The 144,179-nt window shown below is 42.8% G+C and overlaps 3 protein-coding genes across 6 annotated transcripts; 1 reads left to right on the top strand and 2 right to left on the bottom strand.

The window, feature by feature from the left end:
* Positions 1-64,819: 64,819 nt before the first annotated feature.
* Positions 64,820-83,261, bottom strand: LOC144688867 (MOB kinase activator 3B-like). 3 transcript variants are annotated; one of them, XM_078555869.1, is made up of 5 exons: positions 83,188-83,261; positions 75,649-75,770; positions 71,708-72,269; positions 70,391-70,593; positions 64,820-65,953 (listed from the first exon to the last, which is right to left on the bottom strand). In XM_078555869.1, exons 3-5 carry the CDS (start codon positions 72,147-72,149, stop codon positions 65,924-65,926), a joined length of 675 nt encoding a protein of 224 aa, XP_078411995.1. In that variant the 5' UTR covers positions 72,150-72,269; positions 75,649-75,770; positions 83,188-83,261; the 3' UTR covers positions 64,820-65,923. The 3 variants fall into 3 exon arrangements, with proteins under 3 accessions (XP_078411995.1, XP_078411996.1, XP_078411994.1); XM_078555870.1 differs by lacking the exon at positions 75,649-75,770; XM_078555868.1 differs by lacking the exon at positions 83,188-83,261 and having other exon boundaries at positions 75,649-75,783.
* Positions 83,262-89,596: 6,335 nt separating this feature from the next.
* On the bottom strand, positions 89,597-136,926 carry fzr1a (fizzy/cell division cycle 20 related 1a). The gene is made up of 14 exons (XM_078555874.1): positions 136,749-136,926; positions 132,718-132,827; positions 128,637-128,762; positions 121,126-121,189; positions 115,778-115,905; positions 115,230-115,312; positions 113,185-113,368; positions 107,298-107,363; positions 105,845-105,947; positions 102,090-102,274; positions 100,751-100,984; positions 99,636-99,740; positions 94,330-94,422; positions 89,597-90,663 (listed from the first exon to the last, which is right to left on the bottom strand). The coding sequence occupies exons 2-14, from the start codon at positions 132,784-132,786 to the stop codon at positions 90,622-90,624; spliced, it is 1,482 nt and encodes a 493-aa protein (XP_078412000.1). The 5' UTR covers positions 132,787-132,827; positions 136,749-136,926; the 3' UTR covers positions 89,597-90,621.
* Positions 136,927-137,257: 331 nt separating this feature from the next.
* LOC144688866 (uncharacterized) lies at positions 137,258-141,004 on the top strand. 2 transcript variants are annotated; one of them, XM_078555867.1, is made up of 2 exons: positions 137,258-137,444; positions 139,739-141,004. In XM_078555867.1, exons 1-2 carry the CDS (start codon positions 137,283-137,285, stop codon positions 140,852-140,854), a joined length of 1,278 nt encoding a protein of 425 aa, XP_078411993.1. In that variant the 5' UTR covers positions 137,258-137,282; the 3' UTR covers positions 140,855-141,004. The 2 variants fall into 2 exon arrangements, with proteins under 2 accessions (XP_078411993.1, XP_078411992.1); XM_078555866.1 differs by lacking the exon at positions 137,258-137,444 and adding an exon at positions 138,143-138,412.
* The last annotated feature ends 3,175 nt before the right edge of the window (positions 141,005-144,179 follow it).

The following is a 144,179-nucleotide window of genomic DNA, read 5'->3' as shown; positions in this document are numbered from 1 at the left end:
GCGCGGGCAGGCGCGGGCAGACGCGGGCAGACGCGGGCAGGCGCAGGCAGGCACGGGCAGACGCGGGCAGACGCAGGCAGACGCGGGCAGACGCGGGCAGGCGCAGGCAGACGCGGGCAGACGCAGGCAGACGCGGGCAGGCGCAGGCAGGCGCAGGCAGACGTGGGCAGACGCGGGCAGGCGCAGGCAGGCGCAGGCAGACGCGGGCAGACGCGGGCAGGCGCAGGCAGACGCGGGCAGACGCGGGCAGGCGCAGGCAGACGTGGGCAGACGCGGGCAGGCGCAGGCAGACGTGGGCAGACGCGGGCAGACGCAGGCAGACGCGGGCAGACGCGGGCAGGCGCGGGCAGACGCGGGCAGGCGCAGGCAGACGTGGGCAGACGCAGGCAGACGTGCCCCCGCTCACCGACCGGAAGATCCTGCCCCATGTAAACATATCAAACATAGATAAAAAATGGTTTGTCTCAGTGATCCTACTCCTAGGAGTTACAAAATTGTGGGTTGGAGCTTCAGTCTTCAGAACTTGAGTAAATTATCTAGTCTGACAGTTTAATGCAGCTCTTAGGGCTTGCTTCATTGTCAGAGGTGCTTGCCAGAAATTTCCACAGGCATTTCCTGAACATCCATTGGTAATTTACACCATTTCTCTGCAGCTTCTGCTGATCTTTCATTGAAGCTAAGTCAGGAGTTTGGGGATCCCAATGGAAATTATACCTTGCTCTTTTTTGGGTGAGATGTCAAACAAGGCTCCGACTATTTGTTTGGATCCTAGCTTTATGTGCGTTCTGTCTGAAAGATGTGAATTCATGTGATTGGTCACCTAAATCTAGGCATTGAACACATCAGTGATTACTGAGAGCTTCCCCAAGCTTCAAAACAAACCAGCATTCCTGCTATCACTGCAATAAGACTGCACAAAATCAGCCCAGTTTCTGTATTAACCACTCTTGCTGGGTTCAATTCCACTGCTGCTGCTGAAGATGATAGGTGGCAGATAAAGTTCAATGTGGAAGAGTGTGAGGTGATGCATTATGGTAGGAAGAATATGGAGACAATAGAAAATAAAGGGTGAAATTTTGAAGGGTGTGCAGGAGCTGAAAGACTTGGGTCTATAGGTGCATAGACCATTGAAGGTGGCAGGACAGGTGGAGAGAGGAGTTAATAAAGCATATAGTATCCTAGGCTTTATTAATAGGGGCATAGAGTACAAGTGCAGGGAGGCTATGCTGAATTTATAAAGGACACTTGTTAGACCTCAGCTGGAGTATTGTGTACAGTCCTAGGCGCCACATTATAGGAAGGATGTGAGAGGTTTACAAGAATGATTCCAGGGTTGAGAAACTTCAGCTATGAGGATAGATTGGAGAGGTTGGGACTGTTCTCCTTGGGAGAGAAGAAGGCTAAGAGGAGATTTGATAGAGATGCTCAAAATCATGAGGGGGCTGGACAGAGTTGATAGGGAGAAGCTGGTCCCACTCGTAAAAGGATCAAGAACAAGAGGGCACAGATTTAAAATGATTTGCAAAAGAAGCAAATGTGATGTGAGAAAAAACTTATTCACACAGTGAGTGGTTTGGATTTGGAACGCGCTGCCTGGAAATGTGGTGGAGGCAGGTTCAATCGAGGCATTCGAGAGGACATTAGATGATTATCTGAATAGACACAATGGGTAAAGATACGGGGAAAAGGCAGGACAATGGTACTAGTACATAGTGCTCATTTGGAGAGCCAGCACAGACATGATGGGCTGATTGGCCTCCTCCTGTGCCGTTAAGATTCTGTGATTCTGCTGGTGGTTTTCTAATATTGCTAGAAATAAAAGAGTAGAGGGTAACCAGACAAAACTGCTCAGGGAAACAGGAATGCTGTCCTCATCGAAATAATTTTTTGTGTGCATCATTTGCTTTTTATCAATTGGCAGCTGGCTTGTAATGTTAGTGACTCGGCTGTCAAGGAGGCCGGATAAGATAACAAGGGCTGAGACAGAAGCAGTAACAGGAGAAACAAAACCCTGCTGATTCTATCAATATATCCCTGGCCCATCCATGTTCTCTCTCCACTTCCATTCGACTACTTTGTCCACCACTCTTCTTCACTCTATATTGAATCTTAGTAGTGGTCCATTATTTAGTAAGGACTCATGTTGTTATTTCCCACTGGATACCTAGACTGTCCTGCCCTTTACCAACAAAGTTTTTTAAACTGCAAATATTGACTGATGTTAATTAATTCTCCCAAAGGAGCCCTCAGTTAAACTGTTGAAAGATTATTTACAGCGGCTTATAGATAGAACGCAGCAAGAAAGAGACATGTGGCCACAGTTTTGATTTAGGACTAATATAATATTCTACAGAGCTGTTTGTAACATATTGTGCAACAGTCAGATTTACTAAAACTATACATCTGATCCCATTTATTTTGGCTTTAAAAATGTGACTTATTTTAATGCACTCATAAAAATGAGTACAAATCCATGAGTTTAAATCTGACTCACTTTTTTCAATCAACAAATCTCACTCTAACATTTCCAGATACTGACAGTGCTGGATGTTACATTCACCATTACTGTATCAGACTCAGAACTTTGTGATTGGACCTGCTAATTATTCATTAAAGAAAGTTATGGAGAGAGAGAGAAAGAGTGAAGAGTTAAGGCAGAAGAAGTCACACATGTATCTTATATAGAGCCTTTCACATGTTTCAGTAAAATCTCCAAACACTCCCATGTCCTATAAATTACTTTAAGTGCAGTCACTGCAGGCAAACAGTCGCATTGTAAAATACACAAAATATATCCACCTCTACTGGGAGAGGTAGTTCCTCTCTTCAAGGAGTTTGATGTCCTCTCATCATTCCCTCACTGTAGTAATTATAGTTTTGGGAAATGTTGGACTGTGGCTTTAAGAATAATACTCTGTTGTAAGATCACATGATCTGTGTAAACCAATGTGTTAGCAGCGCAGGGAACCTCCACAGGAGATTTCCTCTTTAGTTATGGGCCAGAATTTTCCCGCTGGCGTGCAGGGGCGTCCTGACATCACCCCAACGCCATCGCCATATTTCATTGGGCGGGAGCACGTTGATCTCTGATGCGCAGCCACCATTAATTAACGGGCCACTTAAAGCCCTTGACTCACCAATCGACGCTGATTTTTCGATGCCCATGTGATCTTCGGGTCAGCACATGGGCGCAACGGGCAGGCGGGTAGGAGACATTTGTATAAACCTCATCCACGGGCGAGATAAGAGGGCTCAGTGGGGTCGCGAGTGCACTCTGTCAATTATTGATGTTTCAAAGTTACTGATACTTGCCTGTGTGGTCTGTGATCTGCAATACTTCAAAACGCATCCCAGCTACTTGGTCTGGACTCACAACCTTCAGGTCAGCGCTCTGCAGTGAAGAATCTTTTTTGGGCCTGCAGGTTTCAGGAAGCCTTCCCTTAGCCTGGGAATGGGAGCTGAACTGTTCACTGGAAGCAGCTCCTCTGAGGATGAAGGGAGGGCTGGAAGGGAGAGGAGGCCAGGAGTGCACACTCAGCCTCCAGGGGAGCCACCTTTGGGAGGCCAGGCGCAGACACAAGGGGCACTGGGCCAAAAGATAGTCCAAGATGGAAGGGGCCGCAGAAGATGCCACTATCCTGCTGCCAGGGTTTACAGGCGGCTAAGCAGCTACCTCAATATGACTGAGGTGCAGTGACGAAGGAGACTCCGTCTCTCAAGGGAGACAGTCAACTATATCTGTCAGATGATTGGGCCTGAGATCTCCCCTAACTGTGTGGGTGGACACCCCATGCCAGCGGCTCTGAAGGTCACAGCTGCCCTCAACTTCTATGTATCTGGCTCCTTCCAGGGCTCGGTGGGTGATCTTTGCGGTGTCTCCCAATCAGCTGTCCACAATTGTTTCAAGCAGGTTACAGACGCTCTGTTCAGGCTGCACTGACCTTCATCCACTTCCATTGGGACCAGGCAAGTCAGACACAGCGAGCCAGAGGCTTCGCGGCCATTGCTGGCTTCCCCCGTGTCCAGGGTGCTATAGACTGTACACATGTGGCCATCAAGGCGCCAGCAGGTGAGCCCAGTGCCTTCGTCAACAGGAAGGGATTCCACTCCATGAACGTGCAGATAGTGTGTGATCACAGGATGCTGATTCTACAAGTCTGTGCAAGGTACCCAGGCAGCTCCCACAACGCCTACATCCTCAGACACTCCCAGGTGCCGGGGCTCTTCAGTGCTCCAGCCCGGCTGGATGGATGGCTGCTGGGTGACAAGGGCTATCCCCTCAGAAGGTGGCTCATGACGCCTCTCCGCCATCCAAGAACAGAAGCTGAGCAGTGGTACAATAGGAGCCAGGGCACCACAAGGGCTGTGGTGGAGAGAGCCATCGGTCTTCTCAAGAAGCGCTTCCGATGCCTGGACCGCTCAGGGGGCGCACTCCAGTACCCCCCAGATCGTGTGTCGCTGATAGTGGTTGCATGCTGCGCTCTCCACAATCTTGCGCTGGAAAGGGGGGACGCTGTGGACGATGAAGATGTCGACACAGTGGCTGCGGCTGCACACGGTGAGTCCAGCAGTGAGTCCGAGGATGAGCACACACAGGGAAATGCTGAGGGGGTAGACGCTGACCCAGGCATACTCCAGGGAGGCAGGGACAACCGGGAGGCTTTAATCCAACGAACCTTCAGCTAGCCCACCACAGATGGACCATCAGGACAAGCCTGGGCTGTCGGCTTGACACCTAAGTGCAAAATCTGCCTGGATAGGAGCATTAACTAAGGGCCTTGTTAATAAAGCTGAATGTCCCACAAATCACTCATTACATTTTTGGAAACCATCCACCTGCAGAAGAAAAGAGGTACCCTCAGCCATGGTGACAAGTCTGAATTTAATATTACAACCAAAGGAACTTAAGAAAACAAGATGATAAAGGTGTTAAAAATCACACCAACTCATTAAGACCTCATTTCGGGCCAACACAAAAGCACCAGTGATAAACCCGTGGTGTGCCTAAGGTCCCTTATGTTTACGTTTTCGGGTGCTACATCTTGGTGCTGCCCCATCACTCGGAGTGGCATCTGAGCCAGCCTGCTGACTCTGCTGTCCTGTTGGCCTCGATGACCTTGGCGGTCGTCCTCTGGCCCGTGGAGCCTGTGATGGCCCATCCTGGGAGGGAGCTGCCAGTTCCACAGCTGGCATCTCCCCAGTTGTCACAGCCTCACCCGATGCAACGGTCACTGGCAGTGGGGCAAAGGAGCTGCCGCCCTCACCCGGAGCGCCCTGAGAGGTGCCCGCAGAGACGACAGGCAGCTGCTGCGCTGACGTGAGGTTGCTTTGGACCTCCCTGCTCACCGCAGATGCATGGGCACCGAGCGGTGGCACTTGGTGCCCAGACCATCTCCCACACTGGCACTGACCAGCTAAGGTCAATGCCGCTGTGAGGGCTTGCTGGTCCGAACGCATCCCCAGGAAGCCCTGATTCATCTCCTGGAGGAGCCCCTCCACGAGAGTCGCCACTCTCTCCATGGAGGACACATAGCGCTCGGACATGAGGCTCATTGCTTCGGCGAGCGCCCACGTAGACTCCTCCACCACGGACACCAAGCCAAGCACAGCCTCATGTATCTCCCCCAGATGCTCCCGCACACCCGTCCGCATTTCCTGCGCCTGTGGCATCGTGGACGACTCCAGAGACACATCATCAGCACTGACTGAGCATGTGCCTGGTCCCCTGCAGTCCTCCGACTGCTGGCTCCATGGGCACTCTCTGTCTCTGCCAGCTCCTCCAGCGACTGTGAAGTGCCCTCACCGCTGTGCCCTGGGACACTAGCTGATGATCTAATTCCCATCGAGGTGCTAGTACCTGCGCTGGTGCCTGCCTGGCGGAGATGGTGCGACGCTGGAGAGTCTGTGACTTCAGGGCCCTCAGGTGTGAGAGGGGGCCTCTGCTGCTCCTCCTCCCGGCCCTGCTCCACTGATGCTGAAAGGAAGAACAAAGACATTGGATCAGTTAACGTGGAGACAATGTCAATGTGCATCCCTGTCCCCCGGATCATTATGCGCTCATCCTTCCATACGCAATGGTCAAGCCATGTTGCAAACTTCAGTCACTGAACATTCAGCACTGCCATGGCTGTTGGGAGAACAATGGTGACCTCACTGCTGGGCAAACATACCTGCCCGTGGCACCCCAGCCTCACCGACACCGGTGGACCTGGGCACATGGCACCTCTGCAGATCTAGGGCGTCCTGCTCGAAGTGGCTGAGAATTGCTAACTGTGCCGGCCCTCCGCCAGTCCTCACCCGCTCGGCCGCATTATGTTCATTCTTCTCCTGAAAAGGGGAAAAGAGCATTGATTAGTGCAAATTGTACCTGGACTCTCTCCGCGCACGGCCCACCCCAACCAGAGTGGGACATATCAGGTCCCCAGAGCCTCCTCACCCCGCAGCTGCCCAACACTCACAGGAAGATGCTGGGCCTGTTCCCCCCCACCCCCCCCCCACCCCCTTGGCCACATGCTGCCTACTTCACATTAGGCACCACACGGTATAACGTTCCTTAGCCAGGAGGCGCAAGCACGTGGAGTGCAGAGGGCAGCAGCTACCTTGAAGCTCCCCTCCCAGCATCTCATCACCCTGACTGTGACATGCCCTGGCGTTCCAGCACTGCACCTAGGTGCAGCTCCTCCAGGTTGCCCCCAAAACAGTATGTGGGTCTCAGTGTACCACATGCTGCGGGCGCAGAACCCATCTCTTCACCATCCTCTCAGGGTGATCTCGGCATGGGCAATATCTGCTGGCCCACCCAGTGAAGGACACAGGCTGTCAATGATTCAATGCAGTCACTACACTCAGACTCGGAGGTGGGGGGTGGGGGTGCAGCAGGGGGGAAAGCTGACCTGCTGGGTTAAGTGACCAATGGCAACACGGTCCTCACCCTTCCAGAGAGCAACAAGTCATTGAAGCGCTTGTGACACTGGACCCAGGTGCCTCACACCACATCGCGGGAGCTCACCACCTCCACCACCTCCTCCCAGGCACATTTCGTCATGAGGGGGGGGAATCCTCCTCCCATCCTGGGGCACCTGGGGACCTCCCGCCGTGCTGCCACCTCCTCGAGGAGGGCAACAGGGCAATCATCAGAAAAACAAGGGGCACGGTGCCCCCCTGCCCTACCCTCCTGCCCGGCCTGCTCACCAGCAGTGCCCTGCGGAGACCTTCCACTGGCCGGGATTCTCAGCCTTTGAAAGGCTGCAGCAACTTTTTAAAACAGGCGGCCCGGGTCGTCATTGGACCCGGTGGTCAGTGCAGTCCCACTGCTGCCCGCCCACTGCCACTGTCCTCGGGGGCCGCGATTTACCAGTCCGCACCATTTGCTTACCCAGGAGTTCCGAAAATGCCTCTATCTTTTTAACCAAGGCACCATCTTCGGACAAGACTAAGCCTAATACTTCCCAATTCGGAGGGGAAGGTGGAGAAAAGTCAAGGGAACCAAAAATTGACTCATGATTTGCGCAGTCGTGAGTGACAATTTACTGTTGGAGAAGCCGTATAAATAAAGAATGTCGGTGAAGGACTGAAGTGCTTACCTGGTAAAGTGACCGGACCATTGTTGTACCACATGGAGGTGGAGGGCTGGATCACCTGTAAGCATGTGGATCATTTAGGAAAAAGAGAGATACCCCAACAAAATCATGTTCCACCCGTATCCATTGCTGAACCTGTGGTTCCTATTGAAGTTGCTCAACCAAGGACAGACATGCCCGATGTCTCTGTCAGAGTGGAAATCACTGAGCTGCCTGTGTCTAATGAGGTACCTGTTGTTAATGCAGTTCCAGAGAAAGTGGTTCCTACAAGACAATCGGAAGTTGTGGAGCGGCAACATTCCACATGGATCAGGAAACCATCTTAAAGACTGAACTTACAATTTTATGACCTGTGTAAATAGTGTAATGTCATGAGATGAATATCCTTGTAACTACAAAATGTACAGAAAAGTTAAAGGGGAAGAATGTAGTAATTATAGTTTTGTGAAATGTAGGGCTGTAGCTTTAAGAATAGCCTTGTGTTGTAAGATCACATGATCTGTGTAAACCAATGTGACAGCAGCATGGGAAACCTTGACAGGACAGCTTTTCTTTAGTTATGGGCCAGAATTTTCCGGCCCCATTGTGGAGGTGACAGGGCTGCAAAACGCAGCGAGACCCCGTTCTAAACTCCATGGACTTCAGCAGGACCGTAAAATCCCACTGTTGTAAAATTCCACCCCACGGAGTTTGATGCACACATGTAGTTGCTCCCGCTGTCTAGTAAATAAAGTTAAATGTTTCCGCTAAGAAAATTTGTCTGAAGATCAACTCTATAACGCCCACAGTCACGACGATACCTAGTACAGGTTCAAGGTTTGAACGGAATCTTGGTTTTAACACCGGAACAGAAACCAAATGCATTTTTCTTTCATCATTTTGCTGCTCCACAGAGCCAGCAATGATTGGTTTCACTTCATCGGAAATTAGAGCACGTTCGTGTCCACATACAAGAAAAATGCCCCAGCGGTTGTTTAGATTTGAAAACTTGATTTAAATTATATGAAAACAGAACAATCATTTTGGTTACGTTTTCAAAATTGGGTCAGCACTTTTAAACAGATATCAGTGACAAATCTCCAAAGGGAGATTTCTGTGACTTTATGTAATCACTTTCATATTTGCCAGCTTTCTCCCTGAGATGATTTGCTCTGTAAATCAGTCATTAATCTGCCTCCATGAAGGGATCCGATTCTCACCGCTTGGAAGGATTTTAAGAATTTGTTTCAATTTCTTTTGCTTAGATTATTAGTTTTTTTTAACATATCGTCAGTAATGTGGTCAACCTGAGAAGCCAGTGAGCAACTGCAACCGGTTAGTAAAAAGCCCCTTTTCACACAGAAAGATACACACACCCACCTTAGTTTTCGCTCTGACAGGAAACTGTTTCATATAAACAAATGCGAAGCCAGCTCTTGAAATCTTAACAATTTCAGGCCATTTTCATTCCAGGATCCTTGTTCTAATCATAAATCCCTTACTGAAGCAAACTGGCTGCAGTGTCAGTGGATCAGTTTATGTATCCAAAATGTGCATTTAAACCCCTGAGTACTATCCAAGATTAGCAATTCAGGCAGACTGCCCACCAGTCACAACTCCCCGCCACAAATCAGTGGGTCTCATGTATTTTTCTTGTTGTTACTATATTTTAATTTTCTTTCCTCTCCTGGCGATAGTCTCCACTGGGTACTCAAACAGCTGCTACATATCTAAGCCCTGATGCAGACCCATTCCTTGACTGGAATAGGGGATAATAAAAGAGTACTTCCGGGCCAGAGAAGCCTTCTGACTGTTACTGGAGACGCAATCAGAAAGGCCAGAGGCACAAAATTATCAAGGGGGATGGGAAATATTCTAAAATTTGGTAGTACCATATTTTCCGCGACTATCTTCTGGCCATCCCCGAAAGGGCCACAGACCTTGCAGTCTGAGGAGGTTTCTGGCACACCAAGCTGCCCATGTCTCTGCCTGGAAAGGCCACAGGAAAACAAACCAGGAAGTTATATGCAGGGGTAAAAGCAGGAAATTCTGGAGCATCTGCAGAGAGAGAAACAGAGTTAATGTTTCAGGTCAGTGATCTTTCCCCAGAACTGGGAAAGGTTAGAGTCATAACAGATATAAATGCGTATGGGGTCAGGAAATTTGAGAGGGATGGAAAAGGGAAAGTCTATTATAGGGTGGGAGGCAGGAGAGGTTGAATGACAAAAGGGATGATGGCACAAGACAAAATGGGATGGAAATGGGGTAAGCAAAGGAACAAAAAAATAGGTCTAGAGGAGAAGTAATTAGAAATAGCAGAATTATTACCAACACCTACTGTCTGAAAACATGAGAAAGCAGTTATTCTCTGATATCATTGTAATCAATGTTGAGTCTGGAAGGCTCCAAAGTCCCTAATCAAAAGGTGAGATACTGTTCCTAGAACTTCATTGTTAGAGGCAGGGACAGAGAGGTCAGGCCAGGAGTGGGGCAGTGAATTAAAATGACAGTTGACCAGAAGCTCAGTGCCACAATTGTGAACTGAACAGGGGTGTTTAACAATGTAGAGGAGACCGAATGTTTTGGATCCAACTGCGATTACAGGTATCTCCATGAAATTCAATGTTCCTCAGATCAATGTTCTCACCAATTCCTGAGATCCATTCTCAACACCATGCACCACCACATGTTCACTTTTGACCTCTCTTTTCAGCAGCACCCACTCTATTTCAGAATTGTCCTGGTCTGCAGTTATTTCATCCTTTGCCTCATCCTGCAATTTAAATGTTGCAGGAGTCAAGGAAAATGCCTGATTACCTTTATAGGCCACTTACATTTGGCCTGAGCCTATTCCAGACACAGATGAAGGAGCATCATTCTGGAGCGGGAAAACATTGTGAGGTTGGAGACCCAATACAATGGACCTTCGGCCTGCATTTCCACTTTACTGGAAATGGGAGATATGCCTTATGCAGCTTCAGCAATAAGGAAAATTTACCCTCAAGTAGTTTATCGTCATGTTGCCTTTCTGCATTTAAACACAGAAGATCCTCACCAGTTTCACAGCATTACAATCAAACCCTAATCAGTGTAAACCCAACACTCAAATGTAGCTACTTTCCAGCATACGTCTCAGTTAATGTGTGAGGGGTAGATATGCTGGCTGTTTGCAACCTCCTCTCATGGAATTATCTTATTCGTTGTTTATTTGTTCCTGTTGGTCCCACCCTTCACCAAGGTCTCAGATGTCCTGTGGATCTCAAACCTGAGACTAAGGTCATGGTTTTTACTGGGCAACCGTGATCACCATGCTCCTGTACGCTTTGGAGAATTGGAGAACCTACAGCAGGCGTCTTTAAGCACTGGAGAAGTAACACCTGTGGTACTTTCGCAAGATTCTCCAAATCCGGTGACATGAAAGATAGTTCGACAGCTGCATCCTCTCCCAATATGCCAACTTGCTCAGCATCAAGGTGCTAATGGCTCAAAACCAGTTCAATTGGGCAGGACATGTCATTCGCACGCCTTACACCAGACTCCCGAACCAACTGCTTTACTCAGAATTCGATCACGGCAGAATACTCCAAGGAGGACATAAGAAACACTTAAGGGATGTCCTCAAAGCATCGCTGAGGTCAAACATCCCAGCAACTCATGATTTGAGTTCCTGATTTGTGACCAACCGAAATGGAGAAGGTTCATTTGGGAAGGCACCGAACACAGAGAGATTTCACTGGGAACACCAGGAGGTGAAGTCGTGATGGCAGAGTGAGTGCCTAAACCTCCAAACAACTCACCTACCCGTCCCTCCAAACACCGCCTGCCCCACATGTGGCAGAGTCTGCATGCAGATCGTGTATTGCGCTTATCGGTCATCTTAGAACCCATCGAGTCGGAGTGGAAGCAAGTCATCCTCGATCCCAAGAGATTGCCCGGAAGAAGAAGAAGGAGATGTCCTGTTCTCCTTGTCCCCATTACCAGCTCACAATTACAGCTCCTTTTTCAGCTGAAGGATGAGGAAAAGTTCTAACTAACCATGCAGCAGAGCACACAGCGAAATGTCCTGTTCCAGAAATTTCAGTCCCATTAACTTGTCTGAATGTTTCCAGTATTTTCTATTTGTGTTTCAGATTTCAAAAAATAAATTGCAGTTTATTGCTTTTTACTTTCAGAATGACTGTTTTCTTCCTATCAATCTGATGCTGTGCGCTGTACAGTGACACTTGGACCAATTTAAATAGACCTCCAGGGCAAGCGTTTCTTTGTGCATCTTCGTGAATTGCACATTAGCATGTGTGTTTGTTTTTTGTCAGAACTGCTCACTAAGCACAGCTAATTGATGCTGTGGGCGGGATAATGAGATGTATAAAATATACAGCATTACACAAAGATTAAAATGAAGCCCAACATTAAACCCACAGCAGTGATGTTGTCAGTAGGAGACAGAGATGGGTACAGTTGGTTGATGATAATGACATCTCCAAAATAGCGTAAACTTTCATTATAATGCCATCATTGGGAGCCAGACAGAATCCACACTAATCATAATGTACATTTTAACTGAAGTGTATTCAGTTAGATGCATTTCAGTTCCTAACTTTGGACTATTGCCCAAACCCCCCTGAAAGTTGCAATAGTCTAAAGAATTTGGGAGCCACAAAAACACTGTGTATTGTCTCAGGCTACACTGTTGGTTTTACATTGATGCAAAATGATTTTGGGTGTGCATCAGTCAGCAGAAACATGCAGTGCTCCTCAGACCCCGGGCACATTAACTCCCTAAGGGAAGCTGTCTCACACCTGCTTAAATTTGCCAAATGTGCAGCAAATATAGCCTCAAATTCTGATCGGTTATTCAGGAGACTGTTGTGTTAAGATATATTGTAGAGGCTGGTGGTGATTGCAAAGATGTGTCTGACACCTCTGAGAATGAAGGGATGATGTGGAGTGGGAGAGCAGTTCATCAGAACTTTTACATTGGTTCTTGTTTAGCTTGTTTCAAGCAGCTCCCTGCTTCTTCAATGCTGAAACTGGCTTCCAAAGGCAAAGCCATTGCCCCATGTAAAAGATGAGAACAACTAAAATTATGAACAAGGAAACTAATGAACTATAGGCAAAACATCCTGACAGCAACCCTGCTACTTCAAACAGTCGATCACTTAAATAAAAGGGGAAAAAAAATCAGACGTAAATCAGAAGCAGAAAATGCTGGAAATACACAGCAGGTCAGGCAGCTTCTAAAGATAAGTGAACATCTTCAGTAGAACTCTTCTTCAAAACTGAAGAAGAAAAAGTCTTCTGGTCAAAATCCTAGAAGTTGCTGCAACCATTTTAGAAACCTAAAGCAGATCCCTCAGTGTCAGTACACATTCTTTCACCATATTGGCAAAGGTTCCTGTATAACCAGCTAGCGACTGTGCCTGAAATAGGCGTTACTCTTTACTCAGCAGGTCTGGCAGCATCTGTGGAGAGGAGTTTTTCCAGGTATTTTTGTTTTTGTTTTCGATTTCCAGCATCTGCAGTTTTTTGCTTTTATGTTACTCTTTACTCTCTTTACGTGTGCTAATGGAAGTGAGGGGTGGGGGCGTGCAGGGGGTGCTGCGCGTGAGGGAGGTCTAGCATCTACTTGAGGCCCCTCCCTAAATGTAGCTGGGCCATGCATTCAGAATAACAACAGCATGACTGGTGAGTCTTAAAAAAGACCACGGGTGGCTCCCACCATTTACAAAACATTTCTTTTGTGTGGAGAGTGTGGAAAGTGAAGACGGAAGGAGCAGAAGTGTTTCTTCTCCATAGTGGTCCTGAGGACCACTCCTGGCTCCCGCTTGGACTCTCTCCTCATTGTCTCCCCCTCCTGTCAATTCCTATATCCTTCTATATTATTCCTTTTCAGATGCTTATCCAGCAACATTTTAAATGAGGACATAGTCTTTACATCATTAGTCACTTGTGGTGAAGCATTCTACCTTCTAATAGACCTCAATGTGAAAAAAAGTTCCAATTTTCCCCTTCCTGAGTCTATATTCTCCCTTGTTACCAACTCACTAAACAGTGAATACAATTTCACTACCCACTCAAACATTTTATCATTTTGTCAGCATTTATTTCCTCACTTCTCTATCAAATCAATAAAATTGTACGACAGGATTTCTTTTTGGTTTATGCTGCCTGTCAGCCTGTGTTCCACTGTTTAAATTTGTTCTCAGAATGTGGGCAACACTGTAAAGTGTGTCTATATTCCCTATCCTAGATTGCCCAGACAGGTAGCGGTGGGACTTCTCCTTGAAGTGCCACTGTCTTTGTGGTGACCATGCTCCCACAATGGTGTTACGTCAAGAATTCCAGGATTTTGACCCAGTGACAGTGGAAGTACAGAGACATAAGTCCAAGTCAGAATGGTCTGTGATTTAGATGGAGAACTTGCTGGCTTCCTGTGATATTTTTGATCTTGTTCTTCTTGGGGGTAGAGGTTTGACGTTCTGCTGAATGAGCCTTGTGAATTACTATAGAACATCCTGTAGATCTTATCTTCTGTACCACAGTGTGTCAATGGTGGAGGGGGTGAATACTGAATTCAGTGGCAGTGGTGCTAATTAATACACAGATCAATTCTGGATGCTTTTTACTTTATTCATTCATGAAATGTTGGTATCACTGGCTAGGCCAGCATTTATTGCCCATCCCTAATTGCCCTTGAGAAGGTGGTGGTGAGCTGCCTTCTTGAACCACTGCAGTCTATGTGGTATAGATACATCCATAGTGCTGTTAGGCACTTAGGATTTTAACCCAGCGACAGTGAAGGTGCCCGATGCCTAGGTCAATGCCAGATGGTCCATTTGTTTTCATTCCTTTTAGGATTTTTTTAGCAGTTTGATACAACTGAGTGGCTTGATAGACCATTTCAGAAGGCATTTAAGAGTCAACCACATTGCTGTGGATTTGGAGTCACTGCAGTCACTTGTAGGTCAGACCAAATAAGGACAGGAAATTTCCCTCCCTAAAGGGCATTAGTGAACAAGATGGTATAATGCAACAATCATTTCCTAATGGTCATCATTAGACTTTTAATTCCAGATTTTTATTGAATTCAAATTCTACCATCTGCTGTGGAGGGATTTGAACCCAGGTCCCCAGAGCATTACCCTGGGTCTCTGGATTACCAGCCCAGTGACAATGCCACAATGCCATCTCCCCCCCCCAAACAAGCTGTTGGCTTCTTGAGTATTGTAGTTGCATCTAACCAGATGGGTGTTGCCCATTTCTCACCAGGCTCCTGAGTCATTGTCCTGATTTGAGCCTTGGAGATGGCTGAGATACATTGAAGGGTCAGGAGATAAGCTGCTCAGCTGCTGCACTCCCAGTTGGTTCAGTCTGCAATTTTGTAAAAAAGATGATATCGGAATTTATGTAGCTCTGAATTGTTTAAGTAATTCACTGGATGGTTAAATCATTCCTCTCAATCTGTTCCCTGACATCAAGATTCCTTTCTCTCTCGTGTGTCCATCTGGTTTCCCTTTAAATGCATCCATGCTATTTGCCTCAACCATTCCTTCATGTGGTCGTGTGTTCCATATTTTAATCACTCTGAGTAAAGACGTTTTTCCTGAATTCTCTATGTAAAAGCAACTATCCTAAATTTATGTCTCCTAGTTTTCAACTCCTCCACAAACTAGACCATTTTCTCTACATCTTCCCTATCAATCTCTTTCAGAACTTTGAAGACCTTTAACTGGTCACCCTTCACACTTCTCTTTTGCAGAGAATGGAGCCTCAGCCTGTTGGCCTTTCCTGATGAGTAAATGTGGAACTTATTCCATTACTTCACACTATTTACCAAAATTTTACACTCAAAAACATGCACCATGAGTTTTTACTTTGGATCCAAATTTTACTGTAAATGAGCCAGTTTTATACTATGGCTATGAAACAAGATTTGTTTCAAAATTTCACTGTTCTGAAGGATGGAATGTATGCATAAATTCAAACAGTCTAACATTTAAAGTAAAAACTACCACAATCCATGCAAAATAAATAATTTCTGCTCCATGAGATCTAAAACTATCATCATCTGCCCATTTGATACGAGTGAGGCCTGATACAACCATCTTAAATGGAATCTTCATTTGGCTTCATCCCTGCAGCAATGGCATCCAAATGAATTTGGATATCATAACCTATTCCCTGTTTTGGAATAAGTTCTTTAGAAACTGGATCAGGTTTCAATTTGGATTATTGTGATCCAAAGTGAATTTAATCCTTACTATAAATGAAGTAACAGAAGTAACTGCTGGATATATGCCCGACACAAACATCATTGCAGTGACGTAAGCTCATTACACTTGCGCTGCCCATCGCTCGCCAGGCTCCTGATCGCTTCAAGACCACATTTGCATTGCACACCCTTCGATCCAAGTTGAAGGGTCAGGAGAGAGGTAGATTTTCATTTAGGTTTCCATGGTTTTACAATATCATTTTTCTACCCCAGAACTTGGTTCTTGCAAAGTTGTTTAATACATTTTGTAGAAAGGAAACATTCGATGTAATTATTGTAAAGAGAATTTTGCTCCTATCATACACCGCAGCACTGTGCACCTGTGTGGCAAAGGTCATCACTCACACATCTTGTTGACACTCAATTGAATGCAACAATGTGCATCATAATCGGAACCCTCCACTCAACATCCATCCCCTGGCTTCCTGTCCCCTCAAACATCACCCCCTCCACCACACATCTGTCAACTGATGAAAACCCACAGGCTGGGTGAAACCATCCATGCTGCACCTTACTTACCTCACTCCATGATGTTCTGTTCAGCCCACCTACAACCTGTCTTCCATCTCGGTGCCCCATAAGGAGCACCCTGAGCAAGATCTACCAGCAGACATCCTTTGGATCATGGAATGGGAAACACAGGAAGTCAATAAAAAAATTCCTTGTGACAAACCCCGTCTGTTGAATGACAGGCTTTGAACTACCATGGCGACAGTGGTCCTTGCTAAACCGGTTCAGGACAGGGCAGGGCCACTTTGCAGCCAACATCCACCGAGGCAGCTTCAGTACAAACCCTTTGTGCAATTGTGGAGAGACACAATCGATGCTGCAGATTCCCGAAGCGCGTCCCCTCTACAGATTAATCACCTTAAACTCAGTAACTGAGGAGACTCTCGCTTGGTTTCGGGGATTTACATTCACTAAATAAATAAATAAATTTGCTTCTGGAAAACCTTTTATCACTTTTCCAGCTGTTGATATTTTTGATCAGAATGACGAACGTTTCTGTTGGAAATACATATTGGGCAAGATTTTGGGCAAAATCATCCCAGATTTGCACTGAGTGCAGTGGTGGGTGGGAAAAAGAACATTTTACTTGCTGGCCGCAATGGCAGCTTCTCACACTGTATTGTGCCAATCCCGCCTCAATAATCAGAATCCCAGGAAAAACGCTGTTTCAAAGGCGGGCGGGCTCCCATTCGCCAGCCATACCATCACCTCGCCACTTCATCACGCCGGGCGCCATGTTTAATGTGCAGCCGCGTGCCAACCTCTCAGTCCTCCCAGCCCAGGACAGCTGCAAATAAAACATGGCCCCAAAAGGTCCCCCTGGCTTAGTGATACATCCCTCGAGCACTTTTTGGATGCTATGGGGGCCCGATGTGATGTCCTCTACCCCCGCCCTGGACGCAGGGTGGGCAGCAATATTACAAATCCAGCATGGGAGGGGGTGGCAGCGGGGGTCAGTGCCAACACCCTGCAAAAGAGGACAGCCACCCAGTGCCAAAAGAGGATGAATGATCCCCTCCGTTCCGCCAGGGTAAGTCACTCTTCTCATCTCTCTCAACTCACACACTCACAAACCCATCACACATCCACAGGGATCTCACACCTCAAGGGACAACATCACTAACTTTCACACACACCCTCACATCTCCATCAGGCTCATACCCTCTGGAGCTCACGTCCTCATCCCGTCCATGGCTCCGCTCACCACACAAACATTCCGCGCAGTGCCATGTGTCCTGCTTACACTCTCTCCATCCGTTTTCATGCAGGAGAAGCTGCCTCACAACAGCAGGGGGAGGTCCCAGACCGGGGGTGGAGTGACCCACATTAGGCCCCTCACTCACTTTGAGGAGTGTGCCATCGCGCTGACTGGTGAGGATGTGGACCCTGCCTGTGGTGACGGTGAGGTCGGCTGTGAACACCTACATGAGGATCCTGCTCCACATCGTCCCTCTCTCAACGTAACTGTGAGTGCTCTCTCTCTCCTGCTTTTGACTCTGCTGCCATGCACTCATTATCTCTACTTTGGTTCACAGGGAGCTCTGCCAAGTGACCGACACCCTCAGCCAGCCAGTCCCTCAGCTCCATCCATGTCCTCATCTCCAGCCAAGAGGACACCTCCCCCATTGAAGAGCTGGAAATAAGCAGCCTGGAAGACCCGTCACTGCGCTTACCCACACCCTCCACCAGCGCAGGGACACACACCTCGGTCGGACCTAGATCTAGAGCAGGCTCGGGTCACAATTTGGTGGTCACCGCACAGACACATGTCTGTGGCAGGAGGAGGCAGGTTCAGCCGAGCTCCCCAACACCTGGCGAACTGCTGGGGAAGAGGCATCTGTGAGGCCCGAGTCAGATGATGAACTTCCGGATTTGGCCTTCCAACTTATTGTGGGGAGTTAGCAGAAGGCGGGGGAACATCACGCAGAGCGGTTGGAAGCCCTCAACAGTGTGGCACTTGAGTCAGAGGAGTGCGTCTGTCTGCTCTCTGATGAAGCGGTGCCCACATGTGCGTGTATGGAGGTCTCCATGGGGAGGATGGCGAATGCCATGAAGACCCTGGTCCCCAGCAGAATGCAGAGATGCGTACAGACTTGCACTCCATTGCGGTAGCCATTGTAAGTTCCTGCAGTGGCGAGGCGAGAGGGAAATGGGCCACCTCAACATCCCTCCAGGTGCTCCTTCCCCTCAAGGAGTTGGGCCTGGGTCTTTGGGCACCCGAAAGGAGGAGGAGCAGCAGCTGGACAGCTCGGAGCCATTCACTCAGGAATCTCAGAGGCTGTCCACTCCCTGAGTTCCCTTTGTCTGTGACCCCCCCTCAAACTCATCCTCTGTCACTGCAGATCCGGCCCACAGGAAGACAACCAAACTAAACCAGGGCCCCCAAGGTCTCAGCTCTCCAGAGGGCCCACGCCAAGGTCATCAGAGGCAACAAGGCCAACCATTGCACAGGCTGTCTCCACCCGTGCTGCGGATGTCAGGGCAGCACCTAGAAGTCTAAGGCCTAGAAAAGTTAAGAAATTCGGATCACAGTTGGTTCTATGGGTGAACAGATTTTGTCAATTTATAATCTGGAAATATATTCACTTTCACTGAATAATGCGTAATGTTGTCTTTCAGCTTCATTTACAGACTTCACGAGTCATCCCCCTGTTCACCTCCCACCAGCAGTTCAGCCAGACCATGAGTGATTCTGGAGAGAGAGTGTGTGAGTGGCAGGGCCTTTCGGAGCCTCGTGCAAGCCTCTTCCACACACACAGATCCTTCCCCCATCGAACTCATCTCAATGTCCCGAGCATTTTCAATGCTGCCTTTTGGGGTTCACTTTCAAGTTGTCCATCTGAACTGACCGGAATCTCCCCCCACCCACTGGTCACACTCCCACGCAGCGCCTGTGCCCGCCCAACACGAGGCTCCTTTCACTTGTGATTTGGTACTGGTACAGTATGTTTTCAGCTTTCCCCATCCTTCCCCCATCCTTCCCCCATCCTTTCCCCTCCCCCAGTCACCCATGTCCTTTCCTCCATCACTGTTGACCCCCCGGCATCACTTCCACTTCCCCGCCATCACCTACCAGCCAGAACCCTTTTCTTTCAGGGATGTCCAGGTGAACATGCATGTTCCCTACCTTCCTGAAAATCCCACCCCCATCTACATTGACCTCCCCAATCTCCACCTTCCCACCCCCAGGGTCTGTGTCTGCCTCTGAGTCCCCACCAACCGCCCTTCTTTTACTTCTACCGATACCGTCGCACCCTCACCCTCCCACCCTACCACCTCACTCCGCCCTCTCTCATTCCCACCACCCCCTCCTAACAGGTCCACCCTCAGTTCACTGCTAAGGAGACAGTCATCGACTCCACGTGCCCTCCCTTGCACATTCACCTGGACATCCCCCCCTTGCATTCCTTCACCCCTTGGAACTCCTTTCCTCCTTGGAACTCCACCCCCCCCACCCCAGACTCCTTTCCCCCATTAGACTCCTTCCCCCTTCCTGACTTCTTCCTCCAGCTTTACTCCTTCCCTTCTCCAGTCTCCTTCCTCCCTCTAGGACTCCCTCCTGCCCCTGGACTCCTTCCCTTACTCTTTCCTCCCCCACTTATACCTACCTCCCCAGTTGCCATCTTCTCCCCCATTACCCCCTCCTCTCCCCGTACTCCCTCCCCCCTCCCAGCCTCACCCCCGACACCTTCATTCCCCCCTCCCAATCTCACCCCCCCGACACCTTTGCTCCCCCCTCCCAATCTCAGCCCCCCGACACCTTCACTCCCCCCTCCCAAACTCACCCCCCCGACACCTTTGCTCCCCCCTCCCAACCTAACCCTCGACACCTTCTTTCCTCCCCTCCCACCCTCACCTCCCGGCACCTTTGTTCCCCTCTCCCAACCTCACCCCCTGACACTTTCATTCCCCCCTTCCAACCTCACCCCACCGACACCTTCTTTCCCCCCCTTCTCACCCTCACCTCTGACACCTTCAATCCCCCCACAACCTCATCCCCCCGACACCTTTGCTCCCCCCTTCCCAACCTTACCCCCCACACCCCCCGACACACTTTCCTATCCGAGTCGAACATTCACCTTCCTCTCCCACCCCCGGGTATATCTTCCTCTCCCACCCCCAGGTACATCTTCCCCTCCCACCCCCTGGTACATCTTCCTCTCCCACCCCCAGGTACATCTTCCTCTCCCACTCACAGCTGGACCTTCCTCTCCACCCCCTTGACGATCATTCGTGACAGACCATGGCCAAGACACTGAAGTCCCAAAGCAAATCCTCAACTGTGACTTTCCACTTTCCGTGAGCTGCTTCATGACGGAGCCATGTCCATAAAACTCCACCCAGCATGCGATGCACATTCCTCCAGGGTCCCGTTGTTGTCGGCCTCCGACATCTGCTCCTCGGACGTCTGCGATCTAAGCAAGGCCCTGACGGTAAGTCCCAACTTCTGCACGTCGCACTTGTCAAGATGTGTTCTGCACCGGTGTGTTTTCAGGCCAATGTGGGCGGTAAATTTGACGCCGGGGGGATTATTCCAGTGAGCTGGGCTTGTGATGAGATGCAGATATATTGCAATGAAGTTCCTGATGTCTGACAGTGGGAAATGTGATCCACCATCAACGGGCAAAGCGGACGATTGCAAACTGGTTTCATGACGTCGTGAAACCGATTTTTGGCCTTCTCGCCATTTTGTCCGCTCACACCACCAAACAGGCCTGCCGCTAATGGGCGGGGAAAATTCCGCCCTTTAACTCATTCAAAACCCAACCGCTTGCACAAAATTAAAATCAGGCCCATTATCATTGAATAATATCGGACCAGTGTTTTGTACAATCCACCGTTTCTTTGAGATTTCATGGATTGTGTGGCAGGCATGGCCTGTACATTTTGTGTCACTTGCGTTAAACATGTATCCAAGTGAACATTGTGAATTGAAGTTTAACCACAGTTAGTGCTATCTGGTCTGCAGAATTACTCACAATTAAATTTCCCCTCAAGCGCTGTCAGTCTTGTTTAATGGTTAGGATCATGGGAGGCCCTCAAACTGGAAAATCTCCCTTACCATTAGGAATATGATACTTTTTGAACAGCTGTCAGAATCTACAATGTGCACAATGGAGACAGATTGAAAGTTTCTGGGAATTGTATTGTAAAAGAGAGAATAAATTCAAGCAGCCAGGAAAAATGTGAAACAACTTGATAAACTTCAAGGAATTAAGGTGGATGGGTGTATTACCCTGCCATCCTTTTCCAGTTTTAGCTTTGTTTTTCACCATCACTCACTCTTCTTCAACTGTTGGAGAACGGAATGGCTCAGTCTGGGCCAGTGGGCAGTGCGGCAAGGTCTGTATTATTATCAGTTCCGCTGCCCACCCATGCAAAACACTACACTGGGGCATCACAAACGACCCCATCAAATGGCCTTTGCTAATGACTAACATTATATTACTCACCACACATGCAAATCCAAAACTAATTGACAGACAACACCGCCTCTAAGCTTTTCTTTTGGATGAGAGTAAAGTGCTCACTCCTTTCATTTAGATTAATCTAGTGCATTTAAGGACTAGATATATTTTTCCATAACAAAAAAAGGTTAATCTTTGCACATTACATAAGATATTGATGTTGCTGATTTATCAGTGATATTTCAAGTATGATCCTTTTATAGACAGGAGCTCAAGTAGAGATAACAATTTGCTTGACTCAATACTGAATGAAGAAGAAATTGGAAGCAAGCAAATAAGTTCCTTATTCCAATAATTTACTTCGATCTGATTTACATATATGCAGATTTGACTGGGCAATCATAGAAATACGTGCAAGAATGTTCTTCAGAACTTTGTTCTGCTCATTATATTCAGTTTTGTTTGTTTCTAATGTCCTTTTAACTTACATTTCCCTAAAGCAAACATCTGTGCAACAATTCAGCACTTCAAAGGGGGTTAGTTTTGAGCAACTATATGAATTCAAATGTTTTAAATGAACAGGAGGGAACTTACTACAGGACTGGAATCAGCTGCAGATTCACTCTCAATGTAAAGGTGACAGGGTTCACTGCTCAGGATTCCAGATACCAGGAAAATCAGTAAGGTGACACAAATGATAGACGACACCAATGCACTGAGATCCATTCCACAAGGATACAGTTTCAGTGTTGTCTGTGTTCTGAAGCAAGGGGTGAAATGGAGTCAACGGTATTAGTTGGCCCACATGTTTTCATTTGTGTTAGCAGATTTGAAACAGCCGGTTAATATATGGGAAACACTTCAGGAGTTGGGTTTGGTTTATTACAAACCAAGAACAATAATAACCTGCTTTTATATTACAGGTGCATGAGGAAGACATTGGAGGCTGATTTACATGAGGGCGACTAAAAGTTTGGTCAAAAAGGTGGGATTTTAGGGAGCTTCCTAAAAGAGGAGTGATAGGTGGAGAGGCAGAGGGAACATTCAATGAAGCAAGAGCTGGATGCAGACGGGAGGAGTCAGAGGGATAGATAGTTTGGGGGTGATGTTTTAAGATGGGATGAGTTACAGAGATAGGGTGTATGAAGCCATGGACAGAGTTAAACACCAGGGTGAGAAATTTGAATTTGAGGTGTTTGGGGACTGGGAGTCAATGTGTGTCAGCAAAGAAGTGTTTAATTGATGTGAGGTACTTGGTGTGGGATAAGACAGCAGCAGCACAGTTTTGGATGAGCTGAAATTTATAGAGGTTGCATGATTGAAGGAATTGTGTCTGAAGGGGACAGAGATATGGATGATGATTTCAGAGCAGGTGGGCTGAGGTAAGGGTGGGGCGAGCGATATTATAGAGAATAGAGGCCGGCCTTTGTGATGGAGACAACATGGAGTTGAACAACATGGGATCAAACAGGATGTGGATGTTATGAACAGTGTGGGTCAGCCTGAGGCAGTTGCTGGGAAGGGGAATGGAATTATTGGTGAGGCTGTGAAATCTGAGTTGGGGCTGAAGACAATGATTTTGTCTTAGCAATTAGAGTATTTATAATATTGGAATAGTATCAGGCTGCATACAATCAATCCATTGTTATCCATTTAGCTATAGAATTCTTGTTAATCTAAAGCGCTCACATAACACAGTCCATTGAAGCAGCAGAAAGTCAAGTGACTTAGGGGCTGCCCTCCAGCCCCAAGCTAAGCGCAGGATGGAGACTGAGTGGGGGATGGGGATTGAGTGGGGGATGGGGATTGAGTGGGGGATGGAGACTGAGTGGGGGATGGGGATTGAGTGGGGGATGGGGATTGAGTGGGGGATGGGGATTGAGTGGGGGATGGGGATTGAGTGGGGGATGGGGATTGAGTGGGGGATGGAGACTGAGTGGGGGATGGAGACTGAGTGGGGATGGGGATTGAGTGGGGGATGGGGATTGAGTGGGGGATGGAGGTTGAGTGGGGGATGGGGATTGAGTGGGGGATGGGGATTGAGTGGGGTATGGGGATTGAGTGGGGGATGGAGACTGAGTGGAGGATGGGGATTGAGTGGGGGATGGGGATTGAGTGGGGGATGGGGATTGAGTAGGGGATGAAGACTGAGCGGGGGATGGAGATTGAGCGGAGGATGGGGATTGAGCGGGGGATGGGGATTGAGCGGGGGATGGGGATTGAGCGGGGGATGGGGATTGAGCGGGGGATGGGGATTGAGCGGGGGATGGGGATTGAGTGGGGGCTGGGTTGGGGATAGAGATGGGTGGGGATTGGGGTGGGCAAATAATATGGGGATAAGGACTGGGATGGGAGAATGGGGATGAGGATGGAGGATGGTGGGATGGGGATGTGGGCATTGAGATATGGAGATGGGATATGGATCGGGGTTGGGGAATAGGAATGCGGATATGGATGGAGATGGGGATGATAGATGGTGGTTTGGGGATGTGGGGATAAGAATGGGATAGGTTGGGGAATGGGGATGTGGGGATGAAATGTGTTGGTGGAGGGGCATGTGGGGATGGGGATGGGTTGGGGATGGGAATGAGAATGAAGGATAGTCGATGGTGGGATAGGAATGTGGAGATGATGATGGATTTGGGGATGGGGTGAGAAGAGGATGGGCTGAGAGTTGAGGACAAGGATGAGGGATCAGAATGGGTTGGGGGCTGGTGGGATGGAGTTGGAGGTTGGGGGGTGATAATGGAGGTTCTGGGCAGTCAGCAATGCTGAGGGAGTCCCTTGAGAGCCCCGAAGCAAAGTTTGAAACTTGTCTTATAAGGCCTCATCTCACCAGATTACTGCTGTCGGGACAGCTACCCTGCTGACTTTCAGTTTAAGGTAGCCTCACTGTCCTATTGACGTAATAGGAGCTCAATTTACAGAAACAGGTGAGACCCCGCCTGACTCAGGTCCCCATACCTCATACGTCTGAAAAATCAGGCATTTTAAAATTGCAATGGATTGGGCCAAAGTGGTTAGTACCCACCCCACCCCAACCCATTGACTCTATTTTAACTGTCCAGCCCTATTATTTTAAATTAGCATATTTTCTGACTCACTATAAGCAACGTTATGGAGTTTCTGCTAGGAAGTAAATATTATTAGTTTAGATATTTAAGCAATAGAATAAGATACATAATTTTGTCAATCGTGTGTTTACAGCAAGGCTCTGCTGAGAAGAAAAACTATCTGATACACAATATCTAACAGCTGTGGAATTTTCCAACAATCAGTTATAAATTATTAATTCTGCAGTCTGGATATCATTGTGCATCAATGATAATGTGTATAGGCAGTCAGCACCTATCATGATAATTGCTGCAGCAAAAAGATTACTCTTCCTCCTACATAGCACTGAAACACCATACACATCAAGCATAGTTTTAGAGTGGTTTTAAGGCAGCAAACTAATCTTGGAGTAAAGAATCCAAATCTCCTCAATAAGATGACTATCTGATATAAGAACTAAGAATCCATGATTCTCTACAAAATGTTTCACTACCCTTTTCAAACTGAAAATAGTATAATTTCCCGTGCCAAACCAAGTCTAAAGCATTAATGTGAACAAGAAATGTCCCTTGAGATGTCTGGAAATAAATTTCCTTTTAATGAAAACTACTTGTTTCTTTCCAAAAAGTAATTTTTTGCAGTCGTGTTGTAAAAAGCAGAATCCTTCCCCCTGGGTTTTAATACAAAGCAGAGGGATATCTCTGACCATTGCAATAGCCATACCCACCCAGTCCAGCACTAAGCTTATCGAAAACAGTATAAAATAGTTGCATTGCATCACCTGAATAATCAACAATTTTCAGTGTACAAAAATGTGGTGCACTGGCTTTCTTAACCCAGCTTAACTATATATTGGCCACATCGTACTTTCAGAAACCAGAAAGACCAGATAAATAATGTGGTGCACTTTCACAAATTCCACTTGCAGCATCTGTCTCAGTCATCAAGGCACCAACTGATAGATCAACTATTGTAAGACCACTGTTGATGCTACACTCTATTCTCCTCATGCTATTCGATGAGGATTCAACATGTGTCCCAATTTTGCCAGTTGAACAAATGTGGGATGGTTTAGGCCCATGGTGTAGGTGTACCTTCACCAGTATCTGAGGGCACAGATTACCAAGTTTTGCACTGGGAATCATTCTCTCTAGTTTGGAGACTACTGCCACCAGAAAGGCATGCCCAGAGACTTTGCTCTGTAGTTGGTGGCTGGAGAGTGTGAAATCTGGTAGGCAACAAGTCCTATAGTTCACCATAAAAATGGAAGCTGTACGGTGTCAGAAAAGTGGACTAATTGTTCACAGTGGAGCCACATGAGTATCACAGCCCCCATTTGATGTCCTATTCATGCTGCAAATCAGACATGCAGTGTACCAAAAGCACCATTTACTGTTGCTGAATTGCTGTCAGTTATCAAATCATCTGTCATGCTTGCACTACAAGCCTGGTGTATCTGTACTGCAGCTGACCATTATTTCAAAGCTTTTCCCCATGTCTTCTGAAGGCACTAGCTTGCTGGATTGCCAGCTGCCTGTCAGTACCTCACCTAAGTGGTGAAGTTGACTGGTAATTCAACTACGAGGAGCATCACAGACAAGCCCAATCCTGTCCTCAGCTAATGTCCAAGCAATTTCCATAAGGGAATGATCAGGAACTTCAATCAATCATGATTTTTCCTTTCCCTATAGTCTGGATTTTTAGGCAATGCTAGTGCCTGTGGCATTGTCTGAACTGAGACCAGATAACTGAGTCCTAAAATAGGGGTGGAAAATAGGGAAGTTCTGAACCTATTCTCAGTTTCACTACTGGGCAAAAAGATAGATACAAACATTTTTCTTGCGATGTGAATAAATAAGATCCTTGTTCCAAGGTGAGGTATGAGTTCACCATTTGCTTTAGCAGTCAAATTAAACATTATATCATAATTTATAGTCTTATGATAAGATCACATGTTAAGCATATTTAAGATCTTTGTTTGTTGTAGGCTTTGGTTGTACCTTCCAACTCACAGTTATTTATTTTTAAATGCAGGAAACCTTTGGACTAAAACAGAAAGGCACAAGCTAACCATAATATAGGATTGCTGCCAAAGATCTTACGACTTGTAGTTCAAATAAACAGAGTTGAATGTCATAAAGAACATTTTGAATGCTTTAGTGATATTAATCAGTCAGCTTTATTTACAGTTTTATGGATCAGTGTAGGTTCTGGCTCAGTGGTTAGCATTCGCACCTGTCAATTAGGATGTTGTGGATCCCACTCCAGAGATTTCAACACATATGTTCCAGTGCATCTTGCGTGAATGCTGCACCGAGAGGTGCTGTGTTTCAGATCAGACGTTACACTGAGGCCACATCTGTCCTCCCAGGTGGAAGTAAAAGATCCCATGGCACTATTCGAAGGAGAGCAGGGAGCTCCTCCTGGCTTTTCCTGCCAAACTTGATCCCTCAATCAACATCACAAAAATAATACCAGATTATCTGGTCATTTACACATTGCCGATGATGGGAATTTGCTGTGCACAAATTGACATGCCTCATTTCCTATATTACAAAAGTTGCCTGCACTTCTACAAGTTCTTCACCGGCAGTAAAGCACTTTGGGATGCCCTGAGGTGCTATATAAATACAACATTTTTCTTTCTTTCTCCAGTGCATTTTTCACTTCAGTACAAACCTAGTTTGTACCTCAAATGTAGCGTGGAAAGAATTATGAAGCAGCTTATTTATGATGGATGTCTTGGCTCGTTGAATAAATGTCTATTTCAATCAGTTTGTTTATTTGATTTTTCTCTGTCCCTGTCAGAAGTGTTTTCACAGAGTTATTGGAATGTGGAATACTTTACCATAAGTGGCAGTCAAGGCAGAACTAAAACATGATTTAACAGAACGTTGGAAAGGTATTTGAAAAGGAAATATAAAAAAGGATTCAATGAAAGATAAGAGGATGGAATTAGTATAGATAGCTCTATCAAAATAGCACACGGGCATGATGGTCTCCTATGTGCTGTCATTTCAGGAATAAAGTTGACACAAGTTTTTGACCTGCTCCCTTCTATTCTCTGTTCTGCGTTTCCTAGCCCAGATCTTGGATTTTTTTCTCTCTCTCTCTCACCCAAAAGCTCTGCGTGTGGCACCCTGCCTCTCCTCCTGACTGTACCTCATTGTCACTCTTCACTCCCTTTTATGTAAAACCTCTCAATCAGCAGTGCCAACATTTGAGGAGCACCAGGAGTTATATAAAGAAAATCTTCTGATGGCTGAGTGAGCTTATTCGATGAGTATTTGAGCCACACAGATCAGAACATCATTCTGCAGCCTGGTGAGCAGACAATATGATTATAATAACATCAATAGTAGCACAGAACTGGCTACTTGGCAGCATCACCCCAGTAGGGCTATGGTAAAATGCGTTGGTTATGTTGCTGGACTAGTAATAGAGAGAGAGTGAGTTTAAATTCCTCTATGGTAGTTTTACCACAACTATAACAACAAAGCTGAGACTTTAACTTTTTTTTTGTTGGAACAAAAAAAGCTGGTGTCAGTTAAATGGGCCATGAAGCTGTTAGATTGTTGTAAAAACCCAGACATCCTTTAAGGAAGGAAACATAGCATCCTTACCAAGTCTGACCTGTTTGTGACTCCAGTTCCACGTGACTGTAGTTGCCTTCTGGCTGCCTTACTAAGTGGCCTGGCAAACTCCCCAGTGAGAGAAGAAGGCGGCCCACCACCATTTTCTCAGAGCAACTGGAGCTAGGCAGCAATTGTCAGCCTTACCAGGAATACCCTCACCCTGAGAGTAGCGCAAAGGAAAATTGGCCTCAATTGTCAAGTCTATGAATAAAGGTTACTTGGCTCAGGTACTGCAGGTTGATCGGTGGAGGGGGAAAGTGTGAGTAGAAAGTTCAGACAAAATTAGGAACATAGTTAACCAGTGACTTTTGGCTCTAAAGGTTTGCTATTAAATCTAACTACCATGGTAAATATAATACCATGATTGTTTAACTGACCAGGGCTGCCCTTATGTCTGGAAAAAGGATCGATCATGACAAGAAACATAAGGTCAAAGCCAGAAGACAGAACATAAGAACCGGGTTAGTGGAAGTGGAAGTCAGGCTAGTGCTAAGCTAAAACGTTACAGACCAAATCCAAGCCTCACAGCTTTCAGAGTCTGTGATAGTGATGCAGGCCCATCACTGTTTTCATACAAAGGGAATGTTTTTTTGGTGAAACTTTGAATAGCCTACATCATTACCACGACAATGTTGTCAACCCAGCACAAAGAGAAGCCGAAATCCCCCTTCTGCCAGATCTAGTTCTCAACCTGGCTTGTGATTCTGCTGCCTCCCCTAAAAACATACCCTGCTTAAACATACCCTCCCATCTCCATCAGCCTGAAAAACACGGACTTAACACTGCAGACTATTTTCCTGACCTCAGCTCTCAGGAAAAGCGTGTTACCCAGGCACAAATGTTTGGAAAAAGGCCTTTGAGGCCAGATCTTCATTCTCACCCCCACTCTCCCCACATTTTGTTCCAGGGTCATGCACCATGGTCTCCTCAAAAAGGATGGAAAACGGGCACAGGATAAAAGTTCCCAAAGGATTGAGGTGGGAGGGGACACCCCTAGTCCTCTTGTCTACTTATCCTGTATTTTTGTTGGAAGGATATTAATTTCTGGCATGCCTGAGGTAATTGGTAGTGAGTGTTCCACATGGGATTTCCTCCATTTGGTGGGTTTGAAGGGGCCAGACAGCAAAGTAAGGGAGGGCACTGGTTTTCTAATGAATCCATATTGCATTCGTCAACCTCTTTCAGATCACATATTGTTACTGGTCACAACTTCCAGTCCTTTAATTGTGAACAGGCTGAATCACGATATCTTGATCTCCTCCATGTCCTTCAGAAAATCTAATGCTTCAGAGAATCAAACTTAGGAACTACTGTTGTGATATTAGTGAAGGTACCACAGTACCTTATATGAATCCTTCACTTTTTTAATTTAATGGTGCTATTGACCTATTTATTTTAAATTATTTAACTACACCCAAGCATGTAAGGGCATGTTAATCATTCTTTAATAGCTCCAACAGTAATTTATAATGTAATGTTTCTTCATAGATTTCGCAACTATAACCAATATAATCTACTCCTACCATTTGAAAACAGGTCAGATTTTACATGTATGCTGGCAATACTTAACTCTACCTCACAATTACCTCTTTCGACCCCTGTACTGACTCTGATTTGTTACTAGGGGTGTCCCCTCCCACCACAATTTTAGCATGGATAGAAGATTGGCTGTCTGACAGGAGGCAGAGAGTGGGGATAAGGGGGTCCTTCTCAGGATGGCGGCCGGTGACTAGTGGAGTTCCGCAGGGGTCAGTGTTGGGACCACAACTTTTCACTTTATACATTAATGATCTAGATGAAGGAACTGAGGGGCATTCTGGCTAAGTTTGCAGATGATACAAAGATAGGTGGAGGGACAGGTAGTATTGAGGAGGCGGGGAGGCTGCAGAAGGATTTGGACAGGTTAGGAGAATGGGCAAAGAAGTGGCAGATGGAATACGACGTTGGGAATCGTGAGGTCATGCACTTTGGTAGGAAGAATAGAGGCATAGGCTATTTTCTAAATAGGAAGAGAATTCAGAAATCTGGGGTGCAAAGGGACTTGGGAGTCCTAGTCCAGGATTCTCTTAAGGTTAACTTGCAGGTTGAGTCGGTAGTTAGGAAGGCAAATGCAATGTTGGCATTTATTTTGAGAGAACTAGAATATAAAAGCAGGGATGTGCTGCTGAGGCTTTATAAGGCTCTGGTCAGACCACATTTAGAATATTGTGAGCAATTTTGGGCCCCGTATCTCAGGAAGGATGTGCTGGCCCTGGAGAGGGTCCAGAGGAGGTTCACGAGAACGATCCCAGGAATGAAAGGCTTAACATATGAGGAACGTTTGAGAACTCTGGGTCTATACTCGATGGAGTTTAGAAGGATGAGGGGGAATCTGATTGAAACTTACAGAATACTGAAAGGCCTGGATAGAGTGGACGTGGGGAAGATGTTTCCATTAGTAGGAGAGACTAGGACCCGAGGGCACAGCCTCAGAGTAAAGGGAAGACCTTTTAGAACAGAGATGAGGAGAAAGTTCTTTAGCCAGAGAGTGGTGAATCTATGGAATTCATTGCCACAGAAGGCTGTGGAGGCCAGGTCATTGAGTGTATTTAAGACCGAGATAGATAGGTTCTTGATTGGTAAGGGGATCAAAGGTTATGGGGAGAAGGCGGGAGAATGGGGTTGAGAAACTTATCAGCCATGATCGAATGGCGGAGCAGACTCGATGGGCTGAATGGCCTAATTTCTGCTCCTATGTCTTATGGTCTTATGGTTACATCCAGTATTGGATAAGCAGAAATTCCTTGCAACTAAATATCGAGAAAACCAAAACCATTGTCTTTGGACCCTGCCACAAATCTGTTCCTAGCTACCATTCCATCCTCCTCCCTGACAACTGTCTGAGGGTGAACAAGATTGTTCACACCTTAGCATCCTATTTGATCCTGAATCTTCTGAATATTCTATCCTACATGGTCTTCCTCCTCTATCCATGTGCTTAAAACGAGCCTAGTGACAATAACCTATTATAACTTTTTGAAGACCTTAAAACTGGAATTCCTTGCCTCCCTGCCTTTTTCCTTCCTCCTGCAATTTTCTGGCTTTTAATAACTAGTTAATCATTACTTTCTGCTTTACCTTGCCTTCTCTATTAACTTGTGAACTTTGATGTTATTATCCTGCATTATAGGCTTTCATGGTTTCTCAATTTCTAAGACAAATTCCTCTGAGATTGTTTTATAACATGAAACAATGAAGGGCATCAAAAGTGTGACGACCTACAAAAACATCATTTCAAAACACCTCTTCACTGGAAAAACCTACAGGGATCTCAGCTCTCTCAGAACACAGCTTTGGCAGCCAATGAGGGTTGCTCTGTTTCTGTGCACAAGCCTCAAATTCCTGGTGACAGTTCAAAGTGAATTCTGCACCGCTCAAGGTGCATTTATGGTTCTGATTTCATGTTGAATGTAATAAATCTGCCTGTTAGTTGGCTATTCCCTCATCCAAAGCAAATGCTTTCAATTTGAACTGGTTGTGTAAATGTTTCCAGGCAGTGCTCATTGCAAAGAAGAGGCTATACTGTGCGAGTTGTTTCTAGCATACTGACCCTAGGAAGTGATGTATTAAATAACAGCCCAAGAATTGCTGAGAAAATAATATCAAGTTGATATGCCCACCATTATTAGCACCTAAGGTAGGCAACATTATGACAAGGGAGAGATACGACATGAGCTGTGAATCACCGCAAATTGCTGGATGATTTGCATTGCGTTTAACCTTGCAAGAATGGGGAGTTCGCCATCAACCTTCCCGCTGGCAGTTATTGAGTGTCAAGAAATTGCTGGATTCGTACCATAGAGATATGAATTAATCACACCACAGTCATCTAGGGCTGGGATTCACATCACAATTACCTTGTTGATGATATTTTATGGTACAGAAGTTATCACTCAACCGCAGAGGTGTAGAAAAGTACAAATTGAAATTGTGTAATTACATTTTTATTTTTATTTTTGTCTTACTTTTCCTTTGTTTCTTTGTTCACGCTCTCTTAATTCACACCCTTTCTTTCCCTCTCTATATTGGTCTTCCTGTTTCTAATTTGACCTTCATTCACCCTATTCTGTTGCTTGCTCTGTTTCTTTCTCTATCCTTTAAGTTAATTGGTTAAAGAGATTGACCAGTGGACTTGGTATTCAGGGAATCTCAAATGCTCTGGTGACTCTGGGGTCGCCATACCATTAAGGTCCGGAAACATGGTGCGTGAAGTTAAAGCGACCAGCAGGCTGAGGAAAACAATCACTTATTGTGAGGTGACCCATAATTTCTGGGCCAATATTAAATAACATATGTACCTTGTGGCTGCTGGTTCCTTGTCCTTCTGATTACAGTTCTACTGGTTCAGGTACTTAGAAACTCATTTTTCATGCAAGTTTTTCAAGATAAATTTAGAGAGGCAAAATAAAAGTCAGTAGTGAACTAACATTGGATGGGTTCCAAATCACAGGAAGTACCTCATGATCATGTGCTGAGAACGGAAATGTTTACCTCACTCCTTTTGCAGTCTTCTGGCCACGGTTATCAAGATAGACGAGACAGATGATGAAATATTAATTTAACATTGCAGTGCAAACACTGACTATAATAAAGAACCTGATGATGTTTATGAACAGAGAAAATGAATGTGACCTTGTTATAACAAATTCCACCAGAAAAACAATAAGTACTGACAAACTTAGAGGGTTTAACAGTTCAGGAGTTAACTGACAGATAGTCTGTAGAGGGTGTCTATTAATTTACCAGATATTTTTGCATTCTTGGCAGTGATAGCTAAAATATTTTTAAAATGTTGTAAAGAACTCTGACGCCCCCATTCCCACCTCTGATTTCTCAGCCTCCGATTCCCCTCCCCTTCTGGGAGTGGCCCTGCTCCCCCCTGTAAAACAGATAGGATTAGCTTTAAACAACTGGGCAAATTTGAAATCAGCCTTCTTTATACAAGGGGCGATTTCCTGCTGGCCAGAATTTCATTCATCATGTATTCCAAGCCATGAGCTGGGGTCAGGGACACTTACAGCACTTTGGGCACATGCAAGCGCCCAAGATTTTTATAATGAAGCTGGGGTGTCTCCCTCAGGTTAGTGAGGTGGGGTGGGGGCGGAATGCTGTGGATGGAAAGTTGCTGTAGATCCAGTCTCCTGATAAATATTATTTTAATAGTAAAGCAATGGGCTTTCGCCACTCTAGCTGATTGCTGTGTGATAAGGAAACTGGTCATTTCAGCTTTGAATTTCCTCCCCCCACCCACTGCCCCAGCCTCCACCCTAACAAAGCCTTTAACAACCCTTACGTCCTGCATTGCTGGGACACAAATGACATGAAATGCACTGAATCAAATATGCCCATTCTTTTATACGTCGTCTTAAAATGCTTTATCATATATGCATTAGGCATATGCAACTGTCCCTAATTTCACAGGGAATTCTCACAGTTGAGGAAAGCAGCAGAAATGTGGCAATACCTCATCCAATCCATAATCCAACCCTGTCCACCTACGCGCATGACATTTTCACATCAGAACCAGGGAGGCAATCACAGCACACACTCGAGAACATGATTATGACTCATAGGAAGAAAGGAATTATACATGATGGCATCATGGCTGCCCCAGGCAGTTATATGATTCTGGTCCACTCCCTCTGCCATTATTCCTGCTACCTGGCACATAGACTCTGATATCAACAAGAGGCAGCAAAACATAAGGAACTCATAGGGCCTGTCAGAAATGAAAAACTTTACCCTTATCTGCCTCCATCTCCAGAAAATCATTTATGCCCCCCTGCTCCCTATTGTATCTAAAATAGGTACTGTCAGGTATTCCTGCAGAGATGCAAGCACTGGGATTGCATTTTCAGTCCTTAGTGACCAGAATATCCTGGCATGTTGGAGAAGGCAATAAAAATCAGGCGTGGTTTGGCTGTTACTTGCTGCTAATTAGAATCGCCAACTGGTTGGATTTATGGGGATTTGGTCATATTACATTTGATCGCATGATTGCATTACATCTGATCATGTGATGTGTGATCATGGGACACTTGTCCACAATTTACATATGCTATCGTGTTTACCTTATAAAGGTGGGTCCTCTGTAATGAAGAGTCCGTGCTTGAGGTTTCACATTAGCAGCTGTCGCGCGGGAAATTCCACTAACCGGGAGGTCACTCACTGCTGGAGGAATTGTGTCAGATAAGGGATATGTCACAAATCAAATCAAATGAAAATCAATCTATTTTTATTATCTGGCCATGAGATTTAATTGACACTCTGTGGCTGCTTATCTTTTAATCTTGCTTACTGCAGCTTTAAGTTGTCTAGTTGTTGGAAAATGTGCATTCCTCACAGGTGGCTAGGCATGTTATCATGTGTTTCTCCGAGGATGAGCAGCTGTAAACAATCACCTCGACCATTCTGAGTGTTTGTTTGATCAATGATGTCACAGATCTGAACATTTCAGGCTGTCATATCTAATGTCGTTTCTGTACAAGTGCCAGTCAGGTGCCATTGTATTTTTTGACTATTGACTGACATTCTCAAAGGTCTGTGTGGATCTCAAGTAATATGGTCTTACTGAAGAGAGGGGTCTTACACAGTGCTGAGAGACAGGAAATGGATAGATAAAATCTCACATATTAGGTTTAATGTTATAGATACTATAGTCCAAGTTTACTGTCATTAAAAGGGTTAACAAAGTGCCATGTTCTTTGTTATTTTCATAATTGACAAGGATAAGATATAATAAATTCTGTAACTAATTGACATTACGGGAAGAATTTTCCGGTCAGTGAGTGGGGGTGGGGCCTGCTCCCCGATGTGTAAAACGACGCGCGGTGACATCGGGCAAGTGTCCCGACATCACCACATGTCATTTAGGTTGTCAGTTTGGCGGGCACACAGCCGGCGCACCTGCCAAACTGTCAAAGGCCCATTAAGGCCATTAAGAAAGTAATTAAAGTTGTTAAGAACCTTAAGGCTGTCGGGCAGGCGAAGAGCCCAGGCGGCCTTCACATTTTTCATGAAACCTCATCCACGGGCGGGAGGAGGTCTCATGAAGGGTTAATTAATTAAATTAAAAATTTTGAAAAAATTAATGGCCATGTCCCAGCTCATGTGACAGTTTCACATGAGGGGACATGTCCTTAAAATTTATTTTCCTTTATTAAATTTTGCAGAACTTAAACTAATCTCCCTGAGGCACCTCCGAGGCTTGGAGATATCTGAGCTCTTTTACACGCATGAGCGAAAGAGTGCAGGCCCCGACTCAGGGAATTCCCCCCCTCCACCCACACAGGTAGCGCACAGCACTTCCAGGTGTGTATCACGCTGGGCAGGTCGTAATAGGCTCACCCACGTGAAATGGGGGTGCGCACCTGATCGGGTACGCCAATCGGGTTTGCGCTCGCTCCCGCCTGCCCCCGCACAACCCCCCCCCCACCCCCGAGAGGGGAACATTCAGCCCTATTCAGCTGTTTACTTTTAAAGAACCAGATTCACAGTTTACAGTCTAAGTGGTCTATTAGAATATTTATTCTTTCCCTGTTCAAAATTGTCAAGTCATAGAGGCACAGAAGGAGGCCACTTGGCTCTCTGTGGACCAACCCAGTCAGTCCCATTCCCCTACCATATCTCCATAACCCCGCAAGTTTATTTTCCTCAAGTGCCCATCCAATTTCTTTTTGAAATCATTGTCTCCATTTCCACCACATTCATAGGCAATGAGTTCCAGGTCATTACCACACACTCTATAAAAAAGTTTTTCCTTACACTCCCCTTGCTTACATGAGAGACTAAGTAAACCATCTGGTTCACTGTTTCCAGTGGGCCATGTAGTAGACGCTATTGTAAATTCTCTCCAATACAGTGCCAAGCTGTTCTGTACGCTGCAGCAGGGAGTTAAGAAATAACATTGGACAAGGCTGCCAGTCAGAGTGGTGTTAACAGTTGCTCTGTCTAGGACTGAGAGCCAGTTGTAGCACAGATCACCAGCATTACAGTCACAATGACGATGCCAGGAGAACATGTGATGATTTTCATCAGCTTCCTTATTAAATGGCAGAGAACTGACAATTCCCAATAACATGCAATTTTCTGGAATAAGCTTATTTGCATAATTATTCATAAGCGCAAGTGCAGATTTGGATGGATATCAGTGTAGTGTTGGGAACAGAAAAATGCATGTAAATGGAATTTAAAGGCATGGGTGGTTAATAGGGAGCGAGGCTGTAGAGGGACAAAAATACCTGAAAGTTTTCGGAAGGAGTCAAATGCATTTCAATAGCAGCCTTTACCAAAGCTGAAAAGACAGGTAGACAAAAAGAAAAGAAAAAGAAACACAAAATGGAGGTGTAAGCCTTTAGGCAAATGATGAAGTGGCCCTGTTCCGGATACCTATTTTGATGCTGAAGTAGTGTTGTTACTGCATGAGGTGGTTGTGAGGATAGCATGGCATGATCCCCATTCAGAAGCAACATGCCTGTAAAGGGGTGAAGCAAGTTTCAGGTCACAACTAGCCGCTACTATCACTAAATGTTCCAGCCCAGAGCTGTATGGTAGGTGCAAGTGCCCTTGTAGAAAATGACACAGCCCTGCATCTAACTCTCCATCGACCTGGCCATTGTGTAGAGGGTTTCCTATGGTCATTGCCAAGAAAATGCACCAACACCTTCACTGGCAGCATCTTTACTGGTGTAGGCAATCAGATTATGCTGGTTATTGCTTACTCCTGCGTGCAAGTCACGCTATGATTAGGGTCCTCTGAGAGTAGTCATGTATTTACATATCTTAGTTCTGCCAGAGGTTGTGCTGTCCCAGCTTTCTTTAGTGTGCACTGGCGATTGGCCAAAGCAAGGTATGTTGACATCTGCCTGTGGGTATAGCTGTATGGGAAGTGGGCACAGTGTGGACGTGATCAGCTTGAGCTTCCTTTGATCCCCCTCATACATCTTCTTCCAATTACCTCATGGTGGGGATTTCCATTGGAAAATCTGTGAGTACCAGTAACAGTGCTTGGGAAAAAGTAATTGCTTGGAAGCCTCATAACAACTACAAGGTCTGGTCAAAAGGATCAGTCCAAATATACCTTACAAACACTTGCATGTGCAATATTGTGCACTTTAAATGTACTGCCTGACCTCTCCATCCCTAACAACCCTGGGCACCTAAATTTCAATTCTAGCCTTGGTTCAATGGTGTGTAAATTTGGACAGGGTGTAAAATGGGCCAGGTGGATTAGATTAAAACTGGGGCTATAGTTTCATAGGTATTGTTTGGACCATCTGTCTTGCACACCCAAAGTTGTGTGCTGGGTGTCGCTGCTCAAGTTCCATATTAACAGAAACCACTGCCTGTTGCTCCATTCTCAACGTCAATTTCAATAGTGCACAAAATAGACAGAGAGCAGTCATTCCATTCTACTTTTACTCCTACCGCTGGGCAAAATAGAGGCTAAAATTATCCCCCATATCTCCTCACACAGATGACACAACATATGTTTGGGGATTAGTGCCTAATAAACCAAGATTAAGAGAGAATGTGCATCTATATATATATATAATGTCATGCCCAGTACCGGCATGTCATATTCTGAACTTCAGACTAATTTTATATTAAAAAAAATACTGGACAAAAAGGCTGGAAATGATAACCACAAGGACACCTGATTTATTTTTTGGATTAGAACCAATTCCCTGTCTCAAGAGGGAACCAAAGAACATTCCAGGCTAATATGAGTTGATGCCCTTAAAAGGAATATTATCTGATTTGAATGGATCATCCTAAAACAAAAACACTGACAGTCTCAAATCCTCAGCGGTGTTAACCCATAACACAGGACGTGGAATCGACATGAACACCACAGCTTATTTTGAAATGCCTGGAACCTGTGAAAAGTCACATGGAGATAGCCATGTTTTGTTTGCCTGTTTAAAAGATCCACTGAGGCTGAGAGCAGGCAGTTTCACCAAAGCCATCAGGAGCATGTTTGACCAGACTCAGAAGCAAGCTGCGAGACATCAGGCAGCCAGAATATGTAACCTGTAAAGTTTAAAGTTCACCTAAGAAACAACCTCCTATCTATTCAACTACAAGAAACCTCATTACCGGCTGTCAACCCTTCGCTTTTCAAGCGCCTCACTCCAACTTTATATCAAATCCATCCAAAAGACCACAGGCCTGATGGGAGACCGAAGATCATAAATCAGAGACTGAGTTAACTGTAATCTGTAAAAAGGCATGACCTCTTTCTGTATCCAATCTTTGTGTGTGTGGGTGTGTGAGTGAGTCCAAGTGTGTGACATTGCTTTTAATTCGGGGTGAGTGTATGAGAATAAATAGCTTTATTTTAAACTCATCAAAGCTTGCTGCTGAACTATATAATTGGAATACACATTCCAAGGGTAAGAAAAGACTTACCTCTTTCCATACTGATTTTGGACAGTCAGAAAGCAAATAAATTCTGTCTGTGACAAGCATCTCTCATCTTTTCAGCATTTCACAGTCAATTAATTACTTTTGTGGTACAGTCACTTCTATTATGTAGACAAATGCAGCAACCTATTTACCAAAGAGACCCAAAGAGCAATGTGATAACAGGTGAGTTAATCTGTTTTAGCGGCATTGTTTGAATAGCGCATCAGTAGAGTCCCTTGTTCTTCCCAGAAAGGTGCCATAAGATTGTATACATCCATCTGAACGGGTCTCACCTGATAAACAGAAACTCCGACAGTACCTCCCTCAATACTCTTTAAGTATCAGCCGAGATTATTTGCCTAAATAAAACAAAAACAAAAAATATTAAAAAAAAACAAAAATACCTGGAAAAACTCAGCAGGTCTGGCAGCATCGGCGGAGAAGAGAACAGTTGACGTTTTGAGTCCGAATGACTCATGCTTTTATTTGCCTAAATCCCTGGATTGGAGTTTGAACACATTAACTTTCTGAACCTGAGTCAAAATTGTTACCACTGGACCAAGATAATTCTTGACGAGCACAGCAGCAATGTGACTATTTTAACAGCAAATCGTGTACCACTACGGATGATTAATTAATGCAAGTTGTTTGAACCCTACAGCAAGCAGAATTTAACTGGTCCATTTAGGTTGCATTCACACAACAACTGAAGCCTTACAATGATTCTAAATTTTAGTGCAAATCTGGAGGGAAAAGTCAAACAAACTCTTAAGGTGGAACAAAACCATTTTGCACTGATTCAGTTGCTGTAATTGTATAACTGTCATCTTAAGCACTTAAGAATGTAGTAATAAGAAAGGGCCTTTCAAAGCACTCGATCTTCCAGGCCCTGTTTAATTTAGTTGTAGCTTTGGGGCTTGAGGAATAGCCGGTTGATCATTTCTTTTCTCAAAGGACAGTATAAAATTACGACAGCTAAAGGTGATTGAAATACTTTCAATCAACTAAGGTAGAGCAGAGAGACAGGAGTGGTTATCTCACAGCATCAAAAAATAAATGGATAATTGCTCCAGCCACGGGAGGCTTGAGTATGAACGCTTTTCATTCTCGCAGTAAGTTCCAGGACAAGAGCTGACACATTTACATCCCAGTGTTCACAGACAAATCATTTGTGGTTGGTTTTCTGTGCCACCTCCTTAAACCACAATACTTGTTCCAACTGAGGGAAGTGAAAAATCCCAAACAAGTTAGTTAGAAATTGCAATAACCACTTTGCCTTCTTCCTCATCTGCTCAGATTAAAAACTCCCCAACCACCAGCATTGCCTGGCAACTGATCTCATCTCCAGGGGTGAGTGCAACCATAGAGCAACCCACAGAAATGTGAAGATCTCGCATTGTTGAGAAAATGTAATGAACTGGACTGTACAACTGCAGTCCAATTCAGTTCTGGTATTAGCATGTTGTAGCAATTTCTGTACACATGTTGGAAATTAAATGGATGAACTGATTGGATGAGTTTCTCCCCACAATTGTCAACATGAGCTATGTGTCAGCTTCCTCCTGGAGTAAATTAATTGAAAGCTTTGAAATTGCTGAAGTCCATCAGTGATGGTGTGATCTCTGCCGCATAATTACTTCCGTTCCCATTGTTTGCAGTTTCATTCAGCTCAGGTCCTTTATGTTACATGTATGACAAGATCAGGGAAACTTTGTAAATACCCTGACCAGCAACTTCAATCTTACGTTTACATCAATATTGTAGGACAAAATAATAAAACTGGTCTGCATCTGTTTCCCATTTAACAAAAAACCATGATGCTTTTGAAAGAGTCACTTAGCTGGACAATTTTTTGAAAAAAGAAGTTGTAACAGGGTATGGGGAAATTAAGATGAACTGATGTGCATTTGGCTCCAGTTAAGGTAGTAGCATCAATCCCAAAGGCTGAATGGACTTATTTAGTGCTGTATTTTCTGCAAACCTGTTTAATTTGAAGGAAATTCAGTTTGTGTGTGACAAAAAAAACCTTTCTGATGGCTGCAGTCTTTGATACTTGCTTCTGATACTCCAACCATGGCAGGTACATAAGTAAAATAAAAGCAAAAAAACTGCGGATGCTGGAAATCCAAAACAAAAACAAAAATAAAAATAAAAATACCTGGAAAAACTCAGCAGGTCTGACAGCACCTGCGGAGAGGAATACAGTTAACGTTTCGAGTCTGTATGACTCTTCAACAGGTACATAAGTAATTCTGCAATTAAATCATACACATTGCCAATTTCTGGCAAAAATTTAAGTGCTCTTTAAGATACTGACGTTATATTGCTCTTGTATTTCTGCTGTCACAATTGCCGCTTTGGTGTTGACAGGGAGAATGCCTTGTTAGTTCATCTCAAAGAGGGCCCAGTCGGAGGTGCTACAACTGACTTCTGTGTTACTTATCTGGAAGAGGAAAAATCAGTAAGAGTTCCCATTCCTGATCACTATCACGGAATCCCTGCTGAAAAGCAGATTGTGTGGGTATATGTGTGGGTCAAAATCCTGGAACTCCCTACCTAACACAGCACTGAAGATGTGGCTTTGCCATACAGGCTGCAGTGGTTCAAGAAGACGGCTCACCACCACCTTCCCAAGGGCAACCAAGAATGTGTAACTAATGCTGTCCTTACCGGTGACATTCATGAAGGAATTAAAAAAGGTCAGATGAGGCAGGATTGAACTTGATTGGAAAAGTATGCCGACAACTTCTGTTTAGACTCCAACAAGAAATATGTCCAGCTAGGCACAAAATCATGGAGTTGTAGCCTAGCAAGGAGACATTGCCTTCAGGGGAGGATGAGCGATGAAGGAAATTTTTAATAAGTGAATGTGCCGTTTTCCACTCATCTGCTTACCAGAGGGGAGAATTGGTTTTTGTTATGTTCCTATTGAAGATGGTACACTAACATCTTCTCAAAGGCAACGAGGAAGAGGCAAAAAATGCAATTCTTGACAGTGATGCCCATATCCTGAAAATGAGTGGATTAAGAAGGACAATATTGTCAGTACATTTTATACTGATTGAAAAAAGCTGATGTGAATCACTACTTTTCCTGGATCTAGATTCTCAACCCAGTAGAGCTCACCTCTTTTTAAGCATGTATGATGTTTCAGTGCAGAAGAGACAACTCATCTTGTTTTGTACAACAATTAAAAGAAATCTGTGCCTGTAGCACAGCTGTTTAGCATAAAGACTGTTAAGGTCTATTGCTTCCGACTGCAGCTTAACTGGGTGAATATTGACAGGTGTTTCAGCTCTTTGTACGATGAGGGGCCTGGCAATAAAATGGGTATTGTTATCATAACTGAGGCACTGAATGGAAACAATTTTTGTTGGAGCTTGGCAAATCCTTTAAGAAATGAATTACAGTAATAAGGCTTTATATAAAAAAATTACCATTCCCTTCCAGGTGCTAGGCATTCATACAACCTGGGAAAAGTGAGTCATGTAGGAGTCAGTTCCAATTATGTAATGAAAGAAAACTTGATTCCACAGGTTGGTTTTAAAGTGTGAAGGTGATTTATTGTTTCTGGGCTAAATGAGAAACATGTCAGGTTTGCCATTGCTGACTGTGATTGCTGCTGGAAATGTGCACGTGAATATCTTATGAAGATTTAATTCGATGTGATTGTGATGGTCCTCTGCAGTCAGGTGGTCAATCCAAGGTCTTTTTCAGGGGTCGCCCATGACATATGAAATATGGTCCCCTTGGAAAGCACCTAGGCCTAGCGACAATCTGTTGTCTAGAGAACTTCTCTGAATGCCTTCGGAGAAGTGGGTAACATATGCACCAAGACTGAAAGGTGAATCGATTCTGGAAGTAAAGGGTATTTTACTTTTGACACTTTTGTAGTGTGGACTGTGGGATCCAGCTCTCCTCCTGCCTGCCTGCTACCACCACCCCACCACTCCCCCCCGCCCCAGTGTCTTCATTCTTAAAATATCCCAGCAGCAGAATTACAAACTGATGTAAATGTACACCTCCAAGTCTGCTCACTGAATACATGAGCAAATTTTGATATAAACACGAGGAGCCAGCACAAAACATTGATCTCAAGATCACAGGATAATTACAGATGAAGAGGATCATTTTTGTCCAACCACCCAGAAAGATCCTAATGGGCGGAATTCTCCCATCCCCCCCGGGGTGGGGGAGGTTGGGGGGGTAGTTTCGTGGTGGACGGGAGCGGAGAATCCAACGGCTGGCAAAAAATGACAAGTGCAGTGTTGTAAAAGTAGGTGACAATTCTCCTGATGGTGCTCAGGGAGGCTCTGTTATCCTGCCGACTAACGGCGCGAATGCAATTTGCATTCATTAACATGTCACAAACGCTCATGAAACCAGCTGCTCGCCGGAATCTTGTCAGGCCTTCCAATCTTGTGTCGCGCCAGCAGAAAATTAGGGGGTGGCGTTGGACCTCAGTTCGCTGGTAACTTTGAGGTGAGTGGAACATACATAGCCTGCCTGCCATAGCACTGCACCGGACGAACGCCACTGTGCTGGGGCTGCAGGGTTGGTCTGCTCCTGCTCTTTGCCTACATTGCCCCGAGGAATACCCACTGTGCTGTGCTTCTCATGCAGGCCTCCACTTTCAGAGACTAGCATTTCAACGGGGGGGTGGGCTATTAGGCGAGGGTAGGGTTGATGAACATGAAAGGAGCAATGGGGAAGAAAGGCTGTGGAATGGCAGAAGAGGAACAGCGACCACGATGGGGGCAATGAGGAGGGAAGTCTGTGGAATGGCAATGAGGGGGGAGGGTAAAGACGGGGGGGGCCTTTCCGGGGTCACCCTTTAACCTCCTGTTGCTGCAGGAGTCTGCTTAGAAAGAAGGGAGGAAGACCTCCTTGCGATGAAAGCCACTGAAAGTGAGTAGTTTCATTTGCGCTGTTAAAGGGCTACTCAGAACTCAGTGTCTACACATCACAGTCGCTGCATCCCAAGAGTAACACATAGGAATGTAGAATTTGGGAATGCAGGCAATAGTGAAGGAGGAACAGTTGTATCATATATGGCATTCGATCAATGAAGGCCTGTCATGTGTTCGCCAGATGTGATACTCCTAATGGGCCAAAGGCCATCCACTCATTGACCATGAGCAACTGACTGGTCATTAATATTCCATGTCAGAGATTGGAGCACAGAGCTAGGTTGGGTCACTCATCTCAATTAAACTTTAGCATCCCACACAGAGCTCAAGATGTTAGATATCTGGGATGCCATCTTGGTCGCCTCGATGTGTGTGTTAGTGTCTCAGGGACAAGGCAGCATCAGCCACCATGCAAATAGGGCAGGAAAAAATATGGACTCTTACAGTTTCCAAACGTGTCATTTCCTGAGCTTCATTTTCTTGCCCCTTGAATCATTAACGTCTTCAATGTTTCCTTTCAGAGAGAAGCTAAAAGCAGATATGGATCCAGGGCTCAATGCTGCCTTTGTCAGGGTCCTAATGCAATGGAGGAGGCGAAGGAGGGAGAGGCGACTCTGCGCACAGCTCCAGCAGGAGGGACATGGTCAACCAGAGCCAGAGCATGAACAGGAGGGTCAGGAGGAGAGACCCAGACAACGGAGGTGTATCACCAGACGTCGGGGTTATCATAGAAGAGTCTCCTATTTACAAATGAGTGAGAGGCAATACCATTCACGTCTGTACTTGTCCTGAGCTCTGGTACATCACATATACCACATTCTTCATGAAGACCTGATGCCATGTGGAGTTGGAGGGTATCCCCTGCCAGTGGCTTTGAAGGTGACCGCAGCACTCAATTTCTTGGCCTCTGGTTCTTTCCAAGGATTAACAGGGGACCTGTGTGGCATCTCTCAGTCCGCAACACATCGATGCATAAAGGATCGATGCCATTTACAGGAAGGCCCATCATTGTGTCAGGTTTGCTCTAGATGAAGATAGCCAGGCTGCGAGATTCACCAGCTTCACTGCCATCTCAGTCTTCCCCAGAGTGCAATAGACTGCACCCATGTGGCTATACAGGGCACCATGGCAGTAGGTCCTAACGTTTATAAACTGCAAGGGCTATCATTCCATCAATGTACAATTGTGTGTGATCACCGGAAGCACATTCTGCATGTTTGTGCCCGGTACCCTGGGAGTTGCCATGACTCCTACCTGAGTCACTCCCAGGTGCCTGAGATTTTCAAGGGGCTATTACGTCTGCAGGGATTGCTGCTTGGGGATAAGGGTTACCCACTGAAACGCTGATTGATGTCACCGGTGCGTCACCCTCAGAGTTGTTCCGAGGAGAGGTATAACCCTGCTCACAGCTCCACACGCTCCCTATAGAGCAGACCACGGGGCTTCTGAAGGTGTGTTTCAGATGTTTGCACCACTCAGGTGGCTCACTCCAATACACTCCCGACAGGGTTTCCCGCATCATTGCAGTGCGTTGCGCCCTTCACAATCTGGCTATGCTGGGCAGTGAACCCCCCCTGCCACCAGAGGATGACCTGGAGGAGGATGAGAGCCCATCGGAGGATGAAGGTCCAGAGGCCCAGGAACCTCAGGAGGCTACAGAGGGTCAATATGCGTGTGATCATGCCATAGAGGAAGGAAGACTTGGGAGATGTGCCCCATGATACATTGATTGCTGACAGGTTCCAGGAAGAGTAGAGGTAAGTGAGGGAATATGGCCACATCTCTCCCAGACCCTCAATGCCATTTTCTTTCAACTCAGGGGATGTCCACCCACTTGCAGTGAGAACGAGTCCCACATTCACACTTGCACGTTCTGGCCTCATGAATTGCCAGGTCATGGTCTTTGCTTTGGCCTGTGGGGTCCTGTGAGTGAGCTCACTCTGGGAACTGAGAGTTCACTTAGGAATAAAATCGATGTGAGAGAAGACTTGAAGCCTTCACGCCATCTAATGATGCAAATACTGCTGCGACTGAGATGTGGACATGCCTAGGAATCTCTTCTTCCCGTGTATGTCTTTCCTTCTGCCACTACCACTGAGGAGACACAAATGCTGCTCAATTATCAATGCTGATGAGCTGCTCTCACTCAATGGTGTTCCTTAAGAAGAAGGGTTAGAAATGTTTACATTACACATTTCCAATAAAGATTTAAACACATCTCCCTGACATTACACAGGGAGTGTGAAGACTAGTACAACTGAAGTTGACATCACAGGAATGTGAAGCTCACAGTGAGACACTATCACTGAGTGGAAGGAAGGCTAAACCTCGAAATAAGAGGATCCCAAAGTACAAAATCACAATGTCTTTAGTTGACAGGGACATTCACATAACCATCAAATGTATCCACAAAAGTGTAATTTCTTTATATTTCTTGCACACCCGTGACCCAAAAGGTACATCAATTTTTCTTAACTTTCCTAATTCTAACACTAGGCCTGGGTGCAGCCCCAACATCTGCAGCAGAGATGGGGGCAGCCTGGTATCTGCTATGTCCTGATGTCTGCGATGACCTTGGTGGACATCCTCTGGTGGCCTGAGCCCTGGATGGTCCCTGCCTGATAAGGGCCACCTGCTCAGGGGCAGAAGTGCCCTTGGCGGCCTGAGAAACTGGAATGGATGGGGTCACAGGCAGAGGAGTTGTGAGCGGTTGCACACCCTTGGGATATCTGGAGAGGAGGCCCCTGGGGTGTTCGGCTGACAGCTATCTTCCCTGTAGGACCCTCCCCTGATTCCTGCAGGAGATGGGTCTCCTGGAGGGAGGTCAAGGTGCCTCGTCCCCATGTCACCTACATCCTGATGGTGCTCACCAGGGTGTGTCGCCATGGAGTGCAGGGCTGAGCTCAAATCCGGCAAGACCTGCTGGACCAATATCTTCATGGTGGTCACCAGCCTTCCCATAGTGACCTCGAGGCATGCGCATGTTGGAGCCACGACATCAGACAGAACGCAGATGGACTCCTCCATCGTTTGCTCTAGTCTGCTGGGTGACTGTCGAATCTCTGCCTGATGTTCCACAGCTGCCTGTCGTTGCATCTCCAGCATTGAGTTGGAGGCCGCTTCCAGAGGCTCATCATCTGACTTGGACTGAGCGGGTAGCTGGTCTATAACAGCCCTCTGAATGCGGGAGACCTGTGCTGTCCCTGCCTCTGACTGCTGTGGGCCATGTGAGTGAGGTGTTCCCCAGAAAGTGAGGTCAAGCCGAATCTACAGCTGTGCCCCTGTTATGATACAGCAGGTGGGATTTACCAGGCTGACCAAATCCACAAGTGAAACTTGCCCGCGCTATCACAATGTTGTCAATATGGCTTTTTTCCTTTTGGGAAATATAAACATAATAACCTTGCCCTATTCATCCTGTCAGTTGTAAAACTTTATCATGTTTCATTGAAAACCAAGAACCTCTCCACTTATCTAAAAATACAGATTTCTTTCACACCCTAACTGCAGAGACTTTTACCCGAGCTCACTCATTAACATTTCAAATACCGTTTTTACACCTAAACTCCTTTGATCATTTCAACCTCGCAGCTTATCGGGTTCTAATTCAATTAAATCAGCCGCACACATACACAAGCCTAAAGCCTACCTTACAATATCCCACAATACTATTATGAAAAATATGATAGTTTCATGGCACCGACATGTGTGTCTCTGAGCTGGTGGAGGGTGTGTGTGTGAGGGTGTGTGTGTGAGGGTGTGTGTGAGGGTGTGTGTGTGAGGGTGTGTGTGTGAGGGTGTGTGTGTGAGTGTGTGTGTGAGGGTGTGTGAGTGAGGGTGTGTGTGTGAGGCTGTGAGGGTGTGAGAGTGAGAGTGAGGGTGTGTATGAGGGTGTGTGTGAGGGTGTGTGTGAGGGTGTGAGGGTGTGTGTGTGAGGGTGTGTGTGAGGGTGTGTGAGGTGTGTGTGAGGGTGTGTGTGAGGGTGTGTGTGTGAGAATGTGTGTGTGAGGGTGTGTGTGAGGGTGTGTGTGTGTGAGAGTGTGTGTGTGAGGGTGTGAGAGTGAGGGTGTGAGAGTGAGGGTGTGTATGAGGGTGTGTGTGAGGGTGTGTGTGTGAGGGTGTGTGTGAGGGTGTGTGTGTGAGGGTGTGTGTGTGAGTGTGTGTGTGAGGGTGTGTGAGTGAGGGTGTGTGTGTGAGGCTGTGAGGGTGTGAGAGTGAGAGTGAGGGTGTGTATGAGGGTGTGTGTGAGGGTGTGTGTGAGGGTGTGTGAGGTGTGTGTGAGGGTGTGTGTGAGGGTGTGTGTGTGAGAGTGTGTGTGTGAGGGTGTGTGTGAGGGGGTGTGTGTGTGAGAGTGTGTGTGTGAGGGTGTGAGAGTGAGGGTGTGAGAGTGAGGGTGTGTATGAGGGTGTGTGTGAGGGTGTGTGTGTGAGGGTGTGTGTGAGGGTGTGTGTGAGGTGTGTGTGAGGGTGTGTGTGAGAGGTGTGTGTGTGAGGGTGTGTGTGAGGGTGTGTGTGGGTGAGGGTGTGTGTGAGGGTGTGTGTGTGAGGATATGTGTGAGGGTGTGTGAGGGTGTGTGTGAGGGGGTGTGTGAGGGTGTGTGAGGGTGTGTGTGAGGGTGTGTGTGAGGATGTGTGTGAGGGTGTGTGTGGAGGGTGTGTGTGAGGGTGTGTGTGTGAGGGTGTGTGTGAGGGGGTGTGTGTGAAGGTGTGTGTGAGGGTGTGTGTGAGGGTGTGTGTGTGAGGGTGTGTGTGCGGGTGTGTGTGAGGGTGTGTGTGAGGGTGTGTGTGTGAGGGTGTGTGTGTGTGAGGGGGTGTGTGAGGGTATGTGTGTGAGGGTGTGTGTGAGGGTGTGTGTGAGGGTGTGTGTGTGATGGTGTGTGAGGGTGTGTGTGTGATGGTGTGTGAGGGTGTGTGTGAGGGTGTGTGTGTGATGGTGTGTGAGGGTGTGTGTGAGGGTGTGTGTGTGATGGTGTGTGAGGGTGTGTGTGTGATGGTGTGTGAGGGTGTGTGTGAGGGTGTGTGTGTGATGGTGTGTGAGGGTGTGTGTGATGGTGTGTGAGGGTGTGTGTGAGGGTGTGTGTGAGGGGCCATGACGGTCCTTCCAGAGTTCCCTCCTCCGATGAAGTCTGGGGGCTCACACTGGTGCTGGACTGACTTGGGGACCTCGATCTGCTGGTGCCTAGAAAATAGAAAATAGAGTTTGAGTTACTGAGCATGAGCTGGATAAGACCGACTGTGACTCACTGTGGATGTCAGGGTTTGATGAGGTGATGGAGCTGTGATCTGTACTGGGTTAGTGGGAGAGGCCGATCTCCCCTTCCCCACAGGAGCGATCTCTGTCCTCCCCCAACCAGCTCAGCTGCAGCCCCCTCAAACTCACTGAGGGTGGTGATGTTGGCCGTCCCTCCCCCGGTCTGCGATCGCTGGGACCTGTTGTGTCCCAGCTTGTCCTGTATGCAGAAGAAAGAAAGGGATGTGATGAGAAGGAAGGGAGCAGATATTGGGTGAGATGCATGTCCCCTGTGGGTGGTGAGCCCTCCCCAGGAGGGCCAGAGGATGGAGTATGAGCAACATGAAAGTCTCGGTGAGAGAATGAATGTTGATATTTGTGCCCCCGCTAATGGTTGTGTGAGACCCCTGAAGAGAGCAGCTGTTTGAGTGCCTGAGGCCAGGATGAGGGTTTGATATTGGAGGGTGTTGAAGGATGACTTACCCTGGCAGAGTGGATGAGATCAATCAGCCTCTTCCTGTACTGGGTGGCATTTCGGGCATTGGTTACCAGCTGCACTGACCTGCTCCGCGATGGCTGCCCAGGCCAGAGAGGTGAGGCTGCTGTGCCTCCTGCATCATCCCTGGGCTAGAGCAGCTGCCTGTGTGTCTGTGCCCCTCTGATCAAGGCCTGGAGGGTCTGGGGGGGTGAAGCGGGTGCTGCCCTCTTCCTCAGGCTCTCGGCCTTTCTCTTCTGGCTGCCAAACACCTCTGGTGGGCTGCGGAGAGTGAGATTGTGTGTTGGACTGGCCAGATGGTGACTGGACCTTCAAACCCACCAGCTGATGGCGGCCGCATGAACCAACTCCTGATCCTCCAGGTGATTCGGATCTATACGCGCCTTCGCATAATTAATGAGGCTCCAAGCGCAGGATCGGGCGCGAGTTCCGGCCATTCTGGACAGTGGGGTGGGCTTTGCCGAAAGTGCCCTCCCCTGGTCTTAGTCTCACTTATGGAAAATTCCACCAATGTCTCTGCTCTGCAATATTCAATTGTTTTTTTTAAATGATACCAAGGTTTTCATCTCCATTTTTCTATCTGAACACCCATTGTATATGTGGATCACTGTTAGTGTGAAAAACAATTTCCTGATTTAAGTCCTCAATTTCACTTTGACTATTTTGAACCTCAATCTATTTGTTCTATCTTGTGATTTAAAATAGTAAATTCTAGATCTGCCTTTACCATTCCCTTGTCTACCTGATATTCGTCTGTAAAACATCTCACAGATACTTCCTTTCCAGGTTGAAGAATCCAAGTTTACTCCAGTCGTCTCTCATAACTCATAACCTGGGCTTGTTGAGCATCAGGTTTGGAAAGAGAAAAGACACACATTTGTAAAGCACCTTACATCACATCACCATTCCCAACGCCCTTCAGCTAATGAAGCACAGAAAGGTCCCACGAACAGCAATAAGCCAAATGGCCAACAACACTTTGTATTTTGTAGTGTTGGCTGAGGGATTAAATGTTGTCAAGGACACGAGGAGAACTTGCTCCTCCTCCTCCTCTAATAGTGGCCATGGGATCCTTCCCATCCACCCGAGGCAGCAGACAAGATCTCAGTTTAATATTTAATTGCAGACTCAGCCCCTCTGGCAGTACACCACTCCCTCAATACTGGACTGGAGCTTATATAAGCTTATATAAGCTCAATTTATGGGTGGAATTTTTCATTCCGAGACTAAATCCGGAGGTGGGTGGGAAAGTCGGCGTGATTCCCACTGAATATGCTTGATCTTCCACTTTTCAGCTCATGGATTATGCATCTCTGAGGAGCTCAGTGAATTTTGTGGCGTGGCAGGCAGGAAGTCACCTGCCCCGGTTACCTCATGGGGTTGAAGGTCCTTGCGCCGTATTTCAAGGGCACCCGGATGCACAATCATTCGTTGTAGGCTAGGAGATCGCATTACTCCTCCAGTGTCCTTGTGACTACAGATCGTACTGGAGAAGTTTGCAGATGTGAGCAACCACATCCCAGGACATTCGAGGGCACCTCTGGCATTGCCTTTCACTCATCTCCAGGTAGGAGTGATGCCAACGATAAGCCCATGGTCAGGCCAATGCTTGCCACATTGCAGTCACCCAAGTTCATTAGCTCTTGACCTTCTGGAAGCCCCACTGCTTCTCGCTGCTCAGGCCCCTGCACCTCATGGCCCTGGGCCAACTTCTCTCCATCTGGATAAGAGCCATTACCGAGGCAGGGTTGCCTGCAGCCTGCATTGTCGATGCCTCAGTGGATGTGTGAACAAATCGTAGTAATACATTTAGTGATCATGTCCTCCATCTCAAAGCCAGCAGGCAAGTGCTAAGCCCTTCACCTGACCTCTGTCTAGGCTTGGCATCCCAAACCCTTGCCTTCCAGCTAAAGGATATCCTGGTGGACCAGGGGTGGGTGCACCCCCTGTTCATGTACGAATGTTTATGGAAACATTGCTCTTTGACCAGGGTGTCGAGAGCCATGAGCAAGAAGCCTCACACGGACACTTTTCCGCTTGTCCCCAGTAACCTCGAGACTCAATAGAGAGACCATTGCCTTGGCAGCTTAGAAGACTAACCACATAATCCCTTGTCAGCCATGTCCATTCACCCAGGAGGGTAGTGGTCTGGAGTCACGGTTTGGCTGCCCTCCACCAGCTGTGCCACTTGGAGTCATCCACCTCCCTCCCTCCATCCACCTCCCTCCCTCCCTCCCTTCATCCACCTCCCTCCCTCCCTTCATCCACCTCCCTCCTCCCTTCATCCACCTCCCTCCTCCCTTCATCCACCTCCCTCCCTCCCTTCATCCACCTCCCTCCCTCCCTTCATCCACCTCCCTCCTCCCTTCATCCACATCCCTCCCTCCCTTCATCCACCTCCCTCCTCCCTTCATCCCTTCATCCACCTCCCTCCTCCCTTCATCCACCTCCGTCCCTCGCTTCATCCACCTCCCTCCCTCCCTCCCTCCCTGCCTCTGACGGCAGCCGATGGTAAATGGCCCAGAATGAACAGCAGCTCCAACCGCACTGGGATCTCGTTGTTATTAGACCCATGAGTCGGGAACAAAGCTGCTGCAGTGCGGCCTTCACCATAGAGGAGAACACAAGTGAGCATCTTTGACATCCAGTTATATCATAATTGTTAGGGTGCCCCTTTAATTGGCCACTTTTGCTGACCTTGAACTCCACCCACCTGAAAAGACCCTCCGCCCGCTTCGTGGGATCTCACTGACTATCTGTGTGGGCAAAGTCTGTTTGGGAAAATGGCGCGTGTCACCTTTTAAACTCACCACCACTTTCTACCCTCCCTGTCACCCACCAACATTCCCATCACCATTAACACATCCAATACCACCATACCTCCCCCCGTTACCATAGACCCTACCACAATCCACCTCCACATGCCTTTCCTCCCCTCAGAACCAACACCCGTTACTGTCCCCATACCCACCCTAATCCTGCCCTCTCCCGTTATCCAGGCCACCTGTCATGTACCCCCAAGTGACCCACCCAATGAGACCTTCACCTACTAGACTCTCACTCTGGACCTGTCACCCTACTGCATCCCAGTCCCCCCTCTGACTGTGATTGTTCCCCGAGTTCTCCCCCAGGCCCCCACCGTTGACCCCACCAACCCCGCCCTCTAAGACATTCCCCCAACCTTCCCCAGACATTCACCCCTCCCTTTGGGAGGAGAGTCATATTGGACCTGAAACGTTAACTCTGTTTCTCTCTCCACAGATGCTGCCAGACCTGTTGAGTATTTCCAGCATTTACTATTTTTATTTCAGATTTCCATTTTCTGCAGTATTTTACTTTTATCTTATGCAGTTTACTGATACTGGAGTTCACCATTATTTATGCCTAGATTATACAGCAAGTGCAGGCAAGGATCACCTGCGCAGCTAAATGCGACTATTCAAAAGCTGCTGCCTGCATTGTGCCACTCCATAATTGGCAAGAATGGAATTTCACTGGCTACCTCACATTGACACACATTGAATATCCTGAAGTTGCTGAATTTGCATAATAGATACTACCTAAACCCACTGTATATTCAGTTCTAGTAATTAGTTAAACCCACTGCATATTTAGTTCTAGTAATGTAAATACATTTTTAAAGATGTGATCATTGGTAATAACTGTCAAGCAACTTCTCTGGCACTAAAAATTAATTATTACAACGCTGAATTTGAATTCTTCCAGTTTTGAATTTTTTGGGAGTTTTAAAAAAAATCAAATGTTACATTTACTTTTCTTACTTCTCCATGGTCTTTGTTCCCCTCTCTTAATCCAATTATTTTTCCCTCTCTTTCTGTACCTCATTTGACATTAAAACCTACCCCCCTCCTTAATTTACTTTCTTTCTCAGTCCTCCTGTTGTTCACTTTCCAATCCTTCAATCTCACTGATTAAGGAGATACCCTGTTGGTTGCTCTGTTCATTTTGGTCCCAGATGCCCCATTTGTCTCACTGCACCACTATCAGCTTATGTTTCAAGCAACTTTTTAGGCAGAATTATTTGAGCTGAAGGGTGAGGGGCAAGTCTATCTAATGACAGACACCATTAGATGTGCTGCTACAGTAAATTTTCACCAAATATTCCACTGTTGCCAAGCTCAAGTGGAGACATGGGCAAAAAAGAGGAGTTAGACTGCCAACAAATCGAGTGTACCAGGCTGTTGTCCTTGTCGCCCTACCAAATAGATCAGCGTTGTGTGTCTGCTAATACTGTCACATCAAACAAGGCGACCTTTACACTTGTGCTGCCTGCAACAAAGTGATGGCATCAACCAGCAAAATAGGATGCCCCCAATCCTTGCAATATTAATAGAACCAAGATCCCATTGTGCAGATCAGGACCCATTACAGAATTTCCAAACTCTGTCTTGTACAAAGCTACAGTCTGGATATAACAGCTGGACAGATTGAAATGCTATAAATTATCACAAAAGGCCACCTTGAAATTCCTTCCCTACATCTCACCACCTTATTCTCCTCCTTTAAGACACTTCGTAAAACCTCTTTCATCAAACTTTTGGCCATGTGACCTAATAGCTTCTAATATAGCTGTGTCATATTTTGTTTTATAACACTCCTGTGAAGCACATTGGGGTGTTTTATTAATAAGTGCTAAATACAGGTTGTTGTTGAAATCTGATATTAACCTGGACATTTGGGAAGACACAGCCACAATAAGGTCACATTTGCTAGGTAGTTTGGATGAATTTGAGGTGACTACCAAATGACTGGCAAACAAAGCAACTCATCCATCTGCCTCACCTGGCTCCCAGTTTGATGTATGAGCCATGATTGGACTCTCCTCCCATTAGTGTAGCAACCACACAAGATTAATCGTTCAACTTGATAGGAGACACTAGATCTTCGATTTGCATAAATTGGAAATTAGGGATTTCAACGCTAAATACGCTTCAAAAATTAAGCATTTTACAATCTTGTAGATGTTATAGGGAGAAACAGTTAGGTTGGGATTCTGCAAGGGATGTTATCTCAAATAACTCCCTCATCTTCCAGCATATTCCATGTGCCACCTGCTGGAAAAATAAGAAACTACAACAGAATGCTGGATTAGTCAGTGCATTCTTTTTAAAGGGAAAGGGAAGAAATTACAAAGGGAATCACAGAATGTGGCATCTTTGAACAGAGCCACTCGGCTCACTAAGCTGATGTCAGTTTTTTCCTTTGAAAGTCATCTAGTTTACCCCATTGTCCTGATTGCTTCCATTGTAAGTTGTCCCATTCCATGCCACACAGTAAACACTACATTGATACGTTGCATTTTCTGTTTCTGTTTGTGGCCTTTTTCCACTGTCCTGCATGTTAGTTAATCCAACAGTATTGCAAGCAACTAGTGAGACCAAGGGTCTAATCTTTATCTTTGGCGCCTGGTGGAAATAGAACTGTAGAGCAATGAAAACTGCAACATAACACTTAACACCTCATTTCTATCCGTCAAGAAGATATAATAATTCTCATGATGCTATTGGAATTTATTGTAAAATAGAGTAATAGTAGGATGTGTCTATGTGTGTCAGTGTGTGAGTGTGAGATTTAATTGAATTAAAGGCAGTTAGTCTGGCTGCTTTGATCTAAGAGAGGTTAGGTTTGAAATGTTAATTAGGTAAACATGGGGAAGTTTAGGAACATGGGCGTCAAACATTTGCATTTTTAAATAAATCAGGCCAGGTTGTTTTCAACGGAGGGGTAAAATGTGTCACCCAGCCTGGTGAAGTTTAGAAACACTTGTTTATTTTTCCCAATGATTACCAGTAAAACTTAATGCTATGAGAAGGTTTTATTATCAGGGAGATAAAGTCCAAAGACATAGTGAAACAATGGGTATATGCATTCAAAGAGGAAGATATGTATAAAGAAGAAGCAAGGGTTTTGTGTAAGGGAAGGGATTTTTAAGATCTTACAAGTGTGTGAAAAAGCCTTCAGCATCTATGCCTCAAGCTGTTGTCTTCAAAGGACTTAAGTTAAGAAAACTCACTTGGAAAGTCACCTGTTTAGGGTATCATGTTTCTTTGCCTGAGTCTATCTATGTGTCTTACTGTTGCCTTAATGGAAGTGTAGCTGAGAGTTAGATTGATTAGAGGATTTAGAAGTTATCATAATAGTAATTTGTAGACCTATGTTTGCATTTAAAATCATTTCTCTTATTAATAAATGTTTAATCTAGTTTTTTTAAAACCTGGTCTTATTGCTACTGAATTCAAGACACGCATCTTGAAATTTATACAAATTGAAAATGAGTTGTGACAGTTGTTTCAAGTTTCCCTCTGGGATTTGAACGGCTCAGCATTTACCATTGGCTGTGTCATAACAGAGTTGGGGGCTCTTTGCAGGATATATTTGAAATTCCTTGATTGGGTTGGACTTGGTGAATCTTAAGGTTATGAGTACGAGAAGAACTTTGAATTCAGGAGTTGGGGTGAGGTTTTTTCTTGTAGTGAAACTGCAACATGACTTTGGCAGCTGCTCAGACTTGTTTGAGAGTTGAAGTTATAACTTTGGCTGGTTTACAAAGGTAACTAAAGTTAAGTTACTGGGATTAGTGGATAAATTACAATTGGGGTTACCTGCAGGGGCTAAGAAAGCAGATATAATTGAAGGTATAGCACAGCATTGAAAGTTAGAAGTGGCACCTGACACTAGTGAATCACAGCTGGAGGTGGTGAGACTTCAGTTAGAAATAAAGAATCAGCAAAAGAAAGGAAAAAACATGAGCTAGAGGCAGTAGAAAAGAAAGGGTGTTTCAAAGGGAGCAGGCGGAAAGGCAAGAGAAAGAAAGGAAGCTGGAACTGGAATTTCAGGCAAGAGAAAAGGATAAAGAAAGAGTGGAAAGGGAAAGGGAGAAGGAAAGGGAAAAGGCATACTAGTTTAAAAGGCATGGAAGTTAAAAAAGAGACCCTGGATTCTGAAGAAAGTTCTGATGATGAAAAAAACTTTAAATTTGTACAAGCTCTTGCAAAGTTTGAAGAAAAAGATGTTGAAATATTCTTTATTTAATTTGAGAAAATAGCAAAACAGATGAAATGGCCATAGTAAGACTGGACATTGTTGTTACAATTCAGGTTGGTGGGTAGAGCGCATGAGGTATATGCTTCGTTGTCTGAAGAGGTGCCGGTGAACTACGGTGTGGGGAAAAAAGGCTATTTTGAGTGCACATGAATTGGTTCCTGAAGCACACAGGCAGAAATTTATGAATATGAGAAAACAGCCTGGGTAAACTTATATTGAGTTTGATAGAGTAAAATAAAGTAATTTTGACCGGTGGATACGGGCATTAAAAATAGAGACAACATTAGCTGGGTTAGTCATAGTGTGACAGGTTTAGAGGGAACAGGCTTAAAACACATCCAGGAGAGCTTTTTAAGTCAGTACATAGAAGGTCCTACAAGAGAGGGGGTGGTCCTGGACTTAATTTTAGGGAATGAAGCCAGGCAAGTGGTAGAGGTATCAGTGGGGGAGCTTTTTGCAGATAGTGATCATAACTCTGTTAGATTCAAGGTTGTTATGGAAAAGGACAAGGATGGGCCAGAAATCAGAGTTCTAAATTGGGAGAAGGCTGATTTTAATAAGATCAGATATGATTTGGCCAGAGTGGACTGGGAGCAGCTACTTTTAGGTAAATCTGCGTCAGAGCAGTGGGACTCATTCAAGAAGGAAATAGGGAGAGTACAGGGCCAACATATTCCAGTTAAGACAAAGGGTGGGACCAATAAATCCAGGGAACCCTGGATGTTGAGGGATATACAGGATTGGATAAAGAGAAAAAGGGAGGCTTATGGCAAATACCGAGGGCCCAAAACAGCGGAAGCCCTAGAGGAATATAGAATGTAGGGGGGATCTTAAAAAGGAAATTAGGAGCACAAAAAGGGGGCATGACAAAACATTGGCAGGTAAAATAAAGGAAAATCCAATGTTATTTTACAAGTACATTAAGAGTAAGAGGATAATTAGGGAAAGAGAAAGGCCCATTAAGGACCATAGTGGTAATTTGTGTGTGGAGCTGGAAGACGTAGGTAGGGTTCCAAATGAATACTTTGTGTCAGTGTTCACAAGTGAGAGGGACAATGTGGGTATGGAAATCAGGCAGAAGGACTGTGATATAATTAAAGAAATTAACATAGAAAGGGAGGAGCTTCTAAGTGATCTGGCAGGCTTAAAAGTAGATAAATCTACAGGCCCGCATGAAATGTATCCCAGGCTGTTGAGTGAGGCAAGGGAGGAGATAGCAGGGGCACTGACAATAATTTTCAATACCTCTCTGGCCACAGGAGAGGTGCCAGAGGACTGGAGGACAGCCAATGTGGTACCGTTATTCAAGAAGGGGGGGAAGGGATAAACCAGGGAACTACAGGCCAGTCAGTCTAACCTCAGTGGTGGGGAACTATCGGAAGCAATTCTAAGGGACAGAATTAATCTTCACTTGGAGAGGCAGGGATTAATCAAGGACAGTCAGCATGGTTTTGTTAAGGGGAGGTCATGTCTGACCAATTTGATTGAATTTTTTGAAGAGGTGACCAGGTGTGTAGATGAGGGCAATGCATTTGACATAGTCTACTTGGACTTCAGCAAGACTTTTAAGAAGGCCCTGCATGGGAGACTGATAATGAAGAGTCCAAGGGATCCAAGGCAATTTGGCAAATTGGATCTAGAATTGGCTGAGTGGCAGGAAGCAGAAGGTGATGGTCGAGAGGTGTTTTTGTGACTGGATGCCTGTGTCCAGTGGGGTTCCACAGGGATCGGTGTTGGGTCCCTTGCTGTTTGTGGTATATATAAATGATTTAGACTTGAATGTAATAGGGTTGATCAATAAGTTCGCGGATGACATGAAAATTGGTGGGGTAGTAAATAGTGAGGAGGATAGCCTTAGATTATAGGAGGATATAGACAGGCTGGTCAGATGGGCTGATCAGTGGCAAATGGAATTTAATCCGCATAAGTGTGAGGTGCTGCACTTGGGCAGGACAGACAAGGCACGGGAATACACGATGAATGGTAAGACCCTGGGAAGTACCAAGGATCACAGGGACCTTGGTGTGCAAGTCCACTGGTCCATTAAGGTAGCAGGACAGGTAAATAAGGTGGTTAAGAAGGCATATGGGGTACTTGCCTTGATTAGCCGAGGCATTTAAAATAAGAGCAGGGAGGTTATGCTGGAACTGTATAAAACGCTGGTTAGGCCACAGCTAGAGTATTGCATGCAGTTCTGGAATCCGCATTATAGGAAGGATGTGATTGCACTAGAGAGAGCGCAGAGGAGATTTACCAGGATGTTGCCTGGGCTGGAGAGTTTTAGTTATGAAAAGAGATTTGATAGACTGGGGTTATTTTCCTTGGAGCAGAGAAGATTGAGGGGGGGCATGATTGAGGTGTATAAAATTACGAGGGGCATGGATAGGGTAGACAGGAAGGAACTTTTCTCCTTGGTGGAGGGATCAATAACCAGGGGGCATAGATTTAAGGTAAGGGGCAGGAGGTTTAGAGGGGATGTGTGGAAGAATTTTTTTCACCCAGAGGGTGGTGGGAATCTGGAACTCACTGCCTGAAAGGGTGGTAGAGGCAGAAACCCTCATAACATTTAAGAAGTATTTGGATGTGCACATGCGATACCATGGCATACAAGGCTATGGGCTTAGTGCTGGAAAATGGGATTAGAGTAATTAGGAAGTTGTTTGACTGGCGCAGACTCAATGGGCCAAAGGGCCTTTTTCTGTGCTGTAGACCCTCTATGACTCTATATGCAGTTCTCAGAGAACTAATTCTTTTGGAAGAATTTAAAGATTCAATTCCTTCGGTAGTGAGAACTCATGTGGAGGAACAGAGGGTACAAACGATAAGACGAGCAGCAGAGAAAGCCGATGATATGAGTTAGTTAATAGAGATTAACCTTTCTTTCATCGCCCTTTCAAATTGAAAAATGATAGAAAGTAAGAAGGTGAAAGGAAGGTGGGTAATCGGGGAAGAGGAGGAGTAGCTGGAAATTCCCAGGAAGTGTTTTCTCAGAATAAAAAGGAAGGTACTGAGGGTAGAAGTGACATTCAAAAATTGAGGTGTTTTCATTGTAATAAATTTGGACACATGAAGTCAGTGTGCTGGAAATTGCAGGGAAAACCTGTTGGAATTATAGGGGTGCAGAAAAGTTCTGGAATTATAAGTACTGTGGGTTCTGAGGTTCAGGCACAGGAAAAGCCAGTGGTTTGTGTACAGGTAAAACAGAGAGAATCAGTGACAGGTAAAGGAGTGGGAATTTGTTCACCATTTACCCAAGAGAATTCGGAGGAGCAGGTTGCAGAAATGTTCAGAAATTTTGTGTGTGAAGGGAAAGTCTTTCCATGCGTACAGGGTGGAGTAGTAAAGATGGTAAAATTTTAAAAGATGCAGGGGCTAGTCAATCCTTAATGCTGTGGGATAGTGACATTTGTTGTTGAGTGGGAGCATTGCAGGAACAGGTGATAATTAGTGGGATTCATAGAGATGCTAAACCTATTCCATTATGGAAGGTAAATTTAAAGCGTAAATGGAAAACAGGTGAGGTGATTGTTGGGGTGGTGGAAAAATTGCCTGTTGCAGGGGTTCAACTTATTCTGAGTAATGATATAACTGGATCACAAATGTGGGTGATGCCTATGGTAGTTGAGCAGCCTGTAGTGGTGTTTTCAACAGAAGTGCTACAGAGAGAGCATCCTGGATTGTTTTCAGATTGTGTGACAATGAGATCACCAGCTCATAGGTTGAAACAAGAAAAACAGGAAGGGCAGGCAGTTCAAAGGCAGGAAGGAGGTGTTGAAATCCAATTAACTGACAGTGTTTGATAACATTGTTCAGGAAGACAGAGCTGAGGACAATTCAGCTGAAGTGTTTAACCAGACAGTTAGTGGGGTTACAGAAAAAAGATTTGCAAATTCAACATTTATATCAGACCGCTTACTCAGAAACAGAGGCAGAATGTATTCCAGAATGTTATTACCTTAAGGGTCATATTTTAATGAGAAAATGGAGGCCGTATAATGTTTCAGCAAATGAAAATTGGAGGGAGGTACATCAGATTGTTATCCCATTTGGGTATAGAAATGAGATTCTGAGGATAGCTCCTGAAGTTCCAATGGGGGGACATTTAGGAATTAGAAAGACACAGGCAAAGATACAGAAACATTTTTGCTGGCCTGAATTGCATAGGGATGTAGTCAAATTCTGTAGAACATGTCACACGTGTCAGGTGATAGGGAAATCACAAGCAGTGATTAAGCTGGCACCTTTAATTCCAATTCTAACATTTGAAGAGCCTTTTACTAGGGTCATGATTGATTGAGTAGGACCCCTCCCTAAGACTAAAAGTGGAAATCAGTACTGACTGACAATAATGGATGTGTCTATTAGATTTCCTGAAGCGATACCTTTGAGAAACATTACAACAAAGATTATGGAAGAGTTAACTAAATATTTATAAGATATGGTTTACCTAAGGAAATACAATCAGATTAGGGTTCAAATTTTATGCCACAGCTGTTTAAGGAAGTAATGAACAGTTTGGGGATAAAACAATCAACAGCTTATCATCCTGAGTCACAAGGGGCTTTGGAAAAATAGCATCAAATTCTAAAAACTATGATGAGAGTGTACAGTCAGGGTTATCCACAGGATTGAATAGAGGAATTCCATTTCTGTTATTTGCTATTAGGGACACTCCTAATGCATTGACTGGTTTTAGTTATTTCATGCCAGTCTATGGTCATGAGGTAATGGGACCACTGATATTGATTTATGAGAAATTGGTGGATCAAAATTCAGAAACTACTCTCCTGGATTATGTATCAAACTTCAGAGGGAGATTAAACAGGGCATGTGAGTTGGCTTGGGAACATTTAAAGATATCACAGCAAGTGACGAAAATGAAGGCAGAGAGGAAAGCTACAGCTCGGAATTTTTTTGCTGGGGAGAAAGTGCTAGTTCTGTTATCAGAATTGGGTGATTCATTAAAGGCAAAGTTTAGTGGGCCTTGCAGGATTGATAAGAAATTGAGTGAAGTAAATTATTTAATAAGTACTTAGGAAGAAGCAGAGGGTGTGTCAGTCAATATGCTTTAAAGTACTTTGACAGGGAAGAGGACCAAAAAGAGGTGTTAGTGACAGTAGATAAGGAGAAAAAAGTAGAAATGCAGGATTTGGAAATTGATTTTCCTCTAATAAAATTGGATAATGAGGGGGAATTGGAAATTTAAATGTAATATTGAGTTACCTTCCAGACAAGTGTCAAAGTGATTTGGAAAAGCCATTACAGCCACACAAAGCTATTTGTGGAAATAAACTGGGGAGGACAGATTTAGCTAAACATGGTGTGTCTGTAGAAGTTGCATCTTCAGTAAGGCAACATCCTTACAGATTAAAACTGGCAAAGTTATCACAAGTACAGAAAGAAATTGACTTCATGTTTCAAAATGATATCATTAAGTCTAGTTGGACTGGAGTTCGCCTATTCTCCTGGTACCAAAACCAAATTATTAAATAATTTACTTCACTCAATTTCTTTTCAATCCTGCAGGCTGGGAGCCCTGGCGGGCATTGGAAAAAGCATGAAACCTCATCCACGGGCAGGATGAGGTTTCATGTAGGTTTTTAAAAATTTAATATAAGTGTATTTAAAAATGATGGAAATGTCCCAACTCGTGACAGTATCACATGAGGGGACATGTCAGGGAAATTTTTTTTTTCTGTTTTTAAGATTTTTTATTGTGGAGCCGATCTCCCTGAGGCAGCACTTAGTGCTTCCCTCGCATGCGTGAAAGAGCGCACTCTCGGCTCAGGGAATACACCCCCTACCCCGCCTGCACAGGGAGTGCATAGCGCTGCCTTGCAGATGTCACGCTGGACGGGCCTTAATTGGCTCGCCCACATAAAATGGCAGCGCACCCCCGATTGGGGGCACTGATCGGAGGCGCACCCACTCCTGAACATTCCCCCCAACCGGGGGAAAATTCTGCCCTAAGAGAATAAAAATTTAATAAAATGTCCCCTTGTGTGACTCTGTCACATGAGCTGGGGCATGTTTTTTATTCAAAAATAATTGTTTTATTTAATGTTTGCTTTAGGAAACCTCATCCTGCTTGTGGATGAGGTTTCCGAAAAAATGCAATGGCTGCTTGGCCTTTTCATCAGCCCAACCGTTAGGTTGGACGGGCAGCGTAAATTTGAATTTAATTAGATTATTAATGGCCTATGTAGGCCTTTTAATTATCGGCTCCAGCGCCTGCCCGCTGAACGAAATATCACAAGACTGCGCGATGACATTGGGGCACACGCCCCACGTCATCCTGTCATTTTACACATGGGCGTGTCAGGCGCACACCCATATGCCAAGCATAATATTCTGCCCTCTGTGTCTTACTGTTGCCTTAGTGAAAGTGTAACTGGGAGTTAGATTGATTAGGAGATTTAGAAGTTATCACAGTAGCAATTTGTAGATCTATGGCCAGGATTTTCCAGTCCAGCGAGTGGAGGGCGAGGCCCGCTCACCTACACGTAATGAACTCCCGACGTCACCCCACTCCATTTCAATTTTCAGGTCAGCAGGGGCTCAGCAGAATCAGCTGTAATTAGTGGACCTGCCCGTCCAACCATAAAGTTGGTGGGCAGGCCAGGAGCCCTGGCGGGCATTGGAAAAAGCAGGAAACCTCATCCACAGGCAGGATGAGGTTTCATGTAGGTTTTAAAAAATGTAATAGAAGTGTCTTTGAAAGTGATGGACATGTCCCAGCTCATGTGACAGTGTCACATGAGGGGGCATGTCAGGGAATTTTTTTTTTTCTTATTTTTAAGATTTTTTATTGTGGAGCCGATCTCCCTGAGGCAGCACTTAGCCTCAGGGAGATGAGTGCACTTTTACGCGCGCATACACGGAAGAGCACACTCTTGGCTCAGGGAATACGCCCCCCCCCCCACCACCCGCACAGGGAGCGCATTAGCACTTACTAGCGGATGTCACACTGAGTGGGACTTAATTGGCCCGCCCACGTGAAATGCCCCCAATCGGAGGCGCCGATCGGAGGCGCGCCTCCATGCGCCCGCTCCTAAACTTCCCCCTGTCAGGGGGGAAAATTCTGCCCTATGTATGCACTTAAAATCATTTCTCTTATTGATAATTGTTTAATCTAGTTTTATAAAAACCTATAACACTTGGTGGTCTTATCGCTACTGAATTCAAGACACGCATCTCAAAATTTATACAAATTGAAAATGAGTTGTGACATTTGTCTCAAGTTTCCCTCTGGGATTTGAACGGCTCAGCATTTACCATTGGCTGTGTCATAACATACCACAAATCTTGCCATGTCCATTTAGTGGGAGGCTTGAAATGGATGTCCCTTATCAGTCCATGAAAATCAAGTTCCCGCAATGTTGATATAATTATATTGCAATTTTTTACTACCAATGGGAGGAGTATATGTCAAGCTAGCTCTGCTGACTGGTATTTGGTATTGAGCGGTCTAGCCAGCGATTCCTAAAGGGATCATTGGAAGCTGCTCAGCATCAAAGTATCATTAGTTGCGCTCTGTAGAAGAGTAATATGGACTCTAAATCTCTCCACAGATGCTGTTAGATCTGCTGAGTTTTTCCAGCATTTTTTGGTTTTTTTCAAAGTACCAGTAGTGTTCCTCCACATCCCACAGAAATTGCACTCCCCCGCCAATGTCTGACCTTCTTACAGATTCCCCCTTCCCTCCATCTTTTACTTAGCCTCTACAGAGGAAGTGCAGATGTTCTATGCTTCTGATTGGTGAGCAATCATTTAGCTCTGGCAGCTCAACCATTGCATTTAAATAATGCCCAACTATGTAAATGGCTCAGGGTTTCCTACCGCTTCATAAGGTAGGCAATGTAAGGAGTCAATCTATCGCAAGACACAGCACTATTGGGACTACAATAAGAATTGTTGTGAAGGGAAACCAACGCAGAAATGGCTTAAATGATAACAGAAATTGCATCCCTATAAATGTATATAGCAAAAGTTCATGATCTTATAATTTGGTTTGGAAGGAACGCAGTTCATTGGGAGTGGTCCCTGGCAATTAACAAAAAGGTAATAGCTAGTGAAAGCCCGGAGATTCTAAAAGGTCTGAATCATCATCTTATGATGTATATTCTATTTCACACTCATTCCCACAAAAGCAGTGGGTATTTTCAAGTTCCCTTAAGAACAATTGCAAAAAACACCCCTTGAGAGAACATGCAACAGTAAGAATGAGGAGGAAAATTTTAAGATGTGAATGTTTTAATAACATTACACATTAATCTTATAAGCAAACACCCTCAAAGAATTAAGTGCAAAGAAAATTATACAAATAATCCAGACAGTAAGAAATTAAAGCACATCATGTAATGTACAAAACTAAATAAAAGATATAAAATATAACAAATTTAAAGAGAATTTCCTTACACCACAGATTTCCCCAGAAATTATGAAAAATTGTATCATATTATAGCATTCATGAACACTAAAGCTTTAAACAAGAAATACCAGTAAAAAAGTATATCATTCATTTTTAAATAGTTTTAAAAAAATCCACAAGCTTCTCTGTTCAGTTGGAAGAACCAAATGAACAAATATTCTATGTACCATATCAGGACTAAATTTACAGATTTTATTGTCTGCGAGCTAGCACTGTTGATTGTACTGTGATATTGTACCGAGATAAGTCATTTCTTTTATAAAGAACTTTTATTATTCCTGATTTAAACCAGATTTAAATTGTTCAGGAAACCTAAAACAGCAAAATCTGAGAGGAATATTGCAAATTGATTTTGCAAAAAGTTTCTGGCACCAGCCAGACCCTGTTATCATATCAGCAATATTCACTGTGCGAGTAACGTAAACATACTGAAATATTCATTTCTGAAGGCATGGACAAAAAAAACTTGCATTATCTTGTCTTATATAGTGCCTTTTCATCTCTCAAACATTCAAATGTGCTTTACTCATAATTAACTGCAAAAAATATCAATAAATCTTTATATCAAGCAAAATAATTATTGTACAAAAGCTATAATTCTCTCTTCATATTGTGCACCAATATAGCTACAGAATCATGTAATTTATAGTTATGAAATTTAAACAATTAACTGCCCTCCAGGTAGGTGCTTTCGTGCCATTTGAAATTTTCTGCAAACATTACAGTTCTGTGCGTCAATAGAAAATTCCATGCTAGGCATTTTTATCTTTCACATTTCAACATCAGTAAATAATTATTTGGAACAGGACAGAGTTTCTCTTTCAAGTGGATGTTTTTGTATAACAGAAACTATTTCATTAACAATATGGATGAAACAGCTTCTTCTATAACTGGTCAGGAGTTCCTTTTCAATGGCACATTTTCATAGTCATCTCCTTCTGTTAAAAGAACAGACAAAATAGTATTTTAGTGGGCGATGATGGTCTGGAAACATTTATGCAGACTTGTTGGAACACAGAACACTTTCCAGAGAGAGGAGTTGAGTCAAAGATTGCATCTTTTGAGAGAATATTATCTAAAACCAAAGGAAGAAACCGGGCTATGGGGAGTGACCAAAACAGTACAATTAGTTTTGGATTGCTCTAGCAAACAGCTGGCACAGGCATAATGGGATGCATGGTCTATCCATGGTTCTTTTGTAAAACAAAAATATGATTTAGATATCCTAATTTATTTGAGAACAGTATGAAATGCTTTTTCTGAATTGTGCTTTGAAACTACAAATCACAACAACGACAAACAATATGCAAATGGGAAGTTCCAGAGTTATTGTTGACGTTAATGGAAAGTACCAACACAGCTACACCCAAGAATTCTAGCATTTCTTTTTTGCCACATGATTTACTATATGAAATAAGAGGAACTGCAACAAATGCAGCCAATCTCACTAAACTCAATAGATAACAACTGCCTCAGCGTGCAAAACACCTGTTAAGAGGAAGTAGCAAAAGAGAAGTAAAATCAATCAGAATGTTTTCATGACAAAAATCTTTTCCCAGGATTGCAAGGCTAAAGTGTAATTTATTTTTATAACACTAGTAATTGCCACTTCAAATATATCCTGTGGCCCCAGAATAATAAATCACAATGTAACTGAATGGTTTGCATTAATGTTTCTTCTCTTGCCCTACAAGCCAATCATAAATTTAATGAAATAAAAGCAAAAAACTGAGGATGCTGGAAATCCAAAACAAAAACAAAAATGAAAATACCTGCAAAAACTCAGCATCTGAGGAGAGGAATACAGTTAACGTTTCGACTCTGTATGGCTCTTCAAAAGAACTAAGGAAAGAGTAAACTATTTTTCCTTAGTTCTATTGAAGAGTCATACGGACTCGAAACGTTAACTGTATTCCTCTCCGCAGATGCTGTCAGACCTGCTGAGTTTTTCCAGGTATTTTTATCTTTGTTTTTGTTGTACATTTAATGAAGCCTTCTTGGGGGCTTAACTTGACTTTTGGAATACACGGTGATTAAAATATTTGTTAATTTGCTGAAGCAGAACTGGTCAGCTCAATTGGCTAGAGCATGATGCTTAATAATATTGACGGCATGGGTTCCATCCCCATACTGGCTGGGGTAGTTCTTGAGGCCTGACTCTTCTCCTAGCCACACTATAATATCATGGCACCGAGATTTGTGGAAAGTCATGATAATTGGCCCTTGGACAACGAGGGTGCCAAGTGAAGAGACAGAAAATATAATGAAAAGAGGTAGCTTTTTTACAGAATGTAAATACATTTCACAGACCTATCAACTATCAAAGAACCAGCAAAAGTTTCTCAAGGGCAGTACGAGAGTTCATCCTTTCTTGAAGCGAAACTTTTAAACTCCTGAAGATGTCTGACCTGGTAGTTTGGCTAGCAAATTGTAATTGCACTTAATAACTGGCTAATTGACTTGAAAGCTCTAGAGTTATAATCACGTTAACAATAATATAATAATATATTGTCACATAAACACAAAGGTAGGAGTTTTAACAACCAGAAGTTGTCTTGGTAATATAATTATTATATGGTAAGATCGCCACAGAAATATCCACAGTACCTTCTGGTTGGTAAGGCTGTTGCTAAAATGTCGGTCAAAGAAGGAGGCAGGAACAGAATTACACAGGTAGAGAGACTTACAATGATACAAAGACGAATGCAGATATAATTAAAAGAAACCAGGTAGCAAAAAAAGAAACACTACCTGGTGCACTTTGTATCTTCTTCAGGTCATCAACACAAGAAAGGGAATTGATGGTATGAGGTGATAGGACAATAAGGGGCATACCTTAACTAACATACTCAAATAACAGCATTTAACAAAGCTTGGAATTACTTTAATCCACAGATTTAATGCTGAGAGGCCATCTCACTGTTGGAATTTTAATTAACAATTCTCTCATTGGCCAGGATTTTCCCATTGGTGATTTGGGGGCGGGGCCCGCTCGCCGAGGGAAAAATGACGTGGGATGACATCGGGAGGAATCCCCGGCGTCATCCCGGTCCCTTTAAATTTTCAGGAAGGCGGGCGGACAGTGAAATCAGCTGTCCGCCCGCTGACCTGTCAATGGCCAATTAAGGCCATTGACAGGCCCATTAAGATAGTTAAATGCCCTACCCAGCCAACCTTAAGGCTGGTGGGCAGGCCAGGAGCCCCAGCAGCCTGTAGATTATTAATGAAACTTCATCCACTGGCGGGATGAGGTTTCATTACCGTTTTGTAAAAATTTAATAAATTTTATGAGTTTGTTATCAACATGTCCCATCTCATGTGACATTGTCACATGAGGGGGACATGTTAATAACTTTAAAATGTCTCTATTTTTTTGACTTTACTTACCTTTCACTAAACTCCCTGAGACAGGACTTTGCCTCAGGGAGCAGTGTGCACTTTGACAGTTGGGGGGTCCCTCCACCCCCCGCACAGGATGCACATAGCGCTTCCTGTCGGGCAGGCCGCTGGACGGGCCTTAATTGGCCCGCCCACTCAAAATGGCGGCAGGCCCCATTTCGGCGGTGGGGGTCGGCTGCCCGCCCGCCAGCCAAAGGCTAAATTCTGCCCATTATGTGGTATATGAAACCTTCCCAGTGAAAAACAGGGAATAAGGCCTAGCCATCAATTTACCGTTAACAAAATTTATAATTAATATAGATAAACAAGAAAATCTGTCATTTGGGATCTGGACACATAATTTAAGAGGGGGTTAAGGAGTAAATATATGCACTGATAACTTAATCAATTCCATTGCTAATTCAGCTCCTGTAGAATTGTCATTTGCTATCTCACAGCAGTAGAGCCTCTAATACAAAATACTAATCGTAAATTGTGGCAAGGCAGATCTTTACCAGGAAGCATCATTTCTAAACTGAAGTATTAAGTTGTAACTTGATGCTATCTTTTTCTTTCAGGTGCTGATCCATCTGCTGCTCATTCCAAGCATGTTCTTAATTTAAAATATAATTATTGTAGTTGCTAATACAATTGTTGAAGGCTTCACATATTGGATTCATGGCTATTAAAAGTATTTTTCCAATCATTAGGAGGCCCAATTAAAGTCACACATTGGACATGTCTATTTCATCTGGTTTTATGCAACATCAACTTACTGCTTCAAAGTAATTTAGTAAACAGGTTTGCAAGCCCTTTTTTATATAAAGAGGTGCTTACTCACCATTGGGAGAAAGTAAATATCCTCAATACATCTATACAACAACTGCACCTCTGCTGAATAATGGTTTCAGTGCCATCCAGGATATTAATCAATAAATTCAACTTTATTAGATTATAAGAAATGCTTCTTTTGACTGTTCATGTGTTTATACAGAATCTCAGGACAGAAACAGGCTATTCCGCCCCAATGGTCCATCATGGTGTTTATACTCCACATGATCCTCCTCCCAACCCTTCTTCAATTAATCTTATCAACCTATCCTCCTATTTCTTTCTCCCTCATGTGTTCATCTGGCTTCCCCTTAAATGCATCTACCTCAACTATTCCTTGTAGTAGTGAGTTCACATTCTCTTGACCCTATAGGTAAAACTTGTCTTCTGACTTCCCTCCTAGATTTATTAGTGACTATCTCATATTTATGGTTCCATGAATATGATGAGATTCTGTTTTGCTGACTAGTATGTTGTTGGGTTGCAGTGAACCTGGAAGCTGTTGCGATAACTTGCATATCCAACTGGTAGAACCATCAGTGAGGTACAATATTCACCAATGTTGTGATCAGGGCGGTGGTAATATACTCACATAATTTATGCCAATTTTTGCTGCTCACCAGGTATTTATGAGGAGCTTTTCATTTGCTGTCCAACTAGGAGTTCAAGCTTTCTAAGGGATTAACATCAATTTGTACTCAACATAGCACCTTTAACGTAATAAAACAAGGCATTTCGCATGAGTGTTATCAAATAAAATTTGACACTGAGCCACATAAAGAGACATCAGGTCAGGTGGTTTTAAAAAGGTATCTGCTTCACTAATGAAACCTCAAAAAGTGCAAACAAAAACTCTATCTGTGTAGATACTCAGCAGTTCAAGTACCTGTCTGATCAAAAATGTTTAAACCTGTGATGTATTAAAGACATTTCCAAAGCTACAAACATTATACTCAGAGTTCATTAATTCACCTTCAGCTTCCTACCACCCTCCATAATGTAGTCCCATTTTCCACAAGCATCATTTTATTATCCCCCTATAAACTGTATTACACTGGGCTTAAAATTTCTAAAAAGAGTGCCTAACAGACCAGAAAGCATTGCTCTGTTAAAAAAAAACCTATCAAACAAAGCTTACTGGTAAATTTAGCTGTAAAGGAACATACCAGGGGTACTAATTCTTTGTTGTCTATTAGATTGAACTCCTTAACGAAGTAGTAAAAATGTTTGTAACAGGTATTAACGTGCGCTTCTGCACCCATAAAGCTGATCCGGTCAAAGTGGTGAATGTACACGTGGACAAAAACACGGAAAAGGCGAGAAAGGATCTTCTTGCAAACTTGCTGGAAATTCTTAGGAAAGGGAGTGCCTGAGAGAAAAGAAAGAACATATAAGTTAATGTTCTTGCTAGTGCTAAATGGTGCCAATAGCCCAACATATCCATATAGCATAGACAGGAACTTTACAGTACATTTGAAGTTCATGGTGCAGTTTAGGTGTACTTAGTGAATAAAGATTAGAAATAAAATATGAAAACCTGCACTTTTTACAGTAAATTTGCTTGAGCCACTGTGATACTGATCAATCTCTCATCTAGTATTTCATCAAACAGAACATAGAGTCTTGCAGGATTCAAACGTTCAGATTTAAGGAGGATTTTCTTTTTTTAAGTCAATAACAGCACAAGTCCAACTTGACAAAGGAGTACTGGAAAACTGGAACTCCCTCCACCAAAAGATTGTTGACATTAGGTCCATTGAAATTTTCATAACCAGAATTGATAGATTTTTGTTATGCAAGGTTACAGTGCCAAAGTGGATAAATGAAGTCAAGGTACAGATCAGCCATGATCTAATTGAATGGCGAAAGTGGCTTGAGGCTGAATGGCCTACTCTTGTTTCAATGTTGATGGTTGCTGATAGAGCTACTGGTCATTTTCACTTTCAACATTTTCGGTTTTGTGTGTAGAATTAGTTTATGGTCTACGTACTATTTACAGCAGCAGTAACAGGTTATATTCCAGTCTGACGAACACACAGACAACAAAGTGAATTGTACCAAATTGTCCGTTCACACAGAGCAGTCAACTCGTTTAAAGTTACATAGGATTAAACATAAGGGCACAGCAATCAAGAGATCAATATTGAAATAATAGCGAGTCAACCAACGTCACTGAAATTTAAAAGTTTCTGTCATCAGACATCGTTTCATAAATTCACATGTAGTGTGTATAGGCTTCAATGCAGCTGCCCCCTCCTCCATCAATCTATATTTAAATAGAATCAATGATTTTCCTAAGGTGACTGAGTCACTTAATACCTGGCATCTACAAAGTCCATACAAAAAACTGAAGCCATTTCTTTTGGCCTATTGATACAGTTGCGCCTTAGTGAGATGTGCAAAATGACATTTTCTCAGGGAAAATTGATAAAGAATAAACAAAAAGCAAAATCAAATAGCAGTATTTGATTGTTTCAACTCACCAACATTGGTTGGAAATATGTTTTCATTGTTCACTTGGGTTTCAATCCAATCCATAAGGCGACTCATGTATTGTGGTGCTGACAGTGCAGTAGGTTTTTTGTACTTATCCTCATCTTGCCATCTGTATTCATATCGAGGTCCTCCTGACATGATAGGGCATGTGCTATTAGTGCAGAATTCTGATACAGTTCCATAAATCAGATTAATACGGTTAAAAAAATCTACCACATGTACAGCTACCCAGTCATTGAGATCCTCGTTTGAAGGGAGCTGCACTGCCAATTTCAAATCTAGACCGGCATTTAGCGATGCTTGTGCCCTTTTATGCAATTCAAACCTCTGCGTGCCCGGCTCAAATTTGCGTTTGGGGCGAAAAGTCTTGTCTTTATTGAACACCTGTTTCAAGGCCACAGCCATATTAAAATCTTTGCAATGGTCCATGAAAAGCAGCAAGAACGATAATCTTCACAATAGAGGGCTGGCACTCAAGGCAATTTATGTTGCTTGCAAACCTAAAATATATGTGTTGTAGAGTTGCTTGCATTCAACAAGTCTTCAATTCTGTGAAAAATGTGGAAAACAGAACTTGAGTCATAGTATAATTTATTATCACAGTACAATTTTATGTTGTCATCAGCAAAACTTATCTATCCCAGTCAACGACACTTCACAAATTTGGTTTGTAGTATTTCAAGTTAGTCTTCATTTTTCTAACCCTTTTATGGGCCCCATATGGAAGAACATACAAATCACACTGAAGCACATACCCTCATTAGATAGTCTATAATACACGACAGTCTATAATACATTCAAAAATTATTTACTTTACAATAGTGACAGAGCTGCTCTTAAATAAACCAATGTATATAGAGATTAGCACTTGTTTCATTTTCAACTTCTTAAATTGAACAAAAGCAAACAAGTAGAGTCCTGCACCTTTAAAGGAATTTAAGGGGATTTACATTCACTGTTGGTACTTCCCTTGTGATTTTTAACTTGAAGCATGTCACTGCATGTCATGCATACATGCATGGCAGATGACTTGAGAATACAGGAAAAATTATGTTACTGCACTAGACAGTTTATTTTTCCTGTCTTTTCTCCCCTTTCACCCCATCTCTTCTGAACACAATGTGTCACTTTGAGCTACAGTTCAGCAAACAAGCTAAACTGAATTTATATAAGATGTTAGGCCACAGTTTGAGTAGTGCGAGAAGTTTAGGACATCTAATTCTCCCCATACTGTGATCTATGGCTTGGTTCTGGAAACAAAAACAAAAACTGCTGGTAAAACTCAGTAGGTCTGACAACATCTATGGAGAGAAAGACAGAGTTAACGTTTCGAGTCCGTATTACTCTTCAGAACTAAAGAGAAGTAGGAATGTGGTGAAATATATACTGTTTAAGGGGGTGGGACAGGTGAAGCTGGATAGAAGGCCAGTGATAGGTAGAGGCAAAGGAGAGATCGCAAAAGATGTCATAAACAAAAGGTCAAAGGGGTGTTGATGGTGGTGATACTGGCTAAAGGAGGTGCTAATGGTGACATTAAGAGTAGAAAGCAGGATGAGCAAGTGACAGATGGCCCGGGTGTGGGTGGGATGGGGACGGTGTGGGAGAAAAGATCAAAATAGGCTAAAAGGTGGGGATAAAACAATGAATGGAAATAAATTTTAAAATAATAATAATAGAAACAGGTGGGGGAAAAATGTATATATAGAAATTTAAAAATATTTGAAAAAAGGGGATCAAAAAGGGGTGAGGATGGAGGGGACAGTTCATGATCTGAAGTTGTTGAACTCAATATTCAGTCCGGAAGGCTGTAAAGTGCCTAGTCGGAAGATGAGGTGCTGTTCCTCCAGTTTGCATTGAGCTTCACTGGAACATTGCAGCAGGCCAAGGACGGACATGTGTGCATGAGAGCAGGGTGGAGTGTTGAAATGGCAAGCGACAGGGAGGTCTGGGTCATGCTTGCAGACAGACCGAAGGTATTCCGCAAAGTGGTCACCCAGTCTGCGTTTTGATTCCCTTTTTTCAAATTTTTATTTTTAAATTTCTATATATACATTTTCCCCCCACCTGTTTCTATTATTATTTTAAAAATTTATTTCCATTCATTGTTTTATCCCCACCTTTTAACCTATTTTGATCTTTTCTCCCACACCGTCCCATCCCCCCACCCCACCCACACCCAGGCCATCTGTCACTTGCTCATCCTGCTTTCTACTCTTAATGTCACCATTAGCACCTCCTTTAGCCAGTATCACCACCATCAACACCCCTTCGACCTTTTGTTTATGACATCTTTAGCAATCTCTCCTTTGCCTCCACCTGTCACTGACCTTCTATCCAGCTTCATCTGACCCACCCCCCACCTTAAACAGTATATATTTCACCACATTCCTACTTCTCTTTAGTTCTGAAGAAGTCATACGGACTCGAAATGTTAACTCTGTCCTTCTCTTCACAGATGTTGTCAGACGTGCTGAGTTTTTCCAGCAATTTTTGTTTTTGTTTCAGATTTCCAACATCCGTAGTATTTTGCTTTTATCTTGGTTCTGGAAACGTTGGGTTAGTCAGAAAACAAGTATTTTGCTACGTGCAGCAAGGATCTTTCAAAACTTAATTACAAATGAACTTAAAATGAAAAAATAAAAGCAGCATTTTAGTCATATTCCTGAAGTGGGATTCTCGTTTTCATGCAATTGGACTTTAATTTTTATTGTACATTAGCTATTTACTGATAACTATTGAATGCCCAAACATGTAGAAGTTTAAAAAAACATAATTTAGGTTATGTGGGCGTCGCTGGCTAGGCCAACATTTATTGCCCATCCCCAATTACCCTTGAGAAGGTGATAGTGAACTGCCTTCTTGAACCGCTGCAGTCCACGTGGTGTAGTCCACAGTGCTGTTAGGAAGGGAGTTCCAGGATTTTGACCCAGTGACAGTGAAGGAACAGTGAGATATTTCCAAGTCAGGATGATAAGTGACTTGGAGAGGAACTTCCAGGTGGTAGTGTTCCCATGTATCTGCTGCCGTTGTCCTTCTAGATGGTAGCTGTCATGGGTTTGGAAGGTGCTGCCTAAGGAGCCTTGGTGAGGTTGCTTTTGTCCTGGATGGTGTAAGCTTCTTGAGTGTTGTGGGAGCTGCACTCATCCAGGCAAGTGGAGAGTATTCCATCACACTCCTGACTTGTGCTTTGTAGATGGCAGACAGGCTTTGGAGAGGGAGGTGAGTTCCTCGTCGCAGGATTCCTAACCTCTGACCTGCTCTTGTAGCTACAGTATTTATATGGCTAGTCCAGTTCAGTTTCTGGTCAACGGTAACCCCCAGGATGTTGATAGTGGGGGATTCAGTGATGGTAATGCCATTGAACATCAAGGGATGAAGGTTAGATTCTCTCTTGTTGGAGATGGCCATTGCCTGGCACTTATGTGGCATGAATGTGGCTTGCCAATTGTCAGCCCAAGCTTGGAAATTGTCCAGGTCTTTCTGTATTTGGACATGGACTGCTTCAGTATCTGAAGTAACAATTTTAAAGCTCTTTCTTCTGGCAGATCGCCTGCAACATTCTATTTTTGCAAACATTCTTTTAGTTCAGAGATCTTTCTGAATGTGATTCTTTAAGCAACAATTTGCATGTATTATGTGCCTTTTATTTTCAGCATATAAATTTTTTAAAAATCTCCACTAAATCGTAAGTAAATTTTAAAGTGTAACCAGGTTTACATGGCTTCAAAGCTGAAGCCATCGCGAAGTTCTGATCAGATATTTTAAACTTGCCCCTATCTTATATTCAAACCAGGAGCCAACTTGTTCCTAGCTGTCAATTCCTTTTTACCGGAATATCTAGGTTTTTGACTAACATCGAAGAACTCTATTACAACTTTCTAGAGATGAGAAATAGTATCCCCACCTTTGAAATGATACAAGCACCTACCTTTCTATGCAAATGATTCACTTCCACCACTGCCAGGTTTTTTTCAACCATTCATATTTCATTTGAAAATATCTTCATGTTTATCGCCTTTCTGAAGATTAATATTATACTCCTTTATGTTTCTAAATAAAATTTGTAACAATAAATTGAAATTAAAAAGATCCAGCAAACAGCTTATACACTGCACGGCTGCTTTTGTTAATAGTGTGTGGATTTCCTGGTTCCTTTATTTATATAGTTCAGATTTTCTTACCCAATTAAATGAATAATGTATTGTGGAGAGTGAAGGTATGGGGAAACCCACATGTCATTTCAATACATTATTCTAGGGAAGTTAGGGAAACTCCCAGCTGGAATGTTTCTCAGAAGAGCTATTTTTTTTTTGTTCAACAGGTTTACACTATGCTCATTTCTTTGTTGCTGCTACAAAATACCCAGCCCAATCGTTGAGAGGAAATAGCATCAGAGTAACTGACCACTTGATTTACTGAATCATTTTAGAGTTGGGCTGCCCTAAAGAATGCTTTAATCTGCAGCTTGCCTAGACAACCAAATATTTCATCTTGACCTACTAGCAAAAATATCAAGAGTCCTGCTGTGCTTAGCCATCTGCTTGGCTGAAGTACTGCTATGGGTTTTGGAGTCATACATGGATGACCACACAAGCTCGTGGAGATACCATTTTAATGGCCTCCCTCAGGGGTCAGTCCTAGCACCAACCCTTTTTAATCTGTATATTAATGATTTAGCTGTGGCCATATTGTGGAAATCACACCCTAGAGACCACACTAATGATAAAAAAAACTTACAGCTGAGTAATGCCTGAAATGGCGTCTTCAACCAAGAACCACAAAGACTGTGCGCTATGTTTTTCACTTGTATAATGCTAGTGCCTCTCATGAGCTCAACCTAAATGGTCAACTTCTTAAATATGATGCTCACCCTATTTACTTGGGTATGACCCTCTACAAAAAACATCTCCTGGAAACTGCTGAGAAAGCTAATTCCAACTTAGAAGCTCCCCTGGGGAGCAAATGCCTCCAATATACGCTCATTCATGCTGATATCCAATTGTGGAATATTATGCTCCCCGCACACTAAAATTGTGGATACTCATTAAGGCTGAGTTAGACAGATTCTTGATAAACAAGGGAGTCAAAGGTTTTAGAGAGGTAGACAAGAAACTGGAGTTGAGGCCACAATCAGATCAGCCATAATCTTATTAATTGGCGGGGCAGGCTTGAGGGGCCAAATGGCCTACTTCTGCTCCTAATTCTTGTGTTCTTGCACGTTACTATGCACCTTGTGTCAGACACACTCTCTGCTCCCATGGTTGCCAGTCTTTGCAGGGGCAAATACAAACCCTGTCATTAATTCAACAATCTGTTGACCTACACACTTTGCATGTTGGTGCTGACAATGCTTTAAGATGGCTGGGAGGACATGCTGAGTCGTTGTGGTAAATAAATAAATCTTGGAAATAAACTCAGCAAGTGTATGGGCACTAGGGTATAGGGATTTTAATTAAAATACTGAGAAATTTTTCATGGATCATAAAAAGAACTAGTGATTCCCCACCCTTCCTAAAAACATTACATTGTTAAGGTTTCACTTCACACCCAATACAAAAAGTTTCCAACCTCAGCATAATCACATTGGCAGCATCAAACAGTGGTGAAATACTTTCATTACACATCAGCCAAGGGAGATAAAGAAAATGAGAAAGGTAATCTTAAACAGATGGTTTTCTTTTTTCTCTCTCTCTCTCTCTCTCTATCTATATATATATATATATATATAAATATATATAGAGTAGAGTAAATAAAGTAGCATTAAGTAAGTCAAAGGTGAATCTATGGCATTTGGGAGGTTACTGTAGCAGGAAGAAAATAAAAGCAAGGGTGTGGGAGGAGGGAAAATGATTTAAGATGTATAATTATTGTGTATATGCATGCATAAGGCTAGAAATTTATCTCCCTCAGAATATAAAAATGTGTGTGAAAGGTGGAGGGATGCTGGGACAAAGGTCAGCTAATACTTCGGTCATATTTCCCTTCTAATAAAGCAATATCACTAAGGATAGGAGACCCAGCTCTACAGCACTGTATTTCAAACAGAAATTGCACCATTTCTCCAGTGCTGCGATATCGATACTTGGGATTTTAATTCAAATCCCCACTAATTTTAAATTAGAGATAGGCAATAGAAAGAAGGAATTTGCATTTATTTATACAGTGCCTTTCACAACCTCAGCATGTCCCAAATCACTAATCCAAATAAATTGCTTTAAGCGTGTAGTCTACTGTTTTAGTTTAGTCAATGCATTCAGGGACGGGCTGTGTAAAATCAGCAATGGGAGCAAGAACTGAAGTCAAGAATGAGAGTTAATATTTAACCATCAGTGCAGAAAAAGCGCAGGTAAAAATGTGTTAAATTAATTAACAGAACAATTATTTGTAATGCTAACTGAATGAAGGTGAGAATTTTGGCAGCTATAGGCTCTGTAATGTTGATCTTCATACTTCTTTTTGGGTTGGGGAGGAGTGATGAGAGAGGGCATCTTAAAGATGAACTGCCTTATGCCTGAATATAAATGCTACATGAACTGGGCCCTGTTGGAGAACTGAGTTAATAATGAACTCTAATAGCCATAATGAACTATCGTAACTGAGAGTGATTGATTCACCAGGACGTTGGGAAACAAAGAAAGGTGAAACTGGAATACAAACAAGGAGTTCTGTTCCACTCTAGATTTCTGGCTATCAAGTGGAATGCAAGGACAGACTGGCCAGAACTGACATCAATCATGGGTAATTAATGAAGAACTTTAGAGCAAAGTATAGATGCTTTTAAATAATTATAAGACAGGATGTATCCCATAAGGGAGTTATGAGGAGTTGACAGTCCAAAGAACTGTCTATACATAAAATATCAGTTGTTGGTAAGCAACCAGTGTTTAAAAAGGGGTGAAGTTGCAGGGTTAAATGAGATAGAGGAGTGAGAGAAAACTGAATTGCTACCCTTTGTGTTGTATGGACTGATCATCTGTGCAAAACAAATAGAGTTTGCTCCCTATACTTAACTGTCTTGTACATATTTGACGCATGCTGCTATGATCCACAGAGGGAAGGAGGTGCACTGACCTTCGGTAAAAATATTTTGTTCCAACTCTATGCAACTCCTAATTTGTCCTGCAAGTCATGGGTTAGAAGGACATGGTCCACTCAACAGCTTCAACAAATCAATAGAGAGGAAAAAAACAAACTTGGGTACTTTGCAGTACTTGAACATAAAAAAGAATATTCCAGCAACTTACTACAGCATAGCTGTAATGCTGCAGTAAAAACGTCACACAGCTGGACAGTAACCTCGTACAGGCATCATGGCTCTAAGGCACACTGGAACCCCTCCAATGTAAACTGCAGACAATGTCACTTCCAAGTTTAAAAAAGTATAAACAATATTTAAATGAACCAGAGAATAAAGTCAAGGATATAAGTTGTCAGTAATCAAAACAAGTTTATAAACCATAATCACCTGATCCGCCAAAGAATATGATTCATATCCCTACTCTTCTATACAAAATTAGTGTTAGTACCTCAAAGTAGTTGATTTATAAGAGATTCCCCACTTGCAGCCCCATCCAATTTTCTTCTTTACCCTCTGAAAGGCAGCCACTCATGCTGAGGTGTAGGCAACTCAAGAACTCTGGTATCTTGACAAAGCGGACGCTCAATGTTTGAGCCAAGATGGAAGGCAAAATCTATTTTTACCCAACATCCACAAATGAATTTTCCAGCCAAAGTCATTGGATAGCAATCTGGAGAGGGAACCCTAACTGTTTTTATCAGCTTCCATGCCCAGGTACTCAGGTACCCAGAAATCAACTGCTTGCTCCTAACCACCAACTGCTACAGCTTTATTATAAATTATTGCTGAGATTTTGATTTCTGAGCTGACAGCAACGTCTGGAATATACACAAGAACACAAGAGATAGGAACATGAGTAGACCATTCAGCTCATGGAGCCTGCTCCATCATTCAATATGATCATGGCTGACCTTGGACTTCAACTCCACTTTTCCACCCACTCCCCACACTCCTTGGTTCTCTAAGACACCAAAAATCTGTCTAAGTCTTAAATATATTCAACGATGGAGCATCCACAATCCTCTGGGGCAAATAATTCCAAAGATTCACAACCCTTTGAGTGAAGAAATTTCTCCTCATCTAAATCCTAAATGATAGGTCCCTTATCCTGAGACTGAGCCCCATGTTTTGGATTCCCCACTCAGTGGAAACAACTTCTCAATGTCTACCATGTCAAACCCCTTCAGTATCTTGTACGCATATATGCATTTGAATGCAGAAGTCCAGAAGTTTATGTCAGTGACTCTACTCCAGACGACATGCTGTTGTAGACTGCAATCAATTAGAAATCATTAAACTGAGGAGAACTTCCACTCTTAGTCTCACAGTAAAAACCCTTGAAAAGTTACACCTTGTTGAATGATGTGTAGCTGAGTTTTTAATGGCAAAGTAAGTTCATAAATACTGCTAAGGAGTTTCACTGGCCCTGAAAGAGTAATTTTATATTTGCTGAATTTCAAATTTCTCCATTATGATTAAGCTTCTACCTTAATCCCATATGTATGACCCAATCATTTATTTCACTACCTGTAAAATTTAAAAATTATAAACAAAAAGGGATTCAGTGGTTTTCACTTCCTGGTTTGCTGTCCGAGAATACTTTGATGTGATTGGCTGCTCACCCAGCTTGATGATATCACTGCTGACCATGAAATTCAGCCGTTATTTCTGCACCATACTTCAGAAATTCTCATTGACATCGAAGTTCAATACAGGTTGAGAGTACAAAGCTAAGGCAGGTAATGACCAATGTTTGTTTTAGAGATTCTCAATTATAACAAATTCAGATATGGTGCTTTTGAAGCTAAGTAATCTTGCTTTCTTACAACTCTATACACCAGAACTACACAGAACCTGCAGACATGCAACAGTATATTATTTCTCCATAGTCAATTATTAATTTTACCATGTAAGCCAGGAAAGAAAGGGGGGGGGTGGATGTGGTAGAGAAAACGAGAGTTCACTGTCTGTTTTTCCTATTGTATTAAAGAGACATCTCTCCTACTTCAGAAAGTTTAACATTTTGGGTCAAACATTTTAGTTATAATCAGACTATGGTTATGACACCTCCCTCCTTTAACATAGAACAATGGTCATTATTTGTCTATATTTCTAATTACTCTATTTATTACAAGGAAGCCAGCCTTGCACTAAACCATCAGTTTATTGTGGGGCAGATTAGGCCATATTGAAATACACTGCCTGCGTGACTGACCTAAAATAAAATAGTACATTAGCAACTACTTGGCTTTACTGCTCTTGTATTTGGCTTCTGGCAGTAGGTAAGTCATCCTATTTAAATTAATATCAGTTAAATTATTAATCTTAATATATTACCAGTCCTAAAGCTCAACCAGTTATTTAATTACTTCTATACACACATTGCAAAAACTTCTTCAGCATTTAAGATGTTATGTGGCAAGAAAAGTAAAAACACAGCAGGATTGTATAGTGCAGTGGGTTAAACACTAGTCTTTCACTTCTCGGACCCAGGTTTAAATCAAACCCAGACTCCTGGAAGGAAAATATCCTCAACTGGCCGTGTAAATGCATTTAGTTACAATTTAACACTGGAGTGACAAAACAATTAACTTTATTGTAAATGTAAAATATTCTGTTCATAGTTTATCTTTAAAACATGAAAGTAGGGAGAAAGAGAGCCAATCAGCCAATTCACATAAAATATCCAATTAAACCGTTTTCATTCATTTCTGTCTCATCATCAGCTTGTGCCCTCTGCTTGTTTTTATTCAGAAAACTGTTTTAGACAGTACTTGTTATTTTGGTTCAGTATAAAAAGCTTATCTGTATCTAGTGAGGTTTTAAAAACCAGAATCAGTCCTGTTTCAGCCTTGTTAATAGATTCAGCTTTTGCCTCTCATAGCAGAACATTCATTTATACCCAGTGACGACCATTTTATTTTCCTTCCAAACTTCCACACAACATATTATTGTGGATTTTCTGCTGGGTTACTCAGAATAAATCAGAGAGGAGTCCAAGAATCTATTTTCTCCTGCTGCTTAAATAAAAGCCACCAGGTCTAGCTGGCGTAAACAGGGCTGTGATCAGAGGGTGTAATTCCTACCACAGACAAACCGACCTGCCTGAATTCAGGCTATCTGCAGATGACAGCCAGTTATAAATCTCTGCCTGGTAATTAGAAGAAACAGCAGGAAATAACCTGTTCATTATTTATTTTTAAATAAAGGCTTCCCATACATAACTAACTGTGATGTCTGCAATGTGACAGAGGCTGTGGAGTGAGGGTTTTGCTGCTGTGGCCCTGCCATTGCTGACAGGTTGATGTGGGGGGGGGGGGGGGGTTAGTGTCTCCCACAGGGAGGGAGGCCCTGGAGTGAGGGTTTTGCTGCTGACAGGGTGATGGGGGGGGGGGGGGGGTCAGTGTCTCCCAGAGGGAGGGAGGGAGTGTGAGTGAGGGTTTTGCTGCTGACAGGTTGATGGGGGGGGGGGGGGGGGGGGAGGAGGTTGTGGGGAGGGCGGGGTTTGGGGGGGATTTAGGGGGGTCAGTGTCTCCCAGAGGGAGGGAGGGAGGGAGTGTGAGTGAGGGTTTTGCTGCTGACAGGTTGATGTGTGGGGGGGGGGGAGGTTGTGGGGGTTTAGGGGGGTCAGTGTCTCCCAGAGGGAGGGAGGGAGGGAGTGTGTGAGGGTTTTGCTGCTGACAGGTTGATGGGGGGGGGGGGGGAGGTTGTGGGGGTTTAGGGGGGTCAGTGTCTCCCAGAGGGAGGGAGGGAGGGAGGGAGGGAGGGAGTGTGAGTGAGGGTTTTGCTGCTGACAGGTTGATGTGTTGGGGGGGGGGGGGGGGGGGAGGTTGTGGGGGTTTAGGGGGGTCAGTGTCTCCCAGAGGGAGGGAGGGAGTGTGAGTGAGGGTTTTGCTGCTGACAGGTTGATGTGTGGTATGGGGGGCGAGGTTGGGGGGAGGGGGGGGTTTAGCGGGGTCAGTGTCTCCCGCAGGGAGGGAGGGAGTTGAGTTGAGCGATGGCCGGATGGACGTGTCCTGTCAGCCGCGGGTGGGGCGCTGCAGGTAGACGGAGCGGGGCCGTTAGAGCCTCATGACTCCCGCCCATCCACCAGATGCTGCAAATCGTTAGTTAATTAAAGATTAATTAATTATACCGATCCCCCCCCCTCCCCCAATCCTCACTCACCCCCCCCACAGCCCCTCCTCAGCCCCAGCTCCAGCCTGACCCGCCCTCCCGCCGGCCGGTCACCCTCACCATCTCCCCATGTCCTTCCATTAGATATAAAGCTCCTCCTGCTCTCCCTCCTCCCGACAACACTCCCACCGGACTCCGACCCCCCCTCACTCACTCACTCCCTCCCTCACTCACCCGCCGCCGCCGCTCCCACCCCCCCCAATATTCACTCACCCGCGGCCTCGCAGATGCTTCTGCCGCCCCGAGCTCCGCCGTCCTCTACACTGCGCATGCGCCCCGGCCCGGCCGCGATGCCCGCCGGGAGTTGTAGTCACCAGTGCTGGAGATCAGCCAGGGCAATGCGCCCAGGGAAAGAGGCAGAGCGTCTTCAACAGGCAAATAACAACATGCTTGGGCCATGGACTCTGCATCGCCCTGTGTTTTGCAAAGGCGGCTGTGGAATGCATGACCGGCGCAAGTAATGGAAGCAAAGATATTTTCAAGATTTGAATGGGTTGGATAAGCAATTTGAGGGAAAAGAGAATGATTCTTTTTTTAAAAATTGCATTTATATAGCGTCATTCGCCACCACAGGATATCCCAAAGCACTTTACAGCCAATGATGTATTTTTTGAAGTGTAGTCACTGTTGTAATGTCGGAACACAACAGGCAAATTGCACACAGCAAGCTCCCACATTAAAGGATAAATATTAGCCAAGACGCCAGGGATAACTCTCCTGCTCTGATCCAAAACAATAGTGGGATCTTTTATATCCACCTGAGAAGGCAGATGAGGCCTTGGTTTATCCATCTCACCAAAAAGACAGCACCTCCAACAGTGTTGCACTTTCTCAGTAGTGCACTGGAGTGTCAGCCTATATTTTTGTACTCGAGTCCTGAAGTGTGATTTTAAGCTCACAACCTTCTGACTCAGATCAGAGAACAAACATTATTTTCTGAATAATAAATATTTGTCAGGTTGAATTGCTTGTCTTATTGTAAACTCTAGCCATAAGTCACCTATTCTAATTACACTTTCCAGCTTGCTTTTTAAGCAATCAATTCTCCTTTGAACGGAAACAAAGATCACTAATTCAAGTGGTTTGTGATGGAGAAGTGTACAAGGAGCAGTGTTTATCTTGCAGGGGCCCTATGGAAAAGTTGTTTGGACACACCAAATTTGATTATACAATTCTAAATACCACCTACTTAAATCTGGTTTCAAATTGCACACATATGATCATGAAAAGACATGTTTGCAACAGGCTATATGAAAATAGTTGGCAGGATTATCAGATCAGCTATCATTGCGTAGGTGTCCTTTCAGTGAAGCTGCTCAGGCCATTCTTGAATTGTACATTTTAACTACCTATGTAAAGATGTTTTTCTAGCTTCCACTTGATATGAGCTCATTTCTTTGTCATTAAGGTAAAGATCATTCCCACTTATCTCTATGTCTCATTTAAATCTTTCATTTCTTCCCATCTTCTACATCCAATCTCATCTGGTCTCTAAGACTTACCTCTGGCTTCATCAACTTGCTTATTACTAAATATCTGCTGAATGTTCAGGCATTTAATTGTACAGTACCACTGGGACAAATCAATTGCTAATTGCTCAATACTGAATCACAACAAAGACCTGAAGAACAAGTAGAGATTGAAGGAATCATGTTCAAATTTTGTCAGGCCAGAGATTCAATGTTTAGGAATGGCCAATTGGTGATGTTAAACCAGAAGCTGCAGTCCGGAATGGTCTGAAAACTCTGGTAAGGGAGGCAGACGCAGCAGTCCTCCACTCAATCTTAGTTACAATAAGTTTGAGAAATTACTAAACAAAAATGTAATCTTTATGTATTTTTTTAATGTTACCATGGATGTTGCAAAACAAGTTGAAATTCACAGTAACTATTACTGTTCATTTATGTACCTGTATATAAAACTCAATTTGATTTATAACTGATCTCATTAGTATTAATTAGCCCATCTTTCAGTAAAACTCTCCAGACAACCCGGCAAGTCAGTATTAATGAGTGAAGAATGTTGAATGCTGCTGTGACCTGGAGCAGGGCCTTCAAGTGCAAGTTGCTGAGCTGCTATTGCAAAGAGACAACATAAAGCTTACCAATGCTGGTGGTAACCTACATAGTTTCACCAGTTAAATTCCCGCCTTTGATTTGATTTGTGATTTGGTTTGAAAACCAAACTATAATGAACTTGCTCTTGAACAGAAAATTAATAAATGGTCAGATAACCTGGTTGATGTTGGTTGAGGAAACTCCATGCTCTTTGTTAAATAGTGCCATGAGATCGTTTACATTCACTCAGGTAATAAATGATAGTACTGTTCTTGCAACAAATATAGTACCAATCACACCACACCCCTATTTTCCCCAAATAAATGGAATGCCACCCAAATTGTATGTTCAGGTTCACACTGGACTTCAGAACCCACAACCTTCTGACTCAGGTGCTACCAATTGAACCAAGCTAAGTGAAAATTGTATAAGTACCTCAACAATTGTCATTCCTTGCCAAATTAAGCAAGATATCTTCCAACAGTCTTGCCAAAAAAAAAAATTCCTGTGAATTTATTATACTTCTGTTTCTTTGGACAAATGTTTCTGCAATCTCAAACAATTCAAAACATATTTTAAATCAAAGTAGTCAAACATGACAAATGTGAAAAATATTTTTAATTCACAATTCTGAAATATGTAATATGACTAATATATTCATTATAGAACACGGCTGCCACTTGTGAAATGCATGTGCTTCGAAAGTTCCGGTGTCAACAACTATTAGAAATTTACAGCAACAACCTACTTCATCTGATGGTGTCAGTTATTTGCTGAATTAGCCTTGGAAAGGCAAGAACAGTTTTCTCCATACTTAAAGGTTTTAATCAGCTGACTTTTCTTATCTTCAACTTTCCCCATCATTTGACCTCATCTGTCCTGTGAAGCTTTAAATCCTCACCTTGCATACCATGTTCTTTACCTGAATTTGATGAAATTTGAATAGTTGGTGTGGGAAAGTCACCAATTTTAAATTGGCAGAACTTCAAAAATAAGAAAATTCAGTTCACTTAGAAAGTCAGTCTCTGCTTGCAGATGATCTCCATTACAGAAAAAAAAAAACATTTTGCACATCTGCCTGTTTTGTGCCAGTTGCTGGTTCTTACTTGCAGCTTTTTAAAAAAAAGTAATTTGGTTAATTGCTAGGTTTTTTTTATATCTATGCATATTTGAGACAATCAGCTCATTTAAGACAGTAGTTATTAAAGGTAATCAGATGAGTTGAATAGATCTCTCTTTTGATGCTTTGTCGGTGTAACATTAAGTATAATAACTTTCTGATGCTCCTGTGGTGAGATTTTTAATTATATAGATTTAGGGAGTATAAAGCAATAAGGTCAAATATACTTTCCTGTTAATGCATACCATTTTGTCATTAGAAAGCACATTGCATGGTATATTGGCAGACATTTACCCTACATTTAACTTGAACAATTGACTTGAACTAAGACTGGATGACCTCCCTACTTGCTTCCCAAGCACGGGCATGTCTAATCTTAAATGAGAGAAACAACAAAAACGGCCTTTAGCCTATTGAATTAAAAGGATAAACATACTCAGGTGGCTGATTAGCTCTGTTGGCTACAGTGTGGTGCAGAATAACGCCAACAGCTTGAGTTCAATTGCCGCACTGACAAGGTAGTTCTTGGGCCTGCCTCATCTTGCCCCATAGTGATATCATGAAGTGTCATGATTAGCAACCCTCAGGCAAAAACGACATTACATGGAGAGAAGAAATGTTAACACCACTGTCTTGTAATATTCCTTTTTTCCTAAAAGAAATCCATAGAAGTACCACTTTCAGCGTGAATTCTGAGATTCTACATGAAAATTACTGATTTACTGAAAAATCCTTATGTAAAGCAGCACCAAAAGCTACTTATATACAACCTGGATTTACAACACAGCAATCAATACTGTCCAAACAGTTTTTGCCCATGAATAAACCCCACTTTATGATGTTCCATAGTAGTTATTTTCCCCAAGTGTGGAGTCTAAGAGATTCCATATTTCATAAACATTGTTCCTTTAAAGTTGTAATACAAAAGTTCCTTCCCCTTCTTAAGATTCCTCAAGATGGAGGGGAAAACAAAAATAGCTGCTCCCCAAGAGCTGCACCATGGATTAAACCTTCTTCCCACATTTTAATAACTGATCTTGGTTATTTTATTGAGGGCTGGGGAGGAGAATGAGGAGGAAGCCATTGAAACTAAGCATTGAAGTGGGGAAAGAAAAATCAGCGGATGCAGCACCTTGCAGATCTGCAAATGATTGGCTCTGCAGCAAAAATAAAACATCTGGCACAGGATAAATGGAGGCAAGGGAGACAGATTTCACTTTTCTTTAAAGTTATCATTTCACTTCACATCAATGTTAATGGAGGTTACAATCTGGTCCTCTTATTTTAAAGTTGGTCAATCCATTTGGGGGATGGTTGGCTCGAGTTAAATCACTCTTTAGCATTTCTACCTTTCACTTTTTTGTAACAGCTAAAAATTACTCAGCAGAATGACACACAATATTTATTCTGGTCTTTTATGCATGGCTAAAACATTTTGTATTATTTGGTATGGTACTGATTTTTGTTTTCATTTGTTGGCCAGGAGTTTCACATGAGTTTGATTAAAAGTAATGCTGGTGCTTCCAAAAAAAACCCAACACAGAAACGTTATTCCTTAGCCATAAAATGTGTCTGTTTGGTATTCAGATTAAGGGTTACATTGACATATTCTTCCAGAAGAGCAGATTAGAATTGGATCAGTAATGTTGTGTATCCTCTTTAAAAAGAAAATACATCAGTTAATGAATATAGGTCTTAAGTTGGTACTTCAATTAAAAGTTAGTATTTTTCAAAAAGGAATGAAAATTGCTATTAAGGCTACACTTTGCCTCTTAAAAGATGTGTATGGCAGCAGTGGTCCAATTCAGGTAATTTGTTTGGATTTTCACACCATGAACTTGATTAGAACCATTAGTATTCACAGTGTCCTGCATTTAGAGGTTCTTCCCCCTGACTTTTTCACTGATTTTCCGTTGTGCAAAAACACTCTGCTCTGAGAAACTGCCAAGAGAGTGCTTTTGACTTTTTAAAAAATATTGTCAGACTGACCGCATTACCAGAATAATCTTTTGTTTTAAAAATAATCTGTAAATAGACCAGATAGTCATGTAATTAGTGGCACACTGCTTTTGCTCTTAAAATGTTTATAAAGAATTACTATTCAGAGCTTTATTCTTTCAAATAAAACACATCACTGAAAGGTCTTCTTTATGTTTAATGCCTCTTAGGTTTTGTTTTTAAATAGCTGAATAACTTTTATCATAACTATATACTACTATCCAATACGTTAAACATCTTTTTGTAAAACCTCACAAATGAATACAAATATTTGAATACATAACTTGTTATTAACTCTTGGATATTCTGCACAGAAATTAATTTGGCAAATAGCAAACAGGTATATATTGGGATTCTACTTAGTCGGCAAGGGCAGTATTAACAGAGCTGTAAAGCATTTATCATATATAGCACACAAACTGCTCAGTTCTCATTATACACCATACATTTACAACAGTTTTACGTACTATTGTAAATTCAGCATGCCAGCCAGGAGACACTGTTTTAAGATGAGACAACCATGCAGCACTGAAATCCTGCAATGTTGTTGTTAAGTAATCATCCCATTTTAAACTGTATTTCTCATTTCTCCCAAAAAGACGGCTCCTCTAATTAATAAAACAGGAACAAAACTTAACAATAAATGTCTGTCATCTGTCGAGATGAAGTCACTACACTATAACCAATACCAGGTAACAGTGAAATTTTCCAGGTCAAAATAAGGAAAATGACAATGAAAGAGGAGAGGGTAGGGAACATTATTCATCTTTATGTCCATGAACAGCTCTAAGGGTTCAGAAGTCAGATGTAATGTAATGCTCCCTCTACATTGCCTGAAACAGGTGGAAATCCAAACCAAAAAGCATTTCATCAATCTAAAGTACCATCTATTCTGATAAACTGCAAGTGCTTTCCAGAAGTTTTCTAAATTATAAACGACTTTAATCTGCACAGGCATGACCACTGGAAACAAAATCATTACCCACACATTTAGATGTCTCAAATAAAGAGGACATGTTTTATGCTGTCAAAGGTAGATTTGAACACAGGAGGTAGACACATTTTCTATTACTCACTCTAAAACATAGTCTTCTCTTAGTGTAACCTGAAAAAGCAAGGAAAATGATGAAAAAGTTCCTCTGCAGGGCCCATCTAAATTCCCAATTCATAATTAATGCAAAGGGCATGAATTTTTATAAAGGACCAGAATGAAGTATTATATAAACATTCTTGTGAAACTATTCCTTAATATTTGGTGAATATATTTGGAGTTTCCTAGTTTTAGTTACAACACATGACTTGCAGGATCACTGTGTAATTCCAGTTTTGAAATGTACTAAAATACTTTTACATCAGCAAATTTGCAGACTTATGTTATCCTGGGTGTTACCGCAGTGTATTATCCTAGGTGCAAATATTAGATTTCAAGTCATGTTGCGCAACACCATTTTTACCATTTTCAACAGCTTTACTCAGTTCAGTTAGGCGTCAGAATGTTCATTCACAAATACAAACAACTTGAAAAGGCACTCACTCACTATTACAGAACACAAAGCAGTTTTGCAGCTCAACAAAAGACCACAGATGGCATAAAATAACAGAAACAGGTGTACAAAAAATAACAGTCTTAGTAATGGTCGCCGCTAAAAGGTTAAAAAATTCAAGTGCTTTTTCCATCCATATTTGTACAGTTAGAAAGAAAAGCATTTTCAACATTATAAGCAGCAAGACATTTTAATCTCTCCAATACAATTTGAGGTTCATGCTTCATTGGATTTTTACATCTAGTATTAGAATTTTAGCCAATTCATAATTTTAATTAAAATAAGACTACTATTTTGTGCAGTTCAACATGATGTTAACCTACTGAAGCCAGACAGTTTAACAACAAAATACTTAATGGAAGTAATCTTCCTGCTTAATATTTTGAAAATCTTCGTAATACAGTTACAAAATATATATATATAGGCACACAGGAAAGCCTGTTATTCAGGTTTTTTTTAAAACATTATGCTTAACTCCATAATCAAGCTTTGTTTAGCATTCTCACTGCATTTCTAGAGCTTTATATTCAATGTACATTTTCCAATACTAACGGAAAAATATTTACAGGTAGCACTAAATAAAAGGTGCTTCACACATCTCTTGACATTTCCATTTTTATCTGACAGTGTAAAGAAGCTGGTTTTTTATATGAACTGTACAAGAAAATTAGAACATCTGCACTTAACTAGACCTTAATTCAAAACCTTTGGCAATCTTTTCAAACAATTCTTTGTAAACAAACATAATTGAAAACATACTTTTAAAAATTCAAGCTGTTTGGAATGAGCAGCAAAATCCTTCAAAGTGTCTTCTTTCTAAGGTCCATCCAAATGAAAAAAAAATCAGTACCAGCATGATGAAACAGTTTCTTGTATATTTATGGGATAATTGCCATTTTCCCTATTTAACACACTATTTCCTCAATCATCATCGTATCCTTGTAAAGAGATTCAGCACAGATATGGATTCCTGTAAATCAATTTAAAAGAAAATATGAGTTTCCACATTCATTAACCTTTTTTCCCCCCCCCGCAAGTGTTTTATTTATCTCACATTTATTACTGCTTCACTGACCCAATATTCGGTATGCCTTCTAGGATATGTTTTCCTTAGCAGATCAACTGTCACTAGCATATCAAGTATTTATTTAATGTAAAGCATTGTGCTATTTCAAGATGATAATATCTTCCTTTTCTTACACGCACACACATTCCATTTTATTACAAAACATTTGTAGGTTCAGCAGATTGTTCCAGTAATTTTAGAGAGCTGTGACCACCAGCATTCAAAGCACCTAGCCAACCAGTTAGTTTAATTAGTAGATATGATTCGACAACATAAGCCAGTTTGTATATGTCCACAAGACTACTTGTCATCGTGAAGACCCCAAAGATGAAGATTTGTGACAGTCCCTGTGCAGTTTGAAAGCAGTAGAGAAGCACCCAGCTATGATGTGATCTAGTTGAATTTTTGTTGAGTTGATTGTATGTAAGGTCAGAGGTAAAGTGTCGATTTATCGAAGAGGTTCTCAACCATTTTGCTTCCAAAGAAAAGTGTTGTAAAAATTCCATGTAACACAAGTATCTTTTCTGTATTAAAAATGAATCAATTATACAATTAAATATACTGTTTTTGTTTTACTTAACATAAAAATAAATGGGATCAACACTTTCAGTGTTTGAAACTACAGTACCACTGTCCAAAACCAGCCCCAAAAAACAGATAAATGAGTTAGACTGGACTAGGAAATGGATATCCTCACATACCTGACTTGAATGCAAAGCATCAATTGCTTTTCTGGCATTGTTTGCAATACCCAAAGGATTGCCACCTTGCCCTTGTGATAGAACATGGAGGGTTTGTGGGAGCTCCAGTGTGGTCAATACTTAACATATCCCATTCATCCACGTGACTATACAGTACCTGCCAGGTGCTCAACTGCTCCCAGCACTCGTCTGCATTATGTCAAGTCAAGGAGCAACTCTGACTGGACAACGTTACTATCAGAGGGAATGCCAAATCTTTTAGTGCCACCCTTTTTTATTTAAGCACGGGCGTCTTTTCTCCCTTGCCAGACCTGTTTTGATTTATGTTACTAAAGTAGTTTTAATAAGTTTGATTTCACTTGAAGCTCATTCTCATTGTGTTACTTTTAATCCTTACCATCAGCTACAGCAGGACAGACCCTGTTGATGTGCTGTGGTACTGCTTCCCCTCCCAACACTTAGGAGGGCGTGGGTGGCCAACAGTTAGTGGGTGAGGGACGTGTAATGCAGATCAGCCCCCACCCTGTGGGCCTGCTACAACAATGCATCGTGTACAGAAGCCCAGGTTGAAGCAACATCGCCATTGTGGGGAAAGGAGGCAGTCTCAATCCAGTGGGTGGAGCCTTTGCAAATGGCATATGGACAGAGGTGGCTCCTTTTCTCCTTTCCCCATCTCCACTCATTGCAGATCCCTTAAAATCTTCTCATTGACCCAACGTTGAGAAGCCCTGATTTATAGAGGTATCTACTGCCCACTCTTCATGCTATCAAGTTGATGAGGAAAGGTCAAAAGTAATTCAGAAAAGGTTGACCATATTAGGTGCCTTGAAGAGAGCTACGCTATTGGTGGATAAAACAAATTGGAGTGAATTGGTAACATGACATTGTCGCGGTGCATTTACCAATTGTGAAGCAGCTATGCTGCAGGGGACCTGTAACCATGTGCGTGGACCAGAACACAAGGTGCCTGACAGATGTCTTATAGTAGCGTGCAGTTTAGTATCCAACAGCTTAGTGTGGAAAGCAAGTCCAAACGAGAGGGCATAATTACGATATAAATAGCAAAGTGCATTGAGCAGATGAGCTTAAAGTGGAGGCTTTTGCTCCCGAGGCAAATCTGACATGATTTGTGATTAGGTTATTTTAAGTCTCGAGTAGATGGTTTTTGTAGGTTAGTGATTGGTTGAGGGAGACGCCAAGCAAACAGGATGAGGTTCCCATTTTAAGAAGTTAATCATTTACAATAAGTTCACGAGAGGTACTAGCATTGTGCAAATGAAAAATAGGACTCAGTATTTATAGTATTTGGTTGAAGATGCCATCTCAAGCAGCACTACCATCAGACTCATACCATCAATCAGGATGGAAAAGAAAAATTACTAGCTCGAGTATCAACGGCACAGTGAACAACATGGACTTATGCCATCTGGTTTCAAAAGAACACTGCACTTTATCCAGGCACACTGTGTATAAGTGCCAGAAAGCATGAAGGATTGTGGATTTTAGAGCTTTGTAGAATGCCACAAAAGCATTTGTTAAGCATCCTCAAATGGGACGTTATGTTGTAGGACTGTAATAATTATTTGTTCATTGGCCTCTGTAAACAAAGTGCAACTGGCTTTCCTAAGGTTCCATCAATATTTCTTTGTACTTCTGATGAGAGGTAGTTAAGGCTGACATGGATAAGTGATGGTTCATGTTGACTATGTGGAAAGTTGATGAGAACAGTATACAATGCTGGGTTTTGGCTGGCTGTCAAGACCATAGTCTTGACCCCATCTCACTGAGTGGAAGGTGCCATGATATTTAGGTCTTATATCAGGTTATAGTCATTACTAGAACAAAAACAGAAATACCCTGAAAAACTTAGCAGGTCCGACAGCATCTGCGGAGAGGAACACAGTCAACGCCTCGAGTCCGAATGACTCCCCACCAGAAGTAATAATTATTTGTTCATTGGCCTCTGTAAACAAAGTGCAACTGGCTTTCCTAAGGTTCCATCAATATTTCTTTGTACTTCTGATGAGAGGTAGTTAAGGCTGACATGGATAAGTGATGGGGAGTCATTCGGACTCGAGGCGTTGACTGTGTTCCTCTCCGCAGATGCTGTCAGACCTGCTGAGTTTTTCCAGGTATTTTTTTGTTCTAGATTTCCAGCATCCGCAGTATTTTGCTTTTATCTTATGGTCATTACTAGATGCCCAACTTTGTAACTGTCATTGTCAGATTTTGAGAAACCCCGTGTGTATGGCACCTATTATAAACACAAATTTAGATAGCTGGGTTTCACTTGGTGACTTATTGCAATCTGGAATCCACCAATGACATCACAATGGTTAGTAGATAAAAAGCAATTGTACTTAAGATGCTGCTATGGACATATGCATTCTATTCCCCGATGACAAAGCAAGGCAAGATGATCTTTCCTAGCCTCTACAAATACTGCATTACAACTAGCTGCTGGCAGTTTGACAGATTGGTGCAATATTCTACTCCTCTTTTTGAATCCCTCTTCTGATTTTGTGGGAAACTCTTTCGAGTTATCAACAGTCACAGATTGCAACTCTTTTGAGTACAATCACAGTTCTTGGTTTCCGGGAGTGGGACATGAACCCACAACCCTGATTTTGTGGGAAGTAGTACAACTTTTCTCCATGCTAAAACGGTCTAATGAATTAAGGAGCCAATCAAGGGGGACAAACTATGTTCTATAGTGCTGTAAATTCCGATGGTGCAATAAACTACCACAGACCAACAACTCCTACACAGCATGATTCTATAATGAATCAAACATAGGATCTACAGATTCTTTAACTAAAATCAAAGGTTCCTGGTACAGCTTTAATGTCACCATAGCTGCCTAGAATACCTTAGTTGAACGAGTTTTACTAAAAACATTCCAGAATCGGAGTGTTTCGTCTCCAGCTCCAGTTACTATGGCTTCTCCATCTGGTGACATTGCCTGTAGATAAAGAGAAAAGACAATTCAGTGTATTTACAATGATTTGTTAGCACAGTACATTTCCTTTGTAGCTTTAAAAGAAAAAAACTGTTTTCCACAAGATCTGCTTTTGCTATCTGCTCATTTATTTTCTTTCCTAACAGGGAAGGGATTGATGGGAAACTCCTACAAATACTGCTTAAATGAGAAGTCTGGCAAGACAGATCACTTACCTTCCTAGTCAAAATCTACATTCACCTATTTACAGGGGATTCATAAAAATATATTAGTGTAGACTCATCTATTTTGAGGCTATTGTACAAATGATATTTGTAACAGAAATACAGGTATACAAAGTTTTTTAGTACGACTCTGAAAGTGGCTCCTTCTCCAGAGTACATTGTCACAGGTCAATGTAGGCTGCAGCCCTCCCTCCCTACAACAGTTTCCTCTGCTGCAGGTCATCAAGTTGAGGTTCATTGTTTGATCTTGAATTCCGATATTTTTGTCTCGTGAGAATTGTGCTAGTCTGCTCATGGCAGGGAGCTCCTCAATTTCAGTAGACACAGCAAGCCTACAATGTTTAGGACTTTAACATTAGTCATGCACCTGGTAATTTCCTGAACTGCAGCTCAGAATGACTGGACTTTTAAAAATTCATTCACACAATGTGGGTTTCGCTGGCTGGGCCAGGATTTATTGCCCAGCCCTAATTGCCCTTGAGAAGGTTGGTGGTGAGCTGCCTTCTTGAACTGCTGCAGTCTATGTGGTGTGGGTACACCCACAGTGCTGTTAGGAAGGGAGTTCCAGGATTTTGACCCAGCGACAGTGAAGGAATGACCGATATATTTCCAAGGCAGGATGGCGAGTGACTTCGAGGGGAACTTCCAGGTGGTGGTGTTCCCATGTGTCTGCTGCCCTTGTCCTTCTAGATGGCAGCAGTCGTGGGTTTAGAAGGTGCTGTCTAAGGAGCCTCGCTGAGTTTCTGCAGTGCATTTTGTAGATGGTACACACTGCTGCCACTGTGCATCAGTGGTGGACAGAGTGAATGTTTATGGATGGGGTGCCAATCAAGCAGGCTGCTTTGTCCTGGATGGTGTCAAGCTTCCTGAGTGTTGCTGGAGCTGCACTCATCCAGGCAAGCGGACCGTATTCCATCACACTCCTGACTTGTGCCTTGTAGATGGTGGGCAGTCTTTGGGGAGCCAGTAGGTGAGTGCTCGCCACAGCATTCCTAGCCTCTGACCTGCTGTTAGAACCACAGAACACTACAGCACAGAAAAACAGGCCATTCGGCCCTTCTAGTCTGTGCCGAAATATTATTCCGCTAGTCCCATTGACCTGCACCCAGTCCATAACCCTCCAGACCTCTCCCATCCATGTATCTATCCAAGTTATTCTTAAAACTTAAGAGTGAGCCCGCATTTACAACATCAGATGGCAGCTCATTCCACACTCCCACCACTCTCTGAGTGAAGAAGCTCCCCCTAATGTTCCCCAGCTGCATATCTTCCTATTTCTAGCCTCACTAGCACGTGGCACTCCTGAGATCGCAATCCTGGAGGTCCTGTCCTTCATCTTTGCACCTAACTCCCTAAACTCTCTTTGCAGGACCTCCTCCTCCTTCCTGTCCACGTCATTGGTCCCTGCATGGACCACGACATCTGGCTGCTCACCTCCCTCCTGAGAATACTGAGAACTCGATCCGAGATATCACGGACCCTGGCACCAGAGAGGCAACAGACCATCCGGGATTCTCGATCTCTCCCACAGAACCTCATATCTGTCCCCCTAACTATCGAATCCCCTATCACTACTGCTCTCCTCTTTTCCCTCCCTCCTTTCTGAGCTGAGGGTCCAGTCTCGGTGCCAGAGACACGACCACTACAACTTGTCCCTGGTAGGTCGTCCCCACCAACAGTATCCAAAACGGTATACCTATTGTTGATGGGAACGGCCACAGGGGTGCTCTGCTCTTTCTGTCTATTCCCCTTCCCTCTCCTGACAGTCACCCAGCTGCCTGCCTCCTGAGTTTTAGGGGTGACTGTCTCCCTGAAACTCCTGTCTATTACTGCCTCTGCCTCCAGGATGATCCGAAGTTCATCCAGATCCAGCTCCAGTTCCCTAACTCGGTTTGTCAGGAGCTGCAGCTGGATGTATCTTTTGAAGGTGTAGTCATCAGGGACAATTGTGCTGTCCATGACTTCCCACATGCTGCATTCGGAGCACTCGACTGTCCTAACTGCTGCCTCCATTACCTACTCTTAATTTAATTAAAGGACCTTACCCGGCCTTACCTCACTGGGAGCAAGCTCATCCTCAGCCTCTGCTCGCCGAAGCCTCTCGAGCCAAAGCCTCAAAGCTCCACTCCTTCACTGGGCCGCTCACACGCTGGCCGCTCCTCTTTTGATTGCCCTCCTTTTATTTTCAATCTCCCAATCACCTCTCCTCTCGTGCTGTTTTCAATCTCCCGACTGTCTCTCCTCTCGCGCTGTTTTCAATCTCCCGAATGTCTCTCCTCTCGCGCTGTTTTCAATCTCCCGACTGTCTCTCCTCTCGCGCTGTTTTCAATCTCCCCACTGTCTCTCCTCTTGCGCTGTTTTCAATTTCCCGACTGTCTCTCCTCTCGCGCTGTTTTCAATCTCCCGACTGTCTCTCCTCTCGCGCTGTTTTCAATGTCCCGACTGTCTCTCCTCTCGCGGTTTTCAATCTCACGACTGTCTCTCCTCTCGCGCTGTTTTCAATCTCCCGACTGTCTCTCCTCTCGCGCTGTTTTCAATCTCCCAATCACCTCTCCTCTCACGCTGTTTTCAATCTCCCGACTGACTCTCCTCTCGCGCTGTTTTCAATCTCCCGACTGTCTCTCCTCTCGCGCTGTTTTCAATCTCCCGACTGTCTCTCCTCTCGCGCTGTTTTCAATCTCCCAATCACCTCTCCTCTCACGCTGTTTTCAATCTCCCGACTGACTCTCCTCTCGCGCTGTTTTCAATCTCCCGACTGTCTCTCCTCTCGCGCTGTTTTCAATCTCCCGACTGTCTCTCCTCTCGCGCTGTTTTCAATCTCCCGACTGTCTCTCCTCTCGCGCTGTTTTCAATCTCCCGACTGTCTCTCCTCTCGCGCTGTTTTCAATCTCCCAATCACCACTCCTCTCGCGCTGTTCAATCTCCCAATCACCTCTCCTCTTGCGCTGTTTTCAATCTCCCGACTGTCTCTCCTCTCGCGCTGTTTTCAATCTCCCAATCACCTTTCCTCTCGCGGTTTTCAATCTCCTGTCTCTCCTCTCGCGCTGTTTTCATTCTCCCAATCACCTCTCCTCTCGCACTGTTTTCAATTTCCCGACTGTCTCTCCTCTCGCGCTGTTTTCAATCTCCCAACCACCTCTCCTCTCGTGCTGTTTTCAATCTCCCGACTGTCTCTCCTCTCGCGCTGTTTTCAATCTCCCGACTGTCTCTCCTCTCGCGTTGTTTTCAATCTCCCAACCGTCTCTCCTCTCGCGCTGTTTTCAATCTCCCGACTGTCTCTCCTCTCGCGCTGTTTTCAACCTCCCGACTGTCTCTCCTCTCGCGCTGTTTGCAATCTCCCAATCACACCTCCTCTCACGCTGTTTTCAATCTCCCAATCACCTCTCCTCTCGCGCTATTTTCAATCTCCCGACTGAATCTCCTCTCGTGCTGTTTTCAATCTCCCGACTGACTCTCCTCTGGCCTTGTAGCCACAGTATTTATATGGCTAGTCCAGTTCAGTTTCTGGTCAATGGTAACCCCCAGGGAGTTGATAGCGGGCGATTCATCGATGGTAATGCCATTGAATGTTAAGGGGGCGATGGTTAGATTCTCGTTGGAGCTGGTCAGTGCCTGGCGCTTGTGTGATACGTATGTTGCTTGCCACTTGTTACCCCAAGCCTGGACATCGTCCAGGTTTTGCAAATTTGGGCACGACTCATCAGATACTGAAGCAGTCTGTGAATGGTGCTAAACATTGCACAATCATCAGTGAACATCCCCACTTCTGACGTTATGATGGAAGGAAGGTCATTGGTGAAGCAGCTGAATGATTGGGCCTAGGACACTACCCTGAGGAACTCCTGCAGTGATGTCCTGGAACTGTGATGATTAACCTCCAACAACCACAACCATCTTTCTTTGTGCTAGCTTTGATGCAGGGACATGACCAAAGTAAGTGTAGGAATGTGTCTTGTTGGCCACAGTGCAACTACCTGGTATGGATAGATGAAATCTGTGGAGCTTTTGTGGTCTGGTATGAGTGATTTTCAGCAAATGAAATGTATGACCTTTAGTAGGCCATCTTGCCATAAGTGATGTTTCAGATCTGGCTGCAGGCCTCCTATCATTACTCCTCCTCCTCACTTAAGTCAGCCTAGATCTCCAGGCTTTCTGGTGGTATGGTAATGCATAGAGTGGAAATGCATACGCAGCAGGCTGAGGAGTGGAGGAAAAGTTTCAGGAGATTGGCTCAAATTGAAATCTGCAAAGTATTGCATAGCTCTTGGAGGCAGTGCTACAACTGGAGATAGCTATACTGACCTTGCTGGAAGAAGTGACAGTTCTTGTAGGCAATTTTTTTCTTGGTTCAAAGCCTTGGGCATACAATTTCCTTACATTCAAGTTCAATATTCTGGGACTGAAAAAGATGAAGTACATTTATGGCAAAAGAGGAATCTGTTTTAGGGACGGGAGGGGCTCCAGCCTACATTGACCTGTCCATACAAATTCAGGAGAAGCAGCCACTTTCATAGTGGCCATATATCTTCACCAAAGCCCCTCACATCAACCCCTAGATTAAGTAATTGGCACTGAGTTTGTAGGGTTGGTTCACTGATGTTCTAGATATCCAAACCCAGTGTTACATTGACTGGCATACCCTAAACTGCCCTGTGAAGGTCTTTGTCATGCAGAAGCCATATTTGTTAGCTTTGCATGAAATAATACAAACATTACTGAGCAGAGATGAAATTAATGAGATGCAATTAACAAAAGGTCTTTTGTCAACAATCGTTTAGAATGAATAGCTTAAATTACCATTTGAAGGCTGCTGATGCTTAATATCAACATTAGCAAAATGGAGTAAGCCCATGCAGTTATCTTGAAAGAGTCAATCAGCCTTATAGCTTTTTAGCATTGAATGCATGTGTAGATTATATAGAGCCAAAAACATCATAATCTTAATCCTTGCATTATACAAAATGAATGTGAAGATCATAAAGAGTAACTCACCAAGTATAGCACTCTGTATGAATGTCCAGTCAGTTTGGCTACTTGTGTTAATGATGGATACTTCCACACTAGGATTTGATTTTGTGAATATCCATGAGTACTCACCTACAAATAATAGAACTATTTTATTAATATAATCATAAAAATTTACATAAAGCCACAGTGGTGCCACATAAAATATGTGAAAGAACAAAGGTTAATCAATTGTGCTCCAGTCATTATTACTGTTACACAACAGCGCCAACATTTTCCAACATTACTGTGTAATTCCTAAATTATTCTAGGGTTCAGTTAGGGCCCAATCACAACAAAGCCCTTTTCCCAACCACCATAAAATCTGCAAAACTTCTTACCCATTATATGTTCTCACCAATTACGTATTAATGATGAGGTCACAATTATTTTTTTTTTATTCATTCATGGGATATGCCAGCATTAATTGCCCATCCTTAATTGCCCTTGTTCAGAGGGCATTTAAGAGTCAACCACATTGCTGTGGGTCTGGAGTTACATGTAGGCCAGGCCAGGTAAGTACAGCAGATTTCCTTCCCTAAAGGACATTAGTGAACCAGATGGGTTTTTATGACAATCGGCAATGGCTTCGTGGTCATCACTAGACTTCTATTCCAGATTTTTATTGAATTCAAATTTCACCATCTGCCGTTGTGGGATTTGAACCCAGGTCCCCAGAGCATTATCCTGGGTCTCTGGATTACCAGCCCCGAATTTACTTGCTAAATTAATTCTTTATGACTTCTACTGAGCCAAGAAAACAATATTAAAACAAAACCCTTAAAGGAAATGAAATGAAATTTTTAAAATACACTGAATCCAGATAAAATGTAATTTTATTCATTCTCAGAACGTGCCCATCACTGGCATGGTCAACATTAGTTGCCACTCCTAGATTTGGCAGATTTGCTAGGTAAGAGTGTTGCAAGAGTTAACCACACTGGTTTGGGATTGGAGTCACAGATAAGCCAGACCAGGTAAAGATGGCAAATTTCCTTCTCTAAAAGGACAATAGTAAACTTCTTGGGATTAAGACAATTCAATAGCTTAGGCTTTTAGATACCAGATGCACTAAAACAACAAATGAATTACTTTGTACTTACTAGTTCATTTGCATGTTTGGACCAAGCAAGGTTGCACACCTGGGAACCCGTATCAATGCACTGTAAAGGTTGAGATGTAAGAGTATTCCAGAAACGGATGCACCGGTCAGCAGTTCCACCACCTGATGCAAGGAGGCCATGCTGATGGGGGGACCAGGCAATAGCTTTCACTGCTGCAAGATGCTCTGTATACTGCTGTACTGGTCCTGAACTGGAGTTGTTCCACACCAGTAGCTAAACAACGATAAGTTACATGCAAAATAATCAGATTTTGCAATATGAAGCACAATCTATTTTCTCTTTAAATAATTTTTGAATCCTAAGATTTGAGTGAATCAAAGTACAACAGACTTCCACAAATCACGTACAGCTTAGTTTTTTCCCCAGGAGCAGAAAGAATTTTAGCTGGGCAACACTAACTCTTCAATAATACCCGCAGTTAATAGATTGGTGGACTGACTCAGTGTCCTAAGCAGCATGCAACAGACAATAAAGTCAATCAAATCACTTCAGATGAAGCAAGAAGATATGGAAATTGGACCCCCATTAATAAGAGTATTGCACAAAATCTTAATTAACAAACTCTGGATCAGTTAAGTATTGGAAATACAATACACCTATATAGAGAGTAATCTGTTTTTTAATTATTCTGCTCATTCAGCAAACCAGATGGCTTGATCATTCCTGAATAATACCATTGTTTGTGTACACATACATCTGCCTGTACTTGATCACACAGCAATGGCACAGGCCATTAGTTTTTAAAAGCTCAAGTTCAAAAAAAATTCCATTATTTGAAATGAGGAAGCGCAAGCCCCGGTAATACAAACTATGTTCAAAAGTGAACATGTATACTGTTTGCATCTATTTTCACCAATGTAGCTCAGAATAAGCTGTTCCTGTGAGAAAACTATGGCTTATACTTGCTACTTCCTCACAACAGTGCAGTGAGAGAGGGATATTGGTGGACAGAGCACCACAGTACCGTCTTAGTTTACAAGTTTTCCCCTGTGCCCATTTTGTTCCTTGATTCTTCTCAAAGTGCTTCCCCAATGGTTCTCATTGCATTTCAGTACCTCACCCTGGTGGCAATTACTCATGTATGAGCTGCAAAAGTGAACGTGGTCAGCTATCTCCCATCAGAAGGATCATAGTCAAGGCAGTTCCAGTTCAGGTGTTCCTTTTTTTAAAAATGGAATTACTCGAGTGGGTGCCCCATTTCATCCTCCAAAAGAAAGGAGCATCAAACCCAACTATAAAGCCCCTATGACTACTACAACCTAGATCAGCTAATTCAGTTTTCATTATGTTTGTTTTTTTTTTAAATAGATTTTATTACCTTGTTATCATTTCCTCCAGAGGCCAGAAGCTGGTGATCTGTCGACCATTTCAAACCACAAACTTCCTGTCTGTGACCCTGAAGTCGTCGCTCTGATTGCAACGGTGGGGTACGGATATCTCTCTGCAGAATAAGACGGTCTCTACTTCCTGATGACAGCTGATCAGCATTCCATGCAAGAGCTCCTATAACCACAAATCAATCTTAAATGTAAACTCCTTGCAGTGCTGAAAATGTACACAACCACTGACAACTTGTGTTGACTTTATTTTAACAGAAAGCTGCTTTAATGAGTTGATCGGAAGCCAATTTGTCTGCTGACAACAGTCCAGCAGAAAGTAAATACAAAGTTATTTTTTCATTTCTACCAAATTTTAATCTTGCATACACAATATGAAATAGCATAGACATCAGTAATGTCTTTAGAAGTCCACTTTTGTGTTCCCATTTGGAAGTGGGTCAGTTTCGTGAATATTTTATTTCAGCTTCCAAGACCTTAAGACTTTTAGTTTCAGGATGACGTAAATACATTAATAGACTTTTGAAGAATTAAGTTGCAAGTAAGAAGGCAGACATAGCAATCGTACTGGGACACCTAGCAATAGTTGTTACTGCTTTGTCTACCTGAATATACTTTAAATAAAATTAGACAGTGTAATTGTTAATCTTTCGGGAGCAGAAGATAAATGAGGGGAACTATTTCTGTCAAAGACCAGTATCTCTCAACACATACAGCTATTATATCTAAAAAAAGAGCTACATCTATACTATTCATGTTCAACGTTTTCTGTCATATTGTAGAGGTAGAGAACACATGATTGTAGAAAACTGAAAACTAAAAATGTTACTCATTGGTCCACATTAATCATCTGATTTTTCTGATGACCACACTGGAATTTGCTTCTTATTTTGTCAAATCACTCTTCCTTCTTCCAGTAAATATGATAAATTTCTGTATTTTATTTTTAGGGGTTGAGGAAGACCTGGTTAAGCACCATGCACATATTTTTTAACTTTAAGTTGTGACTAGTTGTAACTGAAAAGGAACCACTTGGTGTTGACCACCTCCATGAAATAAACAAAGCTGCTCACATCCATTCTTAAATTCAACGACAGACTATTGATCTACTTAATTGCTCCAGTCTGTTCTCATAAGTTAGGTCAAAGTTTACTCCCTTTGAAATGCTGACGCATGCGTGCCTCATCAAGGAATGCATTTGAGAGTTAAGATACCCAATGTCTCCAAGACGTGTGGCATATATGACTTCTTTGACAGTAAGGCCTTGTCCTCAATACACAACTTTAGTTCAGTTCATTACCAAATATGCGGATCTTAGAGAAAGGTGGAGAGGCAGAGCAGTTTAGGGAGGGAATTCCACAGGATGATACACCTAGGCAGATGAAAATACAACTGTCAAAGGTGAAGTGAGAATATAGAAGTAGTTGGGGCCAGAGGGATAATGGACTGTACAATAGGATTGGTAGATGCTATGGAGAAAGAAAGAGCAGAGGACCTAAAGACATTAAGACCGTGCCAAGAATTATTAATTTGAGGCATTCGGGTACTGGAAGATAATGTGGATAAGGAGGATACAGGTGGGAGGCAAGTAAAATTTGGTGCAGCATAAGATATGAGCAAATGTAATTTGGACAAACTTATAAAAGGGTGGAAAATGGAAGGCTAACAAGGGAACCATTTATGTAATCTAGCCTAGAGATGATAAAGGCACAAATGAGGATGTCAACAGTGAACAGGCTTAAGTAGGGACATAAACAGTCTTTGTAATGGAAATTGGAAACTTAGTTTGAATTAGAAGGGCATCAAGGGTGAAAACAGTTCAACTTACCCAGGGACACTGCCCAAGGAGTTAATGATGAGGGAGGAAAACTTGTGTCAGGGGCTGAAAATAATGACTTTTGATTTGCCAATATTTAAGGGGAGGAATTTTAAACTAAAGGAAGTGGTCAGATTAGGGTTAGAGTAAATTGTCCTACTTATGGCATGGACAAGAGTGTACTGGAAATTCTAGCTACTTCTGCCATGAACATAGGTAGGGGAGGAAAAAGAGACAGAGCTTGAAGTGGAACCCTGCTTTGTTTGTGTTGTTGATTATTGTAGTACTCGGTGTGCCACATTGCTAAGTCAAAATGTTAAGCCAAGAAATAGTCCGTTTGTTCAAGTGGACATTAAGGGTCCTATGGTGCTATTCAAATGATTACATTGGAGTTTTCTAGTCGTTATGCTCAAACATCACCACCAAAAACTGATTATCTCAGCATTCATCTGACTGCTGTTTGCGAACTGGTTTCCACATTTACCTACATGAGAACTGTCCTAGGATTTCAAAAATGAATCATTATACAAAGTGCTTCAAGATTTGGATGAATAGGGGACAAAAAAGAAAGTATGTTATGAATGCAAGGTTTTATAAGATTGTCCCTTTAATTTAAGATAAAATGGAGTAGTGAAGAGACATGTGATCTGCCCGAAAACAAGCCTGTGTGGTTTGGTTACCGTGGAGACTGGGGGAGCGAGTCACCTAGGTTAAGACTTACTGAACCCATGTACCATGTTTCACACCTGAACACAAAAAGAGAGAGGCAGCTATCTATAGGCTTACAGGCTCCCGGACAGTGTCTGGGAAAAAAACCCTGGACGCCGAGAGAGAGAGAAAGATATAGACACAAAGGCTGCAGCTTGTGTGGTCTGCAGAGAGAAGAGTGCTGCCTTTCTGTGCACTACTTGGCAGAATGCAGGGGACTTTATGTCCTTTGGTCTAAGGAGGAACACCTGCAGCGTATTAAGGACACTGGAAGATTTGTCCTGGCCAGGCTGGAGAAGGAATTGCCAGAATGGGCTTTAATGCTTAAAGTCAGTTCAGGAATTCTCCAAAAACTAAGGGAAGTGCCTTTTGACGGTCACGGAACGTTACAACTCAGTGAAACGGGGAGAAGTGAATCCATTGGAAGCTGGGAGTGACTGTGAACTGTTTCCTATAAAGACTGTAGTCCTGTGGAGAGCGTGCTGTGAAGTATATATGCAGCGTGGGGTTATGGGTTGTGTTAAGACATTAATAAGGGTTATCATTCCTGTAATTTAGAATATTGGTTGCCTACTAAGAAATGTTTAATTGATGCTGATTTTAGTTTGTTAATATAAAAGTCTTAAAACTTAAATCTTGTCATGCAATTCTTTCATGTCAGTCACTGGGAATTCAAATATCTTTCAAAAAGTTATCAGTCTCTACGGGGATCATAATATGTCTAACAAGTGGAGGTAGTGATAGAGGAAAGTAAATAAGAGGCGGCGGGGGGGTGTTGGATGAGATGAAATAACATAAGCACAGGCAAAAAAAAATGATTTTTGTCTGCAAGTAATAAAAAATTAACTGTTCAATTTTACCAAAAATTGAAAAATTACCTTCATCCTCCATACAATCATTTCACCAATTCTGAAGCGTTGCATTATAAACATGGTAATTAGGGCATCACATCTATGCTAGTGTCTTATGCTGAAAAGGGCTAGCAGAGACCTTTTGGAGCCTATGAAAATGACAATATCTGAAGGATATATAAATTGGCTGGAAAATCAAATGTTTTATTCAAAATATTGTCTTTGTTCCTTCATACTAATTATTTATTTGTTATATGAACAGGTTTGTGCTCCACAAAGTTGTAGCAGGTTTCAAAATTCTAATTTAAAGATGCTCTTGGCAAATCAAAACAGTTCCATGAACTTCAACCCAACAACTTACCCACTCTAGCGGAGTGCCCTTCAAGTGTGGATAATTTCTTCCCTGCAGCTGTATCCCAGATCTGAACATATCCTTTGTGTGTCCCAACTGCTACCAAATTTCCCTAGAATAAATTAAATAATTTTGATTCCAAGATCCTTTTCAGTTACTACCTATAAATGGTAATTATTATTGCCACCAATAATGGCTGGAAATTAAGGTAATACACTTTAAAACTTATTTTTGCCCGAAAAATAATGGCTTTGTATAATTACAGCAATTAAAATTCCCATTTCAAAGTTTTCTTTCTGACATATTACACAGTAAAGTCTCAGTACTTATTAGTACATAAAAAAAAGATTAGCTACCTTATATCCACATCATACTTGAAACTAAAAGATCCACCTCATGCCACCAGGAGTAAATCAAGTGTTTACCTCGAATGGTACAGTAGACCGCAATGTTAATTATGAAGTTTTTTGTTTTTCTATTTTTGCAAGAGAATGGTATGCCCAGTAGATGTCTTAATATTTGTTAATAGCAAATCATCTCGGTGTTGCACATGCAATAATCAGTTTTTATTAATTTCATTAAGTTCTGTAAAGTTTATTAATCTGCCCCTAAAACAATGAATACTATACTGAACAGTAGCCAAGAATTCAACTAGCATGGATTTCCATCATCTCCTAAGGGTAATGCACAGTCCAGGGAATACGAATTAAGATCTGCTACACATTCTGGAACGCTAGATGAAATGAAAATCACTTCAACTTTCTAAATTCAATTTCCTCCCAATTATCACAGCAAAACAATCTTGTTCTCTAAAGTATATAAAGAACAAACACATTTATATAGTGCCTTTCATAACTTTAGGTTATCCCACAATGTTTCCCAGTCAATTAAGAAATTTTGAAGTGTTGCAATGCTGTAACGTAGAGAAACAAGGCAGTGAATTTGTGCAGAACAAGATCGCTTAAACAGCAGTGGGGTAACTGACCAGGTAATTTTTTTTTTACTGATTAAAGCATAAGCATTGGCCAGACACCAGAAGAACAACTTTGCTTCTTTTGAAAGGTGCCATAGTTTCTTTTACAAAAACAGGGCAGATGCAGCCTCAGTTTTATGTCTCACCCAAAGGACAAAGCCTCCAACAGAGCAGCACTGAAATATTAGTCTATAATGCGCTCTCTTAATTGGACTTTGAACCCAAGACATTCTGTATCAGAAGTAAGAATGTTACTAAGGTGATAAGTTTTCCTTTTATAAGTTACAAATTCATACCAACTGTATAGGAATACCAAAATAACTTTAAAGTACATTGCTTAACAGAAACAAGATTTATTTTGCTTGCTGCAATGTATACTCACAAATAAACAAAGTGATTAAGAATAAAACATAAAAATTAGATGAAAAAGGTCTCTTTAAAAATGACTTTAGCTTAGCTCTATTTTCACATGAAAAGAATGATATTTACTCTTTCTGACCAGCCAACCGATGTAACAGAATCTCCATCTATAGAAAGGTCACACAGTCTGATTACCTAAAAAACAGAAAGAAAGTCAATACTTAGGATATACATTTTAATAGATGTACACAATTAGGGCATCAACAGTTTCTTAAAGGTGTGCTGAAAGCAAAAATTGGATAAAAGAATTCAAACAATTTATTCCAGAAAATTTTCAAAGTTCACTGGCATTTTACTGTAATGCTCTTTCTAATGCCTGATCTAATGCACAAAATAAAGGTTGAAACAACATTCTTAAATGACATATTTCACACTAACATTACATGAATGTATTAAATTGTCTTTGCATATTTTAATATCTTAAAGACTTTACTTGCATGGGTTTTGAATGATTTCTAGACTCTATACACTATACATGCTCAAAATGCACCAGTACTGTCAGCTGTACAGGCCGAATATTTTTCCCGTTAGCTTCTAAAAATTTGAGTTGCTTTTTTTGTTTCCCAAAATAGTGTGAAGCTATAGATCATATTTCTAAAGTTTTAATTCAGATAAAGTTTTTGTTGAGTTTTCTAAAACGCAAAAAAGTGTTCATATTTTATTTCAAGAAGCTTTTTGTTTATGAAGACGACAGGCTGATTGAAGACCTGTTCTAACTGTGTTCTATAAACTTCAATAATTGTCTTGTTCCTCACTGTAATTTCTATTATTTAATAACAGCCTCTAATTGCCTCCTGATCATCCTATGTTGTGCTTACAATTAGAACAGCCTCAAATAATCACTTACTTTCAGTTAGAAAATGTGAATTTATTAATTAGAGAGCATGAGAGTGCGAGGACACACACGCAATTGCCAACAAAAAAAGTCCTATCCAAAACCATAAATGACATCCGCTTGGTATCTCCAAGATGAATATCTTTCCTTTGACAATCAAAGGTTATTGATGCATTTTCTTAGAAACTGATATTTTGAAAGATTGCATACCAACAAGAGCTTTTAATAAAAAGACTGTTGCCAATTTGTGTGGCTGCAAATCGACCGTACATACAACTGTCTTGTTCATGAACTTTTATCTCTATTCATAGAATCAACTGAGCACAGAATTACGTAAAAAGATTAACAACCTTGAGATTCAGGATACATTTGTAAAATAAACTAAGCATAACGGGATAAAAACAAAAAACCACTGCGGATGCTGGAAATCCAAAACAAAAACAGAATTACCGGGAAAAACTCAGCAGGTCTGGCAGCATTGGCGGAGAAGAAAAGAGTTGACAGTTCGAGTCCTCATGACCCTTCAGCAGAACTGAGTAAAGTTAGGAGAGGGGTGATGTATAAGCTGGTTTAAGGTGGGGGGTGGTGGTGGTTGTAGAGACAAGCAAGCAGTGATAGGAGCAGATAATCAAAAGATGTCACAGGAACAAAGGCGTATAAAAGGTGGTGATATTATCTAAGAGAACGTGCCAATTAAGAATGGATGACAGGACACTCAAGGTACAGCTCTAGTGGGGGTGGGGTGGAAAAACTGACAGGGCATTACAGTTATAGATTTTAAAATAATGGAAATAGGTGGGAAAAGAAAAATCTATATAAATTATTGGAAAAAACAAAAAGGAGGGGGAAGAAACGGAAAGGGAGTGGGGATGGGGGAGGGAGTTCAAAATCTAAAGTTGTTGAATTCAATATTCAGTCCGGAAGGCTGTAAAGTGCCTAGTCAGAAGATGAGGTGCTGTTCTTCCAGTTTGCTTTGGGCTTCACTGGAACAATGCAGCAAGCCAAGGACAGACATGTGGGCAAGAGAGCAGGGTTGAGTGTTAAAATGGCAAGGGACAGGGAGGTTTGGGTCTTTCTTGCGGACAGACCGCAGGTGTTCTGCAAAGCGGTCGCCCAGTTTGCGTTTGGTCTCTCCAATGTAGAGGAGACCGCATTGGGAGCAACGAATGCAGTAGACTAAGTTAGGGGAAATGCAAGTGAAATGCGGCTTCACTTGAAAGGAGTGTTTGGGCCCTTGGACGGTGAGGAGAGACGAAGTGAAGGGGCAGGTGTTGCATCTTCTGCGTGGGCATGGGGAGGTGCTATAGGTGGGGGTTGAGGAGTAGGGGGTGATGGAGGAGTGGACCAGGGTGTCCCGGAGGGAATGATCCCAATGGAATGCCGCCAGGGGGGGTGAAGGGAAGATGTGTTTGGTGGTGGCATCATGCTGGAGTTGGCGGAAATGGTGGAGGATGATCCTTTGAATGCAGAGGCTGGTGGGGTGATAAGTGAGGACAAGGGGGACCCTATCATGTTTCTGGGAGGGAGGAGAAGGCGTGAGGGCGGATGCGCGGGAGTTGGGCCGGACACGGTTGAGGGCCCTGTCAACCACCGTGGGTGGAAAACCTCGGTTAAGGAAGAAGGAGGACATGTCAGAGGAACTGTTCTTGAAGGTAGCATCATCAGAACAGATGCGACGGAGGCGAAGGAACTGAGAGAATGGGATGGAGTCCTTACAGGAAGCGGGGTGTGAGGAGCTGTAGTTGAGGTAGCTGTGGGAGTCGGTAGGCTTGTAATGGATATTGGTGCACAGTCTATCACCAGAAATTGAGACAGAGAGGTCAAGGAAGGGAAGGGAAGTGTCAGAGATGGACCATGTGAAAATGATGGAGGGGTGAAAATTGGAAGCAAAATTAATAAATTTTTCCAGGTCCCGACGAGAGCATGAAGCAGCACCGAAGTAATCATCGATGTACCGGAGAAAGAGTTGTGGGAGGGGGCCGGAGTAGGACTGGAACAAGGAATGTTCCACATACCCCATAAAGAGACAGGCATAGCTGGGGCCCATGCGGGTACCCATAGCCACACCTTTTATTTGGAGGAAGTGAGAGAAGTTAAAGGAGAAATTGTTCAGTGTGAGAACAAGTTCAGCCAGACGGAGGAGAGTTGTGGTGGATGGGGATTGTTCGGGCCTCTGTTCAAGGAAGAAGCTAAGGGCCCTCAGACCATCCTGGTGGGGGATGGAGGTGTAGAGGGATTGGACGTCCATGGTGAAGAGGAAGCGGTTGGGGCCAGGGAACTGGAAATTGTTGATGTGATGTAAGGTGTCAGAGGAATCATGGATGTAGGTGGGAAGGGACTGGACAAGGGGAGAGAGAAGGGAGTCAAGATAACGAGAAATGAGTTCCGTGGGGCAGGAACAGGCTGACACTTTACAGCCTTCCAGACTGAATATTGAATTCAACAACTTTAGATCTTGAACTCCCTCCCCCATCCCCACCCCCTTTCCGTTTCTTCCCCCTCCCTTTTGTTTTTTCCAATAATTTATATAGATTTTTCTTTTCCCACCTATTTCCATTATTTTAAAATCTATAACTGTAATGCCCTGTCAGTCTTTCCACCCCACCCCCACTAGAGCTGTACCTTGAGTGTCCTGCCATCCATTCTTAATTAGCACATTCTCTTAGATAATATCACCACCTTTTACACGTCTTTGTTTCTTTGTCTGTGACATCTTTTGATTATCTGCTCCTATCACTGCTTGCTTGTCCCTACAACCACCTCCCCCACAACTTCTCCCCCCCCACCCCCCCCAACCACCACCACCTTAAACCAGCTTATATTTCACCCCTCTCCTAACTTTACTCAGTTCTGCTGAAGGGTCATGAGGACTCGAAACGTCAACTCTTTTCTTCTCCGCTGATGCTGCCAGACCTGCTGAGTTTTTCCAGGTAATTCTGTTTTTGTTAAGCATAACGGGTATGTTTTAGGAACAAGGTTACTCATGATTTGAAAATTTAGAATAAATATTCCATCTTTGGAAATATTCATGTGACCTACTTTTGGTTTCTTAAGCTCTATTTTAAAATAAATGGTTAAAATAACAATAAAGAGGACATGTTCTTTGGGTCATTCATTCCCTAGACATTAAAAGTATAAATACACCAGATGGTAGTTTATTAGTGTTTAGAAAGCAGAATATCTTAAACAGGAACAGTTGATAACACTAAGAATCTAAAAACAACTAGCATTTTTGCAGCACCCCTAATGTAGGAAAATCTCTCAAGGTACTTCACAGGAGTGTAATCAGACAAAAAATTGACAGCAAGCTAGAGACGACAACATTTGGAGTCCTTGGTAAAAGAGGTAGGTTTTAAGCAGTATTTTAAAGGAGAGTGTTGGAGAGGCAAAGGCATTTGGAGAGGGAATTGCAGAGCTTAGGATCTACACAGCTTGAAGGTAATTCAGCCAGTTTTGGCACAAAGGAAGCAGGGAATTCACAAGAGGCCAGTGGGAAGAACGCAGAGAGCTGAGAATTGGAGGAAATTGCAGAGATAGACCATGGAGGGATTTGAATACGAGGATAAGAATTTTAAAAGTGCGACATTGACGGACCAGAGGACATAAGCATGAGTACAAAAGTGCATTATTTGTTACATACATAGTGGAACCTACCTCATTTACAAATAGAAAGCATCATATACACACCTGAGTCCTGATGAGCACTAGAGAAGTCATGTGATGGACAAAAATCCTAGAGACCTTTGCAATATGTTGCAAAATATATACAATGGAGCAGCCAGTAACAAATCAACATCCCATGCTTCTATACAGAGAAGTGCATTGAATTAAAGAAGCTTTTATCATGTTCTTTGAAAAAAAGATGTTGCCGAAATGCTACTGCAGTCACATGAAACCTACCTGAGAAAAAAAATTATGCCACTTTTAAAAAAAATAGATTATTAAATTCTTAATCTTAATAATTGGTTTAGGACTCAACTCTTCCCTAATCCTTGAAATTATTCCTGATTGCTGAACACATTCCAAGACTCCGTTCTGTCCCATCTCCAGAATGGGCTTCCTTATCATGTTTTCCTTTCTGCATCAACCACAGGACCCAACTCCTGTGTCTTGCCACTCTCTCCCAAGATCTAGCCCTCTGCTTATATAGGCAGCAGGGTCCCTCAGCTTTAACCATCTGGCTTTAGGCCCCAACTTCCTTGCAACCTAGGTCTTGGCTCCCAGTTCCTAACTCCCCATCACAGATGTCCAGTTTGCGCTTGCTTCAGTGGCTCCTTGATGTGCCGCAACAACTAGGAAACTATCGCTCATGATCCAGCACAGCTGTGACTATCCATTCAGCCCTATTTATACACTTCCAATCTCAGACTCTGGCTTCCATCTGCTATGATATTGCAATAGCCACAGTGTTGCACACTCATGTTAGAACTGAGCAACAGTAACCAACAGTAGCACAATTAAAAGAACAGCCCAATGTATGAATATAATCACATGTACAAACAACTTCACAAATGAAAGTCAATAATATGTACCAACCTAAAAATGGCCATGCCAATTGACCTTTTTAATTAAAAAAAAGTCTGAGATGTTAACTTTGTCACAACAATTACAAAAGTAATAAAATGCTAAATTTTAATAAAGTAATAAATGCTAATAATAAAAGTCACCAAGTAGAAACAATAATGAAATCAAACTACCAAGACAAATAGCTAACACTTGGAGCAGAAATTTTTGCTCTTTTTCTAAAGATAAAGTGCTACACCGATGTATGTGGAAGGCATGTATGAATGATCAATAACACGTCATTGTTACTAATGTTTACTAATAACAAAAAACATCACCAGGAGGCATCATTCATCACATGATTTCTCTAGAATATTGATCAGGTTCAACATCATGAGGTTGTGAAGAATGCTGAATAAAGAATGTTTGATTGTGGTAATCCGTGATTAACATGAAGTAAACTAAAAAAAAAAGTAAATGAGCCTTTCCGATACTGACATTGGTCACTGAAACATGCATTTTAGCAGAAACCATGCAATAACTAAATTGTTCATCCAGCAGGGGTGGATAGAGAGACAGAAACAAGGAGGGAAAGAGACTGGAAGCTAAAAGGTTCACCTGGCTAGTACAAGCACTCCAAAGGTACACACAAGTGCCAAGTCCAACACTTAATACATTTAGAGAAGACCAGTCCACTAGGTTTAAGTAAAAGTCGTCCTGAAGTTCAGGTGCATCAAGAACTTTAAATGGAATCTTCGAGATTTTGCGAGTAGGCTTTCTTGGTGACCGCAACAATTTTTGGCTGTTTAAGACAGAAGTATACAAAATTAAATGCCAATCCAAATAGCAGTATGTACCCTTTAAGTTTGACGATGGTTAATATGTTCATGTGCTGTGCTACCACTGGTAGCATTCTGCTCACTTTAGGAAAAGGGAGCATTATTTGGCACTGTATTGTTATAATTTCCTTGTGACCATCCATAACTGGGTACTGACAAACCTTGAAGCTGCTTCAGGTAAGAACATGTTTTATATTTAGAGCATTAGTAACAAACTATCAAAACGTCTCAGATTCAAGAAAAGGGGCTGTGAGATGCAAAGGAAGCAAAAATAGACCTATTTTGCCCATTTCTTAGGTGAAAAAGGTCCAGATTTATGGGGCTACGTCCCGTGCATCAAGGATGCCTGAAATACTTCAGACAGCAACCTGGCTCAGGCAATATTCAGGAGTGCCTAGCGGCGGTCTCAGCTGGTTGTTGACTCTCTTGTGTATGCTAATGAGAGTGCCAATACCTGCTTAAGGACCCCGCATCAAAACCAGTCAGAAACTGAGCAAAGCATGCATATGCAAAGTATGGGTATGCACCACTCAGATTTTCTGGGTCCTTCAGCGACATAAAACATGGTCCTTAAAAAGGTCATTGGAGATAATCAATACAAGAAATATTACATTTTGCTTTTTAACCTACCTTACTGCGGAGCTCTAAGTACTACTCCAGGCTGATGCCAACTTGTGCTCACACCAGCAGCCACCCCCACACCCATCTGGCTACCCAGCCCCCAGCACCACCCAACCCAGATCTACCCAAGGCTTGGTGCCAGCATCATGGTTAGCCCAACTTGATCCAGAGAAAATACCAAGAAAGGACAAAAGATTTTAAAGTTATTTAATCAATTATTTGGATCTCAAATTTAAATGCATTCACCTGCACCATTAAATTTCAGTCTAAGTGGCAGCCACTGGTACAAATCCAAGAAATTCACAATCGCCATTGACGGGACTTGACAGCAGAGTTACGTTAATTAACCTTGCACGGTTTCAACTGGAGCATTGCTAGAGCAGCACAAAAGTCTCAGAAAATTATGACACGACTTGAATAATGGATTTAGTTCTTCATGCCATAATTTTCTGAAGCTTTGCAGCAGAAAATGAAATTGGATGCACAATTCCAGCAAGCAAGGAAACCTCCAGGTTCAATTTTCTATCCTCAATATCATATTCTTTGACAAGGTTCCCTCAAATTTCTTTCATGATGGAAATACTAGGGGTCTGTTATAGGATCCAGGTTAGTTGGTGGCAGTTCTTGGCGTTAAGTTGGGTTGAGTGGAGTTCAAGAATCCATTCAAGAAAGGCCACAAAACTGTCTAGCAAATTAAACAATTCAATAGCGAATTGTTGACTGAAGCCATCTAAAGGACTGCAGTATTCAAAGCTCCAGATTGAAGGAGAGCCGACAAAACAGCATAGTAAAGAAAATGGCACAACCCACATGTACAGTTCAGAGCCAATATATATTCTGCTGTTTAATGTATTAATTTTTATATTTAGATATTATCCTGAACATTATTTTTAATCTGTTTTGGAATTACTAAATTCAAAGTGTCTACAACAAGAAAACGTCATTTGGCTACTGAAGCTCATGTCCCTAGCATTCTGATTGCAATGTATTAACTACCCACATTGAGCTTCAGAATATATAGTCATTTCCACAAAAGTTGCAATTCAAAAAAGAGAAAATGAGGGAACTTTGTGTGAACTTTCAGTAACGACATTTAAAATTAGCTAAGAGATAAATAATTTCAACATTCAGGTTACTTGAAATATAGTATCACTGAATCATTTGAATTCCCATTACAAAATGGCATAAGGAGATATACATTACCTTTTATTGCTAACAGGGGATAAGGAGTAAGGTGAAATGTCATTTCCATCATCAGGGCTTGCACGCTTAGTGCTGAGTGAGTACTAGAAAATAAAATCAGTACAAGATTGGTTACAGATGTTAACACCAATATTTTTTTTTAAATATTCCAATTGGGGAACACAATGGTGGTTTAATGTATTCCATGGCAAGGTAGAGAACAAAGCTCTTAAGATCTGGATTTTCAATAAATATAGATAGTTCATTTTCAGTGATGCTATAAAGTCAACATTAATAGAATAATCAGTTCATAGAATCATAAATGTAATTGTAGTGATAAATACATAAATGTATTTCCATTTACTTAACATAAGTAGCAGGGAGTCAAGTGTCTAATGAAAGTGAGGGACCTAAAGTAATTATTAAAATACTGGAGAAGAAATTAACAGGACTAAAAGTTGACAAATCATCTAGGGATTAATTTTTAACAAGTAAAACTTGGTATAAAATGGTGACAGTACAGGTGAACAGATTCAATTGTTCTGTTTTCAGTGATGAAAAGTGCATACCTTGAATAAACTTTTTTTTTCAGGCGTTGAAGGCTGTAATCTTCTGTCTTCGGTTTGAGGGTCTTGAACTTTTTCAATGCCTGCTCCAAGCAGCTCATTTTTAAGTAATGCAGAATAAGCAAGTCCATCTGTCAAACCAAATAGGGCCAGAGGGAAACACAGAAAAATAGAATTTAAAAAGTAAGCTCAAGTAGGATGCAGTTTTCACTTATAGCACTGTAAACAGTTGTAATACTTGTCAGGCTTTTATCCTGTTCCATTTTACAAAATGCAGGGTTGAAAGAACTTTAAACTGAGAAAGAGCAAATGGGGTGGTTTACCAGCATTATATTTTGAGGTGCATGCAGTACCTTCCAGTGCAGTAATGTTTATTAGTTGCAAGTGATTTGTTAACTGTCAGTTGGCATCACAGCAGGTGGAAGGCAGACGTTTTCTGTGATCAAATCATGTGACTTGAAATAATATGCACTCAACTCAATGATATAGGGAGTACAACACCTTCTTTCAACCCAATGATATAGGGAGTACAACACCCTCTTTCAACCCAATGATATAGGGAGTACAACACCTTCTTTCAACCCAATGATATAGGGAGTACAACACCTTCTTTCAACCCAATGATATAGGGAGTACAACACCTTCTTTCAACCCAATGATACAGGGAGTACAACACCTTCTTTCTATATTTGACAATGACAGTTAAACAAAGTTTTACCAACTGCTTTCCAAACACAAAACAGTTTAATTTCTGCATCAAGTTTACCCTTAATCTACGGATAGACGAAAGACGTCACAACTCACTAAAAATGACTATTTTAATCCACCGATGATTTAAGATCACAAAATCGTGAGAGCCAGGGAACTTGACTTCACAGTTTTGAAGAGGCGGACTGGACCTTCTGTGGCTTTGCCCACAAAATATCAGAACACAGCACATTTCCCTCAGAGTACATTTTAACTTTAAAATCAAAGTTTCACATATAGATTTCATTTTCAGGGTTTCTTCATTTCATTATTCACCTAGGAGGATTTTAAATTGAGCACTGTGCACAATGTAGTTGTCATAACATTTATAATATCCCTAAATACACCTAATATTGAGCACACATTTCAGTATTATGCAGAGGCCTGCTTTAGCTCCGAACAATTTCCTTACAATTGATGTGAATTGTTAAAATGATTATTACATTTTGCAAAAGCAATGATATGTAATATAAATTCAGTTTTTCACCTCTCTATCCTACAAGGTTGCATGTTTTTTATATTCTTTCAATCAGGTCTGGGTGTTGTTGTCTATTCCTAGTTGCCCTTGAGAAGGTGGTAAGAGCCGCCTTTTTGAACCACTGCAGTCCATGTGGTAACAGCTTGGTACAACTGAGTGGGCAGTTAAGAGTCAACAACATTGCTTGTGGGTCTGGAGTCACATGTAGGTAAGACCAGGTAAGGACAGCAGATTTCTTTTCCTAAAGGGCATTAGTGAACCAGATAAGTTTTTAATGACAATTGATGATAGTATCATGGTTATCTTTACTAAAACTAGCTCCATTAATTATTTGAATTAATTCATTGTATTTAAATTCCATCATGGGATTTGAACCCATGCCCCAGAGCTTTAGTCTGGGCCTCGGTTACTAGTCCAATGGACATTAATATTACGCCACCTTCTCAATGCGGTGAAGGCATGTAACATATGAAAGTTTCTACACAATAAATTGGAAAATGATTTTAAACATTACATTAGTGGATCTTCTGTGGGCTTTTTGCTTTGTCCCCCCACCCCAAAGAAAAGAAATTCAAGACAGCACATTTCCATCAGGGTGCATTAATGATGCTGTTGGTATGAAGATCGGAAGCTCCATCTAGTGGTAGAAGTGTGCAGCTGAAGGTATGACTGGCCATATCTCAACCCATGGGTGCACCTGGTCCAAAGCAGTAGGGTAGTTTTTTCCCCAAAGCCCACAAACTTCAGGGAGTGTCCCTATAGTCCACTTTTCCATGCCAACTAGGGAACAGTAACAGGCAGATCAATGCAGGAGGATAACACAGAGCTTTACAAAAGCATTTATACTGGGCAAGGTGCATGTAGCAACAGTGGTCTTTGTACAAGAGCAGCTAAAGAGGCCAGGAATCCTGAAATACTGAAATCTCCTGACAATCCATTTGGACTGCATAGTAGAATGCATGGCTGGCCCCATGCAGTGGAGGATTCTGATCTTTGCAGGCAGCCACACCTTATTAACAACAAAACAGTGTATCGAAAAAAAATCAATGTACGTCATATAGCTAGACAATGCTCAGTCTTGGGTCAGCAGTTTTGAGGTACATGTATCTGTGTACAAGAACATGTGAATATCCAGGCTCTGTTTGTACCAAGATTTGGTTTCCAAAGAGACACTGTTCACAGAATCACACAGTGCAGGAGAGACCCTTCGGCCCATCGAGTCTGCACCGACACATGAGAAATACCTGACCTACCTACCTAATCCCATTTACCAGCACTTGGCCATATCCTTGAATGTTATGACGTGCCAAGTGCTCATCCAGGTACTTTTTAAAGGATGCGAGGCAACCCACCTCCACTACCCTCCCAGGCAGTGCATTCCAGACTGTTGCCACCCTCTGGGTAAAAAAGTTTTTCCTCACATCCCCCCTAAACCTCCTGCCCCTCACCTTGAACTTATGTCCCCTCATGACTGACCCTTCAGCTAAGGGGAACAGCTGCTCCCTATCCATCCTGTCCATGCCCCTCAATCTTGTGCACCTCAGTCAGGTCACCCCTCAATCTTCTCTGCTCCAACAAAAACAACCCAAGTCTATCCAACCTCTCTTCATAACTTAAATGTTTCATCCCAGGCAACATCCTGGTGAATCTCCTCTGCACCCCCTCCAGTGCAATCACATCCTTCCTATAATGTGGCGACCAGAACCGCACACAGTACTCCAGCTGTGGCCTCAGCAAGATTCTATACAACTCCAACATGACCTCCCTACTTTTGTAATCTATGCCTCAATGGATAAAGGCAAGTATCCCATATGCCTTTTTCACCACCCCACTAACATGCCCCTCCGCTTTCAGAGATCTATGGACACACACACCAAGGTCCCTTTGTTTCTCAGAACTTCCTCGTGTCATGCCGTTCATTGAATACTTCCTTGTCAAATTACTCCTTCCAAAGTGTATCACCTCTCACTTTTCAGGGTTAAATTCCATCTGCCACTTATCTGCCCATTTGACCATCCCGGCTATATCTTCCTGTAGCCCAAGACACTCAACCTCACTGTTAACCACCCTGCCAATCTTTGTGTCATCCACAAACTTACTAATGCTACCTCCCACATAGTCAACTATGTCGTTTATATAAATGACAAATAATAGGGGACCCAGCACAGATCCCTGTGGTATGCCACTGGACACTGGATTCCAGTCACTAAAGCATCCTTCTGTCATCACTCTCTGTCTCCTACAACTAAGCCAATTTTGAATCCACCTTATCAAATTACCCTGTATCTCATGTGCATTTGCCTTCTTTATAAGTCTCCCATGTGGGACCTTGTCAAAGGCTTTACCGAAATCCATATAAACTACATCAACTGCACTACCCTCATCTAAACATCTGGTCACCTCCTCAAAAATTCAATCAAATTTGTTAGGCATGACCTCCCTCTGACAAAGCCACACTGACTATCCCTGATCAAACCTTGCCTCTCCAAGTGGAGATAGATTCTCTCCTTCAGAATTTTCTCCAATAATTTCCCTACCACTGATGTGAGACTCACTGGCCTATAGTTCCCTGGCTTATCTCTACAACCCTTCTTAAATAGCGGAACCACATTAGCTGTTCTCCAGTCCTCTGGCACCTCCCCCGTGGCCAGAGAGGAATTAAAAATTTGGGTCAGAGCCCCTGCGATCTCCTCCCTTGCCTTCCTCAGCAGTCTGGGACACAAATCATCCGGACCTGCAGGAGATTTGTCCACTTTTAAGCCTGCCAACACCTCCAATACCTTGTCACTCCATATATCAATTTGCTCAAGAACCTCGCAGTCTCTCTCCCCGAGTTCGATACCTTCATCCTCATTCTTTTGGGTGAAGAGGGAACACTGTTGAGGCTCTGCATCTCCAACTAGCGGAACCATTATTTGATTTGGTATGGTGTGGCCAGGAGAATTATTCTCGCATCTGGTGTCTGCCTAGATGATTCAGGCTAAGGCTTGCCAGTTGACTAACAACCAGGTTCCTGGATCTTTTCTAACCATTCCTATCCTAATATTTTGTATCTTTCATAAACATAAGAAATAGGAGAAGTAGGACATATGACCCTTCGAGCCAAATCCACCATTCAATAAGGTTGTGGCTGATCTTCTACCTTAACTCCACCTTCCCACATTATCCTCATATCTATTGGATTTCCTTAATACCCAACAATCTGGAACAGGTATTGCCAGGACACTGAAGAATACACCAGCTGAGGCTGTTATCTAGCCCTCTCCACTACTGTTCACTCGTACTTGTTTCAGTTTTTTTCTTTCTCAAATATGCATCCATTTCTCTTTTTAAATCCATTATAAATTCTGCTTCCTCCCAATGTTTCTCAACAACCCGCTGTATAAATGGTTTTCTAACTACTCTCTGCACTCTTTTTGGGGACGATGAGCCTGTTTATTCAAATCCTAATTTTAAAATATTACAATTTAATATCTTATGTTGCTGGCATTTCAAACATTTAATGTTTTGCAAGAGTTGTGAAAGCAGAAAGACGTGAAGAACTTCCAATACAAAAATGTAGGAATTAAATACACGTATGCCTTTAACTTATTTTTAATATTAAGGAGGGTTGTAATAAACTATTTGGTAAACAGTGGGACTCTTCAGACCTTCTCTCTGATATACCTGGGTGCATTTTGTTTCTGTTTTTTGAACTTTGTTGAAGTTGGTGAAAGAACAATGCAGGTAAAGTTGGGTCACCCGTGCACCTGTGTTAATAAGAACTGTTATCAGTGTTTGGCCCCTCTGCCTGCCCAGAAAAGGGAATGATGATCCCCTTGAAGTGCAAGGTGAAGGGTAGAGAATGGAGAAGGAAAAAGATGAATAGACAGAGGCAATACTGCTCCACTCTCACTCCTCTAATTATCTTAATACATTATTTGCCCTAATTTCCAACCTCAACAGCAAAATAAATTAGTTCCCACATACTAATCAAATTTGTTTTTAACCATTCTGTTACATTTTTTCCTTAAGGTTGAACACATTTGAAGAACTACCTTTTCTGAATGTCTAAAGATTGTAAAATTTTAGTTTCCTGTGCGTAACTACGGCATAATTAAAGTAACTAGAACTATATGTACTGAACCTTTGCCACTGTCGGAGGTTGCATCCTTTGCTTTTCTGTTTTGACTGGGTGATTTTTCATTTTCCTAGAACAGACACAAAAATCAAAATATATGTTCAGTATATGTACTCAATGCTCAATTTACGTAGGCCATTTATGCAGCACCATCTTAAAAATGGTCAACAGGTCTATTTATGAATGGTGATACTTGCAGATCATTGTGCTTTCTCTGCTACAGACCAATAATTTTTGTTTTCTTGGCTGTTGGTCTGGTGACCTTAACTTAGTCGGATGTACACCTCAACACTGTTCAATGGATCTTATTGGTTTGTGGATCAGAGTGAACAATATAGTTTTACTGCTGTCAAATCATATATCTTGTGATTAGCGAGCAACAGTTTGTCTGCTCATAAAAAACTAGAAAAGATAGGCTTATTGCTCTTTAAAAAAACGAAATTTGGTTAATCAGTTAAGACCATGACAACCATTTATTTCAACAGAAATAGAAAAAAAATCTGGTAATTTAATTAAAAGAATGAGATCACTGCAATAAGATGCAAGTCACATTTTTTGTTAGATGGGTTAATAGATGGCACACAGTTTATTTTGCTAATACCCAAGTTGTATAGTGGCTCTGTAGAAATCTAGAAGTTTCAGCTTCAGGCTCAGAATATTTTTCAAACTGAAGGGCTGAGACATGCAGCACTTCCCAAAGATAAAAAAACACAATTCAGGAAATAATCCAAAATCTCCTAGATCTTATAGCAACATGGTTTACATTTACATAGCAACTTTAACACAACAAAATAGCCCAAATACTTTACAGAAGAGTTACCAAACAAAAATTTGACACTAGACTACATAGAGATATTAGGGCTGATAGCTTAGTCATAAAGTAGGTTTTAAGTAGTGTCCTAAAGAAGAAAAGAGAGGAAGAGAAGTTTATGGAGGGAATTCCAAAGCTTAGGGTCTTGGCAGCTGAAGGCAGGGCCACCAATGAAGAAGTGATTAAAGCTGGGGATGCTCAAGAGGCCAGAATTGGAGGAGTGCTGCTTGGTACAACAAAAATATCTTTGCAAGTGTGTAGGTTTACAGAATGTTAAATATACAGAACGCAGGCTTGGCATCATTTTGAATCCTAATAGGGCAGGATCTACTTGTAACAATCTTTGAGCTATTAACGATATGAGACATTTACAACTTAGTAACTGCTAACATGCTGTCTCATCAGGTGACTATTTTATTAAACGACTATATTAATATATAAACATTGAAAAGATAAACACGAGAGGCAATCACATTTTGCTACAAATACAAGACTGTCTTATGGAAAAAGCCAGTCACTTAATACCCAAAACTTAAACATTTTTCACACTGCACAAAAATTAAACTCTGATTAAGCCAAGGACAATTTCTTTAACAGTAATTATATTTTGCAGCCTTAAAGGAACAGAACAATATATTGTACATTATATAGTGTACAAGACTTCTGTCCTTACTATTTGTAACACCTTAGATGATCTACTGCATTATTTAAAAAGTCTCAGTAAAACAAAGAGCAAAAAGCAATTGTGGCAACAATTCCACTAAGAATGAATGGCTTCTGGAACAACGCCGCTTTTGAGAAAATGTAGGCCAATATCCTCTTCTCAGTAACACAAGGGGCAGAATTTTTCGCTCAGTGTGCGGGTGCGCAGCTGACACGTTCAAGCGTAAAACAGCACATCATGACGTCAGGTGAGCATCCCGATGTCATCACGCACTGGCTCGATATTTCCCTCGGCATGCGCACGGGGTGCCGGAACCGCGCCCGTCATTATTTAAAAGGCCAGTTAAGGCAATTAAAAAGTCAACTGATGCCGATTTTTCATTGACTGTGTGATTTCATGGTTGTTGCATGGGCAAAATGGGCAGACGGCCAGCCGACAATTTCAAAAACCTCATCCACAGGCGGGTTAAAAAAGGTCAGCAGCATTGCCAGTATGGGTAGTGAGGAGTTGGTAGATAGTTTGCTGCTGGTGACTTATTGGTATGTGGCAGCTTCATCTCTGTTTGGGGCTTCATTGTTAGCATTTCCAGGCTTCATTTCATGACTCCTTGGTGTTTCCAAAGACCCCGGAGAATTCAGACTGTGTGGACCCTTCCAGGGTGCAGACAGCTTTCTTTTAACCCTGGTAATGGGGATTGTAGTCTCTGCTGGTGGCACCTCCTCCAAGGAGGAAGAGAGGGGCAGAAGGGAGAGGAGGCCAGGTGTCCCTATGCAGCTTCCAGGGGAGCGACCTGTGGCAGGAGAGGCGCAGGCACAGGGCCAGCAGGAAGTCCAAGGTGGAAGGGGCCGCAGAAGACACCACTATCCTGCTGCCAGGGTTTACAGGCGGTGATGCAGCTACCTCAATATGTCCAATGCCGAAGGAGGCTCCACCTCTCACAGGACAGGATGACCTCCATCTGTCAGATGATTGGGCCTGAGATCAGGCCTGAGATCAGCTCCGACTGTGTGGGTGGACACCCCATGCCAGTGGCTCTGAAGGTCACAGTGGCCCTCAACTTCTATGCCTCTGGCTCTTTCCAGGGGTCAGTGGGGGATCTGCGTGGAGTCTCCCAATCAGCTGTCCACAGTTGCGTCAAGCCGTTGACAGAAGCTCTGTTCAGGTGAGCATTGACTTTCATTCATTTCCCTACAGACGAGGCCAACCAGGCTGAGCGAGCCAGAGGCTTTGCAGCGATGGCTGGGTTCCCCAGCGTCCAGGGTGCAATCTACTGCACACATGTGGCCATCAAGGCACCAGGGGTCAGCCAGGTGCCTTTGTTAACAGGAAGGGATTCCACTCCATGAACGTGCAGATAGTGAGAGACCATAGAGTGCATATTCTGCAAGTCTGTGCAAGGTACCCTGGCAGCTCCCGTGACACTTCATCCTGAGGAACTCCCAGGTGTCCAGGCACTTCAGTGCTCCAGCCCGACTGGATGGATGGCTGCTGGGTGACAGGAGCTCTCCCTTGAAAAGGTGGTTTATTAAGCTTCTCCGCCACCCAAGAACAGAGGCAGGGCAGCGGTATAACAGGAGCCATGCCTCCACAAGGACAATGATAAAGAGGGCCACGGGTCTTCTGAAGACTCACTTCTGATGCCTTGACTGTTCAGGGGGAGCACTCCAATATCCCCAAGAGCGGGTGTAACTGATAGTGGTTGCATGCTGCTCTCTCCACAATCTGGCACTGGAAAGGGGGGACCCACTGGAGGAAGAGGATGCTGACGCAGTTCCACGGGCCACAGATGATGGCTCCAGTAGTCAGTCAGAAGACTATCACGGTGAGGAGAACGCTGAGGGCGTGGAGGCAGACCTATGTAGCCTCCAGGGAGGCAGGGACACCTTAATCCAACAGCTAGGCTGCCAAACAAGCACTACCACCTTATGCCAGGGCTGCCGTCTCCATCCCACATGTCTGAAATGGCCCTTTCCTTTGACCCCAAAGTACTCAATGCCTGTGCAATAAAGTTTTGAGCCGTCCAGGTCCAGCATTACATACTGGCATACCCTGCACCTCATTAAATAAAAAAAGGTGAAGTATGCCCAGGCCATTACAACAAAAGAAAATTTATCTCATGTTGACAGTCAAAACAAATTAACAGAACCTTCTTGGTCTTCAACCCCAGATCAGTTAAAAGAAACAAAACACTGCACAACAGAAGATTACCCGGACCAGTCCCTCTTGTGCTCATGGTGCCTTAAACTTACATTTGTGAGTGCTACATCTTGGTGCTTGCCCCTTGCTGGCACCGGCATTGGAAACAGCCTGCTGACTGTCTTATTGGCCTCGATGACCTTCGCAGTCGTCCTCTGACTAGTGCAGCCTATGCTGGCCCCGCCTGGGAGGGAGCGGCCAGTTCCACGGCTGGCATCTCCCCAGTCGCCGCAGCCTCATCAGATGTCACGGTCAGAGGGGCAGAGGAGCTGCTGCCATCATCCAGAGCGCTCTGAGAGGAGCCTGCAGAGACAACAGGCAGCTCGTGCGCCAATGTGAAGTCACTCTGGACCTCCCTGCTCACCACTGATGGGCGGGTACTTGGTTGGGATACTGGGTGCCTCATCCATCTTCCACACAGACACTGACCACCTGAGCTCAGTGCCTGTAAGAGGGCTCGCAGGTCCGAGCGCAACCCTAGGAATCCGATTCTGTTCCTGGAGCTGCCTCTCCATGAGAGTTGCCACTCTCTCAATGGAGGAGGCAGTGCGCTCAGCCATGATGGTCAACACAGTACTCATGCTCCACATGGGCTCCTCCATAATGGAAACCATGGCACGCATTCCCTCATGGATCTCTGCCAGATCCTCCCACACATCTTGCTGGACATTCAGTATCTGCTGCCTAATGGACGACTCTAGCGGCTCATCATCTGCCTTCGGCTGAGCATCGTCCTGGTCTCCAGCCATCCTCCGACTGCAGGTGCCCTGGGAACACTCTGCCTCCGCCTGCACCTCAAGCGAGTGTGAAGTGCCCTCACTCCTGTGCACCAACATTCTAGCCAAAGATCTAACGTCCACCAAGGTGCTGGCATCTGCACTGGTGCCCGGTTCAGAGAGCAGGTGTGATGCAGGTGCATCTGGAGCCTAATGGTCCTCTGGCATCAGGGGTGGGTCTTCAGGGTCCTGAGACTGGGTGCGTGGTGGAAACCTAAGGGAGAACAAGGACATGTCATTAGTTTAAGTCACCACAATGTCACTGTGCACGCTAGACACATTGGTGAAACCATGGAGATCTGCATCAAGGTGCCATCGTCAATGGGGAATGCAGTGTTGAGGCTCCCATCAACGATGAGGCTACACAAGGAGGTTTGCACCATCCGAAACTCTCACCTCGGTGCACTGCACTCTTACCTTCGTCTGACACCCCAGCCTCTGGACGGCTGGTTGACCGAGGTGCATGCCGGCTCTCCATCTCAAAGAGCATCCTATTCATGCCTGGTTAGGATGAGGAGGTTTGGGGGGCCTCAGCCTGTCTGCAGCCTTTCAATGCTGTTATGGGCTGTCTTCTCCTGAAAGGACAGAGGAGCCTTGACTAGTCCACGCGACCTGCAGCACCATTACAGCCTGGCCAACCCACCTGAGCAGCACCTTGCAGGGCAGATCCAAGTCGTGGCCCTTGGGCCACAAGGCACTCAGTCCAAGCAGCCAAGGCTCACCTCCTTGGCCAGCTCCGGCGTCATTGACAGTTGGCACTCAGACTCTAACACCCCTGAGCTCCACAGGGGGACGGCCAGCCCTTAACACTTCAACACAATGATCCATGCCAACACGGTACTCACCCTTCCTGAGAGTAGCAAGTCGTTATATCTCTTGCGGCACTGGATGCAGGTAAGCTGCACCACATCATGGCTGCTGACCAGCACTGCCACCTCCTCCCAAGCTCTTATGTTAGGTGCGGCGACCTCCTCCTTCCATCCCTGGAGACAAGGGTGACCCTCCTGGCAGCCACCTCCTCCAGGAGGACCGCCTGGCACTCATCAGAAAAGGGGGGTGCCAAGTGCCCACCCGCCTGGCGTCTACAGCTGCATTTGTATCCATAATATTTGCTCTCCTGCTGACATCAAAGATGTCTTCGCCACCAGCAGCCTTCCAGGGCCTGACTGTGCTGGTTTTAAACCAGCCACCATTGGATCCCACGGTCAGCAGGCCCTCACCTACCCCTTCCCAACCATTGGGGAGCCACTATTCACGCTCGGCGGGCCTTAATTGGCCCGCCAGCATAAAATCACGGTGAGGGGCCGATCGCTGGTATTGGGTCATTTCCAGTCTGCTGCTGGGCCTGCCCACTGCACCCGCCCACCGACCTCAAAATTCCGGCCAAGAGCTGGGAGGCCTATCTGCAATTTGTGACACCTACTTTTTCAGACAATTGTGCACACAAACTATATTGCGCATAACCTTTTACCTTAGTCATAAATGTTTAAGGCTCAATATAATGTGACCATCGCAGAAAAACACTTCTAAGCAAAAGCAAATTTCCATATTAAGAACACACCACTTAAAATAGGCTGACCTTTATTCTGTTACACTTTTCAACTATGTTTTTGTCCATTTCCCCAATCTTTCCACTGCTACTTTGTGTCTATTTCTCGTCTGGACTTTTTCCCACCAAGGACCGAAGTTTTAAATTCCTGACTGCTCCAAATAAGAGAAGGATGTCAATCTTTGAGAAGCAAATGACCGCCATTCACTGGCAGACCTGCTGTAAGCATTGGCTGAACATTGCTCTTCCAAGGCAAGGGTAGAAAAATTGAGAACTGCCTAATGAACACTAATGCCTTTTCTCCTCCTCCCACATATCTGAAGATTTGATGGAATGGATCCCCACACAACTGGAACTATTTGAAGGGGTGATGGGAAAGGAAGAGGAGAGAAAATGTCTGGGAATCATGCTACACTTAATGTACCTTCTTCCAGTCAATGTACATTTCATGCAGTGAATCCCATCTCCTTTCACATCCATTTACCAGGTGGAATTTAATTTGTGCAACAGGAGTCGCTCGCACGGTTGAAGAACCAGTGGGAGCCCTGTGTCCCACACAGTCAAGGCTCCAGTAGGGCAAAACCCTGCCCCCAACAGTTGTTGGCCAATGAGAGGCCGGCAGTCTCCATTGCCAGCAGCGCCACTGGTAGCAGTGCCTCATGCTGGTAATTCTCCGAGACCTTTACCAGGGACCATCGCTGCATCCCTGGAGATAGGCGAGTGGGGAGGGATGGAGGTTTTGTGGAGCCGGCAACAGAAGGGGGGAAGATCAAGGTCGGGAGGTGTGGGGCATTGGATGCACGGGCAGGTCCTGCCCGGTGCCAGGTTTCTCACTCGGTCACTGAGTGCCTGTGGGACCCAGCCACTACAGAGCCACAGCTAAACCTGATAGAGTTTGCTGTGCAACCATCGGGAGGCACAGGCTCATTAGTGAGCTAAATTGACTTCTCTTATATCCCCCACTAAATTCAGGACAATTTTCCCGATGCTGAAAATCAGACACAGGTACTCCTGCCGGATTCTCCCAGCTCCCCTCCATCATGCCCGCTCCTGCAGGCTCCATTAAATTTCGTCCACTGCCTGGGAAATGAAATAAGATGGTAAATAATCTACAAACTTTGGCAATTCATAGCAAATTTAGTTGGAATTCCTATATTCAAAAGGCAAGCTCAAGCACAACAGTAAGAGTGCTACTTAGCTAAAAGTTTTTTTAATCCAATATAACCTACAGAAAACTGAAATTTTATTTGAATCCATATTAGAAATCAGTGGGTAGCAAGTTACGGATTATGCTTTGTTACTTTACAGAGTATTGGTGGCAGAATAATAGTGGCAAGTAATATTTAACTAACTTCATGTGGCTCCCCAAACATTATGTAGGCTATGTTGAATAAGGAACAATGGAAGTAAATGGACCCTCATAAAAGCAAGCATTTAAGGTCATTCTAAATTAATTCTGAATGTACAGATATTTTCCCTCCAAAATGCCTACATTATTGAATGTTTTCAACAATAACTTACATTAATTCTATGAAAGTTTATGCTCCAGTTTGCTGCTGCTCTTGAAGGAATAAACCGGTCTCCACTTTTACTTGGTGACGACACTGGTGAATTCGAAGGTGTTAATGTTCTTCTAACTTCTGATATCTGAACAAAATCCAGAAATGGAGAATGGTGTTAAATTAACATTAAAAATACAAAATCTGCAATAAAATTAGAGCATAGCAGTATTAACCTATTTCACAGATACTTCTGATCTCCAGCATTAATTTCTTCTGCAATTTTTTGCAGTTCGGCTCATGCTCGGAAACCTGGATATAAAAACAACTGCAATACTAGAAACCTGAAATAAAAGAATGCAAGAAATATGGGTTTTTATATATTTTCCTTGCATTATGAGTTTTAGATACTGTACCTTATAAATGTTTGAGAGTTAACTGCTGGGTTGTGTTCTAAGGGAGATTGCTGCTTACGTTGGCTGGGATTTTCCTGCTCCCGTGGTGAAATTCCTGCCTGAAGCCAATGGACCTTTTGCTGGTCCGTCAACTTTACAACAACTGCCACAGCAGGACCGGAAAATCTCGGCTATTGACTAGGTTAAAACCTGAGCTTTTCACTTAACACTTGGAAAACTAAGGTCCTCTTCCAACCAGCTCCAAGATTATCAGACAACCAACAGCAGGAACTTTAAAGCATTGAAGTACTACCAGCAGTGCCTTCATAAGATCCTCCAAATCTGATGGCAAGAAAGGTGGTCCAACAGCAGCATCCTCTCCCAAGCAGACTTGCTCAGCATCAAGGTGCTAATCGCTGAATACCAACTCCACTGCACAGGATATGTCGTTCATATGCCTGACCTCTGAAGCAACTTGGAATTCGGTTGCAGCATGAAACTCCCAGGAGGACAGCAGAAATGCTTTAGGATGTCCTCAAAGCATCCCCAAACATTCCCTTGATTAATGGGAGACCCTGGCTTGTGACTGACCAAAATGGCAAAGGCTCATTTGGGAAGGCACTGAACAATCGAGACACTTCGCTGGGGACGTGCAGAGGCAAAGTCAAGATGTTGGAGAGAGCAAACAAACCTCAAAACAAACTATCTTCCCAACCCTTCAAGTACCACCTGCCCCACACGTAGCAGAGTCTGCAGACTGCACATTGGACTTGTCAGCCATTTCAGAACCCATCAAATCAGAGTGGAAGCAAGTCATCCACAATCCTGAGGGACTGCCTATGAAGTACTGCTTGCATTGATTAGGTTAGATGTCAAGAGAGGATGTCACAGGATGATTTGGGATAACGTTGCATGAAACTAGACATTTATAGAGGAAAAAGGGCAAGAGGTTAGAACAATTTAGAATGATTAAATGAAAGTTAGAACAGTTCAAAATGATTGAGTGTCTGTGGAATGTACAATTTAATAATAAGGCAGGAAAAGGACGATCTGAAATGACTAAGCTGTTTGCATATTTTTCATTGTATTGCTAAACTCCATTTGTAAACGTATTACCAAACAACAATTTATACGCCAAGTCTAAGATTGCATGCCTTAGACTTAGTTAATTATAGTTTAGGATATAGCTATTGTGTATCAATGGTGCATTGATGAAAACGTGAATAGTGTATCGATCATACTGACTGTGATATAAATGGTGCGAGTCAATTGCTTTTACCAAATATGGTAAAATAAATCCTGGATACCAGAGCTAAAGAGGGGTAAAAAGGGCTCTAAAAGTTGTACAGGTTCACAGAAGAAAAAAAATTGAAGAGAGAAGAAAAGAAACAGAGAAAGGAGTCAGACCAAACCAGAACTAGCGTTGACCTCTATCCAAGCTGTTCCGGAGAGTAAAAGCCGTGTGTAACTTGTAAACTGTCACCTGGTAGTTAAGTATTACTTTATTACTTATTAAATCCTCTTAATGTGTTCCACCGAAACTACTGTCTGCTGACTTCCTGTCTTGTCAAGAAACCAAATAAAGGTTCAAGTAATGTTAAAAGGTGGTCTTGGAAATATATGACAGGCAACATTTGTTAAGAGAAAACAGAAGTTCACGTTTCACAAGTGTTTCCAGAAGAAGGGCCTTATGTCCATCACTTTCATTCAAACCTTTATTAAACTTTTAAAAACCTACATGAGACCTCATCCCACCTGTGGATGAGGTTTCATGCTTTTTCTGAAGCCCGCCAGGGCTCCCAGCCTGCCCACCAACCTTAAGGTTGGACAGGCAAGTCCATTAACTAGCTCAATTACTTTTTAAATGGCCTCAATTGGCCGTTGACAGGTCAGTGGGCGCACGGCTGATTCAGCTGTGCCCCCACCTCCTGAAAACTGAAATGACGTGGGGTGACGTCGGGAGTTCAGCCCAATGTCATCCCGCGTCATTTTACACGTCGGCGAGCGGGCCCCACCCCTGCTCGCCGACCTCAATATCCTGCCCCATATATCCAAAGTGATCTTCTACAGAGTAGAAATAATCAATCACTGTTTAAATACAAATCAAAAGTATGACAAATTTGTCTTCATTGATGTTTAGATGGACTCAGGATTCTAGTCACGTTTTCTCAAATATTGCAGTGCTCCTTATGCAGGTGATATGGTGTTGTTGCCAGGCTCACCTCCGATCTGGTACAATCTACTTAACTTCTTGAAATAAGATTTTCCCATTGTGATAGGCTAACAGACCCCCTAGCTGCAGTATTCTGGCTTCATACAGCTCAAGAAGAAAGTTCAAGATATTGTTTGGGAGATGGAATAGTGATCTGTCTCATTGATTTATATTGGTACCTAGATCTTCGATAGATGTCAACTTCAGCCTGGACAAAATTCACCAAGGTTGCACACTTAACTTAAGGGCTGTCAACCTGTCTCCCAAATTATATAGTGAGCTCCATTTACTATGTACCCACTTCTATTGATTCCTTGGCTGCAACAGATTTAATTGAATACAACTTTATGATAATATCCAGTTGCAATCATCAAATCTGTCAATTAACAAGCAAAAGCTACTTCCAAGTTGGACATCTAAAGTCGAAGTCACTGTTCTTGTTCACATTACAATTTCTTTCACAGTTGTCCCACTTCTGATGTAGAAGTCAATGATAGAGCTCAAACATAGTTTATCCAAAGATAGAGTCCAGGACTCCACATCACAAGTATCATGTGCATTATGTTTCCTTATTTTTCATTTTATAGATATACCAAAAGCTCTGTGACAGAGTCTCCATAATATTTCTTACGATAATTAAGGATTAGTCAAGAGAACTCATTTGGTTTTAAACTCCAGGGGAGAAGTAGTCATGTGATCAAGGATTCCTTAGTCACTTCACCTCCAAATTTCAATGCTGGCACTTTGCTTCACCAGCTGTTAAGTTTTTTGTAAATACTTATTGCTATTTACATTAAATTTATTAAGGTTATAATAGACTAATGCCAAAAATGCAGTGAACTAACACTATTTTGCTTACACTATTAGACTGGCATAAAATACTTCATGTACCGTTAAAGAAAAAGGTTTTGTACATAATTTATAGATAAAGCCAGCCTCACTTTAAATGAACATAGACATAACTAATGTTAGTTGGGGCAATACCACATGGGCATGACAGTTCTACTGATTTTGTGTCAATACACATCCAAAATATAATTTTCACCTATGTGATATTGACCATTAATTCAACACTGTCACTAGAGTTTTAGAAAGGTGCAAAAGAAATTATGTGGTTAACTTGAAATGTGAGAAACACTCAATTGTATAACTATAAATTTTGTCCTGCAAATCTTGGGTTGTATTTGGAGTGAGTATTTTGATTGAGAACATACACATAACGAAGCAATAATGGAGCAGATTATGGGAAAGGAAGCTGAGCTCATGGTCAAGTAAGACACCAAGATTCCACATTGCCTGACTCAGCTTGAGCTGACAGCACCAGGGGTTGATGAACTGGAGGCTCGACATTTGGAGGTGGTGAGGTTCAGGTTAGCCACAGCTCAACTGACATTTTACTGGATGAAATTTTCGTGCACCATGAGACGCATGGCAAGGCAGAAAAATAAAGCGAATCAAACAGGAATATGAAACACCAATGAAAGGTCAGCACTTACACAAGGGACCATGTTTTCATTCTGAACATTAATTTGTCGTAAAAGTCGTCGTTCATAGTCTTGATCCATAGTTAGGCGAATTGAACTTTGAGGCTAATCAGGAATTAGTTCTGAAACCAGGAAAGAAAGAAACAACAATCCAAGTGTAAATACTTAATATACTGTGCAACTTTTACACTGGTAGTAGCCTTGATAAATATACATTACAAAACAATTCACTAATTGGAATTCAAATAAATTACTATTTGGATATTTTCAATCGGAACTTTGAGACACGACACTTTTGGAACTGATCATACAGAATGAGTTTGACTGTTTATCTGATTCAATGATATCAGTGTGTGCGTGGAAAGGGGTTCTAGTAACATAACTGAAGGGCACTGTCCAAGGTTCCAACTTGTAATGCAAATGTTTCCGTAAAAGAACACATGTTTTAAAAGTCTTCACTTTTTTTGGAAGTAAGACCTTATAACAGCATCAAGCTGATCATGTAGGACCAATAACTTGCACTTATATTTGTAGCTTTAATGTAGAAAGCATTCAAAGGCACTGCACAGGGCCAGGGGAATTGAGTAAAACTAGGAATTGATAGGGGAACAAACATTGTGCCATAAAGGATAGATTAGGTTGAAAAGGTGGACTTGGAAAAAGTTTTTTTTAAAAAAGGAAAAAGTAGATGTTTCATATGATCAAAGTTACTCAAGGCTCTGACTCCAACAGTGGCATAGAGAGAGAGGAAAATGCATAAATGTTCAGAGTGGAAATGCAAGAAGCAATACAAAGAATTTTGAAGTGTTCATTGTCTCCTCAATATCAGGAAAGGTTGGTATCAGGGAAACATGATTTATTAAAATTGGGATTATAGCACTTTGTCAGAGAATGGCGAGAGCTTAAAGTTTGACTTTTCAGAATAGGGCAAAAAATAAAGGAACTCTTTTGGCATTACTGACACCACCAATTACGATCACAGAATGAGGGATTTAGCAGCAAAAAAAAAAAGCATAATTCATAATTTCACACTTCACTACACAAAGTTCCTGAATTGATCTGAATAGAATAGCACTTAATACACTTGCTAAGCCTAAAAGACAAAACTCGCACTTCATTGAAGATTGAATGCTAGAACAATCTCTGACTGCTGCATTCCAGCCAGTACTCTACAGCAAACCAGCCACAATATTCTTGTACAGTACTGAGGAATTGTTGGAGGTTTAATCATTTAGATGAGATCAAAATGTTAAATTTCTGTTCAGATGCATGTAAAAGATCCCATTGCACCATGTGCAGAGCAGCAGAGTTCTCCTGGCATCCTGACTAACATCTACCCTTCGAACACCATTAACACCTTACATTTCATCACTATTTTTGGGGCCTTTCTTTGTTTAAAACTGGTGGTTGCATCAGCTTAGATATCAAAAGTAACAGCACATACAAAAATTAACTCAGTGGCTGTGAAAAACGTTGGTAAATCCCAAAGACATTGCGACTAATTGGATCCTAAATATTGGAAGTTTGTACAATTAACAAATCAGTACAAACTCGTGATGTGATGGTAAATATTATAAATCCAAAACTCCACAGGTCCATCCTGGCCATGACTCATTCCACATTCAACAATAAACAATCAAGTTTTCAAATTCCTAACCCACCTCATTATACTCTATTTGTGCAACTGTCTCTCCCACAAATCGAAACCTACGCCCTCCAGTCCTCTCTCCCAATTATTGCTTGCCCAAGTCTACTATAGAAGACCAATGCCTCAGCTTTTATGCCACTGTTTGAATATCTTTGAAAAATACTATGCCTTGCTCTCTACCTTCAAAAGACCCCCAAAACACATCACTTCACCCCTTTTAACAAGTGTTCTTAAAAATTTAATTACACACAAAGCAATATATAAAACATTGAATTGTTCTTCTCACACTATGTATTTTACTAATTCAAATGGACAGCAAGTTTGTCGCATTTGTCAATCAGTATTACAATAGTAATCCCATCTATTCAGATAAGAAAGTAGTAAAGTTTCTCTGCACCAAAACCCATTCTCTTGAATACAAATATTTTGAGATAAATGAAGTAGCTTGCAATTTCTAGAAATTGCACACAGATAACAATTTGCACTTGGCAACATGGTTGTTGGCACTGACAACTGGGATGCATTAAACTGACACAGAGAAAACATCCAATTGGGAACAATTGAAAGGTAACAATAAGCTAATACAGCATATGTATGCAGTTTTAAACTCCAGGAAAATATTTCCATCCTGAACTGACTGACTGATTACATAGCACTTCAGTGTTATTGAAAAGATAGGAGATAACATTCAGAATGAAGAAGGGGCTGGAATTAGGCATGTTCACGCTGCGAAGAGCTGGGTATGTGGTATGCTTGCCAGATAATGCAGACCATGACAATCCATTTCACCTTGTCAGGACAGTAGAATATGGTCTACATTTGAAAGGGAATAAAATCAAAACTCATTAAACCACAAAAACAATATTTCAGTGGAACAGGCTGACAAGTGATATAGTGGAAGACATTCCTATTAACTTATTAAAATGTAAATTAGATAGATTTCTTTCAGTAAATAACATTTTGGGGTGCAATGCGTGAATAATTTGAGATATGACATGTGGTCAGTGCAGTTTGCTTAAAAGGAATGTGACTTTAACCTATGGCTCCCAATTCACTGAGGTTTCCCTCACATCGTGTCTGCGGTAGACTAATCAAGAGGCTGATTGCTAGGATTAATCAGCTCCATTATCATGGCACCATGCAACTGCAAAGATGGTAGAATACATAGTAGATAAACCTTGGTCCTTTTATGTCTAGCAATTCCTATGTTTGCAATTGAAAAGGGCTGGTGTTTGTGGCAGTCACTTGTAGCAGGAGCACTACACTTTCTTCCTTTAAGACACTCCTTGAAACCTCTCTCTTTGATCAAGCTTTTGGTCATCTGACTTTAGTGGCTTGGTGTCATACTTTGTTTTAAAATGTTCTTGTGAAGCACCTTGGGACATTTTATTACATTAAAGAAACTATATAAACATAAGTTTCCTTTTGGTACAGAATCTTGTCTATTAGATGAAGACAGGCATTAAATGTGTTGACTTCATTCAGTTCATCAGTTCTCTCCAGATGCTGCCTGATCAGCTGAGTGTTTCCAGCGTTTTCTTTTTCAGATTACCAACATCTGCAGCCTTGTTTTTCATTATTTAAAAAGACCTCACCTGCCTCTTCAGGTGGACATTAAAAAAAATCTAAGGGCACTAATAGAAGAACGAATACACACCCTTAAGAGTCCTAGCCAACGATTATCTAAACCAATACCACGGGTAACATTAACCGGTCAGTGATCTCAATACTGTTCGTAGGAAGTTTGTGTGCGCAAATTGACTGTTCCCTATGTTCCTAACAGTTACACCATTTCAAAATTAGTTATTTTGCCATAGTCGTGAAAGGGGTTGGGCTGTCATGAGCACATGAATAAATGGAAGCTATTTCTGATGTGTTCAAAGGGAATCGAGATGTCTTTTGAGAAACATTTGCCACAGCAGCACAGAAAATGCACCTTGATATCTGCAGTGAAGCCACATTCCTGCTCATTAAAATAAAACCAAGAGCAATCCCAAATCCAGCTACAAACGATTTAAAAAAGAAAGGACGGGAGACAACAGCATCTGGATAGTCCAAACCCAGACCTTGAAGAAACTTATCCCAGCCCAGGGTTGGTGTTAGGGTCAGGGTTAGGATCAGGTTATGGTTAGGGTTGGTGTTAGGGTTAGGGTTGGTGTTAGGGTTAGGATCAGGGTTAGGGTTAGGATCAGGGTTGGTGTTAGGGTTAGGATCAGGGTTGGTGTTAGGGTTAGGATCAGGGTTAGGGTTAGGATCAGGGTTGGTGTTTGGGTCAGGGTTGGTGTTAGGGTCAGGTTGGTGTTGGCCATCAGCGCCTTTACAGACAGTGAGGCACCAGGCTGGGCACCTGTAGTAACCACAGCATAAGAGTGAGAACATTAACTCTGCCCCGTACCTGCAGCGTCGGACTGTCTGCTGAGGAATCTCGACCGAAGGGCTGGCGGACTGGCCCTCACATGCTGCCCGTGTCAGAGATTCTCATTGAAACGTTCTCCACCCGCTTTGCCCTCCGCTCCGACTTGAACAGCTCATCCAACCAAACCCCCCCCGCCCCCCAACAACATGGCGGCCGCACTTCCGGCGACCGTTACCATTGTGACGTCACTCGAATTCAAACCTCCACCGGAAGTGCGCCGTTGCCATGGCGACGCGGGTGGCCCTGGATAGGGGGGGGAGGTGCTGTCGAGTCACCATGGTTACGCCATCACAATAAACCCTATAGTTATAAAGTGGAACAGGCTTCCCAACATACTAATCCCGCGGTCATTTCTATTTCTCCCCTTCAATAACTCTAAAGAGGGAGCCGGGCTTTAGAGGTGGAATCCGGTTCCAACTGCCGATGGGGGACATTCCGGGCCTAGGCCCCAGGCCCGGGCCCCTGGGGAGGGGGAGGGGGAGGGGGAGTCGAGCACTTCCCAGGTCAGTCAACATGGCGCAGGAGACGGTGCTGCCAATGATGTTTTTATTCCTATTTCTGTTAATGAAGCGCCGCTCCGAGTATGAAAGTGCGAGCGTCGAGAGGAGGAACGATACGCAGAGGAGGCTGAGATTGAGGCAGTATTTCCAGCAACGGCAGCGGAAAATGATATTGGTGAGGGGGAGAGGGGGTGTAAGCGGGTATTGGGGGTGTATGGGGGAGAGAGGGGGTGGAGGAGGGTATGCGGGGGGTGGGGGGGAGAGAGAGGGTATGGGGGGGTGGGGGTGAGTTAGGGGAACAAACGCCAAAACCCGGGTGTGTGCAGCCACACAAAGGGCACAACTTTGACTGGCGCCCGCGCCTTGAACCCCGGCTCCTGTCAGCGGGGTTCACATGGACGGCAGGACCAGGCAAATCGCTGCCGCCTCTTCACGCTCACTATTGTTGCTCATCCATTAGCTGAAACCCAGCAGGAGTTTGTAACAAAAACAAAAATAGCTGGAAAATCTCAGCAAGTCTGACAGCGACTGCGGAGAGGGGGGGGGGGGGGGGAGAGAGGGGGGGAAGTGGGGACAGTTAACGGTTCGAGTCCGTTATGACTCTTCACCAGGACAGAGAGCAGTTTGTAACCCCAGTCAGACTCAGAATAAATGCTGCAAAGTGAGTGCCTTTGGCGGCCTTTTTGGATCCCGTTACTTCAGGAAGGGAGCGAGGTGTCAAATCAGATTATTTGATACAATTTAAATAGCGCCAGACATGAAGCACATGGAGACCTATTTTTGAAATCCTTCACCATAATGACTGAAATTGAGATGGGCTGGTTGATTCTAATCAGCTTGGGAATTTTTTTAAACAGAGGGTTGTTGGAACGTTGGATCGGCTCATCAATAAGTAATGGAGGCAGACACCACAGTAGCTTATGAATATGAAGTAGATAAATATTTGATAAGACCTAAATAAAAGATAGTGGAATGGGACTAGGTACACGCCTCTTTCAGAAAGCCAGAATTGGTGTAAAGGACCAAAGGATCTCCTGTATAGCGAAGTTCGAACCTTCTTTCGCAAATGATCTGCTCTGCCCTGCAAATGTGATATTTCTTGTTTTAAGGTTATTCAGAAACTGGATGGACTGTGCTGGGAGAGTAAGTGCACAGAGCAATTAGCTACTCCCAAATAGGATTAGATTTAGATTCATTTTCCACATGCTGACTCTAAGGATTGTGTTAAATGAATATTGGTGAAGGAGGGGTGCTCTTCTTAAATTAGATTTATTTCAGTTATTTTTGTTTCCCTGTAAACTACTGTCAGGCCAGAATATAATGAACTTAGTGCTACAGTTGGCTGTAAACTGGAAGTACCAGGTTCTGGCACTGGGTGTCTGAAATGAAAAAAAATCGGTTTCTTTACATAATTTTCCCTTCCCCTGAATACAAAGCTTCTGAATTTTAGCAGACTACATTTGTAGACAAGAGCTGAAGGGTAACTTATTTTTCCAACCCCTACAGCCAGAAAAAAGTGATTAGATATAGCTATTATCAATATGTATCAAGGTGAAACTTTAATTTGACAACTGAATTGGCAATCATTCTGTTTATGATCATGTTTAAAAGTTAAAAACTAATTATGCATTAAGAAATTGCAAAACTTTAAACCCTAAGCAAAATTGCAAAGGCCTTATTAAACCAGTTTGTATGCCAATCCAATTTATTTTTCCTTCTAACCATAATAGTGTTTTGATTGAAACCTCTATTTACTTTTGGGATGGAGTCTGTGCCTGTAGGAAATGAACATTCACACCAAAGTTTAATTCTGTTCATTTTAAATTTCTGGGTGGAAATGAATTGAATGGAGTTCGCGTTAATGCTTGGTTGAGTTTGAGAAAAACAAATTCCATTGCATTAAATTGCAAGCTGGCTAAAAACCTTTTTAAAAGTTATATCCATCGTGAAATTCTGCAATGGTTCCTAAAAGCATAAAATCTTGTTGATAGGCCCAAATAGCCTTTTTTCATTCCATGATTCTTTATATTATTCAACCTTTCAAAAGAAATCTTCAAAATGTGGGCAAATGCCTTCTATGAACACACTCCGAATTATACAGCTCTATTACATTTTCTGATGCACTTAAAATTGTTATAAATTAGCTTGTCCTCCCGGGCATAATGATTAAAAACTCCATTTCCAATGATTTAAAGAGAAAGTTATTTATTTTCAGACATCTTGTTAATAAGATTTTCATCCAAAAGGAAATCTTGACTATGATTGTGTTACCACATCTGAAGTGTGTCTTTTTGAATACTTGTGTGATGTTCATACACATTATGATCCCAGCACGCCTTAGCAGGAAATAGCTGTAACAGCATATGTCCTTTGTACTAACTTTTAAATACAGATCTCTCTTAAATCTTGCAGTATTGCTGGATGTTTAAGGAGTATAGTTGTAACAAAATTTTTATTTGATGTTTGCAGATGGTGATGGCACGTGGAGGTAGTAGGTGTAACTGTCGTACAAGAATCTGGTGTAAGCCAAGAAGTTCGGACTGGTGGGAACGTGTGGTTATGAAGGACTTTCAGCCAAATGATTGGCTGGAAAATTTCAGAATGTCTAAGGAAACATTTTTCCATATCTGTAATAAGCTGAAGCCCATGGTTTCTCGTCGCAATACTCACCTTCGTCCCGCGCTGCCCCTGGAAAAAAGAGTTGCAGTGGCATTTTGGCGACTTGCTACTAACGTCGAATATAGAACTATTAGCCATTTGTTTGGCATAGGCAGATCAACTGTTTGTAAATGTGTAAGGGAAGTATGTCATGCCATTGTGTCTCTCTTAAAGCCGCTGTATCTTAGGATGCCTTCTAATCAAGAATTTGAAATGATAGCTCAAATGTTCGCTCGAAAGTGGGATTTTCCCCAATGTGTTGGTGCCATTGATAGTTGCCACATACCCATCATTGCCCCTCCACAATATCACAAAGATTACCTAAACAGAAAGGGATGGCATTCAGTTGTATTACAAGGTGTAGTTGATGATACTGGGAATTTCTGGGACGTCTGTACTGGATTTTCTGGGAGTTCTCTTGATACAAAAATTCTAAGGAATTCTGATCTATGGAGAATGGCTACTGAAGGAAGGTTGTTCCCTGACTGCTCAAAAAATATTCTGAGAACACCAGTGAAATACCTACTGATAGGCAGCTCTTCATATCCACTACAGGAATGGCTCCTGAAGCCATATTCAGAAACAGCAAAACTATCACAGCATCAACTTGTGTTTAACTGCAGGTTAAGCCAAGCTCACACTGTGATAGATGATGCATTTGGACGACTCAAAGCACGTTGGCAATGTCTTCTTAAGCGGAATGACTGTAGCCTTGAACTGATTCCAACAATGATCACTGCCTGTTGCATTCTTCACAATATCTGCGAAAAACATAACGATGGTTTTAATAATGACTGGCTGCGTGTTCTTGGGCAGGATGAATTCCCTCAGCCAAATCAAACAATGTCAGATAGAACAGTTGATAGGCAAGCTGAAGAAATTCGTCAAGTATTGTCTACTTACTTTATGGGTCTAAAGGAAAGCTAGATGTTAGCATTTCAGTTTTAGGTTGTAATAGTAGCATTTATGGAAACTGTAAATAATGTATGATAATTTTTCGATATGATTTTCATCACTGACTAGGAATGCCTTGATATTGTATACTGATATGATGTAGCAATAAAACATATAATATTATCTCCTTTCTTATTATAGCAATGGTAAAGCCCATTGTTACTGTACTAATGGCATCTTGCCATAAGTTGGTTAAATGTGCAGCTGCTGAAACCTGAATAGCAGCTGAGATTTATCTTTAAGAATATATTTTGTTTGCATGCTCAGTTTAAAAAGTTTCAGTTGCAGTCAAGCTTGGTTAAACAACTTCTCTCTGATATTTGCAACAGGACTTTGTACAATTATTAGCAAAGCTTTTTAACCAGTAGCTTAAAGATTAGAAAATCAATAGATCATTTGAATATCTGGCGAAGATAAAATAAAAAATACAAAATTCATGAATAATCTACTAAAGAAAAATACACTGAACATATTAGTAAATTTAATACATTAGATTAAAAACTTTAAAAGCAATCATTAAAGTAGGGCAAATAAAACACACTGGAAAGGTAAGAGCAAAATTAGTTTTCAGGAAATCATTTGTTAAGGATCGGGTTGATTTTACTTAAACCATCAAATTCCAAACAACAACAAACAAAAAGCTGTTGTGTCGGGAGGTAAAATACAAATTAACCATGCTTGTACCATACTCATTTTGAGACCCAATGCCTAGGAGGAAGTAAAAACTTTGTGAGACAGTTCAGAAGAGAGGCAACTTTTTTTTGCAGAACTTGTTTTGACTCCCTTAGCTTTTTTAAAAAATTAGATACCCAACTAAGGGAAACCAATCAGGTTAAAAGAGCATAGGAGAAAAAAATCAAAATCAAAAATTAAGATTGCAGGAGGACATAGGTTAATAGAATGAATGGTTAAGTGACCTGGTTAAATGCAGAAATGAAGTACTAAGCAGTATGAAATTCTTTTAATGGAGTAACAGAAAGATCAATATATTTCAAAGATATGACTGCAGATAGAAAAGGTCATAAAATACACATGGGATTTTGAAATTTATGTGGACCATTGAATGTAAAAGCAAGAAAGCAATGTTGACTTTGTAATTGGACCAGGGCTGAAATATTACGTAGCTCAGGACAAAACTTAACAGTCACTTGGACAACAGTGGATTAATTAAGGAAAACCAGCATAGATTTGTTAAAGGCAAATTATGTTTACCTAACTTAATTTAAGAGAAGTGTGAAGTGATACATTTTGGTAAAAAGAATAAGGAGAGGCAATGTAAACTGAAGGGTATAATTCTAAAGGAGGTTCAGGACCAGGAAGACCTGAATGCATACATGTGCTCAAATCATTGATGGTGGCAGGTGTTACGGCTCACTGGGGATAGTACGCTGCAATATCAAGCCCCACTGCCCCCCAAGCCACGACAAATCTGAAACGATTTGATCAACCCACCTAATTGTTTAATTTAGGTTAACAGGGTGCGAGCACCAGGTTAGTAAGCTTAAGTAAATAACTGTTTATTGAATAAATTGCCTTTAACCAGTGGCAAAAGAAAGAAATATGAACTGCTAATTTCTAACTCTATAACCTAAACTCCACTCCTCCTTAAATCCCTACACACATTCATATAAGACACATAAAAACATGGATTTTAAGGATGGGATTATACAGTTCAATAGCACTAATGCCAGAGTACAGGATTTGATTGGTTGATTTTGATTGATGCCTTCCAAATTGCTTTCAATTATTTGTTGATGACACTAGGTGGTCTTCCAGCACTTTCAGTATTTAGTTCACTGGTTGAGCACTTGCCTTTCAATGTCTCTAACAGTGATTTTCCCCTTTGCCTCTTGACAGGGGTTTTCAGAGAGAAAGCAGGTTATAGAGATGTGAAGAGAAAAAGCCACCTAATTATTATTGTAGAATTAGTGGAATCTTACACAGGAGAGAGAGGTTTTAGGTCTTTTTCCTTTCAGGATATGAGTTATTCTGCTGCACTGCTCTCACATAAAGCCTGGTCACCTAGTCAGGAGCCAATTAAAATGTTGTTTCCAGGCAGTTCCTCATTAGACCAGACTCCTCCTCGGCACCATTCTGTCTTTCATGGCACACTCTGTTCCAGGATAGCAACAGTATATATATCCCTCACACTGTTCCAGTAGACATGTCTTTCAACTGCAGATATCGTAATTTTAGTCCACAGTCCAACAGAAGTAAAATGATAGTTCTTTACATGTCTCCACCTTTAAAAGAGATGAAACACCATTTCAAAAATGCATTTTATCACAAGGTATGTGACATATGGACAACAAAGCACGAGACTTAATTCCATTCATCCTCCCCCTTATACAATCTTCAACATCTCTTACCCCTTTAACTTATTTTAATAATTTACACCTGGGACAATGCATCCACAATCACATTATCTTTGCCGGCAATGTGAACAATCTTTACATTGAATGGTTGAAACAATAGACTCCATCTAAACAGTCTCACATTTCGAGTTTTAAGCTGTTCAATGAACGCCAGTGGATTATGGTCAGTGTAAATTAGTGTTTCTTTTTTATTGTGTCAGACGTAAACTTCAAAACGTTGAAGAGACAACAATGCTAGAGTTTATTTTTCTACAGTAGGGTACTTCCTCTGATATTGATTTAGTTGCTTGGGATAGCACCCCACTGGTTTCTCTATCCCTAATTTATCAACTTGTAATACGACTGCACCTACCCCCAAGTCACTAGCATCAATAGCCATTTTAAAAGGATTGTCAGGAGCAGCCAACACTGGTTCATTTATTAAGATTGCCTTCAGATTTTCAAAGGCTGCTTGGCATTCTGCTGACCATACCACTTTTGTCTGTTTTCTTAACAAATTGGTGAGAGGTACAGCTATTGTGCTGAAGTTAGGCACAAGTTTCCTATAAAAACCCACACATTCCCAAAAACCTCAATTTCTCGTTTAGTTTTAGGAATGAGAAATTCTATTAGAGTGTTCACTTTTGCTGTTCTTGGCATTACTTGCCCTTGTTCTACAATGTGACCCAGGTAATTTACTCTTGCTTTTGCAAATTCGCTTTTGGCCAGATTTATAACTAAGCCAGCCAACTGCAATTGTTTAAACAGGTCCCTTAATTTTAATTTCTTTACATGTTCTTCCTATGTATTACTACATATTATAACATCATCTAGATAAATTGCACAGTTATGTACTTCAGCTACAACTTGATTCATAAGTCTATGGAATGTAGCTCAGCATTTTTAAACCCAAATGGCATGACTCGACATTGATACCATCCACT

The sequence above is a fragment of the Cetorhinus maximus genome, chromosome 13, assembly GCF_964194155.1.
Source record: "Cetorhinus maximus chromosome 13, sCetMax3.hap1.1, whole genome shotgun sequence".
NCBI lineage: Eukaryota > Metazoa > Chordata > Chondrichthyes > Lamniformes > Cetorhinidae > Cetorhinus > Cetorhinus maximus.
Note: the sequence above shows the minus strand (reverse complement) of the source record. Positions and strands in the feature narration are given on the sequence as shown.

Bases quoted from the DNA above. Each gene is read 5' to 3' on its own strand.
- LOC144688867 (XM_078555869.1), bottom strand. From the start codon at position 72,149: ATGGACCATTGCAAAGATTTTAATATGGCTGTGGCCTTGAAACAGGTG. The intron at 70,594-71,707 runs GTGAGTTGAAAC...CTTTTCTCTCAG, and splicing joins CATATTTCCAACCAATGTTG to GCACTCCCTTTCCTAAGAAT. The intron at 65,954-70,390 runs GTATGTTCCTTT...TTCTTTTAACAG, and splicing joins ACAAAGAATTAGTACCCCTG to AAGGAGATGACTATGAAAAT.
- fzr1a (XM_078555874.1), bottom strand. From the start codon at position 132,786: ATGGATCAAGACTATGAACGACGACTTTTACGACAAATTAATGTTCAG. The intron at 107,364-113,184 runs GTGAACCTTTTA...TCTGTTTTTTAG, and splicing joins GGAGTGCTTGTACTAGCCAG to GTAATCAGACTGTGTGACCT. The intron at 90,664-94,329 runs GTATTCTAGGCA...ATTGATTTACAG, and splicing joins GTAAAACTCGTTCAACTAAG to GAATCCATATCTGTGCTGAA.
- LOC144688866 (XM_078555866.1), top strand. From the start codon at position 138,242: ATGGGACTAGGTACACGCCTCTTTCAGAAAGCCAGAATTGGTGTAAAG. The intron at 138,413-139,738 runs GTAAGTGCACAG...TGATGTTTGCAG, and splicing joins GGATGGACTGTGCTGGGAGA to ATGGTGATGGCACGTGGAGG.